Raw genomic sequence first — 103,680 nt, 5'->3', positions numbered from 1 at the left:
ATCTACATGGCACTTTCTTCCTTGGCAGGGATTATTAGAGCTGTTTTGCCATCAGCTCACATCCTTTTTAGGAGGCATGAGCAAGGTGCTGCCAGCCCTGAGGTAACTCTCCCCCCTCACACCAAGTAGCCCTTCCCAGCTTCATCTGATGAGTAGTATGTCGTGAAAAAAAAACAAACAACAAAACCCAACCAACCCTGAACAACAAAACCAAATCCACAGTGATTCCCATCAACAATATATAGTAAGAAAGTAGATGATTTGAGTTGTTGACTGGAGCCTGTGTCTCTGGGTCGGATCATTAGGAAGAAATTAGAGATATTGTTGTGACAATGGAAGATAAAAAATTTCTGGTCTCTCCTACACATGAAAATTATTAGCCAAACACATCAAGGATGGTGGAGAAAGGAGACAGCCCTTGAGTGACTCCTGCGCAACTCGAGAGGAAGGCTGTCCCGCGGGAGGCTCCGGGTTGGAAATGGCGCCAGCGGCTGAAACCCGGCTCCTCGCGCACACAACAGGCTCTGTATCTCCGAGGGACTCTGCTCCGCGTGGTTGACACAGATTGATCCCGGCTAGAGGAGGCAGGGCGGGTATCGCGCTCTCTCTCTCCCTCTTCTGGGCAGAGGAGGATGGGTAAATGGGCAGAGCGGGACGAGCGCGCCAGACGGGCGGCTGCGCTCTCCCGGTCCTCGAAGGAGCGGGCGCGAGTGCGATGGCCAGCGCGGGGGAAGGAGCCGCGCAGGGAAAGTGCGCATCCTCCATTTTGGCGGAGGGCAGGGGGAGAGTTGGCTCCCGGCGCCTGGCAGGACCGCTCGTCCCCACCCCGTAGCACTGCCTGGGGCACTCGGCTCCTCTTCCCGCGGAGAAGGCGGGCAGAGGCGCTTCAAATGGACGCCCCGCTGCGCCTCGGTTCGAATTGGTCCCAAGCTCCCCGCAGCGGCTTCCGACAAAATGGAGGACGCCACCACTGCCACTGCCACCACCACCACCACCACCACCAGCTCCTCCAGGACCCATGTCGGCGGCTAACATGGCGCCCTCCCCCGCGGAGAGCGGGGGCAGCAGGGCCTCCTCGGGCGAGGAGGCGCTGCTCGGTGGGGCAGGCTGCGGGGCGCGGGCCAGGCGCCCTCCCTGAGAGTCGTGAACTCTCCCTTTTCCCTCTGGGAGCGGTTCCATTACCCATGCTCTGTCCATCATGGATATGGCCCCAGGCTCAACGCCTAGTGAGGGAAGGGAAGGAGCGGAGCGGAACCTCTCGTAGGACCATTGCCAGCCCTATGGCTTAGCGGCAGGGCACGGAGCGGGAGAGGCGAACCCGCGCCCCACGGGCGGAACGGTGGCGCCCGCAGGGACCGAGTGCACGGCCTGGACGGGCAGCGCACTATCTCCGCCGGCCGATAGGGCCAGGCGGATCGGCGACACCCACAACTTCGGCAAGTTGCCGCTGCCCTAGAGCGGCGCGGGGAACGCCAGCGCAGCCCCCTGGCGCGAGTAACGAGCCGGTCTGTGGGCACCGATCCGGGTTCCTCAAACCTGATGGATCAAAGTGGGAAGAACCCAAAGCGTGGCCAGGAGGAAGATTGGCAGTTTATAGGGTCAACCGGCTGCGGGCGGCTCTGATGGATGGGCGGTGCACCCACTCCGCTAGCCCAGCGCCAGAGCCCGCCCTCTGGGAAAGCCAATGCCGGGGCAGGAAGGCGGATCTCGCCGAGCTCGCTTGGCCCGGTTCCTCCTCCCCTTCGCCAGCAGCTGCGCTTCGCCTGGGACTGGACCGAGTTAGAGTTGAGGCGCTGGAGGAGTAGCGCAGAGTGCGTGCGTCCCCGGCGGGGGGGGTCTGTGCCCGCAGGCGGTGGGGAGCCGGGTAAGGCGGGGGCGCGGGGCGCTGCGCCTCACCAGGGCGGGCTGGCGGGGGGCTGGCGGCGCTCAGCTGCCCCCAGGGCGGGGATGGGAGAGCAGCCGCCGTGCCTCCCGGCTACCCGGGCGAAGTACCCCGTGTTGCCGCCGCACCGCCACCTCTGGCGGAGGGGGCGCGAGCGACACCGGGGGCAACCCCGCCGGTACCCGTCGCGGCACGGAGCGGGGCGGCGGGGGTAAATGGGGAGCGCCCGGGGGCAGCCCTGAGGGGGGGCGCAGGGGCATTTGGGGGAAGGGCCGGGTCTGCTCTAGCGCCTCCTATTTTAACTCTCTCCCTCCCTTCCCTGCCGGGCCCTCGGCTGTTGTTCTGCCCCGGTGCGTCCTCCACCCACCGCCCTCGCCGCCCCCCTGCGGGTGCCTCCCTCCCTCCACTCTCCTGCCCGGCGCGGCGCTCCGCGTCTCCTGCCGCCGCCGCTGCTCCCCTCCCGTATTGTTCGGTTGGGTCCCTCTAATGGCGGACAGGAGGCGGCAGTGCTGCTGGCCGACTGCAGGGGGGCAAACCCGAGACCGGGGGTAACTGCTGCGGAAGCGGGCGGGGGGCGCGGGCGCTTGCCCAGCGCCGGGGCGCTGCCGCTGAGGGCCCCGCGGCCTCCGGGACGCCGGTTCGGGGCTGCTCCGGCAAGTTCGCAGGTAATTCTCGCTGCTGCCCGCCGTGGGTGCCGCCGCTGCCTCTGCCCCCAGCACTCGCGCGGAGAAGGCCCCGGTGCGGTGGCGCCCGGGGAGGGGGCTCCGTGTCCGCCTTTCCTTGAGCGGGGGCAGGCGGCGTGGGTGTGCCGTGAGGAGTACCCCACCGCCCCGGGGGAGGGCAACGAATTTATTTATTTATTTATTTATTTTAAGGGTTGGGATTAAAGGGAAGTGGTGAGTGATGCAGGCGGTACCTGCCCTGGCCAGGCGAAGGAAACGCTGCTTGGGGGCGCTGCCTAATCTTCCCTGCCCTGTGTTAACCCCGTGTCTTTCCCTTAGGCTCCAGCCCAGTTTGGTGCAGCCTTGGCAGAGACCAACAAGGAGAGGGAGCTCCATTGTGAGTGCTATTTGTGTATCTGTTTCTGCCTTTGCTAGCCCTGCTTAGGGAGGGCTTGATCCACATCCCCCTTATTCCCCCGGGGGCAGGGGTGGAAGGAGGTGCCTCCAGGATTGGGTGGGGAAATTCTTGGGTCCAGCAGCTGCTGCCCTGGGGCGAAGCCCCAGTAATGGCTGTGAGGCGGCGCCTCCACGGGGTTGGCGCTGCTGCTGCAGACATCGCTCCTGCAATACCAACTCCGGCAAGCAGACGACGGGCTGCTGCCGCCGCTCACGTTACCCGGCTCAGGAGGGAGGAGGACGAGGGCATATTTCGAGTGCCCTCTAGAGTTCTAGAGCGTGCATGAAAATCCTGACAAGACACCTTCAGCCATCTTGAATTTTTTCCCCCGTTTCTCCAATCCCATTCCTGCATAACATCTTGAAGCTAAGAAGAGGCATGAGAGGTATAAAATCACCCCACAATTTGTGAAGCGCACTCCATCGTGTCTCTTTTGTGCATTCAGACTTGTTCTCTACACCCCCAGATTTGCCTGGTTGGTTTTGTTGGGTGCCAGTCACAGTTTGTTCTCTTTGGCAGGGCTTCTGAGCTGTCTGCTTTGCCTCTTCCCCAAAAAGCTGGAGAACGCTGGGGAAACCCACAGTTTCTCAATAAGCGAGCGTTTTTGATGTTTTGTCTGTGTGGGATTTTCAGAGCGGGTTGTGATCTCTGTTGGGTTGGCTAAGGAGTGCCTGGTTGCCAGTCCCTATCAGTAGGACTGGGATGTAATTTGACTCTAGTTTCTGCCCTTTTTAATAATGGGGTTATTTTTTTGCTGCACGGGGGATTCTGACATTGCAGAGTAGTGCAGTGAAGGAGCAAGTAAGGTGGAGGGCGCACGAATAGAGAGGTTCGGGAGCACCCGAACGGGGACGCGGTGCGCGGGCTGTGCCACTAGAGGCGGCTGTGGGTGGTGCAGCGGCCCTGCAGCTCCGGTGGGGACCTCGCAGCCCGAGAACAAAACAAAAAGGCAGCGCCTGTCTTTCGCTCCGACTCCCTTGCTTGGGTACAGCACAGATTCAGATATTGCAGTCTTTCCCACCATTTGTATCTTGAATTATTTTTTTTTCTTTATTTCTTCGCCATTGTACGTGGTAGATTTCCCAGATTTGCAAAGCTTGCAACTTTCTTTGTCACTTTTTGGTGGCTTACACATACAAAGAATGAGCGGTTCGATGCAAAACCTCATTGCTTAGGAGGAAGGTATTAGATCTGGATTTATTTTAAGCATCTAAAATTACCAACCACATGAAAGACTCCCAAAGAATTTGCATGGCCTGTTATCATTAATAAAGTGGTGTATTCTAAACCTTGACTTCCTACTGCAATATAAAAATTTTAATGGTAATGTTTTAACTCTTACCATATTCTGGATGTAAGGCTACCATTTAATTTTACTTCTGATTCATTATGCATTCCAGTCTAACAGCTATTCTGCTTTTTCTGATGCTTCTTCATGTCAAAAAAAGTTACTTCTGAGAGTGATCAAGGCTAATAATGCTTTGGAAGTAGGGAGGCTGTTGTGTTGGGAGTGAAAAAGGCTTTTGTGTACTGGAGCTGGTTTGAAAATTATTGAAGCTTTGTGTGGCTACCTATGAAAAGATGAGAATACTGCCAAGAACAACTGTACAGCTAAGATTCAACAAACCTTACTAAGACTCAGTAAACTTCTTGCGCGAAAGTGTCCTAGTAGATGGCACATTGTCCTTCTCCAACTGTGATGATGGTGGTACAGCCTTCTTATGGCATGTCATAGGACCATGCTGTTGTGTGTTGGAACACATTTGGTGCTTGGTGTTGCAAATTCAGCTGTAGGAACCGAACTCCTCAGCCACATGATTAGGTGGTTAAACTAAATAACTTGTTTTAATAAAAGACTGTCTTAATTAGAGCAATAAATTTGCTTTATTATCTACTACATTTGCTTTATATTATTGTTATTAATCCTCTTTGGCCCCAAATATATGATTGCATTCTACTGTTACTTATCCTGGAATAACATGCAAAGAGGAATTTGCATCAGCATGAATGTAAAAGTGCCAGTGAAAAAGGGAAAGCAAGTTTCTTTGTCTTTTGTAGAGCTTGTTCAAATATGCAGAGGGATGTGAGACCAAAACTGGTACAAACTCTTTCAGATTTTTGCTGAGGTTGTTTGGTTGGTTTTGGGTTTTGTTTTTTTTTTGGTCCAGAATCATCATGAACAGTCTTGTGTTGTTACAGAAGTTTTCCTTTTGGTTTTGAGGACTAAATACAGAATTACTGAAGTTCAGTCACATTGTTTGAGTTTGCAACCAATTAATACACCCTGCAACAAAAGCAGAAAGAAGAGTTCTGTGAAGAATTTATATCAAGAATTGTTACCAATGGAAAAAATCACTTTTTGTGGAGAACTGTTTCTCTTTTCTATTACAAATAACAATGAATTCAACCTTTCTGGGGAAAAGGATTGAAATTTGAAGTTCAGAAGAGTTCAAAAGACTAGTAAGGTGTTCCCTATGAGAAGTTGGAGGTAATAGTTGCCTCATGAGGCTCTTAAATCCCGGTATGCTGCAGGAGTTCTGTGTCTGCTGACATTGCTACATTTAACTCCATAGTTAAAAGCACTTTCTTTGCAACTTCTTTTTAATTTTGCTTCAGTGATTTAATCTTACTAGGTAACTGTTCTATGTGAATAACTGAGAGATTACAGTTCAGAAGAAATTTAGCTTTTCTTCCATACATGTGGCCTACCCTGTGTGCTGCTGGCAGATGTGGCTGGCAGTAGATGCTAACTTGATATATGAACAATCTGCTTTATTTGAATGCTAGTATTAACATAGTGTTTTGTACTTCCAAGAGAAGGGAGTAGTAGAAGGGAGCAGTGTGAGACTTCTGGAATGTGGCTGAATGATATGGCTTCTTCAGTTAGCACTTTGACTATATTGATTTTGTGTCATAGTTTTCCAGCTGCACAGCGGCTTCCAGCTCCTCCTGTTTGTTGCCAATGCTGTGTGTTTTGGTGTAGATGCGCTTGAGTTGCGCTATTCATCCTGCCACCTGTTTTGGGAGAGGCCTTAATTTCTGTGGGACCGTTCTTGGGTGTTTCTGTGGTTTGTAATGCATCAACAACCTTTGTGTCTTTGCTCTCATGTGGATCTCCATCCCTTGCCCTCACTGAGATGGCTAAGGAGCATTCTTTGCCACTCTGGTAGGCTTGACTGAACATGAGCCAGCAGTGTGCCCAGGTGGCCAGGAAGGCCCGTGGCATCCTGGCTTTTATCATCAATAGGGTGACCAGCAGGACTCTTAAGGAAGTGATTGTCCCCTTGTACTCAGCACTGGTGAGGCCGCACCTTGAATCCTGTGTTCAGTCTTGGGCCCCTCAGTGCAAAGAAGACATCGAGATGCTGGAGTGTGACCAGAGAAGGGCAACAAAGCTGGTGAATGGTCTGGAGCACAAGTCTTATGAGGAGTGGCTGAGGGAGCTGGGGTTGTTTATCCTGGAGAAAAGGAGGCTCAGGGGGGACATTATTGCTCTCTACAACTACCTGAGAGGAGGTTGTATCCAGGTGAGGGTTGGTCTCTTCTCCCAGGTAACAAGTGACAGGACAAGAGTAAATGGCCTCAAGTTGTGCCAGGGGAAGTGTAGGTTGGATATTAGGAAAAGTTTCTTCATGTAAAGAGTTGTCAAGCATCAGAACAGACAACCCAGGGAAATGGTGGAGTCACCATCCCTGGAGGTAATTAAAAGATGTGTAGACGTGGCACTTGGGGACATGGTTTAGTGGTGAATATGATGGTACTGGGCTAATGGTTGGATGCAATGATCTTAAATGTCTTTTCCAACCTAAATGATTCTATGATTTCAATGCCACTTTTTTATACTTAAATTGTTTTGACAATTTGAGTTTTTGTCTTCTGTGAACTTCCAGAAATTACCAATTTTAAGACAATAACCATATTTATTCTGTGAAACTCAATGCCACTAGAGTTCAATAGGGCACACAGACACACAACAAATTTGATTATATATGCATGGATGAAAACATCAGCAATTGCCATAGATGAGATCAGTGACTGTCCTTTAGGTTAGATCATAGGTGTCCACTGAGGTATGTCGTGGATTGGACACGTCAATGATGAAAGTTGTTTTCTTACTCCAGTTTACTGTCAGAACAGAATTATTTCAATCAATGATTGTAATACAGGTGGCAAATTCAGATTTTACTTGTCCAACATAATCTACAGAGATTATTTTTGTGGTCAGCTGAGAGTTTTCAGTGACATGATTGCCACCAAAGTGTTTTTCAAATTGCTCTGTGTTCAGAGGGCATTTGCACTTTGTAAGTTTGTCCTAATGCTTAAGTGCTTTGTTTTTGTCCATGTTTCTTAAACTTTTTTGGAGCCAGATTCACCATAACTTACTTCTGCCCCTTCCACCATCAGCTATTGGAGAATAACCTTATGGGGGTGTCAGGGATTCATCACAGAGGCAGGGCCTCAGAAACAAGTGTTCAGTGCTCTGAACAGAGTAGCTGCAGTACTGGTTTGAAGCATACTCGGGTATTACCAGTGCTCTAGCCGACCATACTGAGTGTCAGTAGTACAAGAGGATTGTGATGGGTTTTTTGTTTGCTTTGTTTGTCTGAGATGAGACTACTTAATGATGCTTGCTGTTGTGCAGAAATGGTGGGTTTAGGTCTCTAAAAAGGAACACGTAACACGTTACTTCTTTACCTAAAATAAATGAATTGGGCACTCTGTACTTTAAAGGTTTATGAGCCTTAATGTACAGTTTCCTTGACCCTTATGAGACTTATCAGAATCCTTCGGTTAGCATCCCTGTAACTTCGAAAGCTGTAGTACCTAAATTTGGGTACCTAATGCTGTATAGAAGTCTATTGAGGCATGGTCCGTACTCATCAGTTTCAAGACTGACACATGCTAAGCAGAGTGTCCTCTCAGTTCCACCTTTCTCCCTATGTAACATGGTACAAAGTGGTGATGTACCCTTGGGCACACACTGATAGGACAACAGCTGCTTGGATACTTGCTCCATAGCTCACTGATATAACTTCTGGGGGGCCAGGAAAGAAAGCAGATCATTGGGAAAAGTCAGTGGTATTATGGAAGAGTTTGTATTAGTTTCTACGTGCAGTTTTCTCTAATCTTTTGTTGTGAAAGATGGCATTGGAAGAAGATAGCATTCAGTGGATTATGCGAGATTTTACTATGTGCATGATTTTCTAACTGAGGGCTGTTAGGGCTCATAGTCAGTCCTAGAAACATGGACCTGGTTGTTTTCCTCCTGCAGACTTCTGTTGGAACTGTATTGGCATCTTGTATTCCTTTAGGCTCTTCTGTGCAATATAACCATACAGAACTTTAAACAGAAGACCACTTGTGAGGCAACTGTGCCTTTCTTTCTTTTGCATTTTGTTTTCTTCTCTCCTTGAAAGTTTAACCTTGATGAAAACCTTACTTCTTTCCAGAGTTCCTTTTCTTTAGATCTGTGTAAGATCCCTCCAACTTGGTGTTTACCCCAAGTACTACATCAAATTTCTCTAGAAGTTATTTTGTTCATCTCATTCATAAACTCAGCTGTCATCCCTCTATGGATGACCTTCAAGTCTCTCTCTCTTCCAAACTTGTTGCCTTCTATACTAGCTAGATCTCTGTGTGTGCTTTTGACTTCTCTTTGTGGATGTCTGACCTTTAGCTAAGGCTGTTTTTGCAAAGGCAATCCTTCCTTCCCCAAAGGAAAACTCTCTGCTCTCTGTCACTTGTAGACAGCGCTGTCATGAGATCTTTGGTTTAAGATCATAATCCAGCCCTTGTTTTAAACATAGCACACACTATTCTTCTAACAGACTGCAGATTTTTCCCACATAACAAGTGGTCTCTTAACTGTTAATAGACAATTAAGTGTTTGTTAGTTGTGTTAATAAATCACATGACATACCATGCTTTTGATTTCTGTATTGCGTGGTAATAATTTTTCTTAATAGTTGTGGTAAAAATAATGATCCTGCTCTGTTGATACAGATTCAAAATCCTAAACCAGAATGCTTTCCCAATCTTCTTTTTTGACTGTCTAGTCTTTTTGCATCTTGTATTTTTTGGCTGTAAAACTAACAGCTTGGAATTAACTGTGAAGGATACTATCTATCTTTTGTTGTCATTGTTAATGAGATTATAAGTACACGTTAGGAAGTGACATCATGAGCAGTTAAACAATTTCGTTCGTTCTCCTGTGGTGCTCCTTGTGCTTGGAGAAGTTCTGTATGTGCACCCTTACAAACAGTTGCAGCCTGTTAATGCAAAAGAAGCTGGCTTGAAAACAAAACCAAACCATTACCTTTCCTGTCACCCTGGGACTTAAACATACCATCCTTAGAACAAGAATTAATTCTGACCATTGTTTATGGTGGTGCTGTTTCCTTGTATTCTCATTTTTGTCTCTCTCCATCTGTTGCCCCTTATGTTTAGGTTGTTTGCTCTTTGAACAGTCTTACTCTGTGTTTGCACAGTGGCTAGCATAATGTAGTCTATAGCTTTAGCTTCTGAGAGTCTGTGATAAGAGTTGCAATCTATGGGTGTGGTATCAGTGTTTTGTGTTGGTTTTTTTTATATGTATGTGTTTGTGGATAGGGAAAGAAGACCTACTGTTCTCTTACACCTGAAATAATTTCATCATGGTATTTGAGCAACAATTGGTCATTAATATACCAATCTGAATATGTTTAAGAATTCTTATTAAGCTGGAAGAATTTCCAGATGTCTTTTGAATTTGTAACTAGTATTTCCGTGTGCATGGTTGGGTTTTTGTTTAGTAGTAGTAGTTGTAATTTTGCTTGTGATGGTAGTTACGTTATTTTTGAAAAAAATGTTCATTCAGAAAATGACATGATGTTCTGGTCAGTGGTGCCTCATTGAAGAAGCCAAGTAGTATCTAGAGAGGCCAAGTAAGAAGATCTTTGTAATACATATAATGAAAAAATAATTGCAATTTAGAAGTGACGGAAAATAGAGAGGACAGCAGAGGTTGTTTGTTTTTTATCGGATGCAAATGTTGGATATATGTTGGTGCTATTGCCATTGTCACTGTGTTTGACCATTATTACATATATACTTCTATCCAAAGAATTAACAAATAGAAATACTGAGATGGTCTGACTAATATTATGTATAGTACAGTAGATATGATGTGAACTAAGTCCAGCATTTTCTAATAATTGAGAAGAACCGTAAATTTTGGAGAGAACCTACAAGAATGACTGAAGAAGGAGTGGAAACCATGATTTCTGTTAATAGACTTCAAAAACTCAGTCTATTCCTCAATTAAAAGATAATTGATTAGGCTGTGACTTAATCCTGGTCTAGGAGAGACTATGCACCCAATAACATATCGGGTGAGCTTTTCCCACCCCCCCGTCACTCCCCAGTGTTAAAGGCTTACTTTCTGAGCATCGATTATTGCCTAAACAGTACAAAATCAGACAGGGAACAAACAGTGTGGTAGCCTCTCAGTGGGTACAATAACTAGTAGTTGGAGTAACTTCTTCAGGCGTCACTTTCTTCTTTTTAGGCGAAAGTTTAAAGAGGATTTGAAAAACTCCCCTCTAGAAAAGTTTATAATAGATTATTTTTTTTAAAGGCTCGGAATACACTTCTGATTGCTGATTTGGACTCAAAAGACAAAATATTGGCTTAGAAGAAATACTGTATAGTATATTTTTCATGAGTTTAAATTTAAAGTATATATCTTTGGTTGCTTGACCATTTAAAACAGCCTAATTTAGGTTTGTCATTGGTCATTGTTGTCTTCTCTTTGTACCAACACTGGCCCTTTCTGGCTTTTTAAACAATTTTTTTTTTTTTTTTTTTCAAACTTTGGAAGTGAATTTAGCTCCATGAATCATTACAGTGAAATTTGGAGGTGAAGAGCTATGTAGGTCTAGGGCATTTACTCTGTTTTTTGTGTTTCAGCTTTCCACCGTGTTAGCTCCCATGATGGACTTGCTGTTATGACCCATTAACAGCTATGGAGAAAGGCAGAAAGAGTTGTGTTGGAGAAAGTGGAAGATAGGAGTAGGAATTCAAAACCAGAGTAGTCCTGTCCTAGACTGCATGTGATTTGCAAGTACAATATGCATCTTACTTAAAAATAAAACTACCTTTTTACATTTTAAAAATAGTTTGATTACCTGGAGTCTTGATTGCATAATGTAACTTGCAGCCAGCCAGTGCAGCTGTGAAAACCTATCATACTTGCCTTGCTGACCGTATCTATTCTTGCCTTGGATCCCACTTCCCAGCATAGAACTTGAACTGTTTTGTGGCTGTTTTTATTTCCTTCCCCTTCCTTTTTTAGTTTGTGGTGATAAGTTTTTCTTTCCTTTGTTGCACTGTAGCTTCATTGGCTGTTTACTTGACCGTAGTCTGCATGGGTTTCTCTTTTACATATAGCATAATATTCACCTACTCTTAAATTCAGTTTTCTGAATCATTAGATGCATTCAATAGTGATCACTGCAAGTAAATTGTATTAATGTCCATACCAGGCCCAAAATTGATTGTTAGCCAATATTTGATTATTTCTCAGGGCTGAAAAATATTGTTGAGACTATTAGTTGATGTTAGTTATTGTTAAAGGCAAGAAAAATGGTCTACCTACAAACTTGTTCATTTATGAACTCTGTGGCATGACAGTTTTTCCTCTTTCTAAGCACAGGCAAAAGTAAAAAGAAGGTATTTTAGAAGCATTAGTAAAAAAGATTTGTGCCACAGGCACTGAGAAGTGAAGTGCCTCTAGGCATGGTGGTTATCCTGCGAATCTGCTTGTTTCATGGGCTGTACATATATAAATATAGACTGAATACTAGTTTAAAATAAAAATTAAAAAACCCCAACCAAATAAGAAGCAGCACTAATGAATAGCATTAAAAGTCCACGTTGACAATTAGAAAAGTCTCCTCATTTCCAAAATGTTCGGAAATGAGATAGAAGGCAGCTTTGACTAGTCTTGTTGGACAGCAAGTTGAACATGAATAGTGCACCCTTGCAGGGTGAATGTGATCAATTATTGATTATTGAGTTAAGCAAGACTTTAGCCAGCAGTTTAGGGGAAGTGATTGCTCACTACTGTTTGATACTTGGGAAAACCCATCTACAGTGTTTAGTCCAATTTTGGTTAGACCCTGCTCTAGTGAAGATACAGATATAGTGAAGTGATCTCAGTGTAAGGCCACCAGCTTAGAGGGATGGAACACATTACAGAGAAGGAAAAACTGAGAGGGATGGGTGTATTCAGTCTAAAGAGAAGGCTGGAGGGGCAGGTTACTGCTGTCTTCAACTAATTAGTAGGAAAATATGGAGCAGAGAAAGCCAGGCTCTTCTCAGCGATGCCTATTGATAGAATGGCACATAATGGGCATAAGTAGCAACAAGGGAAATCCTGAATAGCCACGATAATCAAATATTGGAAAATTCTTATCTCCGACTGTTTTTTCAGATTTTATTTGTTAATATATGATTGGCTGTACCCCAATGTCTTGTAACTTGGCAAATTTGAAAGACTGTGTGCTATTCGTGTGTATTAGGTGCTCCTGAAATGCTAGCAAAAGCTAGCATAGATTTGAATTCTCAATTAATCTTCATTGCTCCCTGGGGAACAAGAATAAGGCATGTTTTTGAAATATGTGCTGTGACCCACTGACATTTGTCAGGGTCTGTATTCTATTGCCCAGACCAGACATCTAAATAATTTTACTGTTCGGAGGTCTGTTTCTCATCTGACCATTCAGTATTTATGTTTTTCCAATTAAATGTTATATTTTTTAAAGTTGAGATACATCAAATGAGAATTTGACTTCTTTGCATGCTATATTAATGCCACTTTCTACTATTTATTTTTCAGGATTTTACTTGCCCCTTTCCTGTTTTCATATCTTTAGCATGGTGTTGCTCTACTGCTACTGTACTCCCTTTCCACTTAGGTTATCTTTCGAGTCTGTTGCTGTGGTCTAGTGTTGCCTATTTTTCTGGAAACAGATATGCCTTTGGATATAGGTAATAGATAAGCATTTAGATATAACTTCCTCTGTGGGTCCTTTATTTCTTTGTGTTGTTTCACCTTTCTATTCCATTTATAATAAGGATATCCTTAAGCAGCATCTTGCTGCTTGAGTATTAGAGAGATAAAATTTACTCTCTACCGCATTACACATAATGGTTTTTAAGGCTAGCAGTGGTGCTGTGTTCTTGCTGATCAGCATCTTTTCATGATTAAACAGCCATGAAATACACTGGAAGTGTGTGTACAGGGGGAGATACAAGTCAGTAAGACTGCCCTAAAACTTATACACTGTCAGTCAACATTATGATTTTGATTGGTCCTTAATTCCCATGCTAAGTATTGCTTATTCTCTGATGAGTAATCTTGAGAATGATCGGTGCTAGTGCATACAAGGGAGCATTTCTTAGCACTTGTTTAGTAGGAACACTCAAGGAAGAGGCCATGTTAAGTAAAGTTATTCAAATGTTCCTGGAAGCATCAGCTGGAAACCAGCTGTCAGCATTCATATGTAACACTGGTGGCTGCAGTGCAGTTGAGATGCTCAGAAGATACCTGAGTTTGTAAGCTTTAGTTGCGTGTAAATAGTTTCTCTTGTGAATAAAACCAAAATTTACCAACTCAACTGCTTCAAAATATTTCTTTCACTATGTAGATCTTTGCCGTTTACTGTTCTTCCTTGCTGTCTCTGCTGGATGACAGGTCTTTGCATATGCTTTTCTATTGAATTCTCTGAAATCTGTGTGACAAACACAGATGTTACATAATGACTTTTAGTAAGCTAATTTCTTCAATCCGTATAACTTCTTTGAAAATCTGAGTAAAGAATGAAATTTGAAGCAGGTCCAAACCTACTGGAAAATAAATTCTGGAGTAGTGTCTCAAGATTGAAGTAATGAGATATCAAACTTTTGTAATGATGGTACTCAGAATAGATAAATTAGATTTGTGAACCTAAACTTAGGTAAGAGCTTTCAGGAACAGGATACTGTGTTCTGAAAAACCAGCAATATAAATACATTGATAGGTTTATGTTAAATGTTATTCAGAGTCTTTAATTAACTTGTATAATAGTTTAAGAAAGACCCTTGTTTTATTTTGGTGTTGTGAATACTTGCACTTGAGTTTAGCCCGAAGTATGCAAGTATTTGTGTTGAACTCGCATGATTTGTGTGTGAAGCTGGCAGACTGATCAAATAGTTGGGTCATTGTGGCATTAACATAATATCTTCAGTTTGCTTAAAGTCTTGTACATTTCAGATACCCTACTGATTGTGACAAGTGGATATATATGTGTTTTAAAATTCAGTCTGATGTGGTTTAATATTCAGTCCATCACTGCTTGCTTCATTGTCAGTTGGCACATGTGCATTGCGGTGTTTTACACAGTAGTTGCTGTCAGGGTAGTGCAGTTCAGTCTGTGGCTGTCGACTTGTCATGACTTTGCTGTCTGCTAAAAGCATTTCTGTGCTGAAGTTCGGGGCTTCAGTGGCACCAACCTTGTTATGTTCAGGCACAACTGTAGTGTTCTTGCACAGAAATGTTTGTTTTGGGGAACTGACCTGGCTGGAAAGGACTCCAGCAGGAAAGTCTCTGTCAGCTGGATCAACTTTTGTCTGGTTATGTGTGTGGTTGCAGAAACAGCTGTGCCATATGATAGCATAAGTAAGAAGTGTTAAAACCTTTGTTAAGAGATGTAAAAGTTAACAGTAAATCAGAGCCACAATGTAGCCAAGGCCTATCTGAGCATAAAATGCTAAGGCTGATGACTAGATATCCCTCAGGAAGGATAAGGAGGAAAAAACCACAAATCAAAACAACACCCAACCTCTACCACCCCTCCTCCCCCCGAGCAACTAAAATTGCTGCATGTTTGTAGTAAGAATGTTTAAAAATTGTTTTATTGTGTGGTTGCCTGTGGTAAGAGGCAACCAAAAGGGCCCTGCAACTGCTTTTTTTCTGATATTTGCAGAGCTAGGAGTCTGTCCATACACAGTATATATCATTCACTATACCCAAATCAAGACTGGACTGCAGTAGATTTAGATTTAGCTTAAAGCTGGCTTAAATTACAACCCTTTAAAAATGTTGGACTACTTGTGTTATGTTTTTCTAGCACTTTTCAGTTCTTATGTGTGGGTATAGTTGGGCTACTAGTTTGCCTCAGTTGCAGTGAACAAGTGCTACTTCAAGGTGTTTTTAATTGGAGTGGTTTACTTTGCGTTTGGAGTCAACTGTGACATATATTCAGTCAACCACTGGGTTGGTGTTTCGTACCTCAAGAAAGCTGTGATATGTGGATTACATCTGGTTGGCTAGGGAATGAATGTTCAGAGTTGTAGCAAGACATGCAACATACTATTAAGCTATACAGTTTCTTGATGAAAGCTTTACAGATAGTCTTTACTGAGTTTTTAATCATCAGACTTTCAAAAAGTCAAGTGGTAAGAAGTGACTTTCTGTTATAAGGATGGGAACTTCTGGAAGTAGGTGAATTAAGGAATTAAATGATGCTATGGTCGAAGAAGTGTCAGGGTCAGGAGCTGATCATTAGAACCATGGAGCCTCACAAAAAATCAAGATATGTCCAGATTAGTCTCTAACCTCAATATTTTTGCCAAAATGTTAGCACCTATTCTCACACTGAAGTCAACCTGACAACCATAGTCCAAAATTCAGATTTTGGGTAAGTGGGTAGAGCTTCCATGAGGCTAGTGATATTTCTTTTGCATGCATGAAGATTATTCCTCTACTAGGTTATAGTAATAGCTGTACTCAATTAATAGCCAATTCAGTAGCTTGTTTGCAACAGCGATGTCTAGGAATTGAAGCTTTTCAGTTATAGCCTTATATTTTCTGTAGGTGTGTTCTGGTTTTGAGCTGGCTGGCTAAGAATTGTAGAGTTGCCTTTGGACCACTCTATTTAAGTCATCAGTGCATTTATTTCATGTTTGCCCAATCCCTGTCTAAACTAGTTGCATTTCTAACCTCCGTAGCCTTCTACAGCAGTAACTCTCATACTTAAGAAGAAAAGATTTTCATTCGTAATAGATTATTAAAGCTACTAAATTATTTCACAGGGCACCTTTTTGTTCTTATAGGACACTGGGCAACTCTATCTTCTATGTATTTTTTTTTTTATTCTTGCAGATTTAGCATGTTCAGTTGTTTTTCTTTCAATGATAAGTCTTTTCCTTTAGTATAAATTGTTTGTGGAACTTGTCTGTTTTTCCCTTTCTCTGAAAAGGGACTGACCTGAACATCTCATGATAAGCAAGATGCTGGTGAACTATGTTTTTTATATAGTGACAAATATATTCTGTTTTGTTCATGATTGTTCTTTTATTTTGTTTTTCCTCTTTAGTTGTTGATGACTGAGTACCTTTGATTTGAAAGAGTGAGAGAATTGCAACTTGGATCTTAAATTGTTATGTCTGTAGTTGCCCTTTGCTCCCTGTTCATTACCTTGTGTTTATCTCTAGTAATTTTGCCTTGTGACAGTGTCCAAGCATTCAGCACTGTGATATCCTTTTGTAGTTTTTTACAATCAGTTTCTGTTTTCAGCTGCTGTGAATAAGTTTGTGTAATTAGGAAGCACTCACATTGGGAATCACTGTCTCTTTTGGTTGACTTATGTATGTTGACCTATGTAATTTTATTTTGGAACCCTTCTGGTAACTTTGCTTTATTGTGATAACAGCAAACAAGACATGATATTTTTCTCTTTAAATAATTACTAATCCCCCAGAGAACCCTTTCTCAAGTCTTTATTATAGATAGTTTCCACTGCAGTCCAGTGAGGACAGTGTTTGAATGCCTTTTGGAAGACTTACGTGGTGTATACCGGTTTAATCAGGGTTGGTATGTGAACCCTTCAAAAGATGTCTGCAGTAGTCCTGTGAGATGTTACCTTTGCTTTGCAAAAGCTATGTTAGTTCCCTTCTCCTTTTTTTTAATTTATTCAGCTGTAGTTTCTATTAGTTAATCTACTGATAGAAATAGGATTGTAGTCTGGGTAATTGTTCCCACGTTCTGCTTAAGTAATTGATTGCAGATACTGAAATAAAAAATTGCTTCCTGTCTTTAGAAATCTTAAGTGACTACCATGTGGCCCTAGTGATTTGTTCTAAAATCCTCTGGTGTTAGCACTTTGTGACATTTTTTTCTCTGGCCTGACCCCTCGAAAGAGAGTTTAAGATATAGTCTTCCCTGATCTTTTCCTTACTGAACATCAATGCAAAGAGTTTATTCTGTGTTTTCTGCAGTGGTTCAGGCTTCTTGAGTATTCTTTAGGAAAATTTTGCTGTTTGTAAAATTGACAAGAATTGGCATTTTAGACAAACTGTTGCTCTGACATAGCTCAGTAGCCTGTCTTTAACCACATCTAGCAAAAGATAAATAGGGCAAATGTATATGAAATATACTCCCCCCAATACAATTCCAGCATCTTTGTAGGTCAGAGACTTCCTGATAGCAGTCTTTATAGTGTTTTTGGGGTCTTTTTAGACTGGTTGTATACTTAAAACAGTGAGTTTTTTAAAACGCCTTTGTGCTCTCAAGCTTTTTGTTCTAGCTGCTCCATTTCTGTTCCTTGCGCTTAGGTTGTTCTCCTTTCTGAAGTCAGATGTTCAAGTAATGAGGTTTTTTTATTTTTAATTTTTTTTTTATTCCCCTGGGAATTTAAATACACTTTTCAGGAGTGCTGTCTGGGTAATTACATGTTGAACATATGTGAACTATGGCTCAGAGTTAGACCGGGAGTTGTTTTTCCTTCTGTCTTCTGTTCTGTCTTCGAGCTGGTTGCAGTTGACTGTGCTGTAAAAATTTGTCCCCATCGTTCAATGATGAGTTGGTTTGGGGTTTTGGGGGGTTGGCTTTTTTTCCCATTTTTTGGATCTGCCGTTTACCCTCTTCCCTTGGGCTGCACAACGGTAGCTGAAATCTTCAGTTATCGCTTTGCTGTCTCGTTCCCATTATCTCACATGTGCTGTCACCACTGAATGGAAGCGACTGATAGTACACCATTGATATGCTGTTTCTTCTAGTTTGGATGTGGAATTTAAATGTAGCACAGTACCTGTTGAGGTAAATAATTTAGTTACGATTCTGTGCTTTCCTTGGAGAAAGTAGTGTTCTTTTGCTAGGGCAAATCAGTCCCTTTCTTCTTGTTCCTGTATTTGTATCTTAGTGTAATACTGTCTCCTAAATTTTATTCATCTGTTCACATTTGAAGATGTCTCAGTTATGTATTATCTTGAAAGTAGTCTTCTAGGTTTTCTTTTTTTATTTTTAGGTTTACAGCCTTTTTATGGAAGCAGTTATACATGCTGGTCCTACTTTGGATGTCTTTTTCAAGTGCTCTATGTTGGTGGAACTGTAGTTTAAGCTGGATTTCAGTGATTCCTTTTGATTTTTGTATCCTTGCTCCGAGTGTACATAACCATGTGCTCTTCTGCCACCTTCATTCCTGGTGTTACTAATGGCACTTGGTAAAGGCATTTAAATTCCAGTTTCTGCTTTTCTTAAAGTGGAGTTGATTTTTTTTTTTTTTTTTTTTAGGTAGTCATACACCCCACCGCAATTTCTGCAATTCATGATATATTTAACTGTTATCATTCAACAATGGAGTTAAGACTTGACCTGAGTGTTACCTAGCTGACTGTCTTAAGAGCTGTAGCAGTTGCCATCCTTCTAAACAAAAGAGCCTGCATTTTGCCTTTTATTTATTTGAGAAATTAAGCCTTGAATATAGCAGTGGGGTTGTAAATTATTGCAGCATAAAGACTTGTACAGGTGAGTGATGTAGCCTAATTTAAGAGGGACATACAAGGCATAGTTCAGGAAGGGCTGTTGTATATTGGCAGTGCCTCTGTTTCTGTCTAGATGAAATTTTGCTGCCTGTGCAGCAGCAGAAAGCCTTGTGCTTATTCTGCAGCAGTACTGAACATGCATTTTCTGCAGACCAGGTCTCACTAGTTGGTGGTTTTGTTGGTTTTTGTTTGTTTTTCTTCCAAAATCTCACCCGCTCATTCAATGATCAGTCTAATCAATCTTACAGGTTCTAATAGTTGTATTTCTGTTGTTAAGCATCTTTTGCAGTTGCCAGTTGTAAGGTACGAGTTTTTTCCTAGTTTCCCATTCTAAACCTCCTCTTTTTCACTCTCTAAATCATTCTTTTTTCGGTAGTTTTTAATTTAGAAATACCGACTGTGACATTGCCTTTGTGGTTTTTGTGTTTCTCCTTGCTACTAGCACATTTAGAAAATAAGCTACCTGATTTTGCACATTTTTTGAAAAATAATTCTGATTTTATGGGTAATTTTGTTGCAGAGGAAGGAACTATTTGCAAGGAAATATATGCAGATTTGGCTTATGATAAATGCAGTAACACTGAAGCACACAAGCTTTTTTTATTTTTGTAATATCTAACAATACAGGTATTTAAAACCTTTCTAAGAGCTTTGCAGAAAAAGAATTAGATTTAGGCAAAAATATACATGTTTTGGATCTTAGCTTTGCTACATATTATGTGTGTGTACTGTAATACAGACCAAGTCTGTCTTTCTGCTAAGGATTTGTAAAAATAGGAACAGCAAATGTTTGAGTCAGGCCTGAAGTACACTCTTGGCATAGTCTCATTTTTTTTCTTCACTCCTATCTGTTCAGGTGTATTTAAAACCTTATTAAAAGCTTTATGTGCCTGTGATGCTTTTGTCCTTGTAGAGAAAGAAAATACATGAAATAAACCTGTGAAACTAAGAATTGAATTAATTCTTTTCAACAAAAGCTGAGATGCAGGAAAATCTAACTTTAAATTACTCAGCCCTGGAGGGAAAAAGTAAGATACCTGAAAGAGAATATTGGATTAAATTAATCTTCAGTGTAACTGACTGATTTCCAGGGAGGTACAAGCCAACTGCATTGATAATGCAATTTTTTGTAAGAAAACCTCTTTCATTCCAATTCAATGTTACCTTTATTGCAGTTCAAATGCTATTACATAACGGTATTTGGCTGTAAGGCTAACATAGGAAGGAATTAAAAGGTGGTCGCCTCTCTTTTGGATTAATCGGGTTCACAGCTTTACTGCCCTCCCTGCTCCTGCTCAGCTAATGGACAAGAGGGCTCGTATAATGTTGTAAATGTGTAGAAGAGTATTTGAGCTTTATTCCTCTGGGCATTTTTACTGTCCGGGGATTTTAAGGGCTGTCCAAACAGTAGATAACTACACAAGTTGATACTCTCTCTTTTAAAAATGCTGCCAACTCTGGGAAGCCTAATGACTATTATAAAACCTGGAGGATAAATAGTGGCTTAAACTTTGAACATTTTCAGTCTCATGTGAATAATCACATGTGTTAATATAAGCTATGGATGCCTGAATTTGTGCTAAGCATCACTGCAGTGCATATATACAGCCTGAAAATTATTAGCAATGCAAGGTTTATATTGCGTTGTAGGCCAGATTTATAATGTATGTTCTATAATTTTCCTTTTATATCTTAATTTTAGCATAATATATTGTGCTGCAGGCAGCAAGGAGGTTGACCCAATAGAAAGGAAAGAAATATAACTGCTCAGATTGTTTATTCTCAGTTGCTCAGTTTACTTGAACCATTTATTTCCTTAATACTGTATTAGAGATATACTTCTTAATTCTAGTGTTTGATTACTTAATTGCAGTTATGTCTGTCTGTCTTTTACCAAACATGGTAGTTTTTCTCTCTGTCTATAAAGCATCAAACAAAGGATTCTCAAAGTGTGATGTGAGAGTAGAAAATCTCTAACAGTCCTGTTGCTGCTTGACTCACAGCAATAATTGAAGAGGCTCATGTTCTCTTAAACTTTGTAGGATGATAGTACTGAAAGTCGGGTTTTAACTTCAACTATAAGTTTAGAAGGAAGTCAGTGTAAGGAACATAGTTGGTGGATGAGGCTTGAGATGAAGAAACCATTTTGAATAGCTAATATTTGTTTTAACCCTTTTTCAGAACACACTACTTTTGTGAAAGGCAGCAAATTGGCGCGAGAGCAGTTTCCCCACAGGAAATAAAAGCACTTGGAGCAACTTATTAAGGTAAACAGATTGCAGTGGATTTCTGGATGGGTAAGTATTGATGAGCAGGGCATTTCTTCTTCTTGTATTTGCTTTCCTGCATAAAGATTTTATTAAAAAGCACAGAAAGCTACTTCTAGCCTTTCACAAAAGCTCAGTGATGACACACATCAGTGTATACTCCAAGACATACCCAAATTATAACACAAGTATGTCTGTATTTTTCTTGTCGTATAAATCAAGTACAATTTAACTTACTGATTTTTGATACAGATGTTTTTTAGAGTCATCTCAGGTCCTTTAGCTTCAATTATATCCAGGTTGACTTTTATAATTTTTTTAATTCATGGTAGAATTGACAGTTATGAAGAACAGATTCCCCAAACTGAGCAATTACTAAAGGCAAACAAAACCCTCCAGGCAAAGTAGCTGTTAGGAAGGAGCCTGAATAAGCATCACTTGCTGTTAAGAGAGGAAGTTACTGAAAGTTGCAGTAGAACATGACTTCGTGAGTCGTGGACTTCAAATGAGCTACCAGTGGTAGTGGCTACGAATGAACAGTTGCTGTCCACTTTCTGCTGCTCAATAATGTGTCTATTCCTGTCATGTGCAATGGTTTCGTATATCCCTTCCTTGTTCCATTTGTCTTGGGGCTACCTAAGGACCTTTGGCAGTGTGTAGTTGGAGGAAAATCAGTTCAATTTCAAAGTTGTTAATATAAAGAAAGATGTTGCCTTTTTTTTTTTTTGCTAGGCACTTGGATATCTACTTCAGCCTTTTATCATCTAATTGTATTTATATTGAAACTGTAACATTTCTAATAGGAATGAAATTCAGTAGGAATTCAGATTTTCTTTCTGCATGTCTGACTTTTGATCATGCTTTGCAGTCTAGCAAAAGCAGTGTTAAAGGCTCGTTTTGTGCTCATGTGGTGTGGGAAAGGGACTGAGATATCAGGATAATGTAATAAATACCATCAAAAATTTTATTTCCTGTGTATGTATTGCTAAACATAACGATGTTTAGCTATTGTGTGTGAAATGTTAGTTATGGCAGTATTTTTTTGCTAGTATAGGATTAGAAAATAAGTGAATGTTAAGACATTCAAAGAAAAGCATAGAAAAACTTTGGTTTTGTCTTTACATTATCTCAGGAAAAATAAAGTAAAAGTTGGAACTATTAATTCTGTAGTTATTTTTAATAACTGTTGTTGATAAGTTGTATCTTACTCTGAAATTTGATGTGGTTTTTCTTGCTTCATTTTTCTTCAAACAGCAGATCTGGAATGGACACAAGTCCTCTGGGAGGATTAGACCTGTCTGAATATACTCCTAGTCTGCTAGGGAATACCACCATGGCAGCAGGTCTTGCAAATGTAGGAAATACATTTGGAGGGCCACAGAGTTCTTTAGTTTCTAGACCTAATAAATTCCAAAACTCGCCTATAGAAGATGATGATGATGTAGTTTTTATTGAACCTATACAACCTCCGCAAAATTCTACGTCACTGGTGGCAGATCAAAGGAGCACTGCATTTACATCATCCAAAAATGAAGAACTTCAAGGGAATGATTGCAAAATGCTTTCTCCTCCAAAAGACTTAAATTCTCAGAAGGGGAGTATAAGTGAAACTATTATTATAGACGATGAAGAAGACATTGAAACAAATCAAGGACAAGAGAAGAATGCTTCCAGTTTTAATGAACGAAGACTTCCAGAGTGTAAAAATAGAACCAACGAAATGGAATTCTCAGCTTCCAGTTTTTCAAGAAGTAAGGTAAATTCAGGAATAGATAATAGTGGTATAACCACAGAACCAGACTCTGAAATTCAGATTGCTAATGTTACTACGTTAGAAACAGGTGCTTTGAGGTCTGTCAGTGACGGTCATTTAGAAAATACTGAAGGGCATGACATGAACTTAATGATTACACATGTAACGTCACTGCAGAATGCCAGCTTGGGAGATGTATCTAACGGACTGCAGTCAAGTAATTTTGGTGTTAATTTGCAAACATACACCCCATCTTTGACTTCACAGACCAAGACTGGTGTAGGACCTTTCAATCCTGGTAGAATGAATGTGGCTGGAGATGTATTTCAAAATGGAGAATCTGTGACTCATCATAATCCTGGTAAGTTGCAATTTTGAATGTTTCCTTAAAAGCTGAAAATAAATTGTGAAATATTTGATCTATAGAATATTTGATTAAAGTATTTTTAGCAGTGTCACTGCTTAGTCTTTTATCCAGTACTGAACAGGCTGCCCAAGGAAGCTTGTTGAGTCTCCTGCCCTGGAGGTATTTAGAAAAGGTATAGATCTGATGCTTGGGACATGGTCTAGTGGTGGACTTGGCAGTGCTGGGTTATGGTTGGACTTGATGATCTTAAGTGTGTTTTCCAACCTAAATAATTTTATGATTATATATGTGGTTTGGAAGATTTCTTCAGGTTCAGTGTTAGTCTATTCCTCTTGGCTAAATACCTCCACTGTATATGAAGCAGCAGGTGCCTAACAGCAAAACTTCTGTGTAATGCATTAATTTAGAACCTAATGTCCTCAGTAAGCATTGCAGTACATTTGATAGAGTGGTTTGGGTTGGAAGGGACATTATAAAGATCACCTAATCCAACCACCCTGCCATGAGCAGGGACATCATTCACTGGATGAGGTTGTTTAAAGTCCTATCCAACCTGACCTTGAACACTTTTCAGGGATGGGGCATCCAAAGCTTCTCTGGGTAACCCATTCCAGTGTCTTACCATCTTGCCACCTTCATGTAAAAAATTTATTCCACATGTCCAATGTAAACCTACCCTCTTTCAATTTAAAGGCATTGCCTCTTGCCCTGTTACTACAGGGCTTGTTAAAAAGTCTCCATCTTTTTTTTATAAGCCCCCTTTATATGTTGAAAGGCTGCAATATGGTCTCCACAGTCTTCTCTTTTCCAGACTGAACAACTCCAAACTCTTTACCTTTCTTCACAGGAGCAGTGTTCCAGCCTTCTGTCACTTTTTATGTTCCTCCTCTCTACCTGCTTTAACAGGCTCATTTCTATCTTGTACAGGGGACCCCAGAGCTGGATACAATACTCTAGGTGGGGTCTCACCAGAGCAGAGAAGTGGGACAGAATCACCCTGCAAGCACATTGGTGGCTCACGTTCAGTTTTTCATCTACCAGTGTTTCCAGGTCCTTCTCTGCAGGCCTGCCTTCAATCCATTCAGCCCCCAGTTTGTATTGATATTGAGGCTTACCCTGATGGAGAGGAAAGACCTTGCACTCGGTCTTGTTGAGCTTTATGATGTTCACATGGGTTCATTCCTCAAGGCTGTCATGGTCCCTCTGCATGGCATCCTATCCTTCTGGTTTATCAGCTGCACCACTCAGCTTGGTGTCTGCAGTAAATCTGCTGAGGGTGTGCTTAATCTCACTGTCTGTGCTGTTGATGAAGTTACTAAATAGTATCAGTCCCAGTATGGACCCCAGAGGGACACAGCTTGTTACTGGTTTCTTCTTGGACATTGAGCCATTAACTGTGATTCTTTGGATGCAGTTATCCAGCCAATTCCTTGTCCATCAAATCTGTATGTCTCTAATTTAGCAGCAAGAATGTTGTGGGGGACCACGTCAAAGATCTTGGAGAAGTCCAGGTAGATGAACACAAGTCCATGTAGATGAGTTTCACATGCTTTGGACTGGAACTTAGGTTTTGTTTCTCTCAATAGAGTCTAGTTTTTGCGCTTCAAAAATGCTTCAGAAACAGAGCCAGCACCTAAATTGAGAATGCATTTCAGAATTGCCCTGATCTGAACCAGGTTATTAATGCAAATGTTTTGAGCTGTGTACCTCTGTAAAACTTGAGTACTATGTTCTTCCCCACCTCTACCCCAAGTTGTAATGACACATTTCTTTCAGCTCGTTTAAAAGATGTCGTTTTTGCAAGACAACTCTGGAAATAAATGGTACAAATGAGAATAAGGAATAATTTTATAGCAGTTTAGAGCAGGAATGAATAAGAAAGAATGGGAACAACCTGAAAAGCCATTGTGGTAAGAAGTTGAACGTGAAACTGTATAGCCTTATAAACTTGGCCAATAAAGTATTGCAGGTAGGAACCTGAAGGATGAAGACATAAGGCAGTGAGGCATGGAAACTCATCAGCAATCAACAAAGGAAGTGTGATACACCTTCTCAGTTCAAGGACATGAAAACCAGATTTTACAGATCTTTGCAGAGAATCTAAAGTGGAGGAGGTAACATGGTTGAGAAGTGAGATGTGAAAATAAGGCATAATATAAAAATGAATATTTTCTTTTGGTGTGTTTGTGGAAGAAGAAATGCAACAAAATGTCAGAGGTGGCCATTTGAAGCCTTAAGAAACTAAGGAATAATTGAAGTAGTCTTAATGAGGTACTAGAAAGTCATGGTGAAAGTTTCAAGCTCAAATGAGTCCAGCAAACTCCTGTTTTCATGAGTTGCAGTTGAGCACTACTGGAATTACAAGCAGATACAACTCTACTGCACATGCTCTGCATTCCTGATAAGAGAGACAATGTGCTTTCACTTGAAATCTTTGAGAAAGATGGAGAATCTCAAAATACTTTGAGGTGTTAAGGTGCTATATATATCTGAAGTAGTAGATGTATAGAAAAGTTTGAAGAGGGCACTCAAGTGAATTTTAACTTTAAGCACTGTGGTAGCTTGTCTTAGTTTGTCAGTAAGGATACTCATGCTTTCCAAAGTAAGCCTCTTTAAAGAGAAATGTGTTTTGTTTTGTGACCTTTTCCTCTTCCCCTCACCTCTTTATTCCAGCTCTTCTGTTTACCCTCAAGCATTACAATGGCTGAATTCCTAGCTTGTCTTACATGTCTGAGAATTAGGACATCCTTGACAGCTACAAAGTCACACCAGAAAATTATCTTTTGCCTGCTAATGAATGTATGTTGTTTGTTTCACTAACAAGGGTTCTTGGAACTTTGTCCCTAAAATGAATTTTAAAGTAACACATCAGAGTATGTTGTTAATAAAACCTTTGGGGAAAGAAAGGACTTCAGAAAATAATATGAGGAAAGGATGCCTTCTTCTTAATGAACAATTATGGACTAAGATAATGTTCCTTAAGAAGGAGGTATAGTCGGTTACTGACGTCTGTAGGTTGAGGGTTTTGTTATCTGAAGTCATAGAATTTAAAATCATCTTTCCAGGAATATGCTGAATTACTGCAGTAAGACATTCAAGGCTGTAAGTCCCAAGTGCTGTGACACTATTTGGTATAACAGGCATACTGTTGAGAATTTGTGTAAATGTTTTTTGTAATGCAAAATTGTTTTTATTCAGTTTTAATTCATGTTTAAGTAATGTTTTATTATTAGCAGTCTTCAGAAGCTCAACATTGCTAAATTCTGGTGATAATTGTTTTGAATGAAAGCTCAAATTCCAGAGAAAAGTCTAGAAATGAAATTTTATTGGGGGATTTCTTTTTCCACCAGAACTGTATATTCTACTCCAAGCCAAGATATGAAGCATGTAACTTAACATATGATCTTTCTATATGTGTTTCTTTTAGAGAAAATGTTTTGCTTACATTCTCTTTCTGCAAGTTACTCATGTAGCAGGTTATGCTACAAAAGTTTGGGCAAAGATGACTTTGTTCCATGGTAACCTATTATCCAAAAATACAGATGGAAGACTAGGGCAGTCTGGAACACGGAGTCTTGGATTTATGTATTGCCAGAACTAAAGGAAATATTATTTTCTAGGTTCACTGATTTCTACTGAAGAAGACTTGAAACTCTCATGACCTTTCAAGTTTGCACATTAACTGGTGTTCCTTGCATTGAAAAGGTTATTGAGAAAACCACAAACTTCTGCAGGAATCAGTGGCATGGATGCAGATCTCAGATGTGGAGCCACTGTGTTTCACTTTATCTGCAGTATAGTTCTCTGGCTGTAGGCTGGACTAGGAAACGAGTATGGGGAACCCCAGTTCGAGGGTTTGTCACTAGTTACAGCTTTAGAACAAAGTAACTAATGAAAATTTAAGACTTCACGTTCTTACAAATTTGCAGAGTTTGTCTCAAACATTGGTTTAGACATTCCATGTTCTCTGTTGGTCTCTTTTTATCTTTTAATTGCAGTTGCTAACTGCAGTGTTGTTTTTCTGAAGATAAAATTGCCAGTTTGCAAACCCGGTGCAAGTGAATCGAAGTCTGCAAAACTTGTCACTAGATGTAAGATAGGACCATCCTGAAATTTGTTAATGTTCTGAAGCTTTGTAACAACGGAGAATGGTACCATCAAATGGGATTTTACTTTAAATCTGAATTGAAAATATCTTTCTTCTGTTAGTTCCAACAGAAAAATGATTTTCATGATCATCCATCTGTGAATGTTATTCTATATATATGTATGTATATGTCTCTTCACTTACTTTTATTTTTGTTTGGGTTTTTTGTCTTGAAGATTCTTGGATATCTCAGTCAGCTTCCTTCCCTAGGAATCAGAAGCAACCAGGTGTGGATTCCTTGTCACCTGTAGCATCACTTCCTAAGCAAATTTTCCAGCCTTCTGCCCAGCAACAGCCTTCTAAGCAGGTTAAAGTCACATGTGCGAACTGTAAAAAGCCTTTACAAAAGGGACAGACTGCATATCAGCGGAAAGGATCGGCTCACCTTTTTTGTTCTACTACCTGCCTCTCATCATTTTCACATAAACCCACTCCAAAGAAACTTTGTGTTATGTGCAGAAAGTGAGTTTTCTATTTTGTTTTACATTAGCAACTAAATCCAGTAATACTTGAGATACTCATGCATGTGTGAGAGTTGCTCCATTGATAATATAAAATCTGATTATATAAGTAGTTTATATAGTGTCACTTAAATGTTGTTTGGAAATGTTGAATTCGCTGTGTCTGCTGTAGCAAAAAAAAAAAGTACCAACTTTTGAATTCAGAGCATGGGAAATTGTTGCATTAAAAACCACTACACTAAAAATAACTGTTGGGGTTTTTTAAGACAAGGTGTCCAATTATAGTATAACCTGTGACAAGATATACTTCATATATGAAGTCCTTTATGGAAAAAGTGGACTCTGTGTTATGTAGAAAGCACTCATTTTGATAGATGAAGATACAAAATCAAGAGGCTTTAAAGGGAGGAGAAACTGATAATTGCAAGAAACTGGAAGAAGCTTGGGAGCTCTTCCAGTCCTGGCAGTATGGTGAGAGGAAAAGCCTTATGTTTTGCCATAAGTGGGGCTATTATGGCAATTTTGTAGCTGGAGAAACCTTAAGTGGGCAGTACAGAGGGAGTGGCAAGCATACCTAGGAGTGGCTTATTCTAAGTTATGGGTTAGGTTTGACTAGTAATTTTTCACTATTTGCTGAACCTAAATTGCCAAAGAGAAGTCTTCTATAACTGTGTTCTTGTAGTGTTAAATGTACAAAATAGCTGTCCTATCTTTTTCTTTCATTGTACTGATTACTGCACTTTCTCATGTTCTCAGTCTGGTACATGCTGTGGTGGCCCTGGTTAAAAGACAAATTCTTGCTGGACTAAAGAAGGCTTGCAGTAAAGACTGCCTTTGTTAATGTGTGCTTTGGGGTGTGTGGTCTTTGCTCAATCACAGATTTAAACTAGTGAAAAAGTTTTACTTTGGTGTGCAGTGTGGTGGATTAATGGCTTGTAATCAGATGTAAACTACTGGTGGTTTGTTTTTTTTTTTCCTTTTTGATACTCAGTAAAAATAAAGTATAGAAAATTGTTGATATCCTGTGTATTCATACCCTAGTACACTAAAAACCTAGATTTAACATATTGTATATTTTTTAAAGTACATGTAAAAGCTCAAATTCTCTGAACCCTTTCCTCTATAGGGCTAGTCAAAAGCAATCTGTATTCTTTCTGTTGGCATATTGTGTGTTTATACACTATTATTTTTTTAGAAGTAATTTGGTGACTACCATAATCAGCTAACTGTATGATAAAGTTATACTTAATCTGTGTATTGTAAGAGACTACATACAAAACTGCCCCAAATGAAAAGGCTTTATTTTAAATTATGAGGAATATACTTTATTTCCAGCTTTTGGGGTTATTTAAAATAGTTTTACTGTATTTAATTTCTAGACAACCTCTGTGAAGTCACCTTTGGCAATTTCTGAGGTGATGTTGGTGTTTGCTTTTCCACTACTATGCCGTTTTTAGTTAATTACTGTTAAATAGAAGGTAGCATATGCATTAAATTGTTCTCTGTAGTGTGATTTCATTATGAAGCTCAATCTTATTCACCTTTTTTTGCTACTGGGTGGTAGCACTCCAGGTACCATGCCCCATGCTTGCTTCTGTGTTCTTTTCCTACTAAAGAAAACATAATGTTGTCAGATTTCAGTTCAGTGAAGGCTAAGAGGACTTCAGAAAATCCAGGAGATCTTGAATGTAGGTTGCATAGATGATAGTAGTTTTCAGGTCTTTTGGTTATCACGTCAGACTTTTGGAGGTTGTACTTAGATGTATCTTTAAATACTTAGATTTCTTTGAAGTGGAGAAAGTAAAGCCTGCAATAAACTTTTTTAAAGAATTGTATAGCTCCATTTGAAAAGTCAAAATTCCTAGGTATTTTACTGTAGTCCACTTTTCTTCTGAACCTTTGTAACTACATAAGAAGGAAGGTATAGGAATTACCTGGCGTTCTCCATAGTGTTTATAGTTTTTATTGTCTTGTGTCACTCTTTGACTTTGCACTGGTCTCCTTTGGTGCAAGTTAGTATGTGCTTTTATACAAGTTAATAGCATGTGTAAGTCCTGGTGGAATCCTGCCAGAAACCATAGGCTCCTCGGAGGTGGGAGCTCTGCCTTTGTTTTGCAGAACAGCAGAGATAGCACTCCCTAGTACAGATCTTACTTGCTTTCCAGAAAGTAAACCAAAATATGCTGACCTTGATGGAAGAAGACAGACTTGCAAGTGTTAATATCCAGGGGCGGTACAATTTTATTTTCAAGGGAGTCTATCTATGCAAGTATATATTTTTCTAGGTTTTTTTCACTCATCTTCATTTTGGGGCTCATAGGTATTGAGTGTCTTGGGCATGTATTTTCCAGCTGGCGATCCAGATGTGCCCAGTCAATTTTTTTATATATTTTTACCAATGGCATTTCCCGTATGTCAATAGTAGCGGTTTTTTTGCTTAGAAGGCAAAAGGGGGAGCTTTTATTTCTTCTCCTTGCTGCTTCTAATGTATGGTATGTGATAGTTTGGGATGGTATAAATCAGTTTGGTTAGAAGGTTTGTTCAATTCCAAATCAGTTTTATTGATGGTTGGTTTTCTGGTTTAATGCATTAAATTTACACAGTTTCATGGGCAACTGCATGAACTGTTGAGGTGCTGTGGAACTTTAATGGTGGAATTAACTTTTTTGAATTTTAAATTGTAGAACTTTAGGACAAGTTTGTGGTAGAGTTTTAAGCTTTTTGGTTGTATTTATAAATTTCAGAAATATGAGAAAACAACTCTCTCTCTCCTTCTCATCTTATCCTGAGATTAATACTGGAAATGGTGGAGCTATATAGAAGTAAAGACCATTTCTTATTTTTTTTACTATGAATCTGAGTTTTTCATATGAAACTTAAGTATGTAACTTTTACGTAAAGTTAGAAAATGGCTTGTTCAAATTTGATGTTAATTTTTTTGTATAAAATTCAGTTTGACACAACTGCACCTAATGGTGCATTAATGTTCTTAGTTCTAGAATAATTTAATGGGGAAAAAATAACCCAAATCCAAAGAAAATAAAACAGGGTTTTGCACAGTAAAGACATACTTGCAGTACTTAGAGTAGTGTAAAAATATTGTTAAACTTAGTGTTCATCCTGTCACTAAGAACTGTACACTAAATAAGCTTCTGAAATGTAAGCATTGAAAGGAAGAATTGAATCTTATATGAAGTGTTCTTGTTTAAATATATGTATGTATTTATACACAAGCCATGAATTCTATTTTTTGTCTTTCAGAGATATAACAACAATGAAAGGTACCATAGTTGCTCAAGTAGATTCAAGTGAGTCTTTTCAGGAGTTTTGCAGTACATCATGTTTATCCTTCTATGAAGATAAACAGAATCCCTCAAAAGGAGCTTTGAATAAATCAAGATGCACTATCTGTGGTAAACTAACTGAGGTCTGATTGACTGGTTTTTTTCCTCTTATCTTTCTCAATAATGACATATTCACTTATATTCTGAAATAAGACAACTGAAGATTTTAAATTTCCTTATTTTCAGTATTTTCATATGCTATGAGATATTAAGATATGCAGGCTTAATATTCATGAAGAGCAACTGAGAGAAGAAAGAATTCCAAGAGGTTAATATTTGATTTTTGTTTCAAAAACTTGAAGTGCCTTTTGCTGATAATGTGTTCTACTAGGCATAGATTCTTGTAATTATAACCCAGATCTCCCAGTTGGAAAAAAGTCAAGATTTTACTGTATTACCTGCTTCTTTTACTATATCTTTTAAAAGATAATGCAGATGGTTGTAGAAATCTGTAGAATATGTGTACTTTTCGAATTCTTGTGAACGTGTTTATTTACTCTTGATGCCGTTACCTAGCCCACCATAGTTTAGACTACTGCTTTACACAGCATATGTGTCTGGCCAGTCTTCATATGCTGTGTTGTTAGCCTGCAAATTGACCATTTTATAAAATCACATAAATTGACCTGCTGTAATATGCAGTGACTACATCCTTCCCCGTGGTCTTTCCTTATAGGCTAAAGAGTAGATGGGTCCAAGATTTTTTTCATAGAACTTTGGAGACAACAGAGGCACCCATTCCTATTTCTAGATTTCATGGTCATTTCAAGCATCTCTGTTCTTAAATAGTGAGCTAGTATAATCTGGTTTTAGTTATTGTACTAGAATGTAAGACTTCTGGCTAGTCTACTACTAGTTTCAGGCAACTTTGTGTTTGTGTGGTGATAGAATAATTTTTATTTTTATTTTTTAGATTCGTCATGAAGTTAGCTTTAAAAATATGACTCATAAGCTGTGCAGTGACCATTGCTTCAATAGATACAGGATGGCAAATGGTTTAATAATGAATTGCTGTGAGCACTGTGGGGAGTATTTGCCCAGTAAAGGAGCTGGAAACAATGTTCTTACTATTGATGGTCAGCAAAAAAGATTCTGCTGTCAGAACTGCGTTGGTGAATACAAGCAGGTAATTATTTCTTTATCTACAAATTAGAATTAAATAAACCTTAATACTTCTTAAGTTTATCCTGCTACTAATAACATAGTTTTGCTTCTCATGAGAAAACATAAGTAACAAAGACTTCCAAAAATGAAATTAATGCCAATGAGGGCAAAGTAGCTGCAATGGAACTTTTACTACTGGCTTTTTTTAATGTTGCTGTAATAGCGATAGCTGTTTGTTATTAATGAAAATATAATTGAAATTAAAGTTTCTGTTAATAACTTTTATTTCTTTCTAATGGGTGTATCTGAAGTAAATTAATAGCAAGCACAACACAGAGGCTTACTGGTCCTTAAGTTCTTTTTTTTAGATATAAAAGCTCACTTGTATGTAGTTGAAACATTCAAAAATATGCAGAGCATACAGGTTGGACATTACTGCAAGAAGACTCTAACTGGTTACACTTTGGCTCTGTACTTGTACTGTCTAATCTCCACTGTACAGCATAGGATTAAAAAAAATATTGTTACTCTCATCTTTCAATGTGTTAAATTTTCTGCCTTCATTTTCTTTACTTGGTTTGTTTTTAATTTATTCTTTAGATTGTTAAGATAGTAATAATTGTTGTGGTTAAAAATAATTCCAAATCAAGACAACAGATGCTGATGTCTTTTACATATTACAGAGCCATCTTAGCTCTGAAGCATCTTGCTAATGCTGGCTGGAAGGTTTAAATGTTAACCACAGCATTTACAGTATAATAGGATAGATCTGAAATATTAAATATTTCTGGGGAGGATATGCCATTGGGGTATTCTAGTTTTTTTTGTTTGGGTTCTTTTGCTTGGTATGTTCTGCTCTGAGTTTATAGGGGTAGTGTTCTCAAATATCACAGTACTGTTTTACTTGCAAGAAATTTCTGTTTCTGATTTTGAAAATCAAACCTGAATATATGTGAGTGGCCCCAGTGCTGCTCATTGCATGGGGTTCTTTCTTCATCTCTTTCCATTTTTAAGAAACCAGTGGTCCAAGAGAAGAAGAGGCATCACAGTGCTGAATATTGTAAAGTTCTTTAATGTTGCCTCGTGTATTTGTATTTTCTCATTGGACATTCAGTTCTGATGCTTTTGGGGATGGCTGTTCTTGTGCATATGCTATGCGTAAAGAGCAAATCTGGAAATGGTGTAACTGGAAACATAACATAAGCGTTATTCTTTTGTCACAGCTATGCCAAAAGGGACAGGATAGGTTTCCAAGATACTAAAAACATAGCCATGCCCAGAAGCCATGGAAAGACTTGAAGAAATATTGAATACTGTATCTTGAAGAAACAAAAAGGCCTGAGATTAACTTTGAACTTGGGACATTCCCACACAACCAATATAACATACACTGCACGTGGAATATGAAGTGAACATGGAATTTTGAGAGGATGAATGATAAATTTATACTTAACTCTTAAAGACAGAATGTACTCTATTTGTTCAGATATATTGTTGTATTTTCTGTTTACATATGTATTAGAGAATGAGAAGGATATGGGTAGCAAGTTGTATGTTCTGGTTTGATTTGGGGAGGAGGAGCAGTTTGCAGTACCAAGAACCTTCACAAGTAGTGTTGAGTATTGTGCATTATTGTGAGGATCCTTAAGAGAACCTTTAAAATCAAGACACATTATTTTGGTGTATTCTGACAAGCAGATTTTATGCAAGCAGGTTCTTAATTCCTTTGTTGAAGTATTTGGTACTGTGCAAGTGTAATAGGCTGTGAGAAGCTTTATTTGAGTGCTCATGTGCATCCGGTTTGGAATGGTGATTAAGTGTAATTCTTAACTGTTAGGTTTCAGATATTTCTGGAGTGTTAAGGGTTTGGAGTAGTTTTGATATAAAGAGAAACTCTTAAGGGAAAATCCTGTCTGACCAACCTAGTGACTTTTTATGATGGAGTGCCCCATCTTTCCTGTAAGTTCCTTTCAGGTACTGGAAGGCCACAGTTAGATCACCTCGAAGCCTTCTCTTTTCCAGGCTGAACAATCACAATTCTCTCAACCTTTTCTTGTAGGAGAGGTGCTTCAACCCTCTGATCAACTTGTTGACCCTCTTCTTGGGTCACTACAACAAGTTGATGTATTTCCTATGCTGGAGACCCCAGAGCTGAACACAGAACTCTGGGTGGGGTCTCATCAGAGCAGAGTAGAGGGGCAGAATCCCCTGCCTTGACCTGCTGGCCACGCTGCTTTTGATGCAGCCCAGGATACAACTGGCTTTCTGGGCTGCAAGTGCACACTGCTGGCTCATGTCCAGCCTCTGATCCACCAGCACCCCCAAGTCCTTCTCCCCAGGGCTGCTCTCCATCTGTTCATCCTCCAGCCTGTATTGATGCTGGGAGTTGCCCATACCCAGGTGCAGCACCTTGTACTTGGTTTTGTTAAACCTGATGAGATTCCCGTGGCCCACTTCTTGAGCTTGTCCAGGTCCCTCTGGATGGTGTCCTGTCCTTCAAGTTTGTCAACTGGACCACTCAGCTTGGTGTCATCTGCAGTCTTGGTGAGGGTGCACTCAATCCCTTTGTCTATGTCATTAATGAAGATATTAAATAACACTGGTCCCAATACGGATCCCCGAGGACACCACTCTTCACTGATGTCCAGTGGGACTCTGAGCCATTGATTGTGGCTGTCCAACCAATTCCTAATCCATTAAACAGTCCACCCATAGAATCCATCACTTGCCAATTTAGAGAGAAGGATGTTGTGGGGGGACCATGTCAACAGCTTTACAGAAGTCCAGATAAACGACATCTGTAGCCCTTCCCTATAGGGCAAGACTATTTGCAAGAGCATGCAGTGACAGTACGAAAGGTTTAAACTGAGAGTAGGTTAGATTAGATATTGGGAAAAAATTCTTTACTATGGGAGAGGTGAGGCACTGGCACAGGTGTTCAAGGCTAGGTTGGTTGGGTTCTGAGCAACCTGGTCTAGTGAAAAGTGTCCCTGTCCATGACAGGGGTGTTGGAACCAGATGATCTTCAAGGTCCCCTTCCAACCCAAACCATTCTATGTTGCTCAAAAATTAGGAGTTTTAGTGTATGCCGTAGGTGTCCAAAGTTACTCAGGACACAATTATTTGGGAATATTTAGTTGTCTAGCAGGATTTATTTCGATTTGAACTTTTATTTGCATTAAGGTTTTTTGAATTGAATGTGTTCAAGGAATTCTGTTTTTGAAAAAGAAATTTCAACTTCAGAAAATGTCACTGACAACCCAATGGGCCACAGTTGATAAATTGTAGGTTGTTTTGTTCAATTGTAACAATATTTTCTTCTGCTTTTAAAGGAGAACTGGTGAAGGAGAGAGTTTGGGAGAGTCATTACATACTGAAATAAACTTAATGAAATCAATAATATAGAAAAAGTTGGTGTTATCATTTGATTACAGCGTTGTGTTGTACAAGTAATTGTTGTCTGTCACTTAACAGTTTTAGCAAATGTTTTCTTACAAAAAGAGTTGTAAAATAAATAGGTCATACTGGTATGGGCTTTGTATTAAGCAGTTTATATTGTAAATGTCATACACCTATCAATATTGCTATACCTTTGTAGTAGTAATAAATGAAAACTCATTGTACCTATCTATCTACTTGATCCCAATTTTTTAAATAAATATTACACTGATTTGAACAATTAATTTTCAATAATTTATCATGGACATTTTTTTCTTCTTGGAATGAAAAATTTGAAATTATGGGTGATAAAAATTACTGTGGCTCTCAGAATGACAAGTAGTTGGATATTACATCAAGTAACACATTTGCTACAAAGGGTTTCTTTCCTCTGCTTTATACTGTTGGTGGGAAGAAGAAACAGTGTTATTCCTGGGACAGAGAGCAGTTTTTTTCTAAAGTGTCTTAAGTCTCCTTTGGAGTTGATGGATGCACTTGGCTTCCTATGTACCAGTTTCAGAACTTGCTTTAAAACTGAGACACACATAATCTTTAATATTGTATTGTGTGTTTTGCTTTTCTGAGAGGTGATGGCTGTTCTTTCTTTCCTAAAACTCAAAGTGATTACTGAGCTTAGGTGTCTTTCATATAAAAAAGTTATGAAATATAAATAAATAATCTCTGTAAGAATAAAAAAAATTAATAAGCATAACCTAATTAATGCTCACTGTAGTTATATGCAAGAGCGTATTAGTTTCTCGATGACAACAGCCATTTGTGAAGACAGCGAAATGCAAGTCAAGCTTTTTTTAAAAAGAGAAAACAATGATAAAATCATTCCTTGAAAAGTTAAGTAACTGTAACAATTTGAATAAAATGTCACAACAGAACTGTTTTTGGAAGTGGTTGTATTTTTTTAAACCTGAAGATGACGACTGCTGCTAGGTTGTAAACTTTAACTGTTGCACTAAGGTTTAAAACTCTTTAGTGTAGAGGGACAAGAGGAACTTAAAGAATGACACTAAACCAAAACAAAAATCCAACCAACCAACCAAAAAAAAAAAAAAAAAAAAACACTTGAAGAGAAAGAGGTTACATCTGAAAAGGAGGTGACTAAAATTGTCCATGTAATTGTGCAAATGCTGAAATATTTTATTTCTTTGCGTAGGCATTCCATATCATTAAAAGGAAAATGTAACCATTTTAAAAATTACTGTAGTGATTCATTTGAAAATTAGTATCTATGCAACAAATTAAAACTGACCTCAAATATGCCTGCCATAAGTACATATTAACCACAACTACCTAGGTTGTTTCAGTGTTTCTGTTTTGTCTCTTCAAAATTAGTCAACTTTCTTTTCAAGGAAGTTTCCATGTTGTGTTGTGATTTGCTGGATTTGGATACAGACTTGACAGCCTTGTTCTAGGGAACAAGTGCGATTCTGTGACTCAGTTTGTGCAACCAACCATACCTTTCAAATTTCAGCTGTTCAACTAAGCTAAAGCTGAGTCTATGTCACTTTAAAATATACTTTGCTTCCTGGCCTCATCAGTCCACAGTGCTCTTGATTCTACCATGAAAGGCATGTAATACCTTGCTAGTTTTAGGTGTTTCTTTGCTTTTTCTGCTTTGTTTCTATAACTAGAATTCTTGTTAGAATATTATCTGGGATTTACTTTCTTTGGGTGCTTTTTGGAAGTGATGGTCTTCATCTACTGTCAAAAAGGGGGGGAAGGAGCTCTAGCTATTTATTCAGAGGTTTTTTAATAGCTGTGGACTGAAGTGAGTACTAGATGAATGCAAGCCAAATGAGTGTTTTACTAATTGGAAAAGCTGCTTGCAGTATCTTTTTATCTAGTAAAAATTTTTCTTCCATACTGACTGAAAGTACATTTGATTGACTTCCTTGATTACATGAACACTTGCTATTAAATGTGCTTTGAGACTAACCAGGCTATGCCATCCCTTGAAGCTATTTGCTTACAAGCAATAAAAAACCCCCACCCTAGGCAGTTGTGCTTCCTTATTCTGCTCCTTGCCAAGCAACTGCTTTTGTGAAACTCTCTTAAAACTCATTTTATCTGTTTTATCTCTGTGCAAGGGTTTAAGAGCCTTCATTGTATACAACAATGTGCGTATCGTTTCTGCAGCATACAGTTCATTGCTTATGTAGAGTTTGTTCTTAGTCTCGTACAGTGTGTTGTTATCTACTGGTTTAAATACCACCAAATGCAGTGATAGAATGTCTCGTCACTTAGTACTTTAATGGAAGCATCTGGGGTTTTCAACTTTGTCTTGTCCCATGCAGTGTCTGTTCTTTTTCTGTGCTTCTTTGCTACTAAAACAGAACTGTCCTTCCTGTCCTCCTTTTATTTTCATAATTAACTACAAAATTGACTGCTTCTTGCTGTTGTTACTGTTTTATCAACTCTCATTTCCAAGTGTCTGTTTCAAGAGTAAATACTCTGACAAAGTCAGTAATTATGAGAGTTGAACAGCCCCTTTACATTGAAATATTAGAAATATGGACTTCAGTTTTTTCCCCCCCATTTCTGGTCACACTTAAAGAGAAATTCTGTGGTTTCAGCCAGTACAAACTATGGTTTAATAGTGGAATCTCTTCCTCATATGGTAAACCACTTTTGTTTGCTTCAGGTAATACTTAGTTTGGTATTAAGTAATCTCTGATAATACTGTTGTCTAATACTATGTACACTTTTACAAATGGAGATAGTTAGATGTTTTTTACCCTCTGCCATGGTTAAAAGACAAAATCTTTATCAACCATGGAATCATTATTTCCCCTTTCTTCCTGCTTAGTCATGTGGGGATTTTTTTTGAGACCTCTTGGTATCTATGACTCCAAGTTTCTTGCATCTCTGATGCAGATCATATCCTTCTAGAAACTAGAAACCTTTTCTTCTACTGTTTATTTGCTTTTGTTTTCTGGAAACTCCTCCTTACTTCCATTTATTGGACTATCTGACATTTATTTTGGAATTTGATCTTTTTTCTTAGTAGGATGTATGCAACAGCTTACATGCTCCTTTCAGTAAGATGTAATGGAAGATCAAGATTCCTGAAATTTTAGTTGGTTATAATGGCAAGAATATAAATTCCTCAAAAACCCTGCAAGTCATCTTTATTTCAGGGAATTTGGATTTCTTTTGAAACAATTCTTTTAATTCTGGAATATATCCCATCCATCTGGTATGTCTTGTCTTGGATCTTGATAGCCACTTTTGTAGTTGTCCATTTGAGTTCGACACCGTCCTAGTGGATGGAATGAATATTTGAAATGTATCTAGATCTAGTGACTTGCAAGAGTTTTCATATCACATTGTTTTATAATGTGTCTTATCTATCATCATGAGATACCTTTCATGAAATAGACCTTATTTCTAGAATTAAGCTTCTAAGAGGGTATACAAGTCATAAAACACTGAGTGAGTTTAGAATAAAATATAAGAGGAGAATATTCAGACTTCTGCATCTGCCATGGACTGTGCTTTGGAAGAGGTCAAACATGCAATTGAATCTAGCAAAAATTAGGTCATCTCAAGGCGGAATATAGGTGGAGTACTGAGGGACAGATGTAGATGTAGTCAGACTACTGTGCATCAAGGTTCCCCTCAAAGAGCACTGGCCATTATTCTTTAGAAATTTTGCCTCTGGCTTAACTTATTTGTAATTAGTAATGGATACAATTTTCTGCACTAATTTGGTAGTGTTTTTACTTAAATTTTTCTTAAAATTACAGTCCTCAGATGTGTATGTGTTTTCATAGGATGCTGTAGATGTGAATTTATCACAAGTGGTACCCAGAAGGAAAATGCTTGATACTCTCTCTTGTGGCTTGGTTCTGAGTTAATTCCATCTTTGAAGGACACTTGAAGCTGAAGCTAACTTGACTGCAGGTTTTGTTTATAGTCATTTCTGCTTACTGTTGATATACCAGTTTGAACACAGGATAAAGCCAATACTTCATCTGAAATGGAAGATAACTGCCAAGAAAGCACCTTTAGAGAAAAGGACGTGGGTGTCCTGGTGAAGTTGAACAGGGTTGCAACAAAGATAGCCAACTGTGTCCTGGATTGTATCACACAGTGCTTGAAGTCATCTTCTCAACCCTGCCAGTCAAACAGGGTCACCTGGAGCAGGTTGTCCAGGACCACATCCTTTTGAGTATCTCCAAGGATGGAGACTCCACAGCCCATGTAGGCAACCTACTGCTTTATCAGCAAAAGTGTAGCCAACAGGACAAGGGAAGTGATTTTCTTGTCCCATGACTCCCATCCTTCTGAGATTTTGAGACTGCGTCTGGAGTACCATGGCCAACTTTGGATTCCGCAGGATGAAGGGCATTGGCATACTGATGCAAGTTCAGTGGAGACCTACGAAGATGTTTAGACAGCTGGAGCACGTGACATAGGAAGACAGCCTTGGGAGAGCCTGTTTGTTCAGCCTTGGAGGCATAAAGGGGGATTAGTTATCCGATGGAAGTAGATAGAAGAGGACAAAGTTGAACTCTTCTTAGAGCTGCAGAGCAGAAGAAAGAGAAGCAAGAGACACAACTTGAAAACAAGGGGAAACTTCTTTAGATAGAGAAAAAGCTTTTTCTGTAAGGGTTGTGAAATCCTCCTGAGGGGTTTTGGAATGCTCGTCCTTGGAGATACTCAGATTTGACTGGACAAGGTCCCGAGCAAACACCTCTGATCCTGCCTCTTGAGCAAGAGGTTGCACTTGACATCTAGGAGGTCCCCTTCAGTCTATTTAATCCTGTGACTTTGTAGTCCTGAAACAAAAAAGGAAGCAGAGATTTTTAAAATAGTCCGGAAGTTTTGCAGTTTTGGATCCCTCTTTAATTAATCAGTAATGAAGATTTTGGTATTTTGTTCTGTTTTTCCTCTCTACCAGTGAAGTTCTTTTTGTCTCCTGCCATGTAAAATCAACAACATTGAAACAGCATTACATTTTCCTTGATTTCTTTTCTGAACACCCACTTTTCCTTGAGGATGGTTAAAATACTAAATTAAAAATGTACTGTAGTAAGAATATGAGAAAGGTGTTCTGGTGCCAGTCAGGGATTGAGACTCCTGGGGTGTGTAAGTGGGCATGCAGGGAAGAGTAAGAACAGGCCAGGTACTTAGAATATTTTCCCCTGAGCATTCTCAGCTTCTGACTCTCTAGAGGTCAGGGAATCTCTTGAACTTTATGCAATGTTCCTGTACGCTATTTTTGGTGAATCTCTTTAATTAGTGCTTGTCCAGTCTCCTTGTGAACACATACAAACAGTTTTTCCATCCATGACTCTCTTTGGTAAGAAGTTCTGCTGACCTGCTGTTTGTTACACGAAGAGCTGCCTTCTGTTGTTTGTTTTGAAACTTCTGTTAATATTAATGTGATTTCTTATAGTTGTTAATATTAGAAAAGACACTGAACAGTTGATCCATAGTGCCCTACATCATACCATTTTTGGTTCTGTCATTATCCTCCTGAGTTATCTTGTTTTCAGGCCAAAAATCCTTACCTCATAAGGATGTTCTCTGACCCTGTGTATTACTATAGTTTTCTTTGGTTTAGGGAATCTTCTATTTGTTTATGCCAGCTAGAAGGGTCCTTTTATGGAAAGGATTCTCAAATGTTACTTTTTCTACAGAAAGGAATTAATACTACAGATTCTTAGAGATGAAAGAGAACAAGTGATGAATATGAGAGTAAAAATATACGTTACCTGAGAACCTTAAGAGAGAGTCTCATCTGGAAATTTCATAAGAACAGGAGAAAAGTCTTGGTTTGTGATAGGGCTATTCAAAAGCATGGGACAGGAGGAAGTCTTTGAGTTAGACTATTAAAAAGCATAAATGTTTGAGATAGCTGTGTAATACTGATTGAATACTTTCAAGTATGCTTTAATCTTTTTTTAATAATAGTGTTGTACTCTTTGTCTTTAGAATGGTTTTAATATTCAAGCTTGCAAGTTTAGGAATTGCAAAAAAGAGTAATAAAAAATGCAAGAAAAATGTTCAGCTTGAAGGAGAAAATGATTACAACATTTTAGAAGCAATAAATTTCAAGAGGTTTTAGGGTTTCTAATTTTCTTTTTCCACCAGTGTCCTATCTTCTTCACTTGTGTAACAGCATGTTTAAACTTCTGTAATGCAGGAATGCTTGAACACTCTTCGTAGTTGCTATGACAAGAATAAAATGAGAGATTTGCTATTATGGTTTTGTTTCTACCCACTGATAGGATCTTCTGCATCCTTAACAGGTTTTTTGGAAATTCGTGTTCTTATTAATCTCGATAAATTAGATCTGCATTTGCTAGATTATTACTAGGTATTAATAAAGATTTTTCTTGTTGCTTTAAGTCTGAAAAAGCTAGGGTGAAATCGGTAAAAATCGGTAAAAAAACAAATTTTGAGGATGTATGAAATTTGGAAGTGATTGACATGCTATTGCACTGTTCTTTGTGCACATCATTAATTGAGATTAGCAAAAGGTATTTCAGCTTTCAAGGAATTTTAGTCAAAATGTGTAGTTTGTTGACACGATTTTTTTCTAGTTATGCTCTGATCTACTTAGTATAAATTAATTTACTAAACTTGTACTTTTATCTTGCTGTTTCTTGAAGTCACCATGGCCTCTGATTTTTCTTTCAGACATGGAACTTGTGCAAGTTTCATTTACCTGTGCATTATTTTCTGATTATATTGCTGAATGCCCTCTGTTAAGTTATTTGCCAGCACGTTTGCTTCAGTGCTTCTAGATTTACGTTTGAGGTTATTCTAGAGATACCAAGGATGTTTGTGCAAGCAGATTTTTTTTTTATAGTGGTTGTCCACTAGGCATGTTCCAAGAAGTCGAGTCCTTTATAAATGTAGCCTCCTGTATTGTTACTGGTGATACTGTGTAGTTTTCTTGATGCCCTTCTTTGTCTATTAGCCTGTCAGAGGAGATGAATGTATATTGTCAGACTATCTCTGACTCATAGAACAGTATAATTGCTGCATTTTGGTTTTGGTACTTAGCGTGAATTTCGTCAATATTTTGGCTCATTAGGAAGATAATTAGGTGCTGGGTAACATGTTTAAAGGTACACAGAAAAAAATAAGATAGGAAGGAAGGATCATGGAGTTGTACTTTATGCTCTGCTCTAGGCAGGAGCTTGATATATTGACAGATACCCTTTTTTGGAGGAAACCCACAGCAAAGGTGTCACCAAAGCAGCATGTGGAAATTTTGCTGTTCTCTGCAAGATGCTACATCCAGTTTGTGGTACAGGCATGTGTATTTGTATGTTTTTGTCTGCATGATCTTGTTATAGGGAAGATAACGTTATAGAACTTGCAGTCTGTAAGACTGGATTTAGCTAGTTCTCAAACGTAGGTAGTTAAAGATAGGAAGAGCAAAGATATCCTCTGAAGCTTCTCTTATCTGGTCAAAGTGAAGCACCTGTGAAACATACTTTGCCTTTCCTTCCCCCTTCAGTCCTTGAGAATAGGGAAAGAAGAAGAGGTAATGCCAAATTTTCTCAACAGAAGGCAGGACCTAAGTCTTTTCTAGTGCTCATTAAGGCAAGAACCTGTCTGATAGGAGGCTCATCACTACTGAAATGAGGAATTTTCTGTGATCACTATCAAAAACATGATACTATTTGTATGGGCAGGGAAGGTGTCTAGATATTTTTTTCTGAAACTTGGTTTATGGTGCTTGAGATACTTGCCTACCACTGACATGTAATACATGTAGCACATCAGAACTATTGATTTTGTGTGTTGACTGCGTCATTAGTATTTCTGCTTGGTGCAGCTTTTCTGTGCTTTTTATAGAACATTTGTTCCGTTCTGTGGAAAACTTGATGGACTGACTGCTGTGTTGAGAGATGTCAAAATTGAGTCTGTTACTAGATCACAGTTCCTCATTGACTTCAATAAGGAACAAGAAACTCTGCAATGTGTTCCTCCTGCCTGGAGGACTGGAGAGTACAAATACTTTCTTTCCAAAGTTTAGGACCATTATTTATTCTTCATAACTTCTTTACTATACGGGTGACTATGCAATGGAACAGATTGCCCAGAAAGGTTGTGGAGTCTCCCTCACTGGAAATATTCATGAACCATCATGATGCAATCCTATGCAATGTGCCTTAGGAAGACCCTGCTTGAGCAGGGAGGTTGGACCAAAGGTCACTTCTAACCTTACCCATTCTGTGAATCATATTTGCCATGCCAGATTCCTGTTTCTTTCCTAACAACCATTGTCGTATCAGAAAGGAGAGAGGAACAGAGTTCTTTCAGACTCTCCAACTCAGCACAACTTGCTGTATACTCTTATCACAGTTCACAGATTGGATTTGGAATGAGTTGGGATACTTTGGTTGGTTTGATTTTTTTGAAGGGGGTGTGTGTGTATGTGTGTTTTGTCTTTACACAGAATAGTTTTAGCTGGTTTTTCCCTAGGAGTAAGAGACCCAACCATAGTGCCAAATGCTCTTAAGAGGGTGATTATGAGAGGTGGTTGATTATAGGAAGGGTTTGATGGAAGAGCAGGTTGCAGAAATAAGTTTTCTGTGTTTGTTTTTTGTTTTTTAAGACCATAATTTAAAGTCAAAAGCCAAGCGTAGTTTTAACTAATGCATTGTTTTACTTTGTTTTGTGTTTTAGAAATGTGGCAAATTAACATCTTGTACTGGCTGCAGAGCTCAGTGCAGGTTTTTTGACATGACTCAGTGCATAGGACCTAATGGATATATGGAGCCATACTGCTCAACTGTATGCATGAACACACACAAATCAAAATATGCAAAATCACAAAGTAAGTGAAAAGGATGGTGGATTTTCATCACTGCTAAGAGTAGACTTTTTTTTAAAGTTTGAAGACTGGGGGTGGGTGGTTTTATTTTACGCTTAGTCTATGCAGATGTGACTTCATAGGGGTTTTTAACTTCTTTAAAAACAAAAGAGAAAAAGACCATCTTATGTTGAACACTAGCAAATGGACCCATGAGGGGTCATTTTCCCCACCAGCCTTTTTTCTTGGTGTTGAAAACAATTTTCAACTGTCTTAAGACCTCCTGTGAAAAAATGCTGGTACATAATGTGCTCTGATGTGTCACAGAATAATAGTGTAGTTTTTGTGCTCATGAATTCATATTCTCTTTTATGTGATCTAACCCCACCCCGTTTTTTTTTTCCTCAACCAAGAGATGGAGAAGGAAGGAAGTAGTTATCATGCATATTGATATTGTCTAGGTAAAGTTTTTAATCCAGGTGAAAGGAACTGGTAGATAACTCAAAACACATATTCTTCAATATGCAAAGCAGTCATAGATCTCAACCTGAAGTTGAAAATGCTCTAGTGAATTTTATGGAAGGAGGTGCAGTTTCATATTTAATGCTGATCTTTAGTTTTGTGTGACTTCTAGAAGCTGACTGGAAAACAGACAAGTCGTATTGAAATAGTGGAAAGGGTAATACTTTTTTTTTCACGACTATTTTGTGTTTATTTTGTTTGTAAACTACGTTTTTCTTTTAGGTATGGAAATTATTTGCCACTTTTGTAAACGAAACTCTTTACCTCAATATCAAGCCACAATGCCTGATGGAAAACTGTACAACTTTTGCAGTTCCAGTTGTGTAGCTAAATTTCAGGTTAGCTGTTGTGTTAAACGTTTTCCTCCCTAAATATTTGTGTGCCTATGTCTGTGTTAAGTAGTTACATATTAAACTAACTTGCTTGTATATACGTGCTTATGAGTTATAATTAACATAGCAGATAATTCTGGCTCCTAACAATTTCTTTGATTAAAATACTGTTTCATAATGGTAACACTGGCTGCTGTCTTAAACGTATAAAATCAGATAATAACAACCAATTTCTCCTTGATATCATAAGAAAACACAAAGCAATATCAGTACTTATTTTTATCACCTCAGCCTCTTCACAGAGGTGAGCCTCGCTAGTTTACATTGAAGATCAACAAATTTAGTCTCTTTTATACTAAATGTGGTAACAGAATTCTCATATTGAATATAATACTAGTAAAGGTCTGTCATTGGGTAGAGTGACTGTCTCTGAAATGAAAGGTTAGAGCCTAAGCCATTTTGGTGATGGATGAAACTAGCTGTTCAAGTTATGTCCAGAAACTGCAAGGCCAGTGATAGGCACATTGGAAAATGCTGCAATACTTATTGAAAATGTCATATTTTTAATATGACTTAAGGTTAAAGCATATGGGAAATGTGTTGTACTGATTCATCTCTAGGTGATCAAAGAATATTTGTAAAGAAAATGTTTCAATTTTTGTCTGTGAAAACAGTTTTCCCAAATGTGCTCTGTATGATTGATAATTGCCTCCTCATATGTTGTTGAACAGTTACACCTACACATGATTTTCCCATTTCCCATTGAACTTTTCTGTTTTCTGTCAACTGGACAGCAGATCAGTCTTTTAATTGCTTCTTTAATATATCCTATCCAGGATATCCATCATGTAGCCATGTTCTGTGTTTCCATCCTAACCAATTTGGTAGATGTCTGTCAGTGGAACTGATAAACAGAATAGCTGCAGATTGTTAGTATGTCACGACAGATCTGTAATACTTCTTGCAAACTCATTTAACATCTGTTTTATTGTACATGATCTTACAATTAATTGTGGCCTCAAAAGCTCTTGGAACAAATAAAACGAGTGAGTGCCAAATACAGCCTAAACTTTTTTGGATTTGCATATAAGTCAGCATTAAACGACATTATTGAATATAACTGCCAGATCAGTTAATGCTGGTTGTGGGTTTCCGGTCTTACTGAGACCTTGCTGACGCTTCTGTTGCAGTTTCAGTGCTGCATGTAGGAACATTAAGAACAACTTGATTCTTTCAAAGACTTTTTTTTTCTCAACTAGAAAAAAAACTAACCAGAGTCTGGCAGCCTACTAGCTCTTCCACATGTACACTTAGGTATAGAAATGTTTCCACAATTTGATTTTGTGTTGCTGTGAGCGAGGATAACCCTTCTGCCATGTATGCTGTGGTGGCAGAGGCAGGCCAGAAGCTGTACTGCTATGGTGGTCTTCTCAGAAGAGTCCTGGGCTGTGCCTGCCTACTATTCATTAGTAATTTGGCAACTTAAAGCAGTTTGAGTTGGTTGCGTTGAAGTCTGAAAAGGGCTTTACAATGATTTTTTGCTTTGCTTGGCACTTCCCATGCTCTCGTTGTTCAGGACGGGCTCTCAAAAGAGTGAATGTATCTACATGACTTCAAAGATATCTTTGTTCAAGCACAACGTAGATAAAACCTTGCTGTTCAGGGTGACCTGGGAAAGCTTTTAATGAATTTATGATCTTTTTTGCTGTGTTATTCTCTGTGTGTAATAATACTCCCAAATAATTTCTAAAGATACTGTAAATATCTTGTAAGTTAAAGGAAAGACAAGATGATGAAAATACTGTATGCCATGTCATCTTGACTCATTAAAATGTTATATAGAAGCAGTCCTTAATTATAAGCAGGATTTCATCTTCATTCCTCCCTCTATCTTCAGTGTTTCTGTACAAGTTGCCACATCTGCTAGTTATTTACATTTTCTTCATTCCTGAACTGGAGGTGGTGGGCATACTTGCTTTTAGTTTTCAGCTAGAGCTCCTAGGATTTCTATGGTGCTTACATGACCCATATGGCAGCCTGTGTTGAGCATGGTGTTTGCTCTGTGAAGAAACCTGCAAATACAGAAGGGCACAGGTTGGACCTTTGTGGCTCCCATGTTAGTGCAAGTCTTCAGCACCTTATTTAGAGCAGCCAAAGTGTAGCAAACCTCACTCAACCACAGGGTCATTTGCTGGATATAATGGGAAAAGTATGGCAATACCGTGTGTGTGCATCTCTGTTAAAGTTGTTAAGGGCCAGTGGGCCATTGGGATAAAGGTGTCATCTTTTCTTCTGTGTGGCATTTGGTTCTCAGGTCTTGCCTGTGATTGGGAAATGTGCCTGACTACTTCATGTCTGCAAACTCCTGACACAGAATTAATGCATCTGCATAAAATGATATTGCTGGTACTGCTAACTAGCACATAGCAGTGCCACCTATGTCAGGGTTTATATCAGTAATAAGTCTCATGGCAATTTTTCCTTTATTTTTTAGTGTAGGTAAACCCTTACTAACATGAGAGTCTGAAGAAAAGTATCCTGTAGCAGAAAAGTTTTGAATTTTCACTGTTACAGGGTGGAGAGGTAGTAACAAATCTGTCTGAAGAGAACTTGCCTTTAAATATATTTGTCTTGTAGCAAACAGTGTGGGAAAGTTTCTTGAGAAGACAGATGTAAGAAATGTTTCCTCTGGATTCTTCAAGTGTCTGTGATTGCTACTGATTCAGATTTTTTCTCTTGAACATGGCATGTGTAATACACCAGTAGTTCTTGCTTGATCAGGGAATGTGCAAAAAGACTGTTCTGTATGCACATAAGACCTACTTGGAAGATACTGGTACTGTATAATTGAGTTCTCTTATCTACTGATTGCTTCTGAAATGCATTAAAGAAATTGCTCAGTTTACAGAATTAAATTCTCATACCTGTACATGCAATCTGTAGTATTTTTCTCAATCTTAAAAGCCTGGATTGTTTGAATAACTGTATAAAAATTTAATAATTGCATCTTCCTGCCGTGGTGATTGAGGCTAGCTAGGACTGTTAAGTGGTTTTCTCTTAATCTAAGTAGATGTTTCTCAATGAAAACCTTTAATATTTGTGTTTTCAAGTGGTATGCTTCAGTAAGATATTGATAATCTGCCTTGGTGACGTTTGGATTTGAAAATATTTTGTTTTGGATCTTTATCTGAGCTTCTGTGACCAAAATGATGCAAGCTGTGAAGTGTATTTATCTGAAAAGATGTGTTTTGTGATTAACGAGTGTTCAGTTTGTGGAGACTTTTTTTCATTTTTATAAAAATTTATTTACCCTTAAATAATAGATATTAGAAAGGTAAGGTAAAGAAACATGAGTTAAAGTAATTATGGTGGAAGCAAGGGTAGAGATTCAAAATTGGAAAACCTAAGATGACAACAGAAAAGGAATTAAGGTAAAAGACTAACCTGCTATGCTTTTGCCATAATGCTCCTGAGTTTATTTATAAACTCCCAAATTCTCGAACACTATAAGCTTAATTGAGAAAACCCACCATTTTAGAAGTAACTTTCTTTTTAGTGATGTGTGTATATATATTTATGTTTTTCAGACTCTCAGTGTGCAGTCTTCAACAAATGGTCAGTTTGTCTCTCCCGGTGATATTCAGTTGAAATGTAATTATTGCAAAAGTTCTTTTTGTTCAAAACCAGAAGTACTGGAATGGGAGGTAAGGGGTTTTTTGGTATTATTATGACAATGATGAAGTGTTAAAAAGTTTAGACTTTGAGCTCCAGTACAATTTTTCTAGATAGATATTTTATAAGGTATTGAAGCTTAAAAAGTTCAGTTAAAATCTACCTAGTTCTGTAGAATATCATTTAACTTCAGTATGGATAAAAGCAGAAGTCTTTGTTCATATATAGTATCTGTGGAATTTAAAGAAAAATGTAATTTCTCAGGTCAGCTGTAAGTCTGAAATCTGCTTTCATCTTCAGTTTTTGCACTTCTCTATGAACTGAGAGAAGTATCTGAAGAGGGTATGCTAAGATTGATTGGCATATTTTCCGTTCAATATTTTCACGTGAAATAAAGAGTATTTGTAGCACTCACTATTAGCTTCATTGGAATTTGTTAATGTTTAGCATTAGAAGTCATTGTGTGTTCGCACTTCTGTTTACTTTGCAAGCTGTGTCTTAATGGCAACTATTATTTAAAACTGCACTATCCAGACCTTAAGATTTTATCCATTAACCCTATTCATGGTGCTTTGCAACTTTGCATTTAGAACAAAGTGTATCAGTTCTGCAGCAGAGCATGTTCTGATGATTATAAGAAACTGCACTGCATAGTTACATACTGTGAATACTGCCAAGAAGAGAAAACGCTGCATGAGACGGTGAATTTCTCTGGTATCAAAAGACCCTTTTGTAGTGAAGGTATGTATGTACTTGGGTTTTTTTTAAGGTATTGGTCATTGTAGTTCTACTGTGGTTGACTTACTTTGATAATATTTAATGTTAAAATTTAAGGTACCAACTTATTCTAGTGTATTTGAGGCTAAACCAGAAGTTTCTTCATCATTATTATTAATGAAGTGCACGTACTTGTTAATTTATCTGAGCTGCCTTTAGAGCTTTTCACCACTTGCTCCAGGTTAAGGAAGAGCGAGTAACGCTCTTGAGTGTGTGTGTGTGTATAAATACATACACATATGTAGGCACATGCATATCTACATGTGCACAAAAAAATCAATTTTTAAAATTTGTTTAGCAGAGTATATACCAACAGTAACTGCACTGATGAATACCAAACTTTCTCTTTGATTAGTATTTTCAAAATTTAATACAACTGTGGAAGTTCTATGTTGGCTTAGAATGGTTATTTAAGCAATAACTTGAATGATGCCTGTTGATGTGTATTGATTACTGTCACTATAATTTTTTTGACTAATTACTCAAATTTTCAAAAAGAATACAAACTGAAAGGGAACTATATGGGCATAGGATTCTTTAAAGTTGCCTTAAAGCATGGTTTTAATAGAAACAGCAAAATAGAGTCTTAATGAGGACCAATCCTTTCCACTTCTGGTGAGCTCTCCTTTGATACTGGTATTTAATCATGATCTTAGAAGTCCTTAGAAATTTAACTGTGGGTTTGGATGACCTATCTCTCAAGAATATGGTGAATATTGTTTTTCTTTAGTTATAATAAAAACACTTTCACTGTCAATTGATAAACCCTGCTAAAGATCTCTGCTTTCAAGCAGATTAAACAGTAGATGTGCCCCTTTACTTGTAGGAGGATCCTGTTAAGCTGGAGAAGGGTGGAGTGCAGGATTGGAGGCAGCCTTCCTTCCATGCCATTCCCTTATAACTCTGGACTCTGCAATCTTTTATTTCTCAACAATGGAGTATGGTGACTTAGGGTTTTTTGCTGTGTTCTGGACTGCAAAGTGATAGCTGGAGAGTTAAAAAAGAATGAAGCAAGGCCCAGCTTCACAGTGTATCATTGCAGTGCTCAGCAACATCTAGCTAGAAATTGATTCTATGAATTAAACAATTCCACAGAATATATTTGAACAAGAGCAAACTACTTTTCTGGAGATTACAGTATATGGTTTTATTACTGTGAATATTAATAACTCCCTCATTTTAAAGCCTGGTGACTGTCACAACAAACTTAGTAAGATTCATAATGCCAGCTATACCATATTACTACTTCTGTATGAGGAGGCTTGAAATAAGTGAGGACTTGTGTTTCCTATTGGAAGATTTGAGAAAGGAAAGAAATAAAAACAGTCTCTGCTGTGCGAATATAGTTAATAAGTGGGGGAAATCTATTGCCAGATGTCTTAGTGCTAGTCTTGAATTTTGCAAGTGTTGGACTGCCAACTTAGGAGGAAATATTGTTTTTTTGAGGGTGAATATGTGAAATGTTATCATAAAACCAAATTTTATCAGCTTATTGTGATGGTCTGAACCACTGAGTAATAGAGAGAGAGTAGTCAAAAGCACCATTAAGTAGATTATAACTTGAATAAATATAGCACATATCTGCAAGCTGTAGCTGAGATGATGCATATGACAAAGAGCTGATGTGTTCCTGATGCAAATAATCTGCTGACCTGGACAGAAATTCCATAGGAACAACCTAGACCATGTATTTTAAAGGAAAACCAATGACTGTCATCAATGGCTACAGAAATAGTGCAATCTAAGAGGTAACAGTGTTTAGATCTGACATGGGAAGAAAAGCACCAGGACTTCTGGTGGACAGAGTGGAGGTCAACAAATAGAAGTTCCATCATCAGAGTTGATAGATGCTGCTTCCCCCTTTTCCAGGCACCTACACACCACCAGTTTGTCTTCGGTGTCATGGCCTTTTCCCAGACACACGTCCAACTGTTTGTCAAGTAGAAAAACTAGTAGAAGTACCAAATACTTGTTGGATATGGAGGCCATCCTGGTTTTGATATTGCAAAGTGTTCAAGAAACCTCACCAATATAGATTATTTTTTTGAGCATGCAATTATTCTTCACCAGAAGACAATGTATCACTGTTTGAGAAGGAATAGCTGAAAGTACTCAGTCACAGAAGTTACTGGCGTTTGTGGAAGAATTGAACTCTCAAGGGAAAATACTGGGAAATTTCAGGGATGTGTTTATAAAGGGTCCTAGATAAAATCAGCAGAAGTAAAGAGGTGTTGAAATTTCTGCTAGTGTACTTATTTGTTCATCTTCAAGCAAAGTGATGGGAAAGCATACATAATGGCATACATCAATGACAAATATCTCTTGACTGCTTAGAACTGCCTAGCTGGAGTACTAAAGGTGTCATCATTGTTCTGCTCATATTCTTCATACCTGAGGGTTTTTTTACACCTACATATACATACGTATTTACACACAAAGCCCGGCAACCACATTAAAGTCTCCGGGATTAGTATTTCTGTGCACTTTCATTCCAACTCTGTTTCTTTATATATTTCTTTTGAGATATTTAAAAATATGTGCAGGGAGTAGCTGAAACTTCCATTACAGTAAGGTATAATTAGAACTGACCTAGATTTTGTGCTAAAGATGGTTATTAATTCTTTCATGGAGTATAGTATGTTTTTTCTGTTTTTGTTCAAAAGTCGGATGCTTTGTGGAGAATGAACAACCTGAGTGGACTAGTGGAAAGAGTTTAATCTGTTCCCCTGGTGCTGAGGCTTTGGAAATTAAACTGTCCTGGTGTTTTGCCACTAGAATGGTGCATTCCAAACTACCAGTATCTAAATTAAATAAGATGCATATTACGTACACTAAAGAAAATCAAAGTTGCTTGTGGATTTTCATGTATGTATAGTTGCGTGAGTGACAACTGAGGATAGGCTGTGAAAGTTTTGAGTCCTGAGGAAATCTTCAAGTTATTGGGGCTTGGGGTTTTTGGGGGTGGGTTTTCTTGTTTGTTTGTTTGTTTTTGTTAATATATATCCCTTCTGAGAGTCTAGGCCAAAAAATCTTTGGCAATCCCGCAATAAAACTATTTTATGATGAGTATCACCATAATTTTTATTTTACTTGTAGACTTATTTTGCATTCAGTTCATCTTTTTAGTAGAACTAAGTGTTATGATTTAAATAACACAGGCTTAATAATCTTATAATGCGAATTTTAATAACACTGATTCATATCCAGTAGTCTGTTTCTTGGAAGGAGAAGGTCAATAAGCTATGGAGTAACTCAGTTATCTGATGCTTGGGAATTCCTTTCAAACGAATAATACAGATAAAAGACAGCTATGAAACCAGCAACTGTACTGTCATCTTGACAGCATGCTAATAGCTTTCTGGGAATTATGGATTCTGCAAATTAAACCCAATGTAGACAATTCTGATGTTTCATCTGAGTAGTGATAACCTCTTTTGAAATACTGTCAAACTGGCAAGTAGAAAAAGAAATTTAGAAAATTAAGTGATTATAGAACTGAGAATGTCTAGAATGTCTTTAACCTTCATTTAAAGCATTGTAGATTTTAGAGTGGGATTTTACTGACCACTGCTGCACAGTGAATTGTTCAGTAAAGTATACTATTAAACGATTAGTTGATTAATTTTTAGATTTACATGAAAACATTACAGATAATTGAGATTAGCCTAAACGTGTGTTTAAAATCTTATACAGATGCTTACAGAATAGTGTTTCACAACCAATTAAGATACTACCTGAAATTTATAGCAATTCTTGTTGTTATTAGAAACTGAAAAAACTGATTTAAAAACTGACATGTGATATGAAGTGTGCTAAGACTTAGTTATAGTTTCTGCGTTTCTCTGGTCAGTGGACCAAGGAAGCTGTGCTAAGCTGCTGTGTTCCCCTAGATGAAGGGAGTTGCCATCAAGCCTGCTTGAATCACTTTGTTCCTGATGTTTGGTCTCATTATTTTTAAAGTGAGGGCTACAGAAACTGTTTAAACACATCTTTGTAATAGTTTACATTATCAACTGTCTATTTTAGAGGCACTGATACAGCTTTTAAAAATAAAATGGACAGTATTTGGGCTAGCATACAGAAATTTTTGAAGACTGTAGAAAAGCATCCTTTTTTATGCAAAATTTTATGGTATAATTGAAACTTGATAACTGCATACTGCTTTGCAATAGCTGTCAAGCATTGGTAAGTAGTATAAAATGTGGTTATGGGGGGGAAAGATATTTAGTATATGTAAATCATATGTGATTTGTAAATATCACAGTTAAGTGTTTTGCATGATGAAATCTTTTGCTAGCTCTTGGGTTTGTACTTCACAGAGCCATTGCCTCACCCTTCTGCAGCTTTTGACAGAGGCCTACCATGTTAAAATAACTTGTTCTTGCTCTGGTGCTTTTTCTGTTGTAGCCTATCATGTTAGAGAGTTTGGCTTTGCTCATGACCACTTTTGGCCATGTCTCTCTTGAGACAAATTCTAACCTAAAATATCAGCTTCCTGGTGGCTCTCTTTGAAGGTTATTTGGTGCTGAGTTGGAATATCCTGGCAAAAGGGTACAAATGAAAAGCAAAACATGTCTTAAATGCTATAAAATGTATGATCCATAAAAATGCCCTTTGACAATTGCAAGAGTCATGTTGTTACTAAGGGAATATATTCCTTTCCCACAAGTCAGATTAGTAGAGAAGGGGAAGTCAAATGTGGAGGGATTTTGAGGTGCGTGAGCTATTCTGAGAGAATATGACCTCCTTTGACTGCTGTGGACAGAAGGTACGATGGGACATCCCTGACATCCCCTGGAGCCATGACAGTTTTCGTTAGGGAACTCTGATGACACAGTGCAGTTGTTCAGACCACATCATCTGATTTAGTAGTCTGGTATTAAATCTTTGAGCTGCAAATGGCTATTTCAAACAAATTTTGTTACTGTAAAAGTTCAAATATTCTTTTCTGCTGATAAAAATGAGTAAGGGAAAAGAGACAGGATATTCAAATCGGACAAGTCCCTTACGAAATATTTAACAGGTTCCCTTGCAACAGAAGCACCAAGTGAAGGCTTTTGGCATGCCAAAGGAAAACGTAGTTCCATGCCTTCTAGGCAAACACACATGGAAGAGCTGGGCAGTTTGCTCTTGTGGTATTCTACTTGTGGAAGAGTCTTGTTGTGTAGATGTAGTTTCCAGTTAGTGCTTGTTGGATGCATATCTTCTGAAATTACTTGAAATTTTTACCTTGTTAACCTGGATTTTGGTATTTCTGGTAGTGTTCTTGTAGTTGAAAAATATGCTGTGGAAGAGATTATGTTTATCTTCCTTCTGTCTGTAGAGGGAGAACACTGATACTGTTCAAGTAACGTCATTTAAATTTTGAGTACATGTTGTGCTGAATTTTGAGATTTTTTTAATTCATGTAGAGCTAATTTCTAACATGGTAAAGAGTATCAAGTGAAATCCTGTGCATTGTTCGACACCAGTAGTCCTTGTTAAATTATCATCCTTTGGTGTTAATTCCACTGTTGTGTCTTTTAAAGAGGTTTGAGGTAGTTCTTTAAGTGAAGAATTGGCTGTTGCAGGTAAGGGGTGATGCAGTTTAAGGTGCTGAGATTATGAGCACAAGAAGAAAGCTGATAAAGATGCTTCTTATTAACGTGAAAGAATAATCAACCTGGAAAGATTTAAGAACAAGCAAAACGTGAATAACTATGTGGGAGTAGGAGAGAGGAGAACAGAAGGAGATAGTATCTAATTATCAGAAAATATTAGGATAAACTGAGAGTGTATAAAAGTTGAATTGAATTATGATAAAAGATTCTTAAGCTACAGGCAAGGAAGGAAGTGGTACACAGCTTCTCTGTTACATAAAGAGGATGGGGTCTACTTTAATAGTAATCCAAGCAGGACACAAAATTTGGATGCATTGCATTGTTTTCCTAAGGATAATGATGTTTCTTATGAATCCAGGGACAGCGGATGATGGGAATGTGGGTATGGAAGAGGTTGCTATTGTATGCAAATCAATTCAGAGGGAGATACAGCAGAAAAACGTGGGTGGAACATAACTCCAGAAATCTTTAAGGCCTAACTTGTGATGCTACAGGCCTGTTGTTATTCTTCTCTAGATGAAGTTGTTAATGGATAACAGTGGAAGTTATTACAAGATGAGAGAACAGCAGGTATTGTATGTTACTTGAAGGACAAAGATAGTCTAGTAAGTACAGCCTTTCAGAGGTAAAAAAACCAATTGCTTTTAGAATGGAACAGTTCCTCTCTATAAAAGATATTATTCTCTGTGGTAAAAAGAGACTGGTGTTGAGGACTCAGGGAATATTTCTAGTTCAGCATTCCTTTCTCACAGCTGCTTGATGTGGAAATGTACTGAACTTCCTCTAATTCAGGTAGGTGCTGCTAGGTGGAATAGAATCAGGTGCTTAGTAGCTTGCTTGCACTGAGTCTGCAGTCTGTCAAGTGAAGCAGTTTTCCTACAGTGGGCAACTCTGCAGTGCTGGCAACTCTGCACAGCTGGACCTGGCAGCCCTTGGATCTGCCAAGAGAAAGGAAGCCCTCTTAACATAGAACCTGAGGTAAAGGTTTGGATGAACTGGTTGGGTGTTGTCTTTTTAGTAATCTTCTGTTGCATGTGTTCAGATCCCTATCTTCTCTCCACCATTTATGTGGGGAACCAAAATTCTGGACTGTTGGAAGAGATGGATTTTGTATTGGGCTTTGCTTGGAAGCCAGAATTCTAGTAGTGTAATTAAGGATATGTTATGTTAATTTAGGAGATAAACAGCTACTTCTTTTTTGCTGCTTCAGATTTTGAGTTGGAGATACTTTGTCTGAAAATGCTCCTTAGTGGTCTTTCTAAGACAGCTGACTTACAGAGTGGTCTGTTAGAATTTTGATAAAGATCATAAGTGATGTAGCTTGAGGCAGATAACCTGTGCTTACACTTTTCTTTGAAAATAAGAGCTGTTTTCTCTCAGTCACTTTAAAGCACTTAGAGGTTTCCATCTGGTCACACTGTAACTTGTGTGTTTGTGTTGTAGCTGAAATCCTGGGGAACTTGAGATTTTACTCATAACTTTTTGTACAAAATGTTGGGGTTGTGTTAATACCCACCCCAGAAGGGAAGGGTAACTCAGCTTCTTGTTAAAAAATCCTTTGGGGTGGATTAGAGTGAAACAACACTGAATGATCGGTGTTTGTAAATATATATATGTAGGGTATATTTTAGAACAATTTTGTTTCAAAGGAAAACAGGTATGTAGCCATTTTGGTTGTTACCATCTGTAATAATACAGCAATGTTCAAGCATACAAATAAAACTTAAGGAAATGTATAAGGAAAGGAAGAGAAAGAAAGGATAAAAGTGGTGGAAGGAGTCACCACCTGCTGGATCCAGTGATGAAACTCGGTATTGCAGCTTCAATGTCTATTGGTTGAATTGATGGTCTTGATCCGTTGGGGGTGGGGGAAGGCCCCCTAAACTCAAAGATTTTATGAGTTATTATACTCTGCAAGCTCAGGTGGGAACACCTAGTACCTCTCCTGGGGCAGAGTTTTACAGTGGTTAGTGTCAGGGGACATGTCATGAGTCTCTGACACCTTCTAAGAAGTTACAGCTGCCTCTTATGTCAGCATCGGTCATGGTCCATTATGGTCTATCAACTGAGATGAATAGCCCAGGCTAGGTGTGAAATGTCTTCCGATGCTCCCTGGAGGGATTTTCACAGCGGAGTCATCATGTAAGGGAGGACATTGGCATGATAAGAAAGATTATTCCACCTCGCAGGATTTGCCTCTTATCAGCCTCTTCCCTTATCTGGAAATCCATTTTGTTGCTTCAGGTATGCAGGCCCTTCTGCACCTGGGATAGTTGGACAATAATATCCCCTTATCTTATCTCAGGGTCCTTTCACAGTCCAAAGTAGGGGGCATATTGAGGGAGGGGTGGGCTTTGCTGGATGAGCAGCTCTTTTTTTTTAGTTTGCTACAGTGGACAGAAGTCTTTTGGTGATCTTACGATGTTTAAGCCATTAACCATTTCAGTCTCTTGCAGGTTGTCAGCTGTTTGTTTTAGGCAGTGCTTATACTCATGAACCCCAAGTCCCCAGGGGAGTTAGGCTGTCCAAATCCTCAGGACTTTAGTGTTGATGTTGGAAAGATCAGACAACCAGTGCTTTTTGTATTACTCATCAGAAACATACTGTAATTTAAAGCCCACTTCATAGTCATGTCCGCAAAGCCATGATGAATGCTACTGCTGTGTTAATTCAAGATTTCCATTGTGCACCATGGAGACCAAGTTGTTGGAGCTCAGAACCTGTTTTGTCAAAGGCAAATACCTTTTTCCATACAAAGAAAGTCTTACTATTCCTGTCAAAACCATAGCATTATCATAAAAATGTGTATCCTAGGTTGCACAGAGCACCAAGGACCTAGGGAGAGGCGTTTTGTTTTCTCTTTGTCTGAAATGACAAGATCTTGAAGCTAAAACAAATATTCCCTGGCCAGGTAGATTAAGTTACCTATTACAAAGATGTGGAAAAGTTTCAGACAAATCTGAAGAAATTTTGCTTATGATGTTGCAAAAGAAAACCTTTGTACTTCCATTTTAACAGTCTTCACGGTTGTAAAAATCTACTGTCAAGTTTTATAAAGATGGATTTTCTATCATCTGTAGAGGCCTCCTTCAGCAAGAACCCCTACAATCAGTGATCTATTGAAAAAAAAATGTGTTTTTCAGGCATTTAGTCTTAATGGCTGGAATGTTAGACTTTTTGTTTCCCCTTACTTAATGTTCACTGCTCATTTTTTTTCCGTGAGTCACAGAGATGTGGGAGATGTTTGACTGTAGAATGGAAAATTTCTTACCTGATAACTTTTTTTAATATAACAGCAGCAGCATCTTTAATTTTACTTCCCTTAGTTTAGCAGCCAAGAAAAATGTCAACTTTGTCAGTCCTTTTTGTAAACTATTTAGCCAGGTGGACACAGGTTGCCTGATTGGTAGTAGAGGAGTAGTACTAATTTATAGCCTTGAAATGTTTATGCAGCATTGAATGGCTTTTCTAAGACATAGCTGAAGAGGAGGATACATTGTGGTGCTAAACTATCTCTGGAATTGTAAAGAAGTGGAAAAAGTCTGATGTACCATGCAGTAATAATGAGATACAGCAGCAGGAAAAAATACTGGCAAGAAATTTCGCATGCTTTTAATGGGTACTTTTAACTAATAGCTTGCACACACTGGTATCTTTAGGATTGTTATTTCCTTCAAAGCAGTATATTTAAAATCCAAATTAGTTTAAAACTATTATTACCTACCATGTCTTATTTGTGTAATATTCTATAATTGTCTTGTTTTGAAATTACTAGCAAATTTAATTTGTTAGCAAAGCTTGTTGCATTGCAAGTTAACATTCCTCAATAACCTTTTGGAAGATGCTGTCTGTTGCAGTTTCCATTTACATTCTTGTGCTTTTAGTGATTTAAAAATAGTATCTCAGTTTCACACATGAATTCAACCCTAATAGACAACAGCACAAGTCACTTAATTGAAATTACTGAATTTTGTATTCTGTATGGCAGAGGAAGCGCGGTATGTATGTTGCATATTGAGTTTTGTAATGTACTGGGAGTACAGAAGTCTGCATCTGTTAGACTATACATAAGCCCTTGCAGAGTGGACACTTGGAAGACTTGAGTTCTGGTCTTTGGTGATCCTGTGATATTTGCGAGATCATAAAAACAGGTGCAGTACCTTAGGTCTGTGTAAATGTTATCTCATCCCTCCAGTGTTTAATATAGAGAGTTACTTTGTCTTCTCATTCTGTTCTCTTCTATAAAATTAGGACAATTACAGGGGTATATGGTATATGATTTAGGCATCAGCTGAATAGACACTAGATTTGAGGTAGTTTAAATACATTATATTCTCAAAATAGCCTAAGTAATAGCTACAGTATTCATCTTTTAACACATTTAATATGTTAGAATGTCTTTTCCAATTTGCTTGAGGGAGGATCAGATTATGGAAGACTATAGCTGTCATTATGGCAACCTTGAAATTATGACTGCATAACAAATGAAAAAAAAAAAACAAACACAAAACAACAACCAACCAACACAACCAGCACCTCCACCCCACCCCATTATGAAAAGACAAATTAAAACATTAATTGCATACAAATTCTTCACTAATTTTATGTGTAATCTCCTGTTATTGCATAATTTTTCTCAGTACTGGTCATTACTTACTTTTTAGTCATATTTTTAAAGAAACTCCTCAGTTCTTAGGTCATCTTGTACATATTAGTGTTCTTAAAAATTAAGTGATTTGTGGTATTAATATAAATAAAAGTAGTAATAAAATTAAGTTGATCTATGATGATAGGTATTTCTTTGGTAGATAGTGTAATCTGGATATCTAGTATTCTGAGGATGTGCAATTGAGCAATTTAATTCCAAGTCAACGCTTCTGTATGGGTCTTTATTAAAAGAAAATTATGTATTTTTTTCCTGACTGTTTATTCAGGGCTTTGATAAGCAAAGATTCAGCATAGGGTTTTGTTAAAAAAGATGCAGGCATCATAGGAAACCATAGAGTTATGCAGGAAAGATATTCAGGTAAAAATGTCTTGAAATATAGTTTTATTATGCAACCTGAATTTGTCTGAAGCCCCAATTGTTAGCTGTTGTTGTATTCATTTAATTTTCGATATTTAACTCTTAACTGTGATATCTCTCTGTAAAAATTACTTTGTTCCTAATGTTTAAAATCTGTTTCCAGGCTGCAAGCTGCTATATAAACAAGACTTTGCAAGACGGTTAGGACTGAGATGTGTTTCTTGTAATTACTGCTCACAGCTGTGCAAAAAGGGAGCAACTAAGGAACTTGATGGTGTAGTGAGAGATTTCTGCAGTGAAGAGTGCTGTAAAAAATTTCAGGACTGGTACTACAAGGCAAGTAACTCAGAATTTTTGACGAGAGCTCCACAGTTAAAAAAACCAAAAATGCACATGTGAGGATATCTCAAGGACTGTGCAGCAAATATGGATTACTTCAACAAACCATTTGCTATACAATAAGCAAATGTATTAATTTGAGTTTTTTTGTAGATATAGGAGCAGCATTTCTGTCATCAGATTTTATTAATTCATTTGGCAAGGAAGTCTTGAGTTACAGAAAACCAAGAAATTACTATGTTTGTATTTGTTACTTTACAACTCCAATTTTTTCTCAATTGATACCACATTTTTCTTGTCAAAACTTCTTAAATGTGTATTCAGAATGTTGAAAACACTGTTAGTAGCAGGTGGATACCTTGAGTTGACTGACAATAAACTAGGTTAGCGGAGTTTTTCTTGTTCCTGTTTTTGCCTCCTTTTTTGCCTTTTCCCTCTTCCACAGTTTGAACTGCAGAGGCTTATTCAAAGGGAAAAGCAAGACCAAATGGATTTCTAATAAAAGTTTAAATCAAACAGATGGCATCTATTTCTAAATCTCTGGAAGTTTAACTACCTTGTGAAGCACAACCAGCAAAGAGTTCACATTAAGAGGTTTTGTTTACATTTTTTGAAAGAAAAAAGATGAAAACCTGCAATTAGTACCGTGGATAAAATATTTGATCTCTGTTGTGAACATCCTGGAAAGCTACATTGATAATATCAAAACAAGAACTTCAGTTGTGGATGCAATTGCAAAAAGACAGTACAAAATTCATCACTGTACCAAAACTCTGCACACAGCTTGGAAGGCAATAAAAACTTGAAATGTTAGAGGGCTAGATACAAGTCCTGTAATTCAAGATGATCTACCTACCATAAAAGAACTGAATATGAAGACGTAGCTGATATTTTGGAATGGCTGGTTCCAGAAATGTTACAGCCAAATGTTGTAAATTCTTTATTTTGAAAAATGTATGTAGGGTACTGTTAGACATTCCTAAAAAAAACCTACTGAAGACCATGTGTTTCTTTTGTCTCCTGTGAAAATAGGGGGAGAAAGCTTGGCTGCAAAGTTCTTAACTAAAATGTTAACTTCATACAATAAGATTAAATCTATATGCCTTAAAACTTGGGATATGGGGTGAAATTTATCCCTGCATAAAAAGTGCCTTCTGATGGAGAACTTAATAAATCTTTGGTGTGCTTTAGAATCTTTTGGTGATTCAGCAAACAATATAGTCTGGGAGTGTGCATACCAAACTAGTTTTATGTACATAAGCTTCTATGGAAGCTTGTACTGTGATTCAGCTTTGAGAACCACTTGAAAACTTGGGCTTCGGATAACCCTGATTCATGGGATAAGGATAATTGGCCCATGAAGTCTGCTTAAGAAATGCTTGATGGTACAGTGTTATGGGAAGGTTAGATATGCTGTTGTGAAAAGGCAATTTAAACAGATTTTCTGATAACTTGTGACTTTTGATATTTTTGATGATTTTGAGGTGTTAAATATTTCTACTTTTTGAATCTTACACTTGCTAGTGGAATTAGTGTTTCATTATGAAGAATTGTTCATGGTCATTTTTTTCAAGTGCTTCTTAAAGCCTTTACGTAGTTGGGTTTTGGTTATAAAAGGTTGGGATTTATTATATGGGGAAGACATATAATACTTTTGGGAAATTGTGTCTTTTGCTAAAATTGTCTTTTTTTTTTTTTTTCTACCTCCTTGCTCGTAACTTCCACCACTTTTATAAAAGTCACTCCAAATATCTTAGATTTGGTAGTGCTTCAATAGCTCATATTCTTACCTAGCCATAAATAGATGATGATCAAAATGTAGGAAGACTGAATAGATAAGGGCCACTCCCCGAATTTGTACTTCATTAGCTGTTTTGTCTGTTAGCTTCTTAAAAGAATAGTTACATATGTATGAGCTTTGTCTCATTTATGCAATGTTCAGTGTTATTTTGGAGTTTCAATGACTGTATACACGAAGAGAAATAAGTAGTAATAACCTAGTAATGTTTTAACACCATCATTGTGTTCATTAAACAAGTGTTTGTCTCCATCTTCTTTGTCTACTTTTTTTTATGAACACATCTTTCTCATGTAATAATATCTGGAAAATATTGTAATGTTTAGAAATAATCAAATATTATGAGAGAACTTCCCTGAATGCCAAAATTCTCTTCTAAAAAAGCCAAAAGAAGTTAGCAATGGTAGAAGCACAACAACTGTTATCTAGAAGTGTTAGAAGTTAATCAGACTTATCTAGAATTGTCCTTTCAAACTAATATGAAGCATTGAAATATAAAAGAATAATTCAGCCCTAATCATCTGTTGGGCAGCAGCTACAGTTACCAGTTGGTGCCAATTTCTGAGGAAGTTTCTGCTCTATGGTGTCCATGCAGCTCCAAGACAAGAGGTAAAATTGTTGGTATCTTGAGGTTAGCTCCCCAAGTTATTAGACGTTCTCCTGTAAACTTGCATGCATTGATTTAGATATTAATCTGAAAAATGCCAGGGGAATTTCAGTATAAATGACTTTAGTAGCCTGATGTTTGATGACCATTTCAATCATTTGATGTTATCCTAGAGCATTGAAAGTACCTTGAAAAAGAATATACAGTTCTGAGAACAGCACAGAAATCTGTTTCTTTAAACATACATTGAGAAACATTGCTGAAAGTACTACAGCTGAAGTGCACACAGGTCATTCGAGGCTACAGTGGAGAATTGATTAGACTCAGCATGTACAGTGGTGACTGTGTATTCAGTGGAGGTCAGATGTCTGCAGCAAAGAGGTAGGGGTGGGGAGCTACAGTCCGAGGCATAGAAAAATTATTGTGGCTGGTGAGCTCAGATAGCAGTGATTGTCAGCGGTGGTAAAATTTGAAACTGGAGCCAGCGTTAATCAAAACGGTAAAGGCAGCAAGACAGCCTTGTGGAATTTCTCTTATCTGAATTCAGCCGTTCTGTAGATGGCATCTCGATTTCCAGTAAGTACTCTTTCAGAACAGTTGATCTCCTTTCTGATAATCATTCACTCTCTGGAAAAATCTTTTGCTTCTTATTTATTGCAGTTGAAGTTGTAATAGACAGCTAAGATTAGGCCAAGTTAATACCGTTTGAGAACATTTAGGAACAGGTGATGGAAGGATTAAAAATGTAAATAAAAGCCCCCCATATGAAGAGTTTGTTCTTTAACCCAAATTTGGGGCAGACATTAGTGCTTTATACTAATCACCATGCCCATTTGAACATGCTGAAGAAACGGGAAAAGAAATATACCAAAAAGTAGTTACGAGTTGCAAAGGACTTAATATGCAGTTGAAGCATAGGAAGTAGAGATGGGCTTTTTGGAAACAGAGATAGAGCAGACTTGAAGGCAGGTATTTTGGAGAGTCAGTTATAGTGACAGTATTCCAAATGAAAACAAATGGAAAGGGGAAGGAAGGAAAAAGCAGAAAGTCATAAAATCATAGAATGTCATGATAACCATTAATTTACTTTCATTAAATGTCATGGGCAGGGCAGTGGGTGAGCAAGAAGGTAGCAGAAAACTTCAGTGAGTGGAAGGGTGTATAATACTGACTGTAAGCATGATTATGGAAATGGTAGAATTATGGTGGAGCAAATGTAGGGATGAGAAGTGAGGCATCGCTATAAAGGAATCTCAAACTTGCTAAGGAGTAGTAATTTCCATGGGGAAGCAAACCAAAATTTTTTTTTACCAAATTAACTTGGTAGCAGCTCAGGAGAGACAAAGGCCTAAAGCAGACAAGGAAAGGGAGAAAACAGTTACAGGAATCATAGAATCACAGAATAGTTTGAGGTTAGGGGACTTTTAAAGGCCTTCTAGTCCAACACCCCTGCAATGAGCAGAGGCATCTTCAATAAGATTAAGTTGCCCAGAGTCCCATCCAACCTGACCTTGAAAGTTTCTAGGGATGTGCTGCCTACAGTCTCTCTGGGCAACCTGTTCCAGTGTTTCAGCACCCTCATTCTAAAAAACTTCTTTCTGATATCTAATCTAAATTGACCATCCTTCAATTTAAAACCATTACTCCTTGTCCTATCACAATAGGCCCTGCTGTAGGAAGGCTGTAGTTGCTGGATTTGACAAGATTTGACCCATTTTTCTTTCTTTGAAGGAGAGAAAAAATTGAGCAAAAAGTGGTGCTTTGATAGTCAAGCAGCTTGCAACAGATCAGAATAGATCGGCTTTTCTGTACATGGGTCAACTGTCAATCAGTGTTAGGTGGGCTTGAGATTTAAAATTACAGTGAATTATACATATTTTTTTTTCTACTGGTATTTTAGTCTTTTGGTGGCTTTGGAAGATGCATTTACATTAAAGGTGTGAATTCACAGCTTCCCTGAACTGATAAGTCTAGACTATTTTGACAACACTCTACATTTCATCTTCTTCCCCACTCCCTTCCAAGAATACAATTTACTTGCTCTTTTGTCCCACTGAGAAGATACCTGCTGCAAAAAGAACTGTGGATCAGCATCAGTGGAAAGTCCAAGTGATAAATGTAACAAATTTGAGGGAGGATGGGGATAATGCAGTGGTGTAAGGTCTCTGTGTGCCCTGCAGGTACCGAGCACTACTGCTGACACCTGCATAGAGGAGGGGGAGGAGAAATACCTGCCCTTCCAGGGGCACCTGGCGCTAAGCGTGAGGTGATCCTGAAGCTACAGCTTTAATTGCTCCCAATTTAAAGCTGGTTATACTGTTAGAATAGAGTCTCTACATATCATCTTTAAATACTTGAAAATTACAACTGAGAGCTTAGTTTCTTACATTGCCAGAGAATGGTGCCAGACTGTTCAAGTACAGAGAAGGAACTAAACATTTAATTATTTTTTAAATTTGAACTAATTGACCTGTTCATACGTTTTTGGAGTCACTAAAACTGCAATTGGACTTCTTTTTGGTTTGTTTTGTTTTTTAACCATCAGAGCCTTGTGATAACTGCAATGTTGTGTATGGTTTTATGTATTATGTTTTATGTTGCATATTATAACTTCCCTCTTCCTCTTCTGGCTATGTTATTAGGTTGACTTACTTTGGATTCCTGAGCATCTATAAAGCTTTTATTTTTTTAAGGTCTGCTTTAGAGTGGAGGTTGCAAACAATATTGAGGCAAACTGTAGTACAAACAGTTCTTTGCTTAGGTGAAGATGTGAAACTGGGGTCACCACTGTTCAAATAATAATTTATAGCATGGCAGATTAAATGCAGCGGAATCTATTTTGGAGAAAACCGGTATCTGTCTTGTGATGCCTCATGAAATACCATGTAGACTGGTGAAAGATAATGTTCGAGTTTCAAGTTAATTTGCCAGCTAGATTTTGGGGAACCCTCTTTAGTTTGAGAGCAATTGTGGTTTATAAATCAGAGAGAAATTTGGACAAACTAAAGAACCGGAATCTAAAATTGTTGCCAGACTACTAAAATAATGAAAATATAAAACCTATTTACACTAAAGGGCTGATTTGATACCTAGAGAAGTGATTCTGTTGGTGACTTAAACCCACCAAACTTTGGAGGGGAAGATAAAACAACTATTTGTCCTCAGTTCAATAGGATCATTAAGGAGTCTGTCACTTTCTGCTCTTGTTTTGCAGAATGCTTCAATGGAATTAATTAAAATTGATGCATAAAATTATTTTTTTTTGCTGACTGTTTAGAAGTGAGCAATTTTTAAAGACTTAGTGAAGAATTAGTAAAACAAAGTAGATTTATTCAGGGTGTTAACCCCCAGCAAACAATGAAGAATGAAGTAACAGATGTTCCTGTGTTCACAAGTTAGAAGGTAGCATAACTGTTGTAGATGAGCGAGACTTGACTGTGTAGTGGTAATGAGTCCTCAGTACTCTTAAAAATGTGAACTTTTAAAATGTAGAAATAATTATTTTCCAAGGCTTGTTTAAAAATGTCAAAATCTTCCTTTGCATTAAGGCTGTACGGTGTGACTGTTGTAAGTCTCAAGGAACTCTCAAAGAGAAGGTGCAGTGGCGCGGCGAAATGAAGCACTTCTGCGATCAGCACTGTTTGCTCCGATTCTACTGCCAACAAAATGAACCAAATCTGGCAACCCAAAAAGGACCTGAGAACTTACACTATGGTATGTGCTGCTTTATGGCTGATAAATGTCGAACAAGATGCTTCCTTTAAATGAAAAATTGAAAGCTGCATGAATTATTTATTTGTTGTGATAAACTGCATTAGGGATTATCGTATTTTATGTTATCATGAGAGGCATCATTGAGCTGTTTTGGGTTAAGTGTAACTTTAGTATTGTATCATTGTGGGAACAGAAAATGTTTTCCTCTTTTCGTTGTGCTCCAGTTTGTCATTATTTGCTCTGTGGAAACACTTCTCAAAATCCCTTTTGGTCACAGAGAGCAGATAAACGCACTAGGAATGAAAAAAAAATAAATTAAAAGGAATTAAAAGGAAATAAGTGAAATGGAAATGAAAAGAGAATGGAATAAAAGTATCTAGATAAGAGGAACACGCTTCTTTTTTTCCTTTCTGTTGGTAATAGGTACTGTGTAAATTTGCTGATGGACACTCAGTGCAGATTTATATGATGTTAGGGCAAGTCAGGCAAAGTTCATATAAATCAGCTTTTAAATTAATGTAATTATGGCAACACAGCTTCTTTGTATAACTGTTTTCATATTTGTATTCAGACCTGGCTAGAACATTGATTTAGTGTTTACCTTTGTGTAAGACTCAGTACCGGAGTTGAGAGGTGCCTGTGAAGGAAAAGTCTTGGGTGCAGTTCTCACCTGCAATATAGTGCTCATCAGTGCTGTTAATTTAATGTTATATTGATCAGAGATGTTGTCTTGAGTTGCTTACTGAAATTTGCTTTGATTTTGAAGAAGGGGAAAAACAATTCTAAAAATGTTTCCTTATGCTTTTAGATCAGGGCTGTCAAACCCCCCGGACAAAAATAACGGTAAGTACATATATTTAACACACACACACTCATAAATATATATCTATATATAAAAAGCATAACTAGATATATTTTAAACTTGAGATCCTGGTGACTTAAGGGGATGCTATTAAAAAACAAAACTTGGTCTCTTTGAATGATAATTTACAGAGTTTTTTAGTCTTCTTCACGTCAGTAGTTAAAATATTCATACTTTGTCTTTTTAATGTCTTCTGGGAAACTAAATCATCGGCCATTTGTTTTACATCTATAATGCGTTTAAGAGTTGCTTAAAAGTTAGTCAACAAACTGTGTATCTTATTCACATGTTTAGACCAACTGGGTGTATTTATTGAGTATAGAAAGGGAAGAGAATTTCACTGGCCAATTAAAATATGAAGATTGTAGCTCAACTTTGAAAGGCTGAAAATAAGGCTTCATATCTTAAATTTTATAATTCCCAAGAGTAGAATGGTCTAGGTGGTCGAGGTCTGATAGGCTTTGCTGCAGGTGGCAGAGTAGGGAAGCATAACTAACCTTTTGCGGGATTGCTGTCTGGGAGAGTGGGATCATCAGTGAAGCAGCAGCCTTCATTTTCAGTTTCGGTTTTTGTCAGCTTGTCAGAAGTATTGTTATTGTTTTCAGTTAGCCTAGGGTATTTTGTTTGAAACTTAGTTTTGTTTTTATTTATTTGTCACATGGAAGGTCTCAGAACTGCCTATTTTTACCAAGTAAAAAATTGACTCACCTTTTAAATGCAAATAGGCATTAAAGATAAATCTTAGACTTAAGTGAAAGTTTTTTGATGGCATTATAAATATATTTGTGAAAAACACAGAAAATAAAATTGCTTAGGTAATTAGAAACATCAGACAAGCTAAGCTGTCATGCTTAAAATTTCTAGTATTTTATGTATAATGATGTTAATTCAGTCCATAAATTTTTAGAGACCATATCAAAGCTATGTGTGATACAGTATTTTTTAATATATTTTAGAAAGTGTACAACTGTTAGAGTGTACTGCTGCCCTTGGAACTTCACTTTCTTTCCGTGTTTAAAAGGACATGTGGGGATAGTCTTCCTACATATATATGACTGAATTAAACTGAGAGTTTGTTTCTTAAATCAGGTTCCAAAACAGGTGCTAGGGTGCAAAAACCATGTCTGGAACAAGGGGGATTTTTTTACTTCTTGACTGTAAGGATGCGGTTGGAGCATTATGGGATGTTCCCAAGTATTTGTTGTCGCTATTGTAAAGCCAGTAGGGGGAGCTCGAAGTTCATACTTAAGGTACTAAAAAATTGTTTAGAGAATTTTTATTCAGAAGTACTTTTTTTTTTTTTAAAATGGGATCTTTGGATTGTAGCATAATTTAAGAATGCTATAGTTTGCTATACTGCTTATAGTGAATTCTTTTTACAGCTAAAATTACTTTTACGTTATGAAAGTGCTTAAATTGCACTTCCATTTGAACAAGAATGTAAAAAAAAAAATCTTTATCTTAAATTTAAAAACAATAATAACAAAAAAAAAAGGGGAGGGGAAATAAAAAAAAAGAAAATGAGCCAGAATTTGTTATTCATAGTGCTAACCCTGACTGAGTAAAATACAACTAAATGTTACATTCCTGGCAGTGGCACCTCATTACTAGGAATATAGAATAGCTTGAAATTATGGAATAGGAATTGGTCCTGTTGTGTTAAGCTTTTGTGAGCTTCCTCTTCAGTATCTTGTTTATGAAAAGTATCAACTGGTACATTAAGTCAAGAACTTCATGTTGGAATCAGTGTGGAACAACAGCGCGTTCTCTTATTTGCTTGTCTGCAGGGCTCAGCACCACCACCTTCTCCTACACCTAACAGAGAAATGAAGAACAAGGCAGTTCTTTGCAAGCCTTTGACAATGACGAAAGCCACGTACTGTAAACCTCATATGCAGACAAAATCTTGTCAGACAGGTAACTCCTGAACTGTGCTGGAACTACAAATTTCTTTATTGCAGATTTTTCTTAACTGTTATTTTCTTTGAACATATTGCAAATGTTCTGGGTTTTTTTCCCCTAAATGGCAGTTGTAAAATGTATTTAAATACCTGGTAGTGTTCACCTTTTTCTTTTTTCTTTTAACAGAAGATGATTGGAAAAAAGAGTATGTCCCAGTGCCTATTCCTGTACCCGTCTATGTTCCGGTGCCTATGAATATGTATAGTCAAAATGTTCCTGTTCCTACAGCAGTTCCTGTTCCTGTAAGTGAGACTTCAACTTCGTTTTAAAAGTGCATCCATTCACATGCACGTGTGGGACCACTTCATATTGTTGACTGTTCTTGTTCTGGTCTGTCTAAAGCATTGCAGGATGCTGCAGCACTATATATTGAAAAAGCATTAGAATCTGCCAGCAGCACTTAATTTCCTGATTGTTCTTTAGTACCTATCTGCCTGCTTTCAGTGTGAAAATCTTGTGCTGCTGAACTTTTAAGGAACAGTTCTGACTGATACTTTGAGTTTGCTGAATAAGCCTTCAACAGCAAGATTTGTTCTAGTAATGAGGAAGCCAAAAAATTGTGTTGGGGAGGGATGGCAGAATGGGATAAACAGAAGAAAGAAAAGTAAAGGAAAAAATACCAAAACCTGAACTTGTACCAGCAAAAGAAAATAACTCTTAAGTTTATTTTGTTATCACTTATATGCATAGTCTCATCCAAATGGTGGAAAAAACCCCCCTGATTTCCTAAAATTCTGTATTTCACAAACAAGCTATTAGAACAGGATGCTGATTTGTCCAAACTGTTAGTCTGAAGTTGTAATCAGACATGTTTGAAGCTCCAAAGTTCCTTCTGTTCTTTCTTTGACGACCTATATTTTGTCATATTTTTTTCCTTCTGTATTCTTTCCTGCTTTTCCTTCTCTTCTCAATCATTTATATTGAGCTTTTTTAACCTGTCAACACTTTTTGCTAGCTCACATTTGAGTGATTTATTTCTAATCTGTATTAACTCTGTCTTTTAGAAGAGGAGTGTAGAATTTTTTTTCTCTCTTGGCTACTGTTGATGCTTTGTTGCAGCATTTTTTTCTTTTCTCTATTATCTCTGCCTCCCTGTCTGCACAGGTGCCAGTTCCAGTTTTTTTACCCACTACTCCGGGTAGCAGTGAGAAAATCCATGGAACAATAGAAGAGCTGAGGGGAAAAGTACCCTCAGATCCTCTGGAAACTGATCTACTGAACTTGTCAGGGATGGTGCCTGAACATGCTGGAAAAGCGGAAGCTTCTGATGTGACCAGTGAGTTTCCTTGTGAGTTTTTGACTCATTGGAGTGCTAGGGGATGTGTGTGAATCAAGTGAAGCATGGGGTTCGTGGAGGAAGTTTGAGTACAACAGTGCTGTTGTACTGTGCTGAGATCTTATATTAAGTTGCCCTGTGGTTTAACCCCAGAGGGCAACTACGTACCACACAGCCACTCACTTCCCCCACATCTGGTGGGGAGAAGAATCGGGAAAGAAGTAAACTTTGTGAATTAAGAACAGTTTAATAATTGAAACAAAATAAAATATATTAGTTCTACTAACACTAATAAGTACACTGAAGAGGGGAGAGAGAGAGAATAAAACACAAGAAGACTAAGTGATGCACAATACAATTGATCACCAACTGCTGACAGATGCCCATCCTCCCCCAAGCAGCGTTCGGTGATTCCCCAGCCAACTCCCCTTCATATAGTGAACATGACATTCTGTGGTATGGGGTGTCACTTTGAACACTTCAGCTCAACTGTTCTACATGTGCTCCCTCTCAGCTTCTGCGCACCTACTCTCTGACAGAACATGTGAAACTGAAAAGTCCTTGAGCAATATTATTCTCATAATAAAAATTTATGTATCCTGTAACTATATTTTCTCAGTCCACATGTCTCTTTGTTCCTCTTTCCTGGCTCTGCCTGCCACAATCCTCAAGTCTCTTTTGTATCTTTCCAGGAAAATTGGCCTTCGCTCAGGTGAAATTTTGTGAGTTTCTTTCAAGCTCTTTTAACAGGTGTCTGAAAGAATGTTGATAAATTAATGAACAAAGGCCAGTGGAGCTGCAGTCCCAGGAGGCTTCTTGCTTTCCAAACTATTGCCACTCCCCTACTACAAATGCACATTTCTGATGGTGCTGCAAAGTTGTCACTTGCAGTTCCTTGCTCTCTTTTGTGAAGTACAGCTAAATGAGTAGATATATGGCATCAGAGCTTACTCATTTGCAGAGGACTGAATTTGGAGAAATCTGTCTTCGCCAGAAGTTGGAAAGAGGTCAAACTTTGTTTCTCCCTGCCTACTTGCCATGTTTGTTAAACAGATACTACAAAAAGAAACTTGAAAATCTGTTCTGTTATGGGAGAATCAGGTTGAAAAATAGATAGTTAGGTTTGTCAAGCTTGTTTGAGTTCTGTGATTGGTTGATATGATCCAGATTCATCAGTATTTGATTTTCTATACGTATGCTTTGCTGACTCATCTTAATGAAGAGGACAAAGAGCTAGTAAGTATCTTTTATGTTTGAAGGAAGTCAGATTGGAGAAGTAAATCTGAGTTCTCAATAACAACAAAATGTAGGATGGTGATGAGCAGGACAAGCAGCTTTAGAAGCATTTGTGTTGGTTAAAATAATGAGAGTTTTTCTTTTTTTTTTTTTTTAGCAAGTGTGATAGCTGAATCAAGTCTACTAAACTCAGAAACAGAGTCACGGATAAGCTTGCCTGATATTCCATATGAGCCAGACCTTGATATTGAAATAGACTTTCCAAGAGGTAATTTTTCTGTGATTTTAATAAATACTGTGACATTGTGTGCATCCATTGTACCTTGTTTAATCATCCTTTCAGAGAAACTTAATTTGATTGCAGGATCCACATAAGCGACTGTTAGGTAAAACTTTGCCATGTTGTTGTAAGACTGGGGACTTCTGAATTAGTTCTCCTATCTTTCTAAATACAGTATTTGAAATAATGCAAAAAAAAAGGGAGTTTACCTTTCACAGAGAACTTGGCTGCATCATTTGTTTTGAACATGGATTTAGGAAAGCTGTTTTGAAGACTCAAGGAGTCAACTGGCATATGTCTTGGAAAACATAATGAATGCCTTCTTTAGTTGCCAGGTATTTCCATGGTTTAGAGCAGAAATGACAATTGGCATGCTGCACACCACTTGTATTACATTTTAATATCTTGTTGATGTCCATACCTGTATTTAAAAAGGTAGCATTGTTTGAATTTGAAGCAGCGAAATCACTACTTTGAGTCCTTTGTTGAAAGAAGCTCTTGGTTTTATATAGTACGTTTTTTATCACTCTACAGAATGCAGGGAACAGTATCTGTTTCCTTTCACCATGTCCTAATCAATCCAAGATCCAAGAATGCTTGTTTCTGGCTCTAGTTAGTGTCCCTCTTGACATAGCTTCTCTTGGACATACAACTGATACCTTACCAGGGTAGCTTCTGTATCTAATGTTGAGACTCTCCTTTTGTGTTCTGCCGTAGGTAACCACAGTAGATGCCCAGACTGGGTTTCTCACTTTACTGTATGTCTATTTTAAAGAGAAAGCCTGGGGGTTAGTCTGACCTTAATTTTAGGAAGTTTACTAGTCAGATGTGTACTAGATTTTTAACCGTCTTTGTAAGTGAGGCTTGGTACATGAGAAAGGAAAACCAGGGAAGAAAAGAAATAAAGTGGAATAGTAACAGCAGTCTGTAAGAGATTGATTACACTGAAGTGCTTCTGAGATAATAGTCTTTGTGATAGCAGGAGAAGGACTGCTTTTTAGTCTAGGGCAGAGTTCATAAATCTTTGGATGTGAGTGCTGTTTCATCCGCACCAGTTTGAGAGGTGTCTTGAGAAGTAAGGTGGTAAAATCAGACTATCAGAAAGGCATTCAATTTTGAGTGAAGACATTGTTTGATGGCTAAATGAGGGATGAACCACCTTCAGTAAAATAAATAAAGATGGAACTTCCAACATTAAATCCATTCATATGTTGTCTCATTCCACTGTGCTGCTTGAAATAGAGTCCATCACCCTACCCATGAAATGTTAGGTAAATAGTATTTTGACAGATTACCATATATCTGTTTAACGAACTCACTGTAATATCCATCATGAGCTAGACCTCCACCACTTGTATAAATATAGACTAAAGCCAGTTTTTCTGAAGGGAATTTGCCTTCTGGTTCTTAATATTTCTAATCAAATATAATGTGCTTTATAAAATATAAACCATGAGTAGAAATGATAGAAATACATGAACAGAAGTGCATGTACTAATTTGTATTTTTTCCAGTCATAGCTGTTCATTCTCACCATAAGTAAAACTTCTTGATACCAAGAAAGCCTGGGCAGAAAAAATTATGTAAGAGCCCACTGTAAGAAATGCTGCCATGGTGACTTCAGATAATGTTTGAAAGTGTTGAGCATTGTGTCCTCTACAGAAATAGACATTTTGACAGCTTTGTCTTACTTTAAATATAAGAATAGGTCTTTGAATATAAGAATCCAGTCTTTGGTAATGTTTATATTTGTACCTTTGTGGACCCCTTATGTTAAAGCACACTAATGTAGCTCATTGTTTTTTTCAAAGCAGTATTATTCATAGGATGTTTAGAAATAAGTTTCTGTTAATGTATTTTCAGCAACTGAGGAGCTTGATACAGAAAATGAGTTTTTATTACCTCCTGTTTTTGGTGAAGAATATGAGGAACAGCCAAGGCCTCGGTCCAAAAAGAAGGTAATTTTGTCATGCTATTAAAAATATCCAAAAAAGCACAAAATTTAAGTTTAATTATCATACCACTCTAAAACATGTTACTGTCTATTAATATCTAGTATCCTATATTTATTATGTAAATTGATATATTTCAAATAATAAAATTATTTCAGTCCTGTGTCTGTTGCAGATAACTGTTGGATTTAAGAGGAGTGTGGTTTGTAATTTCTGATCCCATTTTTGCTTCACGGTGGTAGAATTATTGATGTAATGTGCTAGTTTGTACTGTACCTGCTGTACTCTTAGTAATGCTTTTCTGCCTTCTACTTTGAACAAAGCTGTCTTGGTTTAATTTGGTAGTAAAATGGAAGAATTCTGGCATTGCCATGGCTTATAATGGGAGCTATAGCATCTTCTGTATAAAAGAGTTTAAAAAAAATTATTTCCTTGTAATTTTCCCAGACCTTATTTTCAGTCAATCTTAGCTTAGACATTGCAAATAAATTACCCATATTCTTTTATTTAGAAGGACACTAACAGGAAATAATTTCCTGTGCCTGACACAAAGCTGAAATGATTTTGTTCCAATAATTGCAGTAGATACTGCAGCTTTAAAAAAACCAGCCAACTTCTAGTAAAGCTTTCTAAGAACAAATGTGTCTTTCTAGTATTAAGGTCGGATTCTAAACTCTCAGTATTATCCACTGGATGTTATCCACATATGCACTACTGGACATGCTTTAATTTGGGACCAGTGCTGGCTTTTCCATTGATGGGTTCTGTTGAGCCTAAAAGTTGAGCTTTTGGCATAGATTTGTAGCATCTTTAGCTTCTTGTACATTAACACAATGAAATCCTATAAATACATCAAATTATTTGGTACATCATATGTTTGTTACATAATACAATAGAACGAATACAGCAACTCCATTATCAAAAATTACTGTCTCTGTTAGGAACCAGTTTCAAAGGTGAATTAGAAACATCTCTCAGCTTAAGTAGATGCTCTCCGTAGAAGGATGATCAACAAAGAAACCATCACCTGGATGAGTGTGTGTTTCTTTGAACGTTCAGTTTGTACTTTGGCCTACAACTTGTTCTGCCCAGGTTCTGTGTTACTGCTGTTGGTGACTGCTGGTGGTGTTAACCACTGTGTTTCCACGGCAGGGAGTCAAGAGGAAAGCGGTGTCTGAGTACCAGTCGCACGATGACAGCTCTGAGAACTCTGAGTGTAGTTTTCCATTCAAATATGCGTACGGTGTGAATGCATGGAAGCACTGGGTAAAGTCTCGATATTTAGATGAAGAGCTTCCAGAACTAGAGGAACTGAAATCAAGTAAGTATTTCCACAAGTCTGGCATCCAGATTCTTATTTGGTAGGGAAAATTGCTCTACTCGTATGATTCTCAGCTGGGATTTTTAATAGAAGTTGTCACATGTCCCTAATGTTCCCACCATGACTGAGATTATTTTATCACAGAGCAGCCAAACTCTTTTTTTTCTAGTTTTCCCTGTTTGGTTCAAAATGCTGGGTGTCACACTTCTCATGCAATCTAGGACAACACCGTCCTGGATCTTCTGACTTCCTGTGACCATTTTGATTTTTTTGGTCTGCATCCTATTTTTCCTCATATTCTAACCTCAGAATTCACATAATTTCTGGACTTCTGAATTGCAAGGGAGGGATATCCTACTCTTTTTCCTGGAAAATGATCTTCATCTAAGGCTGGCATTACCTGGCTGTGGAGCTCTGGCACAAGGTGACTTTCAATCCTGTGGAGCCTTACTGCTCTTTCTGCAACATTCCTCTCTGTGTACATTTATACTGTGACAGAAGAGGGAAATTGCTGCTACTCTTGCTGTTCTTTACCTCCTACAAGCATCTTAGCACCCTTGTGTTATGCTGTTGGATCTTTGGAAACTGCTGTTTCCCCTGAAGGTGCCTCTCTACACCATTGTCTTCAGCATCTTGGGCTGCTTCTGTATCATCCTCAGCTGTGCATGACAGTACATTTGTTAGCGAGTGTTACTGCATTTGGTTAACTAGACTTTACTCTGATAGCCTTGTTTATTTTAATACAAACCTAACATTTTAACTACTTAGTATATTTTAGTCTTGTTCACTGGTTAGTGGAGAGGACATCAAGCCTGTTTCTCACTTTCCAGCCAAAAAATATCCCATCTCACCCTCACTGTGTGATAATTCTGTTGTATAATGTAGCATTTTTTCTCTATTTTACAGTAAAGTCTGTGAAATTAAAGGAAGATCTATTATCACATACTTCAGCTGAGTTAAACTATGGGTTGACACATTTTGTCAATGAAATTCGAAGGCCAAATGGAGAGAACTATGCACCTGACAGCATCTATTATCTGTGTCTTGGGATTCAGGAGGTTAGTAGAGGCTGTAGAGATGGGAAATTAAGCTGCTGATTTGACTGTAACCCATTTCAGTGGAAGAATGGTGATAACATGGATTTACTGGCTAGGAGCTATTCTTAATATATGGCTATGATCTGGAACACAGGCTACTCTGTAAATCACATTGCAGAAGGATGTCTGTATAGGAAGCAAGTTTGCAGACCCATCCTGAAAACTCAAATACAAATTGGTATATTGTAATAATTTTAATATTCTTGCTGGCTTAAAGCAAGTAATTAGCAGTCAAAAATTACATAGTTTTTCCAAATGCTGTGCTTCATTTTGTTTGCTAAAGATGTCTAATGTAAAAACAGAATGAAACAAGGCATGATCTGTAAAAGTTTTACTAATTCAGTTACTTAACATATAGTGGAAACAAGCTAATTGAAGTGTCTTTTGGGGAGGGTCTAATTTACTGAATATTGCAGACTGTGGACAGTCAGGATAGAGTGCAGGGAACTGCTATATTGGCTGTCTAACACACAGTGAGATAGAAGGAAGTTAGGTTAGATGTAATGTATGTGAAGGCAATAACATATATCATTAGATAATTAGAAAAGCTATTCCACAGCTTAGCTTTTAAGCAGGGGATATCTTAATTTTTGATACATAAGGCAAAACACAGATGGAATAAGCAGTGTTCAGAGCTGAGAGCACAGAAGATTTCATTCAAGGCAATAAAAAATGCATATGATGTGGAAAGCAAGCTGTTCACAGGGCTTGCAGTCCTACTTAAACTGTTCCATACTTGAGGCAGAGGACTTGAATCAAGTAAAAATTTTTTAATTGAAATATTTTTAAACAATATCTCCACTAATTCTTCTGTGTTGCAAGTACGCAAAATTAAAGAGTTAATTTATATTTTTACGTCATGGTTGAAATTCGACAAGTGGTCATTCATTTTAGTCAATGGCTTTTCAGTCAATATTGCTGCAAGGCGTGTTTCAAATTCAGCTAGCTTTCTGCTTCTGCACTTGCATGATACACTGTCTCTCTGTATCTTTCTGTTGAATTGAAAATACTTGTGTTAAGCTGATAAACAATACACAGAGTGAGGCATGTGTTTATAAAATGAAACTCAAATTATTGGGTTTTTTTTACCTTTCTCTTTGTGCCTTTGACATAGACTATTTTGTCAGTCATGAAAGCTAGTTATGTGTAAAACTTCTTTTTTCAGCTCTTCAGAACCATAGTTTGTGTGGCACAACACAATTATTGTGTGTGGCACATACACAATGCTGGAACACTAGTGGAACAATGTGTGGTCACTTAATTATTGCTTATACTTAGTGTCCAGTGTTTAATTCAGGTGATGTTAACAGGCCTGATTAGTTGTCCAAATTGTGCCACTGCTGTTTGGACTGGTAGGAAGACATGCCCTGTTCTGATGAGTTTGCATTTCACAAAGGCAGACAGCAAGTGAAGTACAGAAACATGTGAACTGTCAAGGGCTGCAGCCATCTTCTGTGTGCTAATGGCAAATTGTACATATTGGGGTGTGTGTTACCCTTCTGAAGAAACACGTTTAAACAAGATAGTGATACACTAAATGCAATGTAGTTGTCACAATGTACAACAAAACTCCATTGCCTTCTATAACTTTCCTAGTCTTTTTCCATCTGTGTGGGTACCCCTGAAAGAGAATAAATTGTCTACTACTGCATGAAAAGTACAGGCTTTGAGGAGAGGCTCAGAGGAGATTAAACGATGCCATTTAAGGATGAAGTTGTGCCAAAAATCATCAATGCTTTGCTAATTTAGAGTAAGTTTCTCTTCAAAGGAAGAGAATGTAGGAACCATAGGTTAGTAAAGAAAGTACTTTTCTCCTCCACCAGAATTACTGCACTCACTGTGGCTTAATGCACATGCAGGTTGGAGCTTTTCCTCGTGGGTGTAATGTGGTTTGAGCATAGGTGAAGTGCCCAGGAGCCTTCAAGACCTAAGTTGGTGGTTTTTGATTTTGTGAAATAACTTTTCCTGAAGGAAGCATTGTAAAATCTGTTCCAGGAATCTGGTCCCTGAGTCAGATAGTGCAGTCTCTCAGTTCAGGTTCATTTGCAGCTGAAATTGTTCTGTTTTCAGACAGAAGTGGTTCAATAATGGTTCTTGTAACGCTGAAGTACTGATCTTGAAAAATATCACACTTAAAGGTTGCCGCATGGTCAGGCAGGCATCTAGTAGAGAGGGTTCATCTAGAAAAAGGTGTTAGTATGCTGGTGCTCCTCTGCTGCATCATGGCCTTCATTCTTTGTCCCAGTGTAGATTGGGATTTGGGGTTTGTTTTCTTTGTATGTCTGGTAATGGGGGTGTTTGGGCAAAATTCAGGCTGATGGAGTTGGCAGATGTTTGTCTGAAGGTGCTGTGGGCAGTGATTCTGCCTCTTCTCCTCTGTGGGATTCAGAAGCCCATCCAGCCAGTTCCTTCCTTTTTGCTGCAGTTATAGTAGAGCTCATCCCAGGTGGGAATAGCCTATGCTAATCCTGCCTCCCTTAGAGTTAGCAGAGTAGCAGAGCACAGTGTTACAGTGTGGGAATGAAGGTTTGCAGATGCATGTTGAGTGTTACGTTGCAGTCTCTCCCCTGCTACATGACACTGTTCTTCTTTAGACTCTCTAGTGCTGCTGGTCTGGAGTGCTTCACAGATTTCTACTGGGGATGTCAGGGTTTAGCCAAGCACTTATTCTGAACCAGGAAACAGAAATATATTTTTAGATGAGTTCTCACAAGCTTTTGTGTGAATTGGTTTTGTTCTGATTTTCAGTCTGATTTCATTTTCACTGCCAGCATTCAGTGTGAGTGTTTAATGAAAACCAGAGAAAAACAAAAATTCATGGAGGGGCAGACTCCGTGAAGCTTCTAGTAAGCTATATTGTCTGGTTTAGAATTGCTTTATGAAACTAGTACTGGTATATGTAAAAACAAGCACATTTGGGGGAATATTGTGTTTTGAAGAGTTAGTTAAATGTATTGTATAAAATAGTTATCTAAATGAAGGAGTTGTGTTGGAGACTTCTAGGAAGTGCATTCATTCATTTTTCTGTATTATAAATCTAAGTGCAAAAATAAAGAAGCCAAGATATGCTGGACCGCGACCACCTAGTGTTTAATGAGTGCTGTCTTTAATGCTATTTCAAGTATGTGTACAGAAATAGATGCCATTTTCAGAAATGAGTACATTTTTTGTCTGTCACTTTTATTGTATTCACTAACAGGCTTGTTCCTGCAAAGATAACACTGAAGTGGAAAATTTAAGAAACCAATCCTCTCTTTTTTAGAAATGTCTCCAGAGAGGGTAATGTCAAATACTGGTATAGACCTCAGCCAGTAATTCTTGGTAAAGGTTTAAAAGTGTTTCTGTCTGTGAAGTCAAGAAGGTTAAGATAATTAGATTGCAGAATAGGCAAGTGCCTTGCACCATCCTGTCATTTTTCTTGCACTGCTGCATGTCACTATGGGGTGTTTTTTGCTCCCACTTTTGTGTTGAAGATGCTTTTGTCACTGTCCGGAGTTCACATTTAAAATGGCCAACTCTTGCTACATATGGGGTTTTCTTCTTTGAAGACCTAGGTGGAGGAAAAGATAAATAAGTTGTTTGTGGTTTGTTTTTTTTTAATGACTCCCCATTCACTGATACAATGTTGCACACAGGAAATCTTAGAGAAAAATGTTAGAGTTGTAATTAAACTATGATTCATATCCAGTTAGGAATTCACAACATATATTATATTGGAGGTAAATTTTAACTGTTAAATATTGGAAAAGTGGCATAGCTTTATTGTTAGATACTCTTTTTCAGTACAATGCTTGCGCATTTATTAAAAAAAGAACCCTGTACCACAGGAGTTGTTCTAATCTGGAATCATAAATGCTGTGTCTTTCTCTCTTTTCTGTAGTATTTATATGGAAGCAATCGAAAAGACAACATATTTATTGATCCAATCTACCAGACGTTTGTCCAGGAATTAAATAAAATCCTTAGAAGTTGGCAACCAAGCATACTTCCAGATGGTAATTTTCTTTTCAGTGATGTATGTTTTTTATCTCTTAATAGTTCTGTATTCTTAAGCACACACATATATATGTATATAAAAACATTTTATGCATTGCGATAGTAACTGATGAAGAATTATGAAGATATCATCTAAGATTTCAGTTAAGGCTGTATCTGTTCTTTTTGTCTGGTTTTTGGGTAATCTGTGCTACAAGAGTTGATTTTGCCACTGCCTGTTAAAATTGACTATCTGTTTTTAGGAAAGAAAGTCAGAATAAGCTCTTTGACCTGTAGTTTTTACCTGAGCTAATTTTTTTTTTTTTTGGTCCATTTTTTTCCCAGCAGGAAGCAGACAGGCAGGCAGTGGGCTATGTGTTGGTAGGGCTAACAAGTGATGTATTTTAGCCTTTCTTGGCTGGATTAGGAGGACTCTCTGATGTGGGTCTTCTGCTCAGGAGGATCGTCAGTTCATGGAGAAAGCAAATTTTCCCCAGCAGATAAATGTTGGTGCTGAACTGGAGAATCAAGTGTTCTTCCATCTTTCTCACAATCCCCTCTTGAGTGAGGGCTTGTCCTTGCCAGATGCTTTCCTCTCTCTTTTTGTTATTGACTTCTCTCTGTATAGCTCTTGAGAGGCTCTGTGTTGGGTCCTTCCTGTACCCTGTTGATCCTTGTCAAGGAGTGCTTTCCATGTGAGATATTCATTAGTAATAAGAAAATAAGAAAGTATGCTATTTGGAGGCCTTACCTGAGCAGAATAAAATTAACTCAAAAATATGCTTTTTATGAGGGAATTAAGATTACCCCCTGAGCATTTATTTTTATGTAATAACATGAGGGAGCTGCATGTCAGCAGTGCTGTTGTAATTAAACAGAAATGTGTTCCCTGTGAAATTACCTATACTGATATTTCCCATTGACTGTCTCAGTGAGTGTCTATGTCTTTAAGAGGTGGTTTTGGGGGTATGGACATATAATTAAACATGTTTATTAGAGGCTTCTGTCATGAGCATTTTGTTACATTTCACAGTAAACAGAAACTTGATTTTTTGCACCTGGACAGTTTATGGGCTAATTCATTGTATTTTCTCCAATATTCTTTTTTTTCCAAGGATCAATATTCTCTCGAGTTGAAGAAGATTACCTTTGGAGGATTAAACAGCTAGGATCACATTCACCTGTTGCTCTTCTGAATACTCTGTTCTACTTTAACACTAAATATTTTGGCCTGAAAACTGTGGAGCAGCACTTAAGGCTTTCTTTTGGCACTGTTTTTAGACAGTGGAAAAAAAATCCGCTAACAATGGAAAGCAAAGCTTGTCTTCGATATCAAGTGTCTTCCCTGTGCAGAGCTGATAGTGAAGGTACTATAACTGTTGAAAATTAGTACTACTCTTCTGAGGAATGTCTGGGCATCTTGCCTTGAGCTGGAGCTTTACCTTTGCATAAAGTTTAGCAGCTCTCAGCTCCCAGATCTCTAATCGGAGTGTGTGGTCCATGGAGACTACAGGGTCTCTGTGCTAAGTGATCTCTTTGAGCCCACTGGTCTCCCTGTAAAATGCTGTGACTTTGCTGTGGCTGTGGGTGGCATTTCCAGTTTGCAGATATGCATAGTTGTGGTGGGCTGCCTGCACTGGGAAGTTTATTGAAAATTGTAAACTAACTTCAAGTTATATCTTAGATGTTGTTGATTTTCTTCTTAAAGATAAAATTACTACTGGGAAAAGGAAACATGAAGATGATGTACCAGTATTTGAACAAATTGAAAACACGTCTGATCCAGCTAGATGCCCTGTGAAAATGTTTGAGTGCTATCTGTCTAAAAGGTAAGTATGATACAGGGTAGTACAGAAGGGGTCTAGACTAAACCAGATGCAGAAGGGAACTGTTTTGATGCAACATGAAATGCACTCAAGCAAAGGGAATGGATTGAGATCATCTGAAAAATACCTAAATGAAAGTATTGAAATCTCCCATTCTGTATCTGGACAAGATGGGCAGAAGGTGTGGGAGCAGCGGAGTACTTCGATGTTAATTGTCAAAGACTCCTTCTGAAAATGGCAGTACGATTCAATTTTCTTATCTGTGAACACCCAGTATCTCTGCAGAGAATTACCAGCAAGGCATCTGGTAGGTTTTGCTGCTGAGGGTTTTGTTTGTGAGGTCCCCATCTCTTCAGTAACAACTGGATTGAGACAATGGGTTTCCTGCATTATAAGTTATCAGGAATCTGAAATGTAGATGCTTTTGAGATACCTAGTGTGAAAACATGTTTGTAGTATTTTGTCCTAGGAAAAGTTCTATGGATGGTAACCCAGCATTTAGAAATAGCTTGTTTCCTTCCGATCTGCACAATTAATTGTGCGGGAAGGAAGCAGAAATTAATACATTAAAAAAAACCTTAGGCAACTCCTAAAAGAATTAATTTAGTAGCTAATTGTTTTGGAAGCTTGAAAATGGGATTCCTTGGGAAATATGTTCCATTATTTGTAACAGCCATTCAAGTGACTGATTTTAATGTAGATTTTATGTAGTTCTAAGGGGAATATAGGCAAGTGATACCAAAGAAATAAAGTCACCTTGTATATACAACACAATAAATGAAATGAAGTATGAGACCCAACATGCATTAGGAAACAGCATCTTAGTCTTAAAGGTGAAGAAAGCGCTTACACACAGCATCAGTGGAAGTGCAATTATGTTGTGTTGTAGAGAGAAACAGTTAAAGAGTAGCTTGTGGTCTGTTAATGCAACCACCTGTTTTTCATAAACTCAGTTAATTCTGATTGTTGCAGGAGGATTTTGCCTTCATGTCGTGGTTTGGAGAGGATATGTTGTTAAAGAGTTGAAGATGGATTTTTTAACTGAGTTACACAGCCACTAGGGGAGAGAGAACACATAATTCTTTTTTTCTTTTAGAAACATCTCAACTTTGGCAAAAAGAATGCACTTAAAGCCATTTGGAGCATCATTTATGGTGTGGTTTCAAGTCATGGTGTCTTGCACACATTGGTCACCATTGCTAACTAAAGGAGCAGACTACTTCTCCTGGTTCTGCTTCTAATAACATACATCTTGTATCTTTGTTGAAATAATTCTAATGAAATATTTAACACTTTAAAAAGTATTGTAAAATTTTAGGCAATGCCAGCTGATTGAAATATACTTGGCAACCAGTGAACAGCTGCAGCTGAAATTTCAGGATGCTTTCATTCAGAGCTATGAATACCATATCATTGTCTCATTAGGTCTCAAGCTGTGCCAGGGGAGGTTAAGGCTGGACATTAGGAGGAATTTCTTCACAGAAAGAGTGATGAAACGTTGGAATTGACTGCCCAGGAGGGTGGTGGAGTCACCATCCCTGGAAGTGTTTAAGGAAAGACTGGATGTGGTACTTAGTGCCATGGTCAAGTTGACACGGTGCTGTTCTGTCATAGCTTGGACTCAATGATCTCAGAGGTGTTTTCCAACCTAATTGATTCTGTGATTGCTTGTTCCTATAAAAATAATGGCTTTTCAAGAAAGTAGGAAGGAGGTTCAGATATTACTAGAATATTTTAAACATTCATATTTGGTTCTTATCTGACTCTGATTTATGTGAGAGCAGAATAAGCCAACATTTACCCTAGCAGGTGAAGAGCAATACTTAAAATCTCATCAGCCAGTTTGGGAAGGTGAGCTGGTAAAAATTCTTAATTTTACTGAAGAAACATGAAATGGAGTTGACTCCTGAGATCTACAGCATTTGTGAAGGAGGGAACATGAGTGGGCACTTGCACATACAGAATTGAAAATTCTTTTCTGAGACTTGCCTAAATGGACAAAAGGCTAGAATTTCCTTAAAGGAGCCTTTTCTAGTGGCTTAGAGGATGTTTCTGAGATGGATCGAACTCCATAGTATAGTTGGTAAGGAATTAAGCGATGAAGATTTATAACAACCAACCTTTTAAGTAAAATAGGAGGAGGGGGGATTTTAGCTTGTTGTATTTCTGAGCATCTCAGAACTACCATCCTTGATTTTTCAAGAGAACCCCAGGCTCTAATTCAGAGATAGCCTTATCAGCCAGTGATTGTGCGAGCAATTACAGATGTCAGTGTTGGGCCTCTTTGCAAATCGTAGAAAGTACTTCCTGGTTTAACAAGTCCTGGATCTGCAGATTTTTGAAAGCTGGAAGAGTCTGTGGTCTCTCGTATGCTTGCGAAGTCCCAGGCATCTGGGACTCTGAGGCTGCTCTGAGGATGTGGGATTGACTGGGCTTGGGCCAGACCTGGCCATGGCTCCTTCTGTGAGCAAGACTGCATTTCTCCACACTGTAACTTGCCTAGGTGCAGTTAAAGTTTTGTTTGATCAGGATTTTGGAATTGCTAGTGTTCTGTTTTGTCCTGTGAGGCTGTTTTTCTAACCCCCTTTTTTTAACCTCCTTGTAGCCCACAGAATCTGAATCAGAGGACAGACATGTTCTATCTGCAACCAGAGTGCTCTGTCTCCGCAGAGAGTCCCATCTGGTACACTGCCACTTCACTGGACCGCAACACTTTGGAAAATATGCTCGTACGGGTTCTTTTAGTAAAAGATATTTATGATAAAGACAATTATGAACTGGATGAAGACATAGATTAAAACAAACTTCCAAAAAACTGTCAAGCAAACAAACAGCATTAGATATAGTCATGCTGCTAGACCTTTACTATGGAAAACATTTCAAGTTTACCCTTTGTTTTATGAGTTTTGTAGCAGTGTGTACCCTAACGTGGGTATTACCATGTAAATAGTCTGTGAGTGAAAGTTTCCATTATTCTGTGTAGTGGTTTTAGGATACATAACAAACACATTTCAGATTTTCTTTTTTTATTATTTATTTGATTAGATATGTTTGTAACTTTTTACATTGCAAAATATGAATGAGAATGTGCCATGTGTATTTTTTTTCCCCCCTTGTAGTACAAGACATCCATGTTGCACAACTCTGCTGTTGGAAGCTCTCACGAAAGGAGGCTCTTTTAATAGCTTCTTAAACTGGATGGTTGTGTATGGGTAGCACTACTAAAGTTTAGAACTTGCTGTGTCTTTCAGAATTTTTAAATGAATTGTAAACTAATAGGTTTTTTACTTTTTAGTTACTGAAGCCTTATGAGGTTATGTAGAGAGATTCCATCTTATGTACCAAAAACAGACAAAAGAGAATGCTGTCAATATTGGTGTACTGTAATGTGAATCTATTCTGGTGAAAACATTTTTTGTTGCCCTTATTAAAACCCTAGTGTCCTTTCGTTATTTGTGACTCTCTCTCAATTGCCCCTGCAAATAAAAAATATATATACAAATAAATGAATATAAGCTTAGAGCATGGGGTCATCAAGACATGTATTTTGTAAAAAAGAAAACTAAAACCAAAAACCCCTCAAAAAAAAAAAAAAGGAACAAAAGAAAAAGAAAAAAAATCTGATGACAATGCTGTATAATCCTTTTTCATCTTTACTTTTCCAATCATAGTTGCCAGTACCTCATATTAATGTAAATTTGTCCTTTGTAGCCTTAGAACAAGGGGTTCTCTGCTGTATTACATGAAGTAATACGGTACGCTAAATTTTTAACCTTTGTTTATCCTTGCATTGCTGTATTTAAATACAGGCAATACTTGACTATGGGTGGGAAAATTCTTAACTGATGCCTCCATTCAAAAGCCATATGAGATGTGAAGTTACAGAAAGTCGAAAGACAATTTTTCTTGAAGAAAAGTCCTTTTGTTTGTTTATATCCTCTTGTTGTACTTACTTTGCATAAGTAGTCTTATTTCCAGATACACATTTAACTGCTCAAGTTTTGTTATTTGCTCTTATTTAACTGATGCGAACAATATGGTGGTTCAAGCAATGGGTTTGCTATTGTACTGAAAAAAATGTAGTAGAATATTCTACTATAAAGTAGTCATAAGTTTAAGTCTCTCCTAAATGGCATTAGCCATCTACTAAAGGAGAAAGTTTCTATGTATATATATTACCGCCCAAGCATTAATTTCTTGCAGAGGCTGCATGGCTTTTTCATCTTCCTTAGCTTAGAGGATTACACATAAGGACGCATCTTTCTATACAGAGAAATAAAGCTTCAGTTGCTTTGTTTTGTTAAGCAAGTTTATTTAAATTTCTGCTATTCTGGTGTGTCTGTGAGTATGTATTAATTTTAGATATACTACTATTTCAAATGGAGATGAAGATGTACATGTTTAATTTTTCATTTCTTTCTGGTGGCATTACCCTTCCTGTGAGATCAAGAAATACTGCGCAGCACCAGTGAGTAGATCACTAACAGCTTCAATGCACTTCTCCCTCTGTGAGTGAATACTTAGTTCGTTAACACTTGTTTTTTTTTTTTTCAAACAGCAGCCATAGAATGTGTCCATGGTACATAAAAGTGATGAAATCAGGAATTGTAGTCATTGTTTTGTTCTGGTGTCCCCAGCTTTTTTAGCACCTGAATTGACCATAAGTTAAATTTTACATATGGGAGTTGTTACTAACTACCCGTGTAAAATGCATCATGTGCGTAACTTGAAATACTTCATTTAAACACACCTTTAAGTGTTTTGATAAATAGCAGTAAGGATCACTTGCAGCCCCTTCTCTACAGTTCAGACTTCACATACTTCATCAGGGGCTTCAGTTGCTCCCTGATTACAACAGTGTTTAACCACAAATACACTCTTGTAAAACTGCAAACTTTTAACGGGAAGCTGAAAGTTAAGTATATTTGTTGAGTGTTTTGTCTTAAACAGAATTTTAAATTCTGGTTCTCAAAATCAGATTAAAACTATTTCTTAAATAGTAACGTCAGTCTTTAGTGTGGCATGTTGAAGAATGTATAGACATTTTCAACATCATTAGGAAATAAAAAATGCTTTCTAAAGGTTATAAGAAATCACGTTATTGTCCTAAATTCCTCCCATTTTCTACCCAAGATTCATCTGGGAAAAAATATCCAAGTTAGGTCTTGAAATAGAAGTTTTTACATATAGATCCGTGTTGGAAATATAAAGATGGTTTCCAAGAACAGAACTTTTATTCCAGAAGATGGAGCTATTCCATCATCAGCAATAATGTTTTTCAAGTGGTTCGTGTGTTCAGATTGAACTTTGTAAGCTGCAAAGATACTGCAGTCAAACATGCATCATGGTTCAATGTATGCATTTTATTTGAACGATGATGCAGAATGCAATAAAAGACCTTAGTTCTGAAAAAATAAAGACATGCAATTTTATAATAATTAGGAATTCAGGGCAAATACTTTTTCTTTGTAAGAACTGTCAGCAGCTGGACTAGAATAAGGTTGGTGCCAAGGAGTTAGATACACATTGCTATGCAGGACAGTATTTGATGCCTTGTTCTACACAGGCACACAGCTTTCAGGTTATTGATGTGTATCAAAAACCTGCCCTCGCTTTCCCCCTTAAGAGGGTGTGAAGTGGCACCTTGGCTGTTCTGGCCATCCCTGTGAGCTCTGACAGAGCTCACCTGAGAAGCGTAGTGTGGGGACTATATTGCTCTTTCCACACAGAGCCCTGCAGATGTCCAGGGCTGCAGTTCAGTCCAGGCAGGGGTTTCCTGATTTCTTCAGTCATGCCAGCATGTGCTCTGCATCTCCTTGGTTTGAGATCGAGTCTTGAACAATTCTCAGGTGAAGTAGTAGCCTTAAGACACTATGGAAATTAGACAGCAGTGGTAAGCAAATTACACAGAAAATATATTTCAGTGTGAGAAATAGTGAAAAAATCATGCAATTTTCAGAAAATAAATTTACTTTGTTAGTCATCTTTCTTTTTGTAAGTAATTGTGGTCATTCATTGAGGAAAACGGAGCTTTTCGTAATTAGTGAACTAAGCATAAATTACGACAGTAATTTTTATTGAACAGAAAAATTGTGGTGTAATTTCAATGTGTACAATATTAATTACCTTTAAAGTACTCACAGTGGGATTCTATCATGCAGCAAAATTTTTTCTCTTGGTATCTATGATTCTGCCCCATGAGAGGCTGTGTGAATAGGTGGGGAAAACAGAAGAGGTGGTCCATAAACCTTGCAGTCCCAAAAGGAGGTGGTGTGCGAGATGGAAAAGGCATGAGTGGTGGTAAGCACTCACCTCATATCCATTTTTGCTGACCTTTTTTATTATATAGAAGGCTGTTACACTTTCCCGTTTTTGTCTGTTAGTGTTAGGAGTGGCAGTTAAAGATTTTCATTTCCATTTTTTTAAACGTTCACTTTTCAGTTTGTTATGCTCATGTTGTGCATTATGTCACGCGTGTTATATGTAGGACTGAGTATGATGCAGAGTAAGTGGAGTGGGAGTTTAAGTTACTGAGACTTAAGAGAGTGTTTGGTCATCATATGTGAAATGAGTCTCTGGATTATAACAGCAAAGGTTAATGATGTTTTGGAAGAATTAAAGATTGAGTTACCTTTTGTTTAGAGTTAGAACTAAGCCACTGGATTTGTGTGTGTCTCAGGGTTGTGAGTGTGGTCGCAGCACAGGACACGCTGTCACCCAGGGCTCGGTTAAGTGGGGGAATTTCCCATTTCTCAAATGAAAAATAAATCTTTCCTTTGGCAGCTTTTGAATTTGAAGCGTTGAAAGCTGAAAGCCTCAGCACACAAACCATGGCACAGATGCTTGGAACCAGCACGTAATGGGGCACATTGCTTCAAAACTTGGGCTGGTGTTAGTGTCTGTGATGCTAATGAGGCATCTCTCTGGACACCCGCGAGCACGGCAGGCATTTCACAGCTGCACAGAGATGATGTGGGGATTAGTGCCTGCACGTCACACTACTCCATTGGAGCTGGCAACCACTGGCAAGCGGCTCAGCCTTGGCAGGGCCCCAGCTCGCTGTGGGCACTGGTGGGCAGTGCTCCCCCTCTCCTGCTCGCAGTCAGGGCAGGACCTGCACTGTGCATGGGGTGTCTGTTGTGCTCTTTCCTTTGCTATCAAGGAGCTCCCATCACTTCAGAGTTCCTTGCTGTTGGTCTGTGGTGGTAAATGTGTGACTACAACATGAGCCAAGTTCATGATTCCTCAATATGGCATAATTGCACCTTAACATTACCTTTACAAAAGCCTCTCCCTAGCCCAGCTCTTCACCCAATTCTCCAAGGCAAAATACCAGAATAGATTTGAGTGAGACGCTAGTGTAATAAAGAACATTGGGATGCAGGGGGAGACATGTGATGACCACTATACAAGCTAGTGGTGGGCAAGGGGAGTAAGTAAATTCACTGGGAGACAGGACAGAGAAGGTTGGCTGTATCCACTTTGAACAACTAATGGGGTTTAAAAAGTTGCAGGGTTAATATGTACTGTGGTGAGGCTTTCTGAGCTTGTGACACCTCTTAACAACTTCCCACATAGCCTGGCTCGAAGGTTTTCACCCAGCAACTCCTGTACGCCATTGGTGGATGTGGAAATTAGGTATGTATTTAAAAGGGTTTAGTCTGGCTAGTTTTTATTTTCAGGATATTGATGTGTTGCTGTTTCCAAATACAGATGTCTGGAAAATACTTCCTCACCCAAGAACTAATGTCTTTATGGAGTAAAACCACTGGTATAGCAGTCATGGCACGTTTACAAGTGCATATTTCAGTAGGGAAGGATGTTGTTAACTCACTGTATTGTGTCCCAGGTACTCGTGAGGTATTGTGGCACTTCTAATTGTTTCATCAAATGTTTTTCTATCTCCAGTGTGCTTTTTTACTTTTATGGGTTTTTTGGGTTTGGGGGTTGTTTTGTTTGTTTGTTTGTTTGTTTGTGATTGAAAGGAGAAAATCTTTAAAGATCACAGAGTTCTTGGAAAAATCCTTCAAGGACACAATCGGTCATTTCCTCTGTTGCTGGCAGGAGGATGTGAGAGGTGGCTACTGGCAAGGAGCCATACAGTAGCCCTCTTGTTTGTCATAACTGGGAAAAACTATGGCATGACTGCCCAAACTCTGCTGTTCTCCTCATGAAGCATGGTTTTACCCATGTAAACTCGTGTTGGTGGCAGCCCTGGAAACACTTCTGAGCAGAGCAGTTTTTGCAGATGTTCACAAAAAGCAAATAGAAAAAAAAATTACAAGATACAGCTCAACTTTGATTTCTTATTCAAGTGCTTTTTCAGACTCCAGGGGTGTGAGTATCCACAGGACTCAAACATGATCTGAGTTTTGCTTTCTCTGAAATGTGGCATTTCCTGGAGAAGTGGCTCTTGGTGAGGGCCATTTCTGGCTGCCACCCTGCCTTGGGGACAACATCAAGGTAACAACAAAGCTACTGTATTCCTTTGTGATGTGAGTGCTGAAAGCTTCCTAGAATTGTTCCTCAAGTTTAAATCTTTATGTTATATTATCTACCTTGGCCTGAATTGGTGAGAGTTTGACAGAAGAGCAGATACTGAAAATGTGTGTCCCTCTGTTGCCAGGTACCTACAGCTGTGCAGGAGGTGAAGGCTTTGGAAGGCAAATCCCACAGATGTCAAGTAGAAGACAGTGGCTGGGACTTGTGAGGTCTGGAAACAACAAAACCTAGCATTAAACCAAGCTCCTTCAAACTGTGCCTGTTGTTTCCGGGGTTTGAGTCTTTACATTAAAAAAAAAAAAAGGCTTTGGTGGCTAAATCTTCCCAAACACGAGCAGGGTGGTTTGGTTTCTCCCAGAAGAACTCCTCAAGGATGGGTCTTTTCCCCAGTACAAGGAGAGTTAGGTTTATTAGCAACTTTTTCCTTCATTTATTTATTAGCTGATTTATTTATTTAGATAATTGTTCCTGGTTCACAGTCACAGAGGAGGGAAGTGATCAGAGTATTAGTGGATTGTGTCATGTTCAATGTGCCTGGGTACTTGTAAGTCCTCTATTTTGTTTTTACACTAAAATTCTGGTTCATTAAACACAAAACCTGTGTCCTTTCTGGGAAAGGAAATGGAACATCCTTGTCATCTGAATAATTTAAACTGCTGACATTTCATTTGCGCAAAACCACTGAAAGTGCTTTACTGGTTTAAAATATGAAATATTTCACAGTATGTTTGCTGAGTAAGTCATGAAGATTGCTTCTAGTCATGAAGATTATTCCTGCTTTCAGCATGCATTATACAAGGCAAATATGTATTTGCATTTCTAGTCTTCAATTAATATTTTTTTAAATACCTTATGCAGAAGTGAAGAGGAAACTTTTCAGCTCAGAAATAAAGCTCAGAATAAAGCTGCGTCACTAAGGCAAAGGAAGGTGCCCACCATCACTGCAAAATGATCAGTCTTGATGATACCTTTGGAAAAAAATGAATCCCAAAAATCTTCCCTCCTCATTACATATTAAAGTATTTTTTGTTTGTCTTTTCTCCAGCTCCAGATGTGACACCTACATTAGTATGTAGCAACTCTATTGTGGTAATCAAAAGAATAAATACAGAAAGCGATTTCTATTAACTTAAGAAATAAAGCTTTTTTTATTCCTCTTTCCCCGCCTTCTGATGAATTCTGGCTGGATCAGTGACCTTAGCAGGATTAAAGGTGAAAGTTTTAAAAAATTATAAATAAAAAAAGACAAGCTTTGAAAGAGAACAGGAGGAAGAGCAGTCTTTGGCCTTAATATCAGCTGAGGGAACTTAAAAGGCCATAATTTGAATTCTCTACTGGTATGTCCATTCAGTTCAAGTTGGTTGGAGGATAGGAGCTCAGGCATCTTTTGTAATGGGCAGGCTTGTTCATGTAAATGTTCTTGTATCTTGGACAGCTCCTGTAGCCAATGTACTTGAAGTGATATTCTTCAAAGACATATCTATAGAATACCTATGTATGACTCTTCATCCAGAGAGATGACCACATTGCACTGAAGCAGTCATCTCTGCTGGCCTTCAGGCAAAAAGTATTTCTTCTAATAAAATCCCACCTCATCCCCAGAGGCAATGTCCAATGTGTATTTTGACGTTTTTAAAAAAGTGCGCTCACTCGCAAGGGAGGACATTCTCATCAGCGTCATTGGTGTCTTGTCAAGATATAATGTGATTTCTTCTCCAGCTTCAACTGGAGAATCCCACAAATGAAGAGAGGAGGAGGTTCAGAGCAGCAACTCCTCACATCAGCTGAACCTCCAGAACCACAGGCAAGCGGTGAGCTAAGTTTCAGTGCATTGCCGGAACAATAGAGAAGCCTGTGAAATTCCTTGGTGGCTCCACAGTTTAACAAGGGACCAGCTTTCATGCTGCAGTTATTGAACTTTCTAAGAATCGGAGCCTAGCAAAGATGTGAAAAGGATTTTCTGGGAGAAGGGCTGAATGATTTGGACTGTTTGAACTCAGTAGGGAGGAAGTGAATAACAAGGAATGTCAGTACAAACTGTTGAGCAAAAGAAACAAAAATCAATTAGGAGAGCAATGGCCCCTTCATAGTGTTTTGTTACCCTGCAGAAACACACTGGAATGGGATCTTGGAGGAGAGGAGCAGTGCTAAGTCTTCTAGGTAGGGGTGGATGTATTTTTGCATCACAGAAATAACTTATAGCTTCTTTAAATTTATTTTTTTTTTAAATGTGAGGAAGTGACACTTCTCCCCTGTTTGTATTTTTTAAAGCAAATATTCCACCTCCCTATACTCCTCCAGCAGCACCCTGGGACAGATTTCTGCAGGGCAGGGAGAAACAGGGGAGCAAAAAGGGCCTCAGAAACCAGACCACCTGAGTTGTTTTGTGCTCTGCCTTCCTAAAGGCATAGTCGTTACCAGCATAGGGAAGGAGGTTCCTGAGTTAAGGAGGAGCTATGTCATGCTGCTGTCATCTTCTGAGATGAAAATTACCAGGAGAAAAAAGATTTCTTGGTGCCACTGTGATCCTCACTGCCACCATGGACTAGAGTTGCACTGATGGGCGCTGTATTTGGTCTGGTGGAGAAGGCTGGGAGCTGAGGTGCTGTGCTGCTGGCAGAGTTGGATGTGCCTGTCCTGGGAAACACCTTAACAGCCCACTCTAGTGTTTGCCTGCTCCTTTTCCTTCTCACTAGTAGAGTAATTCCCATGTCCTATGGGAAAAGGTCCCAATCATTGAAGCAGTGGCAGCTCCACCCTGGTGTCACAGGGTGACCACTGTACCCTGTCTGCAGAGTTCCTGTGGTGGAAGCACAGAAAATGCAGGTATCAGGGAGAGTGCTAGGAAGCCTTTAAGGGCTTGAGTTGCTTTTTCTTCAAAAAGATTTTGAAGATGAGCATTTATAACCTGTCATTTCTAGTTCATGACAATCATTTTGCTGAACTGTTGCTAGAGGAATCAAAAGATCCAAGCTTCTTGTTTCAGGAAGATAACTAACACAGCAGTGAAGGCCTTTGAAACAGCTTTACTGGCTCTGCAAATTGAGAGCATGACTATAGCAAGTCATGGTTTGGACTCTGTAAATAAAGTCCTGTGCTTTCTCCATCTGTAGTTAAGAAAGGTGCTAGAAAAATCGCCAGGGTCAATGGGAGGACCTATCCCAGGATGCCCAGCAAGGTACTTAGTAATTGGGCCTAACTGAAGAAAATCCAGTGTTGTCATCAGGACAATATTTCAACTTCTAAGAAAAACCTTATTTCAGTACAACAGGGAGTTCAGGCACAGAAAACTAATCTTTTCACAAATCATTTTCAGCCCACAAGCAACTCATACAGAGACCCTGAGTGAAAGGTGATTTCCTATGGACATGCTAAGTGATAGATGTTATTGTGAGGGCACGTCTTAGTCAATGGCAGATGCACGTGATGCACAATAACAAAGATTGATTTCCTCAGAAGGAAGCTTCTGCGGTCAGAGCAAGAAATATGTGACAGGAGCCCACATCAGAAATGGTTATGGCTCTTGACATGTTTCTGGCTAGCACACAGCAGATCTTTCAGATGGAGAACAAGGGCTATTTTGTCTGTCTCAAGGGTCAAAGCTTGTTGAACATAGTCATGATTGCTTTTTTGCCCACCGCATGCTTCTGGAGATGTTCTGCTGCCCACCAGGCCACCCACACTCCCTACCTGTTCCTCTTTAGTAGAAACACCAGACGTGCCGCTGTCTTGCAGCAGTGTATCTTAAACTATACCTCTAAGAGGAATAAGAGGCAGCAGATTTCTTTAGCTGATGTGGCATAAGTGAAAAAATAAGCATGTTTATGAAGTTTTTAGAAGGCAGCTCTTTAGGCTCATCCCACACTGAACTATGTCTTGTGTGAATAGGATAAAGCCTGGCTAAGGAATGCTGATATTGAAAGAGGAACTCATATTTTTTCCCTGCAGATAATTTGTGATGACATAGAAAAAAAAAAAGGAAATTCTACATCAGCTGTTTGATGTTTGATGCATGAAACTCAGGAAAATACAAGTGCATCCTTCATCAGGTAAGGAATCTCATTTTAGAGTTGTTTCCATGGTAGTTTAAGCCTGTAGGTACACATCCCTCCCTGGAACTCAGAAATAGTCTCTGTGAGAAGGCATCTACTCTCTTTTCAGTGGTGTGAACACAATAGCCAACAAACCAAAGAAATACCTAAACTTTTCCAAATTGTTACACTACTGATTTAAGGCTTATGCAATTTGTACGTGAAACCATTACTGAATATAACACATAAGTGGTGTGCTCCATAGGGAAGAAAGCACAGGTTTCCCCTCCTTTATGTCAGTGCTTTGAACCCCACTTTTGCCCATTTTATGCTTTCTCTGTCTGTCCTAGAGGCTCTGCCTGTTCTATGCCAAAACATTACAGCATAGGTGGATTTTGGGTGGAGCCCAGTCTGCTGGAGAAGGTCCATCCTTGCAGCAGACCCATGTGGCCTGAAACCAAATTGACTGGCTGGTGACCACCACCCAAACTGAGGTCCACTTGGATGGACCCTTTAGGACTAGACCAGTTACTGACTGGTGTGTCAGGGATTTTTGCCACTAACCTTACTGCTTGGCATAACCCAGAAAGCCAAAGTGGAAAGGAGGTAGGACAGGAACTGTGAGCACTTTTTCCAGCACAAGGTTGCTGCCACAGAGCAGAAACCTGAGCAAGTTTTCTTAACTCCAAGGCTTCACCCTGAGCTTGTGCAGCAAAGGGTCTGAAAAAGGGGTTGCTAGCCAAAACTATTTCACCAAATAGTCTCCCCATTACGGCTGCCCAGCAGTTTGCAGGGCTGCTCCAGTTTCTTTGCATACGTGCAAAGATGGACATCAGCAAAAAGTGATGCCCCTCAGAGGTCCGTGTTGGGACCACCGCAGTTTAATGTCTTCATCAATTATATGGACAGTGGGATTGAATGCACCCTCGGCAAGTTTTCAGATGACACCAAGCTAAGGGGTGTGTTTGACACACCTGAAGGATGGGATGCCATCCAGAGGGACTTGGACAAGCTTGAGAAGTGGGCCCATGGGAATTGCACGAGGTGAGACCAAATGCAAGGTGCTGCACCTGGGTCAGGGCAATCCCCAGTATCAATACAGACGGGGGGATGAACAGATGGAGAGCAGCCCTGCTGAGAAGGACTTGGAGATATTTATTGCAGGAAAGGAAAGCAGTGACATTTGCTTCTATGAGGTTTGTATATAACTCTGTGGGCGTACGCGATTCTATTTCTCAGTTACAATAAGAAATCAGGGTTTTTTTTCTGTAAATAGGAACATTAACTCTGTTTACTCTATACTGTGTAGTGTCTGCCAGGTTTGACTTCCATAAGTCTTGGGTTTCAAGTTTGTCATCTTTACAGAAGAAACAATATGTGTCAACAGGCAGGTAGCTTATATATAATGCTACTTCATAATTTTTACTAATTTGCAACATAATTTTCAGGTACTCAGTGTACCAAGTGCTGTAAAAGAATCTCAGTGGCAGTGCCAGGCAAATTAGCTGGTGATACATGAGGGAAGACAGACTGCTGTGCAGCCATTGCATGTTTCCCAGTGAGGCAAAAAAGCATTAAATACAAATGATACATCAGAGCTTTCTACTAAAATATATGCTTTTCCAACAGAAGACAGTTGTTTGAAATCTTTTTCTTTCTTTTTTTTGACAAATTTGGTGTTGCTGACGAGACCCTTTTTATGCCATTGTGTGAAGCGTCTGAGACAGTCACGTGGGCGCGTGCACAGCCAGTGCCTAACAAAGCCCTCAGCACATCACTGACACCACATACAATGAAAGCTTGATGTAACCACATTTTTGTTAACTCTGTGAAAACTCAGGAACATGGACAATGCAGGTCCCAGAGAGTTTCATATTAGAGTGAAATGAGATACAATAATTAGATAGTATTGTTAACAAGCAAAAGAAATCAATTTCATTTAAGAATGACAGGGAAAACAGTAGCCTAATTTCAACTCTCTTATTTGCCTGAACTTCATTTTCAGTGCTGCTGGTTTCCAATCATATGGGTGTGCTATAATAAAGCAGGGCCAATGTTAACCAGACAAATTCAAACAAAAATATAAAATTATAAAGCAGTTAGGGGGTGGTGGGAATTTTACACTATACATTTTTCTTTCCTGTGTGACAGACAAGAGCAAAACGAAGCAAGGCAGCAGAGCACTGCAGGAGACCTGCAGCCAGACAGGGTGTGTGTGGGTACCTGGCCTGAAGGAGGACTGACTCGTGCAGCGATGATTTCACATTTGACTCCCTCAGCATGGAAGGAGAGGTTGGGAGTCAGCACCAAATCTTGGGAGAGGTGACTGGGTGTGAGATGGGAAAGGCTGCAGCCTAATGTGAGTACTGTGCCACTTCATGAGAAAGTGATTTTCATGACACTTCCTTCATCAGCAGCCAGGGGCTGAGCTCTCTTTCACTGGCAGAGACATAGGAGCACCATGCTGAGGAACCATGCACCCCATTGCAGGAGCACCATTATAAGAAAAATGGACCAGTTACATGGGAGCACCACACTGAGGACCAAGCACCATGTACATGGGCGAAACATTTGCACAGGAGCATGTTTGGGAGCATCACACTGTGGGCAGGTTTGGACGGTGATCTCAGTTTTTGTTTGTTTTGGGGAAAGTTCACAGGTGAGTTGGGATAACCTGTACACAGCATCACCACATCCTCCCTCACACACAAAGGGATTGTACTTCTGCAAAGAGAAATTCCTGGCCTAAACTGGCCATGCCCACAGCCATGGAGTTCTGAACAAGTAGTCTGAAGGCCAGAGGAAGCCTTACCCATGTTTCATTCTTTGTTTTATGCAGAAACACATCTTGTCTGGGAATGCTTTTCATCAGAAAAGAGAGTTTTATTGCAATAAAAAGAAGGTGCACGCTAGTGGGATCACTCTAGGAGCTTTGTGGGTTTTGTGACCTTCAGTTGTCTCTGTTTGAGCTCCACAGACACCCAGCATGACCCATGAGGAACAGGGTCTTTTAGGCAAGAGGATACCAGAAGAGGTTATGATGGAGTGGCTGACTCCAAAATGAAGATGAGAGCCCTGGGCAACCCACAACAGCAGCAGCATGGACAGTGTGGGACACTTGCGGCACTGGCGACCACAACATCAAAAGCTGAAGAAACAACTCTAGATAAAATCATTCCAAAGGAATGAAAGGAAGAAGTTACTCTAAAAGCTGGTGCTTTGCTGCCTGCTGGAATCTACCCATCGGTTCAGCCTCACTTGCTCCAGGCTTCCTGTGCGTGCAGGTGGAGGATAGTTGGATAACAGATACTTTTTGTGACTTGAAGATACACAGAAAAACCATTGCACCTCTGGTCCTTTTTTCGGACCGGAACACAACACTGAGATGGCTCTTGGAGTGAGAGAAGTAGAGCATCACTCAGTGTTTTAAATCGATAGGACAGCAGTAGCTGCTCTGTTAACAGAGCAGTGTTTAAGGGCTGTGAGGAGGGAAGCCCCTTCCTGTGATGCTGCCTCTCCATCACAGCTTACCCCCTCTCAGTTCCCTCCAAATTCAGTAAGAAAACAGGCAGTTTGGGGGCACAGCTCTCTGATGTGCAAAGCCCAGTGTGGTTGTCTGAAGTGAATCAGGAGAATCAATCACACTGCAGAAGTGCCTGTCTCTCGGTATGGACTCTAAAGGAGCCTAGATTTATTCTCATCTAAACTTAGACAAGTTGAATCCCATCCCAGACATGTTTAAATAACACAAATAACTCAGTGTCTCTATTTTATCTCATCTGCTTCTTTATGTAATAGATGTAAATATATAATATTCTGACCTGTCAAAATCAAGAGGCTGTGTTAATAGCCATATCACAATTGGTGGTTGTCATAGCCCATGTGAACTTGAGTTTCCTGAGCTGGTTGCACTATGGCTTTTCTGTATGGCTGTGGACAAACAAAAACAAATTCCCTTTCCTTGCCTGGGTGCTACAGAGTATGAGAGGTAGGATAGCATAATAATTACCTCTAAGTAAGTGCCTAGATACTGCTGGAAACAGTAATTTAATTATTTAACTATTACTTTTCCTGAGTAAATGCTGATTCAATGGTAAAATAGCACCAATGGGGGATGGATTCTGGAAGAAACAGCAGATCTTTGTGATAGCCAGCAAAATGATTTGGTTTTGGTGGGCAGGAGTTGAGAAAGGGTTCCCTTCCCATGGGGAGGGAACCTCTGACAGCTGCAGGAATAGTCACATTGATTCCAGCACTGGACCCTATTCACATGTTACCCTATGCACACTCTGTAGCCTAAGTGCAAGCAAAAAGGGATGGCAGCCGTTGGCCATGGGGCTGGATCCAGGTAGGAGGAGAGCTGAAATGTGACAGGACCGTGAAAGCTATGCAAAGACATGGTATCATCAGCCACACAGGAAGAATGAAAGACGTCCACTGTAAGGCAGACCTGAAAACAAACTTTAGAAGACATAATGAAAAATATGTTAAACAATGGGGAAAAAAAAGTCCCAGGTGGGATAACCAGCTTCTGCAAAATGAGCAGAGAAGATTCTATTTAATTTTGAAAGCCCGAGTGATATCCCCCAGGGGAGATATAAAATACTTCGTACTCTGGGATGTGTCATGTGGGTTTTCTGTCCATGGGAGTTTGTATACATAATTTTTTGAGGGCTGTGAGAGATTTGAGGAAAGCCTGAGCCTAGCTTGATTTTGCCAAGCAAAAAAGAGGACACTAGGACATACCGTGTCTTTGTCACAGAAGAAAACAGTTGAGCAATTGAGAGAAGAGTAGTATGCCATGGAGTAGGGTTTTTGAATGAAGAAACTGAGGTGTTATGATTCAGATTGGTTGGGATTTTTTTCCTCAGGAAGAGGAACTACCATTGGGTGGACATCAGCCATCACTGAGTTGGAGAAGATTCAGTTCAGAAGATGAGTTAAATTGGGTCAGCCAGAGGTGTAGCTTGAAAATGTGCAGGTGACCATACTTGAGGTCCAGAATAGGGTATGAGGACAGAGGGACATTTGCTGCTTCACCATCATGCCACACCATGCACTTGGCCAACAGCTTTCATTTGGACCTGCTACTTCCTAAGGCTGTTCTAAACCTGCAAAATAAAAAAAAGTCTAGACCAAATCCCCAGCCCCGAGGCACCAGGAACACACTGCCCACAGTGCTTCAAGCCAGGTTTGCCATAGAGAGGTGAGTGGCAGAGCCCATAACAAAGCAGTGTGGACATGATGAATAATGATAATTGATTGTAAGTAGCAGAGAAACAGAAATGTCCAGGCTAAACCTCAGGTTGGGATCTCTTTTGAGCTTGGGCTTCCTCACCATATTTCCACCGGTAAGCTCTTGGTGTAAAATAAGGCAAACAGACTGTGGCACCAGTGTGAGGAGTGCTGGAGCCCTGTGGGCTGGAGACAAAACCCTCATTCTGTCAGATGCAGCGGGGAGATCTGTCTGCCCTCCAGCACCAGCACCCCTCTGCTGGCCCCAAGAGCCCATGGCACAAACCCTGCCAGGAGTTCAGCTCTAGCTAAACTGTTTTGCTCAGCTTCAGACAGCACCTCACTACCTTTTATTTTCACATTGTTTTGATATACACATCTCCTAAAAGAAATACAGCAAAAAAAGCTAAAACAAGAAAGATATGGTTTAGTTGTTCGTGTCACTCAGATAGAGACATGAAAACTATTTTCATGATGTTATCAGCATGCCATGTGTAACAAAATTAATTGGGACATGAAGGTACATTTTTGCTTTATTATAGCTTGATTTCTTTCCTAAGCAACACATCAACACTGTATTACCTATTACAAACCTAGACAAAAAGATCTTTTGATTATCCTCATCATACATTACCAGTGTGCCAAGAAAGAAAATAAACACCACTAAACAGTGATGATAGTGCATAAAGTATGAAGCTGATACTGTATTAAATCAGGTTGTCTTGAGTGGTGTTCTATATTTCTGTCAAAGAAAGTTCTTGCTCACTGGTTTAACTGCTCACTTTATTTTAAACACATCAGGACATTTTTTTTGGAAGATGGAGATTTCTATCGAGCGGTGTTGGCCAGACTCCAGATTTTTTCTATTCATCGAGAGCTATAGCAGTACTGAACACATAGCTGTGAGTGTGAAAGCAATGTTCACCCCTGCATTTTTGTTTCTGTTCAGTCCTCTTGTCCTTTTAGACAGCATAATAGAAGTGCTGCAGTAAGCAGGGTCAAGTAGGATATGCCAGTGAGAAATGTTAAAATGAGACTATAGGCTGCGATTATGAGCTCTAATGTGTGATGAATCCTTTTTAATCACATGATATGAACTAATGTCACCATTTATTATAAAACAACAAAGTGTTCAGCTACAGGAGGAATAGAATAGATGACAACTGCATTTTTAAATGTTTTGTTTAAGCAAGTACAGTGTGATCTTTTTAGATAACTAGGAAAAACCTAAGTTAAAATAAGTGCAAGTATTTCCAGATGGTTTTGGTTAGAACAAATGTCTTTTCAGGACATGAGGATTTATTCCCTGAAAAAAAAAAATTATCCCCTGTGCAGTCAGTATCCACCTGCATCTCTGAACTCGAGTGAAAACTAAACTAGGTTATTATGCTAAAAAAATTTGCAAAATTTTAAACAATGAATTCAAGATGTCTTATTAAAAAGGTAAATATAAAATTTTCCATTACAGTTCTGTTCTAAAATTATTTGTAATGGTTATTTAAATATAATTTTCTTAAGTTATAGACTTGGTTTCATGCCAAAATGTCAGAGAAAAAGTTTGAAAATACTGTCAATTTTGACACATTTTATACTGTCCATCCAGTCTTCTATTTACATTTCACAAAATATTTCTAGTGTTCAAGACAGTCAAAAAGTATTGTACCTGAAGGGAATGTGGCGAGACATTCCAGTGCCTTATCATCATTCAGAAATCATGGTTACAGCACTGTCACCAATGTGGGGACCAGTTTGCCTAGCCACTCCAGATCCTTTGCTCCAGATCCTTGAGCTGACTTCTTGAATATATTCTGTTGTATATGATTGATTCAGTTAATTTCTTATGTAGTTTAATTCATATGACTAGGAAAGGTCAGTAACTCCTGGCAGGGGGTAGTGAGAATATCAATGGGAAGCACTCACTTTATTCAAGTACCCAGCAGCCAGGTAAACTTGTTTGATAATAAAATTAAATCCAGTCTCTCTGGATGGCCTTTTAAACTGTTTGGAAGTCCTGGTTGGAAGCACAAAGCCATTGCTATGATTTCCTCTGCCTTCTGTAATACCTCTCCTCTGCATTACCCAACAGCCCTGATTTCTCAGCTTTCTGGAGCAGGAACCTGCGCTGCTTATCTCCTCACCCTGCTCAGTAATCATCAAATTTTAACTAAATGTTGCTATAAAGCTACATGTTTGTAATGTCCTGGAGACTGGTCCCATGGCCATTATTGGTTTCACAGATTTAAAATGCATTGATTGAGACAAAAAGTGGCAAAAAAAATCTTTATGACTTCTGCTGTAAAATAGTTTTGTAAGAAATGGTTTAGAAAGTTTATGAACTGAGAAATTTGAGTTTGGAAGAGGTATACCATGGTAGAGTGTCTAATGGGGAACAACACTGCAGTAACAAAGTGCAAGAGTTTCTTCCACTTCCAGGGTTTCAGGTTTATGAATAAGAGCATGTCACCATTCCTGCACTAACCCTTTCTCAGCATGTGACCACATTTTTAGTTTTTGAAAGAAAGATCTGCCTACAGTATTCTGGCTTTGTTGTTGCAGGATCTTTGCTGATAGATGATATAAGCGTTGTCAGAGGTTGTTTTGTCTCACAGCCTTTCACAGAGTCACAGAAGGGTTTGAAACGACCTTCAGAGATCACTGGGTTCAATCCCTCCCCAAGCAGCACCACGTAGAGCCAATTGTCCAAACCCATGCCCAGATGACTTCTGAATATCTCCAGTGATGGAAACCTCATAACCCGTCTGGGCAGCTGTAGTGGGTTGACTTTGGCTGGATGTCAGGTACCCACTAAAGCTGCTCTCTCACTCTCCCTCTGCAACTGGACAGAGGAGAGAAAAAAAACAGCTAAGGATTCATGAGTTAGATAAGAGCTGGGAGAGGTTACCTGATTACCTTCATGAGCAAAACAGACTCAAAGTAGGGATATTACTTAAATTTATTACTAACAGGATAAGAGCCAAAGAGTGAAAAATAAACTAATCTTCCCCCCATTCGTCCTTCCCTCCATGTTCTCCCTCCTCCCCCCCAGTGGTGCAGGGGGATGGGGAATGGGGGTTACAGTCAGTTGTTGTTTCTGCTGCTGCGCAGAGAGGAGTCTTTCCCCTGCTCCCGTGGGGTCCCTCCCATAGGAGACATTTGTGGAGATCCATTTGTGGACCTCTCCAGCATGAACCTTCCCAAACTGCTGTCTTGTGGGTCACT

The 103,680-nt window shown here is 38.7% G+C and overlaps 1 protein-coding gene across 12 annotated transcripts; it reads left to right on the top strand.

Moving 5' to 3' along the window:
• Window positions 1–1,343: 1,343 nt before the first annotated feature.
• On the top strand, window positions 1,344–86,997 carry ZMYM2 (zinc finger MYM-type containing 2). Of its 12 annotated transcripts, none has more exons than XM_039384317.1 (26): window positions 1,348–1,864; window positions 2,884–2,941; window positions 21,026–21,141; window positions 22,369–22,867; window positions 23,132–23,225; window positions 27,555–27,840; window positions 31,101–31,266; window positions 32,097–32,309; window positions 44,393–44,543; window positions 45,264–45,379; window positions 48,961–49,077; window positions 49,636–49,786; window positions 60,612–60,784; window positions 66,741–66,906; window positions 67,715–67,749; window positions 69,556–69,685; window positions 69,857–69,972; window positions 70,835–71,018; window positions 72,400–72,510; window positions 74,386–74,480; window positions 75,627–75,795; window positions 76,702–76,853; window positions 80,773–80,887; window positions 81,983–82,234; window positions 82,576–82,696; window positions 85,299–86,997. In XM_039384317.1, the coding sequence occupies exons 4-26, from the start codon at window positions 22,376–22,378 to the stop codon at window positions 85,489–85,491; spliced, it is 3,798 nt and encodes a 1,265-aa protein (XP_039240251.1). In that variant the 5' UTR covers window positions 1,348–1,864; window positions 2,884–2,941; window positions 21,026–21,141; window positions 22,369–22,375; the 3' UTR covers window positions 85,492–86,997. The 12 variants fall into 12 exon arrangements, with proteins under 12 accessions (XP_039240246.1, XP_039240249.1, XP_039240248.1 ...); XM_039384316.1 differs by having other exon boundaries at window positions 1,349–1,864; window positions 22,366–22,867; XM_039384312.1 differs by having other exon boundaries at window positions 1,344–1,811; window positions 22,366–23,225.
• Window positions 86,998–103,680: the final 16,683 nt, after the last annotated feature.

The sequence above is a fragment of the Pipra filicauda genome, unplaced genomic scaffold (genome assembly GCF_003945595.2).
Source record: "Pipra filicauda isolate LSUMZ 115617 unplaced genomic scaffold, ASM394559v2 scaffold346_size766342_pilon, whole genome shotgun sequence".
NCBI lineage: Eukaryota > Metazoa > Chordata > Aves > Passeriformes > Pipridae > Pipra > Pipra filicauda.
Note: the sequence above shows the minus strand (reverse complement) of the source record. Positions and strands in the feature narration are given on the sequence as shown.

Coding starts and splice junctions, on each gene's coding strand:
- ZMYM2 (XM_039384312.1), top strand. CDS start 22,376: ATGGACACAAGTCCTCTGGGAGGATTAGACCTGTCTGAATATACTCCT. Junction 60,785..66,740: donor TTCAGGACTGGTACTACAAG/GCAAGTAACTCA, acceptor CTTTGCATTAAG/GCTGTACGGTGTGACTGTTG. Junction 66,907..67,714: donor ACCTGAGAACTTACACTATG/GTATGTGCTGCT, acceptor TTATGCTTTTAG/ATCAGGGCTGTCAAACCCCC.